General features: G+C 52.3%; 12 protein-coding genes and 2 long non-coding RNA genes across 16 annotated transcripts in view; 5 read left to right on the top strand and 9 right to left on the bottom strand.

The window, feature by feature from the left end:
* Acer1 (alkaline ceramidase 1) overlaps positions 1-11,488 on the bottom strand; it is an 18,916-nt gene extending 7,428 nt beyond the window's left edge. Inside the window, exon 1 of the mRNA XM_076871936.1 lies at positions 11,396-11,488. Coding sequence (XP_076728051.1) covers positions 11,396-11,488 — 93 coding nt within the window. The remainder of the gene's footprint in view (positions 1-11,395) is intronic.
* A 17,642-nt stretch (positions 11,489-29,130) lies between these two features.
* On the top strand, positions 29,131-34,123 carry Clpp (caseinolytic mitochondrial matrix peptidase proteolytic subunit). The gene is made up of 6 exons (XM_076850777.1): positions 29,131-29,356; positions 29,443-29,514; positions 29,959-30,055; positions 30,932-31,119; positions 32,251-32,356; positions 33,765-34,123. The coding sequence occupies exons 1-6, from the start codon at positions 29,171-29,173 to the stop codon at positions 33,932-33,934; spliced, it is 819 nt and encodes a 272-aa protein (XP_076706892.1). The 5' UTR covers positions 29,131-29,170; the 3' UTR covers positions 33,935-34,123.
* A 10-nt stretch (positions 34,124-34,133) lies between these two features.
* LOC143395432 (uncharacterized) lies at positions 34,134-38,154 on the bottom strand. Its single transcript, XR_013090770.1, has 3 exons — positions 38,028-38,154; positions 35,655-35,725; positions 34,134-34,268 (listed from the first exon to the last, which is right to left on the bottom strand). It is a non-coding gene; the product is annotated as an uncharacterized LOC143395432 (long non-coding RNA).
* Positions 38,155-38,346: 192 nt separating this feature from the next.
* Alkbh7 (alkB homolog 7) lies at positions 38,347-40,030 on the top strand. The gene is made up of 4 exons (XM_076871923.1): positions 38,347-38,597; positions 39,263-39,436; positions 39,524-39,648; positions 39,807-40,030. The coding sequence occupies exons 1-4, from the start codon at positions 38,394-38,396 to the stop codon at positions 39,967-39,969; spliced, it is 666 nt and encodes a 221-aa protein (XP_076728038.1). The 5' UTR covers positions 38,347-38,393; the 3' UTR covers positions 39,970-40,030.
* Positions 40,031-40,286: 256 nt separating this feature from the next.
* On the bottom strand, positions 40,287-40,847 carry Pspn (persephin). The gene is made up of 2 exons (XM_076871908.1): positions 40,691-40,847; positions 40,287-40,606 (listed from the first exon to the last, which is right to left on the bottom strand). Exons 1-2 carry the CDS (start codon positions 40,845-40,847, stop codon positions 40,287-40,289), a joined length of 477 nt encoding a protein of 158 aa, XP_076728023.1.
* Positions 40,848-48,339: 7,492 nt separating this feature from the next.
* Gtf2f1 (general transcription factor IIF subunit 1) lies at positions 48,340-55,987 on the bottom strand. Its single transcript, XM_076850764.2, has 13 exons — positions 55,795-55,987; positions 55,658-55,704; positions 55,143-55,215; positions 54,337-54,530; positions 53,331-53,501; positions 50,181-50,365; positions 49,631-49,784; positions 49,486-49,547; positions 49,291-49,410; positions 49,078-49,151; positions 48,864-49,002; positions 48,656-48,773; positions 48,340-48,580 (listed from the first exon to the last, which is right to left on the bottom strand). Exons 1-13 carry the CDS (start codon positions 55,804-55,806, stop codon positions 48,376-48,378), a joined length of 1,554 nt encoding a protein of 517 aa, XP_076706879.1. The 5' UTR covers positions 55,807-55,987; the 3' UTR covers positions 48,340-48,375.
* A 1,712-nt stretch (positions 55,988-57,699) lies between these two features.
* Positions 57,700-68,880, top strand: LOC143401545 (adenylate kinase isoenzyme 1-like). The gene is made up of 4 exons (XM_076859124.1): positions 57,700-57,930; positions 59,136-59,249; positions 68,023-68,217; positions 68,812-68,880. The coding sequence occupies exons 1-4, from the start codon at positions 57,700-57,702 to the stop codon at positions 68,878-68,880; spliced, it is 609 nt and encodes a 202-aa protein (XP_076715239.1).
* Positions 68,881-69,818: 938 nt separating this feature from the next.
* Positions 69,819-81,212, bottom strand: Khsrp (KH-type splicing regulatory protein). 2 transcript variants are annotated; one of them, XM_076850750.2, is made up of 20 exons: positions 80,852-81,212; positions 79,002-79,098; positions 78,354-78,392; positions 77,787-77,826; positions 76,955-77,004; positions 76,626-76,697; positions 75,748-75,805; positions 75,245-75,419; positions 75,037-75,135; positions 74,559-74,657; positions 74,367-74,469; positions 73,593-73,693; positions 73,327-73,471; positions 73,078-73,238; positions 72,885-72,994; positions 72,365-72,453; positions 72,083-72,283; positions 71,928-72,005; positions 71,682-71,842; positions 69,819-70,645 (listed from the first exon to the last, which is right to left on the bottom strand). In XM_076850750.2, the coding sequence occupies exons 1-20, from the start codon at positions 81,098-81,100 to the stop codon at positions 70,637-70,639; spliced, it is 2,136 nt and encodes a 711-aa protein (XP_076706865.2). In that variant the 5' UTR covers positions 81,101-81,212; the 3' UTR covers positions 69,819-70,636. The 2 variants fall into 2 exon arrangements, with proteins under 2 accessions (XP_076706865.2, XP_076706854.2); XM_076850739.2 differs by having other exon boundaries at positions 69,819-71,842.
* Positions 81,213-82,590: 1,378 nt separating this feature from the next.
* On the bottom strand, positions 82,591-92,636 carry Slc25a41 (solute carrier family 25 member 41). 2 transcript variants are annotated; one of them, XM_076871887.1, is made up of 7 exons: positions 92,622-92,636; positions 89,889-90,047; positions 89,279-89,431; positions 89,000-89,107; positions 84,021-84,188; positions 83,104-83,251; positions 82,591-82,763 (listed from the first exon to the last, which is right to left on the bottom strand). In XM_076871887.1, exons 1-7 carry the CDS (start codon positions 92,634-92,636, stop codon positions 82,591-82,593), a joined length of 924 nt encoding a protein of 307 aa, XP_076728002.1. The 2 variants fall into 2 exon arrangements, with proteins under 2 accessions (XP_076728002.1, XP_076728001.1); XM_076871886.1 differs by lacking the exon at positions 92,622-92,636 and adding an exon at positions 90,278-90,564 and having other exon boundaries at positions 89,889-90,044.
* Positions 84,479-90,145, top strand: LOC143411261 (uncharacterized). Its single transcript, XR_013092854.2, has 4 exons — positions 84,479-85,383; positions 89,008-89,205; positions 89,289-89,401; positions 89,979-90,145. It is a non-coding gene; the product is annotated as an uncharacterized LOC143411261 (long non-coding RNA).
* Positions 92,637-97,819: 5,183 nt separating the features above from the next.
* Slc25a23 (solute carrier family 25 member 23) lies at positions 97,820-111,195 on the bottom strand. Its single transcript, XM_076850714.2, has 11 exons — positions 110,846-111,195; positions 109,657-109,783; positions 109,014-109,101; positions 108,526-108,637; positions 107,417-107,575; positions 107,179-107,331; positions 106,846-106,953; positions 105,791-105,958; positions 101,018-101,168; positions 99,752-99,932; positions 97,820-99,206 (listed from the first exon to the last, which is right to left on the bottom strand). Exons 1-11 carry the CDS (start codon positions 110,999-111,001, stop codon positions 99,053-99,055), a joined length of 1,557 nt encoding a protein of 518 aa, XP_076706829.2. The 5' UTR covers positions 111,002-111,195; the 3' UTR covers positions 97,820-99,052.
* Positions 111,196-113,518: 2,323 nt separating this feature from the next.
* On the top strand, positions 113,519-116,482 carry Crb3 (crumbs cell polarity complex component 3). Its single transcript, XM_076850728.1, has 7 exons — positions 113,519-113,533; positions 113,810-113,864; positions 114,019-114,105; positions 114,461-114,635; positions 115,401-115,471; positions 115,924-116,067; positions 116,411-116,482. The coding sequence occupies exons 4-7, from the start codon at positions 114,554-114,556 to the stop codon at positions 116,480-116,482; spliced, it is 369 nt and encodes a 122-aa protein (XP_076706843.1). The 5' UTR covers positions 113,519-113,533; positions 113,810-113,864; positions 114,019-114,105; positions 114,461-114,553.
* Positions 116,483-116,951: 469 nt separating this feature from the next.
* Positions 116,952-125,449, bottom strand: Dennd1c (DENN domain containing 1C). Its single transcript, XM_076871885.1, has 23 exons — positions 125,378-125,449; positions 124,410-124,474; positions 124,290-124,333; positions 124,114-124,163; positions 123,664-123,783; positions 123,512-123,581; positions 123,247-123,327; positions 123,088-123,153; positions 122,944-122,997; positions 122,719-122,829; positions 121,679-121,779; positions 121,542-121,587; positions 121,359-121,460; positions 121,147-121,272; positions 120,260-120,364; positions 119,551-119,641; positions 119,423-119,463; positions 119,146-119,217; positions 118,482-118,526; positions 118,297-118,404; positions 118,018-118,085; positions 117,684-117,891; positions 116,952-117,575 (listed from the first exon to the last, which is right to left on the bottom strand). The coding sequence occupies exons 1-23, from the start codon at positions 125,392-125,394 to the stop codon at positions 116,952-116,954; spliced, it is 2,415 nt and encodes an 804-aa protein (XP_076728000.1). The 5' UTR covers positions 125,395-125,449.
* Positions 125,450-126,156: 707 nt separating this feature from the next.
* On the bottom strand, positions 126,157-131,664 carry Tubb4a (tubulin beta 4A class IVa). The gene is made up of 4 exons (XM_076850685.1): positions 131,500-131,664; positions 130,888-130,996; positions 130,649-130,759; positions 126,157-127,763 (listed from the first exon to the last, which is right to left on the bottom strand). Exons 1-4 carry the CDS (start codon positions 131,554-131,556, stop codon positions 126,706-126,708), a joined length of 1,335 nt encoding a protein of 444 aa, XP_076706800.1. The 5' UTR covers positions 131,557-131,664; the 3' UTR covers positions 126,157-126,705.
* Between the last annotated feature and the right edge of the window lie 3,215 nt (positions 131,665-134,879).

The following is a 134,879-nucleotide window of genomic DNA, read 5'->3' as shown; positions in this document are numbered from 1 at the left end:
CCTGCCCCGAGAGAGAGAGAGAGAGAGAGAGAGAGAGAGAGAAATATACTCCTATCTTTATTGAACCACTGTTATTTTATTATTTTATCTTTGCCACAATTTAACCCATATTTTAAGTTATATGCTTCCTCATTTTTTTTTTTTATTGAATAAGTCCAAATTTTGCTCAGTCTTCAGGAGGACGTGGCCTTCAAGGGGTCAGGTCTGAGTCCCAAGGCATGAACCAACCTCACTGTAAAGCACTGGTTAAGGAATGGATGTGTAATAAAATTCTGGCCAAGGAGTCATGAAGGAAAGTCTGATGGGGAACTTCTGGGAAGTTCTCTTTATTAAAACTTGAACCATTAATAGAACCTTTGCACAGTGTTGTGGTGTTTAAGATGGCAGTTATATTGCAATTGTGAGGAAGCAAGGTGAGAGTAAAACCTAATTAATAGTCAAGGTCAGCAGTTCTCAAACTCGTTGATCTCAAGACACTTTTACATTCTTAAAGAGAAAGAAAAAGCTCCAGGAGATTTTACTTATATGAATTCCATCAATTGAGATTTACTGTATTAGAACTTGAAACCAAAACATTCTAGAGGGCTGGGGATGTGGCTCAAGCGGTAGCGCGCTCTCCTGGCATGCGTGCAGCCCGGGTTCGGTCCTCAGCACCACATACAGACAAAGATGTTGTGTCCGCCAAAACTAAACAATAAATATTAAAAAAAATAAATTCTAGAAATACAGGACTCCGTAAGCACACACTCCCTCGGCACCAGAGAGGGTGGGGTCATTATGCATCATGTAGCCTCTGGAAGATTCCGTTGTGCCTGCAGAAGAGAATTGGGGCCAAAAAGGCAAATACCATCTTCACCTGATTAGTAAAAGCAACTGTGACCTTGAAGAACCCCCACAAGGTCTTGGGAATGCCCCGGGTCCGGGACAGTGCTCCGAGGACTACACAGGAACAGAACAGAAAGACTGGGAGAACCCAGCCGTTTGGTGGTAAGCCTGTTCCAGACTTCCACTTCCACAAAAATTAAGAGGTTGTCCTTCCTGTGTAAGTGATTTTTAGCTGCCTGTTTTGTTGAAATCAATGTTTCCCAACGTAGAGACCTAACATAGGACTGGATCCCTGCTCCCTTGTTCCCTAGGTCGATGGTGCCTTTGAAAGGTGACATAAACCCATTAACCTTCATCTCCAATTTGTGAAATACATGCAATACTACCTCCTCTCAGCGCTGTTGACTGCCCCAGGTGTCATGAGCTACAAGTGCAGTTAAGGTCATCAGACCTTCACACCAGATTTCCACCATCAATGGCTCCAGGCCCCAATCTGCTGGCGCAGGATTTTGACTCCAGCAGGCCACTCGGGAGCCCGGGGCAGCTTGCTCCCTCAGAGACAGCCCTCCCTCCCTGAAAGACCCTTCCTCTTATCAGGCTCCTCCGTCATCTGCAGCTCATCTTAGCAAGGGAGAAACAGCACCCTGCTAACTGGGCCCCTGCTCCTCTCGGAGTCCCGGCCGCAGGGACGCTGCCTCACCAAGTCAGAACGTGGAGGTGGGCGTCCCTGGGCTGGGCCTGACGCTTCCCAGAGCAGGAGTCCTCCTGGGCCTGTCCTCGGGGGATCGTGGAGCCAGTGCCAACACCACACTTGGGGGAACTAGCCTGGGCTCTGTGAGGCAGCTGTTCCCCGGCCACGTCTACCCCCGCCGCGGTTCTCACCCTGGGCCTTGTCTGCCAGAGGACAGGCCAGGCCCATCTCCATGTCAGTCCCTAAGGCCTACCCGGCACAGAGGTACTCTGAATGACCAGATATCTGTGTCAGGAGGCCCCCACCTCACTGGAAGAGACCCCTAATTCTCCCCGGGCCGATTAGGTCTTCCGACTTGAGAATTAAAATGTGAAGCTCGGCAGCTTAGGAGTCACCAACATGGAGTCAACCATTGACAAGAATCTAAAGACCTTATGCCTGTGAGGCAAGCTCTCTACCAACTGAGCTGTCCCCAGCCCGCCACCTGTGGCCATGAGGCACCGAGGCTGAGGACAAGTGCAGATACCCCAGGACACTACGTGCCCTCCTCCTGAGCCCTCCAAAGCTGCCCCGGCCGTGGACTTCTCACTCCTTCTTTTTTTAAGATATTCTGGTGTCTTTCCAATGCATTCTTGTCACTGCAAGTTTGGGTTCTAAATTTTTGTTTTCTTTTGATTTTTTGCTTAAAACAGCATTCTGATATTGGGATCTAACAGTTATCACCACCAGTGTGTTACCTTGGGTTCTTTGGTAGCAAGCAACAGAAAATGATTGTGGAAACTCATATTATAAATATAACATACAGGGCTGGGCTGGGCTCAGTGGCACAGCGCTCGTCTAGCATGTGTGAGGACCCGGGTTCCGTCCTCAGCACCACATAAAGGTAAATGAAAAAAGGCATTGTGTCCATCTACAACTAAAAAAAAATCATAAATAAATAAGTATAACATACAGTTACTAAATCTTGACCTAGAGATGGCAAGTATGCAATAAACATTATTTATCGAACATTTATGAAACATATATGTGCATATATGGAGATGTTCAAATTAGTTTTCAATTTTATGGTGGTGCCAATGCCACACACACTCAGTGGCAATCACACTTCACATCTGAATTTCGGTCTTTTCCCCAGCTAGTGGCGCGTGGTCAACGGCCGCAGCTCTGGTGAGCCTCCCCACACAAGAGGGCCAGCCACCGGCTGCAGCAGAGGGTGCCGCCCAGGTGCCAGGTCTGACCATCCAGGTGTATTAAACGGGTTTTCCACTAGGGATATTTTCAACCCACCAGCGCTTGGTCAGGCTGGGAGCCGGTCATAGGTCACGGAGTGCGCACCACTCATTCGCTCATCCGACCCGTCACTCCAGGGGCTCTGAGCCTCTGTGGACACGCGAGACGAGAACTGTGCTCGCTCCCAGGTCCAGGTCTGAGATTCGAACTCCAGGCTGAAGCCTGGACCGCATCCCACCTTGGCCAGAGGGAGAGGGACACTCTGTGCACACAGCCACCAGGACCATTCCCGGGAGGGGAGGGGCATCTAGCTGTTGAAAGAAAAGCGGAGAGATGGGTACGAGCCTTGGCTTGAATGTGGATTGTCCCCCCTGGAACTCTTTTTCTTTTTGTACTGGGGGATCAAACCCAGGGGGGCTCTACCACAGAGCTGCATCCCCAGCCCCCACCTTTTTTTTATTGAGACAGGGTCTCCCTAAATTGCTGAGGCTGGACTTTGAACTTGCCATCCTCCTGCCTCAACCTCCCAAGTAGCTAGGGTGACAGTCGTGGACCACTGCGCCCAGCCTCACACGGGAATTTTGCTGCCACAATGAGATACTAAGAGAGGACCAACCTCTGGCTGTCGTGGGGTGAACAGATAAGGGTTATCTAGGAGGGTCTGCCATGAGAGTCACACATTCCCAGCCTCTCCATGTGGGACTGCCAGCAAGGAGGCCAGTGTCCGCTGCCGCCCCTTGACCTTGGACCAGAAATGTGAACCCTAATAAACCTCCTTCCTTTAAAACTTACCCAGTCTGTGGCTTTGGGTTATCAGCAACAGAAAACGGACTAAGACGTACTGAACGGGAAAATCCATCAGCTCCACGACAGGCCGGCCTGCATGGCTTCCTTCCTTTCTGTGAGTGAGTGTGGTGCTGGGGGTGGAAGCCCGGGCCCTACACATAGGCAAGGGCCCACCACGGAGCCACCCCCAGAGCCACCCCCAGCCCTGGCCTGCGTCCCCCTCTCCTCAGGGGTCCAGCCCCATCTGTGCTGAGCACACGCATTCCTGACGCCCCAGCGCCAACCCCAGCCGTGGGGCATGTGAGTCAACTCACCCTGGAGATGCTCACCGGACCAGTCCCCCGAACCCCAGCACCTCTATTAAAACACACCTGCAGCTCCCGTAATAAAACCCAGCCTCTTAAACTGGCTAATAAACTCCTCCCCAGCTCACCGCAGCTCTGTAGCCCAGGCTGAGGGGACCGTGAGGTGGCTGCACAGGGGCAGGCTGTGCTCCTGCCTCCCTGCCCCCAGGGCTTTGCACATGCTGTCTGCCTTGCCTGGGACACTGGCTCCCGGCTCACCACTGCCAGGACTGTGACTGACGGCGGGATGGAAGGGCCCAGCTGGCTCCAGGGTCTCTGATAACAGCAGTGACGCCGGGTCCCCCTCCCAGCCTCCAGGGCTAGCTCCCACATTTCCCTAAACCTCGTCCCACCCAGGCCGGGTGAGGCTGGAGCTGCCTCAGTCTGGGATCCTGTCCAAAGCCAGCTCAGCCCCAGCTAGGACTCTCCTGGGCTGGGCTCCCTGGGTGACGCCCGGAGCCGGCGTCACCTCCTTCCTTCATTCATTTGACAACCCTTCCTTGAGCTCCCAACCATGAACTCGAGGATCTTAACCTGCCCCAGAACAAAATCCCTGCCTCTGCGGTGTTTGTCCAGTGCCCACGGTTCTGTGCCTCCATTCGTCCTTGGATCTCCCAGATCTCCAAGCACCCAGGGAAGGGTCGGAGAACTAAGTGTCAGGCTGGGGAGCTTGCTGTTGGCCACATCCCCGCACCTGCCTCTAGGGCAATGCCGGGCACATAGTAGGAGCTCAGCCAATTGTTGTAGAAAACATTGCTTGTGCCAGGCGCAGTGTTGCAAACCTACGTTCCTGGGGATTGGGGAGGCTGAGGCAGGAGGATCTCCTGAGTTCAAGGCCAGCCTCAGCAGCTTAGCAAGACCCTGCCTCAAAATAAAAAATAAAAAGGGCTGGGGGTGTGGCTCGGTGGTCAAGCACCCTGGGGTCAGACCCCAGGAAAGGGAGAAAGCAGGCAGGGGAGGAAAAGGATTGTGCAGGGGGGACACAGGGCAGAGACAGCTCTGGAATCCCCTTGTGCCCTTGGACCACGGGAACCTGGCAGTGGAAGACAAAGGTGGCAAAGGCAGGAAGGAGCCTGAGGGGTGAGGAGGACGGAGAGGGAGGGAGGCAGGACGGGCCAGAGGGAAGGAACCCACAGCCCCCTTGGAAGGACACGGGTTCGGGGCCCTTCCCTGTCACCCGCCCCCAGTGCAGTCCGGTCCCCACAACTCCCTCCTCTCAGGGCCACGTTCCACTTCAGCTTTTCCATTAACTCGTTTCTTGACTTATTTCTTGCCTCGGCCTCCCCCACTGGACTGGGACTTCCCTGAGGTCAGGGGACACCTGTTTTATGCCTGTGTCCCTAGCAGGTGTCACGCGGCACAGCCAGGGCTGAGTCCGTCTGCGCAGTAGCACCTCACTCTCTCCTCGTCTCTGAACCCAACCCACCACCCGCGCCTGGCTACCACCTGCTGAGGATGGTCACCTGCGTCCACTGGACACCTGCCCACGAGTGCTGGCCCTGGGCAGGGTGAACAGAAGCAGCGCCAGCCACAGCGAAGACTGGCTTGGGAATAAGACGCACGCCATTCGTTGCTAAGCGCTGGGGAACCAGGGGCCCTCAGCGCTGTGGGGAGGTGAGAGGCTCTGGGACCAGGCTATCTTGGCATGCTGTGTGACCCTGAGGAAGGAGCTTGCCCTTTCTGAGTCTTTGTTTCTCCATCTGTTGGGGGACATAGGGTAACTACTACATAAGATTTTTATGAGGATTATATGAAGCGCTATGTATTAAATAAAAGTAATAAATGTCAAGTCAATAAACAAATAACATTTTTGCCTTTCTGTGCTGTTAGCTTCTGATTAATAGTTTCAATGTACTCAATGCTTAGAAGTCTCAGGAGCTGTGAGGTTTTGTTATCTTTTTTTTTTGTACTAGGAATTGAGCTCAGGGCCACTCGACCCCTGAGCCACATCCCCAGCCCTATGTTGTATTTTATTTAGAGACAGGGTCTCACTGAGCTGCATAGCACCTCGATCCTCCTGCCTCAGCCTCCTGAGCTGCTGGGATTACAGGCGTGGGCCTGTAATTTAATTTTTAAAAAGAGACATAGATCATGTGCTATAAATCCATCCTGAAAGAAATCAATTCAGTGGTTTCTAGCCCACTTCAAGTTCCATAACCCCCACCTCTACCCAATTCTAGAGGAGCGTGTCCTCGGGCCTGCACCCACAGGCCCACATCCTGCCCCTGGGCTCCCCTGTCCTGGACCTTCCTGTCCCTGGGTCACACACTGTGGCCTGTGTGTCTGGCTCTCACTGAGCACCAGGTCCTGGGTCCACCAGCTCTGCGGTTGTCACCTTTCTCCTGCTGGTGGCAGAGGGGCCTCCAGGTGTGTGGCCTGAGCTGAGACGGACGGGCGCCCAGCGGGTGTGTGCTGAGCAGGACGGGAGAGGGCGGTGAGCCTCCCGGCACGCAGCCACCAGGGTGGGGTTCACCTCTGAACCTCCAGAATGCAGGGCAGCGCCTGGCACAGGCCACGTGCCCTGGCCATCCTTGTGGGAACAAAATGGAGAGCGGCTGTCCCACGGTGGATCTCCCCCGCCCACCCATCGTCCAAAGGAGGAAAGAGGTCCCCAGGGACCGTCAGGTCTGCACCCAAGTTGCATCAAGGGTGACCAGTGTTACTTACTATTCCGTTTGTGGTGTCTTCCCTGCCTGAGGACCAGGACTCCACCCTCCAGAGGCACCAGGTCATCATTTGCTAGTCAGTGGGGAGGAAGGCAGAAGAGGAAGGTACCACCGGATCTCCAGTGCGCTCGTGGCTTACAGCTCCCTGCCCAGGGCACAACCGAGGCTCAGAGAGGGATGGCTGCCCCCTGGGTCACACAGCACTCAAGGAAGAGCCGGGGCTGGCAACACTGCAGAGGCCAGCTGCCGGAGGGCTCAGGGAGGAGGTGGGCAGGGTGCTGGAGAAGGGGGCAGAGCAGCCAGCACCCCTTCCACACTGCCCCCGCTCTGGTCTCTCTTGATGGACCCGGGTTCCTCCTGCTCCTCTTACCACCCGCCCTTCCCTAGACAGGTAGGCCGGCCCTTTGCTCTGTAACAGAGGAGCAAAGAGAGGCCTCTGAAGAGGAGGAGCAGCAGAACCCGAGGGGAGAACTCATGTCCGCAACCCTTGAACCTTCCACCTGTGCCATTCAGAAATCTGGACTCTCCCAAGCGCTCAGTCGCCCGGCAGGAGGTCAGCAGGCCAAGAGGGACAGGTGCCAACTCATGTGACCCTGCCCTGGACCACTGCAGCCAGCACCCCCGACCTCTGCTCCTTCTCTTCCTGCCCACAGTGGAACCCAAGCTGCGACCTCTCACCTCTCAGCTGATCGGTGCCCTGATGGCCTCCCTCCTCTGCCTGGCGCTGCTGACCTGGCCCAGAAACCTCCCCATCCTTCCTCCCACCTCCGGTCCCTTTGTGATAGGCACCTGTGCTCTGGCCTCAAACCACCTGCTGCTTTCCAACAGGATGTGCTTTCTTGCCTCGGGGACTCTGCCTCTGTCATGCCCCTCGCCCAGTAGCCTGCACATTCCCTGCGACCTTGACCTCTCCTCCCCAAGAGGCCCCACCCCCACGCCCCCACCCCCAGCTTCCGCTCCTTCCTCCGCAGGCCTCACACTCACCAGGGGGGGCAGGGACGCACCTCTAATTCTGGACACACCCCACCCACTGAGCACGCTGGGCCCCCTGGAACCTGAGGGCCATCCAGCTCTCGTTGGTGTCGAGCATTTTGTTGAAGGAATGAGCTCTCGCCAATGAGCACGGACGATCCCCAGCGCTCAACACAGCAGGGAAACTGTGGGAGCCAGGGGCCGTGGCCCAGCCTCATCGGGAGGCTGAGGCAGGACGATCAAAAGTTTGAGGCCAGCCTCAGCAACTTAGAGAGGCCCTGTCTCACAATAAAAAATAAAAAGGGCTGGGGATGTGGCTCCGTGGTTAAGCGCCCCTGGGTTCAATCTTGGTACCAAATAAAATCTGTTTGTTGGGGGTGGGGAGGGGTGTGGATCCCGGTGGAGCGCTTGCCAGGCGGCCCGGCCCTGGCCCCGGGTTCCCTCCCCTCAGTGCACCTTCACAGACAACTCCTCTTCCTCTTCCTCCTCGCATTCCAGCCACAGAAGCCCTTTCTCCTTTCCCCATCTCCCAGCTCCTGTTTGACTTCCCGAATCCTGCACGTCCTCGGCTCTCCCTGTCCAGACTTCTCCGGCGCTCGGTGAGCTCCGACTGGTCCTCCAAGACCCAGTTCCTGTGTGCCCTTTTCCGTGAAGCCTCCCAACACCTGGGCTGAGTCCTTTGCTATTTTCTTCTTCTATAAGGCTCTGCCTCCTAACCCGACTCAGAGCTCTCTGCAAGCAGAGAAAGATTCCTCTTTAGAGTCACATTCTCAACATGAATCATGATTCCTAAGCCGGCCGTGATGAGAGCAATGGGAACAGATTTCTTAAATGTCTTCTGCTACATGCTTAGTCTTTCACTTACATCCCTGGATCAAAAGCAGGCTCTGAGACGGCTGCGCAGAATGTCCCCGGGATGTCTTCAGCCCCACAGTCAGGCCCCCAGGCTGCAGCTCCACTGGGTGTCTTCACTTATCACAATCACAAATGACTCGGGGACGCCTCTGTGTATCAGTCTTGTTGTCTTCTGGGATGATCTCTTTGGTACAAATTCCCAGAGGTGCGATGACTAGGTCGGAAGAGGCATCATTTGTAAATTCATCCCCAGGCACAAGTCACCAAAGCGCACCCGGGGAATAGCAGCAAGAGGGTGGGCCACATCACGAGGAAGAACTTGTTCGTTTTATTCTATCTTAGTTTATTTTGTTGTTTTGAACAGGGCCTCACTTGTTGCCCAGGCTGGCCTTGAACTCCTGGGCTCAAGCGATCCTCCCTCCTCAGCCTTCTGAGGAGCTAGTACAACACAGTCACACTCCTGAGTTAGACTCCTTGTTTATTTTTTAACATTATTGTATTTTTATACCTTTACTTGTTTATTTTTATGTGATGCTGAGGGTCCAACCCAGTGCCTTACACGTGCTAGGCAAGCGCTCCACCACTGAGCTGCACCCCAACCCTCTTATACTCAATCTTAATCTGTAATTCAGAGCAAAGAATACCATCATCTTACGTCCTCCACTTGAATGGGTTTTTTGGCATAAGCGTGTCAGGGGTGGGCAAACCCTGACCATGAGCCTAATTGAGCCAGATTCCTTGCCTTGTATCATGGGACTGGCAAGCTACGAAATATCGCCTCCCCTTTCAAATGGTGAAAATTATTTTGCAACATGTGAAAATCATAGGAAATCTGTATTGCAGCATCCATAAATAAAGCTTTATTGGAACACTGTCACCCAGTCACTTACAGATCACCCAGGAGGCTTTGAAACCTTTGGCAAAGCTGAAGAGTTGGGACACAAACCACATGTGTCATACAGCTGAAAGTATTTACTAGCTGTAACTAGGTCTGTGCAGAACAAGTTTGTCACTCCACCCCAGCCCACCCTTGAATGATATGATGATCACTCAGCTGTGTCCAGGAGGAGAAAACTTTGAAGAAACACTTCTCTGTGTTTGTGTGTGTGTGTATGTGTGTGTGTGAGTGTGTGTGAGTGTGTGTGAGTGTGTGTGTGAGTGTGTGTGTGTGTGTGTGTGTGTGTGTGCTGGGGATGGAGCCCAGGGCCTCACACATGCTAGGCACATGCTCTACCACTGAGCTGCACCCCCAACCCCTTTTATTTTATGTTGAGGTTCTCTTAGTTGCTGAAACTGACCTCAAGCTTGTGATCCTCCTGCCTCAGCCTCCAGAGTCACTAGGATGACGAGTGTGCCCCCTGAGCCCAGTGAGGAAGGTCCTCTAACCCAGCTGGGATTCCACTCCTGGACCGCTAACTCTTGTGATCTTTCAGTATCAAAAACAGGGTAAATCCCAGGAAAACCCAGGAGAGCTGGTCACCCTGGGCTGGGCAGACACTCTTCTCCTCCGGGAAGCCTCTCTTGACCCCCGCCCCGCCCACGAGGCCTCCTGAGCCCCTTCACAGTGGTCTCTGCGCCCTGCACAGAAGAGACCCAAGCACAGTTGCACCAGGGAACAGAGAAGGTCAGCTCCTGGAGGTGCAGGTCCCAGACAAGACTCTTTCCCAATCTCTGCCATGACTTGGGAACGCTGGAGACCTGCCGTGGCCTCTCGGAGTGTCCACGCGGTGGGCTAAAGGAGGAGTGCAAGGCTCAACCCTCCCGACTCCAGGGCCACCCTGTGGGGATGGGCCCCACAGAGAACATTTGGGGCCTTCCGGGAGATGCAGACAGGAGAGTCCCAGAACCCCACTCCTCTGCCTAGCCTCTGATGAGCGGCACATCTGTCCCCTTCCCAGGATACAGATGGGACAACTGAGGACCAGAAGGGCCTCCCCAGCCCAGCAGGAGCCCCGGGCCTCGCCTCCAGCTCCTGGAAGCCACTAGTCCGAAGCTAACACGGTCAGAACCAGCCTGGGCAGCCTAAACAGAGCGCCCCACATTTTTTAGTTCCAAAAAGTCTCCTAGAGTTGCCAAGTTCGGGCTCACCCCGGCTGTAAGAGCCGGCCGAGCCCCAGCAGGCCTTGAGCCTCTGAGCCGCGCTTCCTGGGGGGGAAGGTGGGATGAGCACTGGGCTAGCCCACGTCCCGCGTCACCACCAAGACTCAGGAGGTTCCTCAGGTAAGACGTCCTGACAGCTCTGCACACAGCAAGTGCTCAGTGAAGCCCGTGTTCACAGGGTGCAGAGCCGAGCGCCGCCTGCATGCCCAGCAGCCCAGCGGCAGCAGCCAGGCTCCAGAGCGCCCGGCCCCCTCGGCACCAGGCCCTGCTCAGGAAGCGCTCAGCACAGAGTCTTTCCATGACTGCTCCCGTCTCTCAAGCTTTGGTTCAATGTCATTGTCATTGACCCGGCCATGATTCTTAAGCACTTCCAATGTTGTGCCATAGCACAGTCTGTGGGGCCGGTGACTGAACAACTCACTATGCCCGAAACCAAGGGGGTTTCTGGAAGGTGAAACTTTCAGTGCTAAAAATAGGATAATCCCAGGAATACAAATGATTTGTCTGAGCTGGAAGAGCCATGAGAACCAGCCAGCCACAGTCACCTCCTGCATGAAGCCTTCCCTGATCCACCTTGACTGACTCAGAGGCCTCCTCTGGGTATCCTCACAGCTGCCTCTGTGCCCCCCATCACAGCACCATCCTCCTGGGTTGCAGACGCCTGAAGTCATCTCTGTGCTCTCTGCTCAGAGCAGAGGCCTGCTCCCTGCCTGGCTCTGCTGCGTTTCCTATCACGGAGGTTGATGCCAAATAAAGACAAAATAAATGAATGAAAGCCGACACTCCCTGCTAAGTGATGAGAAGACGGAGCCACGGACAGGCGAACTGCTCGAGCCAGATTCCCCAGAGAGGATGTGGAGAAGCCAGGTTTTGAACTCGCACCTCAGGAGGCTCCCACCTGCCCACCCGGCGCCGTGGGTCCTCACCGTGTTGTAGAACTCGGCCACCAGCTGTGAGTACTGGAAGTTGCTCTCACACCAGTCCACCTCAGAGCTCTGGTACGCGAAGATGCTGGGCATCCTGACACAGCCACTGCCACCTGCTCACTGCGCCTGGCAGAGACGGGCGGCAGAGCAAGTGAGCCCAGGAGGGCCCGGCCCAGGTGAGGCAGGAGAGGACGGCTCCATGCCCCGCGGCAGGCCAAGAGGAAAAACCTGCTGGGCAGCTCCCCGGTTGCGCCAGGGCGGCCTGGCGGATGCTGCGCAGAGACAGTGGTGGCCTTGGGCACCAACCACAGAGCTGGTGCTGCTCGGGGGGGGGGGGGGGGGGCGCAGGTGAGCAGGGAGCAGGCCTCTCATCCCGGCTCCTAAGGAGCAGAAGTTGGGGGCCATGGCTATTCTAGAACGGTAATAAGGACGAGAGTTCACCGTGGTGGGTGCACCACACTCTCGGTTTCACAGACCAGCAAGCTGAGGCAGAGGGAAAAGCCACTTGGTGGCAAAAACCAGGCTGAACCTCAGGCCCCTAACCATTAGACTTTACTGCCTGGGCGCCATTCGAAGCCCTGCACGGCGGCAGCGGCTGGACACCCACTCCAATGGGCTTGGCTCAGAAGGACAGAGCCCTTGGTTAAGAGACGCCATCCTGCCATCTCCCCTCCAGGGACCTCTGTTTTCCCGTCTGTGCTGTGGGAAGTTGGGCGGGACGGCAGCCATTTCTCGTGGTGGTCAAGGCCTGGTGCACACTGGGTGGTGGCCCACACCTATAGTCCCAACTCCGAGGCGATGAGGCAGGAGGATTGCAAGTTTGAGGCCAGCCTGAGCAGCCTCCATCTCACTGGTCTTACAGTCACAAAAAGTGGAGTGGTGGGTGCTGCTCTCTGATCCCCAGCTTGCTCCTCTGGGACAGGAAGGTGACGGCCATGGATGCGATTGTCACAGAGACAGCAGGTCCAGGGCTTAGCTCCCTGTCGGGATCAGAAGAGCAAGAAAATGGTAATGGTGGGCTGGGGCTGGGGCTCTGGCAGAGCGCGCGCCTCCCATGGGTGAAGCACTGGGTTCGACTCTCAGCACCACATGAAAATATAGAAAATGAAAATAGATAAAACAAAGGTATTGTGTTCATCTACAACTAAAAAAAATTTTAAATGATAATGGTGTTTCATACTATAGGTGACCTTGAGCTTCAAGGCAAGCCTATGGGATGGTGATCTTGATGGTGATGAGGACTGGCACTCCCTTGCCAACTTCGTACCTCCACCAGGCTCTTTTCTAGGTGTTCAGCATTCGGCATTATCTCATTTAATGTTCTTTTCCTTGCAGGAGGTACCAGGGATGGAACTCGGGGGCATTCAACCACCGAGCCACATCCTCAGCCCTTTTTTTGTATTTTGTTTAGAGAGAGGGTTGCACAGAGTTGCTTGGCGCCTTGCTGTTGCTGAGGCTGGCTTTGAATTTGTGATCCTCCTGCCTCAGCCTCCCCAGCCGCTGGGATTACAGGCATGTGCCACCAAGCTGGCTCATTGAACATTCTTAACAGCCCTGAGACAGTGACTACTTTTTCTTCTGATTGTAATAAGGAAACAGACGATCAGGACTAAAGCAACTCACCCCAGGTCAAATATCTAGAAAGTGACAGAAGGAGGCAAGCCACATCACCTCTGAGCCTGCTTCCTCGCCTGTGAAATGGGAACAGTGCTTGTTGCTCCTTCCCAGGTTCCTTGTGAACATACAATGGCCAGCTACAGTGTTTCTCCAGCAAGAAAACTTGGCAACACAGGGCAGCGCATGCAGCTGCGGGGCAGGCAGTGACTCCTTCGGAACTCTCCCCCATTGCAGGAGAGCCTCAGAGCTGGTGACTGACGCTGCATTTTTTTTTGGGGGGGGGTGGGGTTGAAGCCAGGGATTGAACTCAGGGGCACTTGACCACTGGGCCACATCCCCAGCCCTATTTTGTATCTTAGAGACAGGGTCTCACTGAGTTGCTTAGGGCCTCGATATTGCTGAGGCTGGCTTTGAACTCACTATCCTCCTGCCTCAGCCTCCTGAGCCACTGGGATTACAGGCGTCACCACCGCGCCTGGCTTGTCTGACGCTTCTTGACACAGTCTCTCTGTTGGACTGTGCCACAGGAGGTGCCTCCTTTGGCCTCACCCTTTACACAGGCGGTCCTTCTCAGCAGATGGCGTCTCCTTCTCCCTTTGCTGGAGGCTTCCAAAGTTTCCTTTGTTAAATAAAAGTATAAGCTTCATAATTGCGGTGTTGGTTACACAAATCTGTACGCATGATGAAATTGATCAACACCCTCAGCCAGGTTTGTAGAGCTGTTGAAATCTGAATGCAGGCTCCAGATCATATCAGTGCCAATGTCCTGGTTTTGAAATAATATTGTTCTGTCACATGTCACCACTGGAGAAGCCGCACACAGGGTACTGGGACTGCTCTGCTCTACTCTTTTTTTCTTTTTGGTGCTGGGGATTGAACCCAGGCCTCGCCCGCACTAAGCATGTGCTCTACCACCGAGTGGCACCCCAGCTCCTGCACTATCATTACACCTTCCTGCAAGACTCTCATTATTCCAAAATAAAAAGATTTTTTTTTGGAGTTGTCAATAGACTTTTATTTTATTTATTTTTATATGTGGTGCTGAGGATCGAACCCAGTGCCTCACACATGCTAGGCAAACGCTCTACCACTGAGCCCCAGCCCAACCCTAAACAGATTTTTTAAAAGTAGTTGATTTGGGGCTGGGGCGTGGCTGGGTGGTAGAGCGCTATGCCTGTCATGCTTGAGGCCCTGGGTTCAGAAAAAAAGGTTGATTTATATTCCCTTCCTTCTTTCTGTACTGGGATGGAACTCGGCAACACTACCACTGAGCCATATCCCCAGCCCCCCTTTTTAATATTCATTTTTTAGTTATAGATGGACACAGTATCTTCATTTTTTTTCTGGTGCTGAGATCAAACCCAGGGCCTCACACATACTAGGTAAGTGCTGTACCTCTGAGCCCCAGCCCCAGCCCCCAGCCCCTTTTATTTTATCTTGAGGCAGGGTCTTGCTGAGTTGTTGGGCTGACCTGGAACTCACCACCCTCCTGCCTCCTGAGTCTCTGATGACAGGCATGGATGTGTGTTCTTAGTCGACGTGGGAATGGAGACACAAAATGCCACCTCTTTGCACAATGGAACATTACTCAGCCTTTACAATCAGGACAAAAATCCTGGCACCTGTCCCAACAGGAGAACCTTGAGAACATTATGCTATAATGCTGTATTTTCATGTTTGGAACTCTGAACGATTCGAATGAGAACAACAGTACACGCAGCTGGTTATGTGAAGAGGGACCACACGTGAGCAGAGGACTCGAGAATGTCACCATCTGAGCAGCCCTGGCAACTGCAAGCATTTCCTTGTCCAGAAAGGAGGACTGAGGACAGGAAGGACCAAGGCTGTCTCTAGCCCAGGGTGGGGGCCTGCACCAGTCCTCCCGGCTGCTCAGGAGGCTGAGGCAGGAGGACCATGTGAACCCAGCCTGGACAACATGGCGAGGCCGCTGGAGAGGGGAACGTGCAATCTAAGATCTCCAGTGAGTCCAGAAGACTTGATCTGGACACTCCTCTGACTGCAGCCACATGCGGGTTGGGTCAGGGCAGGTGACCTCGAACTTTCAAGAAATCCCTCACATTGGCTTCTCATGTGGGTTAACTCCGTGGCTGATCTGGAAAAGCTTTGTTTGATTATATTTATTCATTTTTATTTATTCTACTTAGTTGTACATGACAGCAGAATGCATTTCAACTCATCATACACAAATGGAGCTCAATATTTCAATTCTCTGGTTGAACACGGTGTAGAGATGCACGATTCGTGCAGTCACACATGTACCTAGGGTAATGATGCCCATCTCATACCACCATCTTTCCTACCCTCATAACCTCTCCCCTCCCTCCCCTTTGCCCAATTCAAAGATCCTCCATTCTTCCTATGCCCCTGCCCCATTATAGATCAGCATCCACTAAGTAGAGAAAACTTTGGGCCTTTGGTTTTGGGAGATTGGCTTACTTTGCTTAGCATGATATTCTCCCACTCCATCCATTTACCTGCAAATGCCATAATTTTATTCTCTTTTCCTGCTGAATAATATTCCTCTGTGTATATTTTACCAGTTTCTTTATCCATTCATCTATTGAAGGGCATCTAGGTTGCTTCTACAGTTTAGCTATTGTGAATTCCACTGCTATAAACATTGACCTAGCTGCGTTACTATAGTATGCTTAACTTAAAATCATACTATAAAATCATATAGTATAATTTTAAGTTATTTGGGTATAGGCTGAGGAGTGGGATAGCTGGGTCAAATTGTGGTTCTATTCCAAGTGTTCTAAGGAATCTCCATAATGCTTTCCAGATTGGTTGTACCAGTTTGCAGTTCCCTCAGCAATGTATAAGTGTGCCTTTCTCCCCGACATCCTCTCCAACACTTATTATTGCTTGTATTCTTTTTAAATTTTTTTTTTTTTGTAGTTGAAGATGGATACAATATCTTTTTTAATTTATTTATCTTTATGTGGTGCTGAGAATCCAACCCGGGGCCTACACATGCTAGGCAAATACCCCACCACTGAGCCACAACCCCAGCCCCTATTGCTTGTATTCTTGATAACTGCCATTCTGACTGGGGTGAGAGGGAATCTGAGAGTAGTTCTGATTTGTATTTCTCTAATTACTAAAGATGTCAAACTTTTTTTTCATATATTTTTTGATCACATGTCTATCTTTTTCTGGGAAGTGTCTGTTCAGTTCCTTAGCCCATTTATTGATTGGGTCGTTTGGTTTTTGGTGTTAAGTTTTTTGAGTTTTTCGTATACCCCAGAGATTAGTGCTCTCTCTGATGTGCATGTGGTGAAAATGTGCTCCCGTGCTGTAGACTCTCTCTACCTCAGTGATCGTTTCTCTTATTGAGAAGAAGCATTTTAGTTTTAACCCATCCCATTTATTGATTCTTGATTTTATTTCTTGCACTTTAGGAGTCTTGTTAAGGAAGTTGGGACCTAATCTGACATGATAAAGATTTGGGCCTACTTTTTCCTCTATTAGGCACAGGGTCTCTGGTTTTATTCCTAGGTCCTTGATCCACTTTGAGTTGTGCTTTGTGCAGGGTGAGAGACAGGGGTTTAATTTCATTTTGCTACATATAGATTTGCAGTTTTCCCAGCACCATTTGTTGAAGAGGCTATCCCTTCTCCAATGTATGTTTTTGGCACCTTTGTCTAGTATGAGATAACTGTATTTATGTTGGTTGGTCTCTGTGTCTTCTATTCGGTACCATTGGTCTGCATGTTTATTTTGGTGCCAATACCATGCTGTTTTTGTTACTATAGCTCTGTAGTACAGTTTAAGATCTGGTATCGTGATGCCTCCTGCTTCACTTTTCTTGCTAAGAATTGCTTTTGCTATTCTGGGCCTTTCATTTTTCCAAATGAACTTCATGATTGCTTTTTCTAGTTCTATGAAGAATGTCATTGGGATTTTAATAGAAATTGCATTAAATCTGTTTTAATGCAATTAAAACAGTTTTGGTAGTATGGCCATTTAGACAAGATTAACTCTGCCTATCCAAGAGTCTTTTCATCTTCTAAGGTCTTCTTTAATTTCCTTCTTTAGTGTTCTGTAGTTTTTTCATTGTAGAGGTCTTTCACCTCTTTTGTTAGATCAAAAAAACTCCCAAGTATTTTATATTCTTTGAGGCTATTTTGAATGGGGTATTTTTCCTAATTTTTCTTTCAGTGGATTCATCACTTATGTATATAAATACATTTGATTTATGGATATTGATTTTATATCCTGCTATGTTGTAGAATTCATTTATTATTCTAAAGTTTTCTGGTGGAATTTTGGGGGTCTTCTAAATATAGAATCATGTCATCAGCAAATAATGATAGTTTGAGTTCTTCTTTTCCGATTTGTATCCCTTTAATTTCTTTCACCTGTCTGATTGCTCTGGCTAGAATTTCAAGGACGATGTTGAACAGAAGTGGTGAAAGAGGGCATCCCTGTCTTGCTCCAGTTTTTAGAGGAAATGCTTCCAATTTTTCTCCATTTAGAATGATGTTGGCCTTGGGCTTAGCATAGATAGCTTTTACAACGTTGAGATATAATCCTACTACTCCTAGTTTTTCTAGTGTTTTGAACATGAACAGGTGCTGTATTTAAAATATATATTTTTTTAGATGTTGATGAGCCTTTATTTTATTCATTTATTTTTATGCAGTGCTGAGGATAGAACCCAGTGCCTCACACATGCTAGGAAAGTGCTCTACCACTGAGCCACAACCCCAGCCCAGAGGTATTGAATTTTATTGAATACTTTTTTAGCATCTATTGATATAATCATGATTTTTCTCTTTAAGTCTATTGAAGTGATGTATTACATTTATTCATTTTGGTATGTTGAACCAAACGTGCATCCCTGGGATGAACGCCACATGATCATGGTGCACTATCTTTTTAATATGTTTTTGTATGCGATTGGCCAAGATTTTATTGAGAATGTTGCATCTACATTCATCAGGATTATTGGTCTTAAGTTTTCTTTCCTTGATCTTTCTTTGTATGGTTTTGGTATCAGAGTGACGCTAACCCCATAGAATGAGTTTGGAAGGGTTCCCTCCTTTTCTATTTCTTGAAATCATTTGAGGAGTATTGGTATTAAATCTTTTTGGAAGGTCTTATAGAACTTGGCTGAGAATCCATCTGGTCCTGGGATGTTCTTGGTTGGTAGGCTTTTGATGGTGTCTTCTATTTCCTTTCTTGAAATTGATCTGTTTAAATTGTGTACATCCTTCTGATTCAGTTTGAGTAGATCATATATTTTAGAAATTTGTCAGTGTCATTGAGATTTTCTATTTTATCAGAGTATAAATTTTTAAAATAGTTTCTAATTGTCTTCTGTATTTCAATAGTGTCTGGTGTGATATTTCCTTTTTCATCACAAATTTTTAGTAATTTCAGTTTCTCTCTCTTTCTCTTCATTACTATGACTAAGGGTTTATCAATTTTGTTTATTTTTTCAAAGAACCAACTTTTCATTTTTTGAATTTTTGAATTGTTTCTTTTGTTTCAACTTCATTGATTTCAGCTCTGAATTTAATTATTTCTTGTCTTCTACTACTTTTGGTGTTGGTTTGTTCTTTTTCTAGGCCTTTGAGATGTAATGTTAGGTCATTTATTTGTTGACTTTTTATGCTTTTAGTGAATGAGCTCAATGCAGTGAACTTTCCTCTTAGCACTGCTCCACAGTGTCCCAGAGATTTCGATATGTTGCGTCTGTGCTGTCACTTACCTCTAAGAATTTTTCTCTCCTCCCTGATGTCTTCTGCTGTCCATTGCTCATTCATTATCATATTATTTAGTCTCCAGGTGTTGACGTAGCTTCTTTTTTAAATTTTATTATTGATTTCTAGTTTCATTCCATTATAGAATACAGGGTATATTTTGTATTTGCTGAGAGGTGCTTTGTGGCATAATAGATGGTCTATTTTACAGAAGGATCCATGTGCTGCTGCTAAGAAGGTGTGTTCGCTTGATGATGGGTGAAATACTCTATATATGTCTGTTAAGTCTAAATCATTAATTGTATTATTGAGTTCTATGGTTTCTTTGTTTAGTTTTTGTTTGGAATAGCTGTGCAGTGGTGAGAGAGGTGTGTTAAAGTCACTCAGTATTATTATGTTGTGGTCTATTTGCTTCTTGAAATTGAGAAGGGTTTGTTTGTTATACATAGAACCTCCATTGTTTGGGGCACAGATATTTGTAATTGTTATGTCTTGGTGATGTATGATTCCCCCTTGCAGTATGAAATGTCCCTCTTTATCTCTTCTAACTTTAGTTTGAAGACCACTTTATCTGATATGAGGATGGAAACCCTGCTTGTTTACACGGTCCATAGGAGTGATGTGTTTTCTCCCACACTTTCACCTTCAGTAGGTGGATGTCTTTTCCTATGAGTCTCTTGAAGGCAGCATATTGTTTGATCTTTTTGTAAAATCCGATCTTCCAGTCTATGTCTTTTTTTTTTTTTTAGTTGTAGTTGGGCATAATACCAGGGCCTCGCCTGTGCTAGGAGAGCGCTCTACCGCTCAGCCACAACCCCAGCCCCGTCTATGTCTTTTGATTGGTGAGTTTAAGCCATTAACATTCAGGGTTATTATTGAGACATGGTTTGTATTCCTGGTCATTTTGGTTTATTTTTGGTTTTTAACTTGACTTGGTTTCTCCTTTGATTGGATTTTCCTTTAGCGTAGCTCTTCCCTTTGTTGTTTTTCATTTCCTCCTCATGGAATATTTTGCTGAGAATTTTCTGTAGTGCAGGCTTTTGCGTTGTAAATTCTTTTAATTCTTGTTTATCATGGAAGGTTTTTATGTCATCATCAAATGTGATGCTTAATTTTGCTGGATGCAAGATTCTTGGTTGGCATCCTTTTTTTTTTTTTTTCCCCAGAGCTTGATATATAGTGTTCCAGGATCTCCTGGCTTTGAGGATCTGGGTTGAGAAATCTTTTGAGATCTGAATTGGTTTCCCCCATATTGTAATCTGAAACTTTCTCTTGCAATTTTTAAAATTCTATCCTTATGCTAGGCTTTTTCATGATAATGCACCTTGGTGTGGATCTGTTGCAGTGTTTTACACTGGTGTCCTGTAAGCCTCTTGTATTTGATTTTCCAACCATTCTTCATGTGTGGGAAATTTTCTGATATTATTTATTTATTTATTTATTTATTTATTTTTTTATTTTTTTAAAGAGTGAGAGAGGAGAGAGAGAGAGAGAGAGAGAGAGAGAGAGAGAGAGAGAGAGAGAGAGAATTTTTTTAGTTATCGGCAGACACAACACCTTTGTTTGTACGTGGTGCTGAGAATCGAACCCGGGCCGCACGCACGCCAGGCGAGCGCGCTACCACTTGAGCCACATCCCCAGCCCCTCTGATATTATTTAATTGAAGAGATTGTGCATTCCTTTGGTTTGTATCTCCGTGCCTTCCTTTATCCCAATAATTCTTATATTTGGTCTTTTCATGTTGTCCCATAATTCTTGGAAGTTCTGTTCACAGTTTCTCACCATCTTCACTGTGTGGTCAACTTTATTTTCAAAATTGTATATTTTGTCTTCATTATCTGACATTCTGTCTTTCAAGTGATCTAGTCTATTGGTGATACTTTCTATTGAATTTTTATTTAGTTTATTATTTTCTTCATTTTAAGGTTTTCTGCTTGCTTTTTTTTTTTCAGAGTCTCTATCTCTTTCTTGAAGTAATCTTTTGCTCTCAAATTCACTTTTTGCTTTGCAGATCATTTTAATTAAGTACATTCTGAACTCCTTCTCTGACATTTCACCTACGGTGCTGTCAGTGGATCTATTATGGTATCAGCTGGTGTGTTTTGGGCAATTCCTTCCCTTGTTTCTTCATGGTGTCCGTGGGTCTTGCTCTTTAGAAGTGTGGATTCGAGGCATTACAGTTTCTACCATAGAATCTTGTAGTGTCCCTGCAGGTCACCAATACCTTGCCTGCTGGGACTTGGATGATGGCCTTGTGATCCTGGCTGTTGTCACTAGATGGAAGCTGACGGGGAAAGCCACCCCACGCGTTGGTAGATGCGCAGTACAGTTGCTCTCCCCTGGCCACACATGCACGGTCACTCTCCTCCTACTGGACGGAAGGCCAGGACTGCTGTCTCCTGCTCCTCCTTCTTCCACACAGCTGTCAGGCTGGGGAGCTGTCCTCTGCTCTAATCTGGAAAAGTTTCGCCAGATAAAATACAGGATGCCCAGTTAAATTTCAGTTTCAGATAAGCTGAGCGGTGAGTAACTTTTTGACATAAACGTATTCCTATATATTGCATGGGACCAACTAGGACTAAAAAATGATTCCTTGTTTTTCTTAAATAGGTTGCCTGTGTTTTTATTTGATAATACTCTGGTGCCTAATTGGGAAGTGCAAGTAGCCATCTGTATCCTCAGTTCCACACCTGCAGATTCAACAACTGTGGCTCAAAACATTCAGAAGAAAAGTTGTACAGACATTTTTCTTAAACCATAAACCATAAACCATACAGTAAAACATCAATTTGCACAGCATGTACATTGCCTTAGGTATTTGTTTCTTTTTCTTTTTTCTTTCTTTTCCTTTTTTTTTTTTTTTTTTTGGTACCAGGGATTGAACTCAGGGGCACTTGACCACTGAGCCACACCCCCAGCCCTATTTTGTATTTTATTTAGAGACAGAGTCTCACTGGGTTGCTTAGCTCCCTGCCATTGCTGAGGCTGGCTTTGAACTCACGATCCTCCTGTCTCACCCTCCAGAGCCACTGGGATTACAGGCGTGCGTCACTATGCCTGGTGTGCCGTAGGTATTACGAGTCATCTAGAGACCATTTAAAGTGTCAAATAGAATATGTGTAGGTTTTATGCAAAGATTATGCCATTTCATAAGCAACTTGAACTCCAGTATTTTGGTATCCACAGAGAGGGGTTAGGTCCTGGTACCAATTCCCTGTGGATACCCAGGGACCACTGCCTCTTTTTAACTGAGCCCCTGACCCATTCTTCCCTCCAAAAAAAAAGTGCCAGCCTGGCCCAGTGGTGCATTCCTGTAATTCCATCAACTCAGGAGGCTGAGGCAGGAGATTGGCAAGTTTAAGGCCAATCTGGGCAACTGAGCAAGATCCTCAACAACTTAGGGAGGTCCTGCCTCAAAATTAAAAATAAAAGGGATTGGAGATGTAGCTCAATGGTAAAGCACTCCTAGATTCAATTTCCAGTGTTAAAAAGAAAGAAAGAAAGAAAGAAAGAAAGAAAGAAAGAAAGAAAGAAAGAAAGAAAGTTTGTTCACCACAGCTGCCATGAAATGGCACCATGTTATTCCCTGTTTCTGCCTCTTCCAGAATCCAGAAGCCCCAAGTTGTTATCATGAGGTCAACCTTTTTTCAGGGCCTAGGACTGAGCCCAGGGCTTTGCATGTGCTGGGCCCGTGCTCTACCACTGAGCTCACGCCCCAGGCCCCGGGTCCCCTTTTGTCTCACCCTTTGCAGGGGATCAGGGCATCTGGCGGTCAGGCATATGGCTAGTGGGGATTCTGCAGTTGCAGGTTTGGACTGTTAGGTGTGTCACTGTACTTCTGATGGCAGCTGTGCTCCCCTCCTTTCTTCTAGAAAGCTGAGCCCGAGAACGGGAAAGGAGAAGGCGGGGGGGCCTTCCGGCTTAACTTGGATTGCACTCCCCAAAAAGATGTGTCGGAGAACACAATGGGACCTGATGTGGAAACAAGAGCCCCAGGGTAGGCTCTAACTCAATATGACTGGCATCTGTCTATAAAGGAGACGTTGGGACTCAGACATGCACAGAGACACAGGAAGAAGTCAAGTGCAGACACAGGATTGAGCGAAGCATCTCTAATACAAGCAACGGCAAAGAAAGACTGCCAGGAGCCGGAAGAGGGGGAGGGATCCCTTCTGTCGATTCCCCTTTGAGATAGGAGCAGTCTCAGATGCCTTGATTTGAGGGTTAATTCTAGGCCTCTGAGGGAAGATATGAGTTCAGTCTGGAGCCGCAGAGACACGTAGGTGGAAGACAGAGCAGGGGCGGTCGGGGGAAGAGCAACGGGGCTGATGGAGACAAGAAGGCAGAGGGCCTGAGGCAGGGCACCAACGCGCCCTATGACACTGTGGTCTCGGGCAAGCAGCCCTCAGGACAGTGGCACGGTAAGCCGTGGTTAGGCCCCACACTGTGGTCCTCTCTCCGCTCTATTCCTAGGGGCTGGGCTCCGGGGCCCCCTCAGCTGCCCAAGTCGGTGCACGCTCTGGTCCCGGGTGCTTGTCTCTGAACACTCTGCCTGTGCCCGTGGGCACCTTCTCGATTCCCACCTGTGCTGGGTACCCGAGTGCCCAAAGGATTCTCTTTTTGCTTGAGACAGTTTCTGTGGCTGCCAACCAACAAAGCCGACGGGCACATGTTCTTGGCCATTTCTTCATTGAGTGTCAAACACTGTCACGGCTGCTGACTTGTAGTGAAACAGAGAAAAGTCCGTGCTCTCCGGGGCTTCCATTTCAGTAGGGGAGACAGTAACAAGAGAAGCAGCCAAGGTATCACAGAGAGGCTCCTCAGACTTCGGTGTGTACGTGAATTTGTTGAAGGTCTTTTTTTTTTTTTTTTTTTTTTTTTGTACTGGTGATTGAACTCACTTAAACACTGAGCCATATCCCCAGCCCATATCTTTTTTATTTTCAGACAGGGTCTCACTAAGTTGCTTAGGGTCTCACTGAATTGATTAGGGCCTTACTAAATCACCGAGGCTAATCTTAAACTTGCAATCCCCCTGCCTGAGCCTCCCAAATTGCTGGGATTACAGGTACATAGCACTGGCTCAGCAGTTTTGTTAAATAAAATGCAGATTTAGATTCAGCAGGTCTGGGGTGGAGGTTGAGAGTCCCTTTTATTTGTTGGGGTGCTGGGGATAGAACTCTGGGCCTGCAAAGCTAGCCAGGCACTCTGCCACTGAGCTGTACCCCTAGCCCAAGAGTCCATATTTCTGGTTTTGGGGGTTTTGTGGGTTTTTTGGTGGGGGTACTGAAAATTGAACCTAAGAGTATTCTACCACTGAGCTACATCTCCAGCCTTTTTTGTTAAAGACAGGTTTTCCTAAGTTGTTGAGGGTCTTGCTTAATGACTGAGGCTGACCTTAATTTGAGATCCTCCTGCCTCAGCCTCCAGAGTCACTAAGATTATGGGAAGGTACCACTGCTCCCAGCTTCAAGTGTCTGTATCTCTATCGAGATCTCAGGGGCATTAGATCTCAGTGACTGGTCTATAAAGTATATTTTGAGTAGGAAAATAGTATGCTCATAATTTCGCTAAAGAAAAATAAGGTAGGAAAAAGGAATAACGTGCACTGCGGGTTGCAATTTTATTTTATTTTTATTATTATTTATTTATTTTGTTAGCGACATGGTCTCTGTGCTGTCCAGGCCGGCCTTGAGCTCATGGACTCAAGTGATCTTCTTGTCTCAGCCTCCCAAGTAGCTGGGACTAGGGGCCTTGCACCACTGAACCCAGCAGGGGTTGCGATTTTAAATTGGGGTGTCAGAGGGACAGTCTTGCAGGAGGGGAAGAGGGAGCCGTGGAGATTACAGAGAAAGAGCATTCCAGGCAGTGGAAACAGGGCAAGAATTCTGAGGCAGGCGCAGACGGTGAGCTGGAGGACAGGGAGGAGGCCAGCGGGGCAGCAGTGGGTGAGTGAGGGAGAGGGTGCAGGGAGGTGCCATCAGTGGCTGCGGCAGGCGGGAGAGACTGTCGATCGAGTAGAGCATGGTGGATTCTCATTAGGACACTGGGTGGCAGGGAGCCACAGAGGATTCTCAGAAGGATGACATGAGCTCATCCAAGTTTTAAAAGGATCCCCCTTCCAGCTGCTACGGAGAGAATAGCTTTTGGAGGCAGGAGTAGATGCTGTGACAAAAGGGAGGAGGTGACACAGTGGCCCGGTGGTGACAGCTTGGGTCAGGGAAGCAGTCAGTGGAGTGAGGAGAGAAGGCGCTGGGTTCCAGGTAAGCGTGGAAGGCTGAGCCCGGAGCTGCCAGTGGAATGGACCCGCGGAGCCGAGAAGAGACAAACCCAGGGCGACTCCACGCTTTCTGCAGGGCAGGGGCATCTGGAGGAGGATGAGTGGGGCCCGGAGATAGGAGCAGTCTCAGATGCCTTGATTTGAGGGTTAATTCTAGGCCTTTGAGGGAAGATATGAGTTCAGTCTGGAGCCACAGAGACACGTAGGTGGAAGACAGAGCTGGCAGAGACGGTCAGGGGGAAGAGGAACGGGGCTGATGGAGACAAGAAGGCAGAGGGCCTGAGGCAGGTCACCAACGCGCACCTGCAGCCACGGACGGGAAGGCGGAGGTGAGGGAGAGGAGGATCAAGGCTGAGCCTAAATAATTGACGGGTCTTCCTGTCATGGAGTGGCACACACATTTTAAGAAAAGGTAATGAAACTCTTGTCACAGGTGGGTTCTCTGCAAGATTCAGTTTTTCCTGGGCACCTATGGGGGACCAGTTCCAGGATCCCCTGCAGGTGCCAAAATCCTCAGGTGCTCAATTCCCTTCTATAAAATGGTGTTGTGCTAAAGTCCTCTTGGGGACTTTAAATCACCTCTAGGCTAAGACAATGTGAGTGCCACATAAGGGCTGTTACACTGGGTTGTGAAGCGAATAGTGACAAAGAGAAACCTGTACGTGCTCAGTACAGACGCAATTTAAAAGAAAACACACTAATCTGAGTTGATGCTGAGGGTGCAGAACCCTCAGGGCCAAATGCACTGAGGGGAGCCTGGGGTGAGAGATGCCTGTCGGGGATTAACAGCTGTGGAAGAAAGTGACAATAGGTCCATGGGGTGCCACTCTCCGTCCTATAAAACCAGAGAAATGAAAAGTCGCGCTCCAGTTATGTACCATGAATCAAAATGCATTCTGCTATCATGCATAACGAATTAGGAAAAAAACACTAAAAAATATGTAAGTAAACAAAATGAAAAAGTGTTTCAATACCTAAAAATAAATAAATAAATAAAAGTGCTGGCCAGGGGAGAGGCCTTAGCCCACTGCCAGTCTCCCGTGGCCCATCAGTGACCCATGTCAAGTCAGGATGTCCAGACCTTGGTTCCTCCTCTTGGCTGAGTCCCTGAGGGCGGCTTTCTGGGGGAGGATGGGACATCTCTACAGCTGAAGGTGACCACAAAGCTGCAAACTGGAGGCTCTGGGGGACCACTGTTCCCTCAGCTGGGCTGCAAGTCCCTCTTCAAAGGAGGACCTAGGTCATGCAAGGTACGTTCCAGAAAGGCAGGGGCTGGTCCGAGCTGTATTCCTGCTCTACTCCAGGGCACGGAGGTTTCAGCAAGTAGCAGCTGAGTGAATAAATGCACTGTCCACTACCTGTGCAGCAAGGTCCTGTGGCTAGTTTCTGGCCAATGGCATATAAGAGGAGGGGGTGGCAGCTTCCCTCTGGGACAGCTGGGGGGCGTGCACCCTCCATCCTTCTCTGGTTGACAGAGGTGAGAGCTGAGAGAAGGTCCCTGGAGTCTATGTGACAAAGCCACCTCACCTCCCCTGGATGCCAACCCCCCATGTTACTTGAAGAGAAAGACTTTCCTTCTTAGGTAGTCACCCGTGCTTCCGTCCTCACAGGATGCTCAACTAGTAGAGACCGCAGCAGTCGCTTAATCAATGAGTTATATTCCCCCATATCAATACTGGATTTTTAAAAAGTTTTAAATGTAAATTATTTTATGAGTCCTCCCTTACTGGTTTATTCCCAATTCTTTGCTAACTATGCAACTTTCAAATCTGGGGTCAACATAATTCCCAGGAGAGCTGTAGCACTGTCCACGCATCAGAGTATCTGTTTATTGCCTCTCTGGCACTGTTTCCTTTTCTTCTTTAATTTTCAATTCTATCAATGCAGCAGGCCTGTTTGCATTCATCTCCCCCAAAGGTAACAGCAATCAGAGCTCCTCTCCCGCCTTGGAGTGATAACTTAAAACTGGTGGGACAGGGGCTGGGGTGGTGGCTCAGCGGTAGAGCACTTGCCTAGCATGTGTGAGGCACTGCTAGGAAATTGTGATTCTCAGAACCACATATGAATAAATAAAATAAAGGTCCACTGACAACTAAAAAAATTTTTTTTTAAATGGTGGGACAGGCTGATTTGCAGCGGAGAGCCAAAATATTCATTTGTTCAGAGTTTACTGAGCCCAACTATGTTTAAAGCAACAAAACACACTTTATTTATTTTTGCAGTAGTGGAGACCGGACCCAGGGGCACTTTACCACTGAGCTACATCTCCAGCCCTTTTTAAGACAGGGTCTCACTAAGTTACTGAGTCTGGCCTCAAACTTGCAATCCTCTTTGCCTTAGCTTTCTGCATCATTGGGATTACAGGCATGTACCATCACACCAGGCTCAAAATGCTTTTAAGTATTTCTGGAGTAATTACAATGTGCCAAGCACTATTCTAAAGTTCCTTCTTCTCCTTTTTAAAGATTTCAGTTCACTACCCACTTTGATTTTTTTTTTAAGAGAATTTTTAATATTTATTTTTTAGTTTTCGGCGGACACAACATCTTTGTTTGTATGTGGTGCTGAGGATCGAACCCAGGCCGCACGCATGCCAGGAGAGCGCGCTACCGCTTGAGCCACATCCCCAGCCCCCCACTTTGATTTAAGTCAGTGGTTCTGTGGGCTGGGGGCGCAGCTCAGCAGTAGAGCATTTGGATAGTGCATGCAAGGCACTGGGTTCTGTCCCAGCATTACAAAAAAAAAATAAAAAAATTAAAGATGCATTTTATTCTGATTCCTAATCAAAAAGGTCTGATTAATACTTCCCAAGAATCATAGAGATGAATAAGACAGCAGAACCTTTGGCTCCAGTTAGCTCAGTTTTACAGTCAACAAAGGAGAAAACAAACAAATTAATGGAATTGTCCTGTACAGTGGTGCCACACAGAAGATGTCAACAAGACAAATGTGGTCCAGGGAGACTTCTCCAAGAGGTTGACATTTGAGCTGAGAACGATTGATTTAATTATTTTTGGTAATGGGGACTAAACCCAGGAGTGCTTTACCACTGAACCTCATCTCCAGCCCTGTTTATTTTTTGAGATAGGGTCTTGCTAAGTTGCTGAGGCTGCCATCTAACTTGCCATCCTCTTGCCTCAGCCTCCTGATTTGCTGAGATGACAGGCATTTGCTGCCACAACGGGGAAAGCCCTCTGCTCTCAAACTTCCTCCCTATCACATCGTTGTCTCTTGGCTCAGTGTGAATTGTGATTTAATCAGGCACTTTTCTAGGCTCTGCAAGCGAAGTACGGGACAATTCTCAGAAGGTGACATTAGAATTAAAAGATGAAAAAGAATCCACCTTGAAAAAATCTGGAGAAAACAAGGGCCGGAAACCTCACCAGGCACTGCCTACTTCTTCCCTTTGCCCATTCTCTTCCGATACGAATAACTTTTCCCAGCGAATGAACTCCTACTCTTGCCTTGAAGCCCAACACTACAGCTGGCTGGCGTGCACCCTCCATCCTTCTCTGGGGCTGGAAATGTGCCACCTTGGATCTTGAAGCCCACACCTACACTTCGAACGAAGCTTTGCAGGTGGTTCTCCAGGCAGAGTCCACAACATGCGCAGATGACTCCCGCCACGTGGGGTTCCTCCCTCTATCTCACAGGTTACCAAAAATGGATGGGGAGGGGCTGGGGTTGTAGCTCAGTGGTAGAGTATTTGCCTCGAATGTGTGTGGCGCTGGGTTCGATCCTCAGCACAAAAATATAAATACAATTAAGATACTGTGTCCATCTACAACTAAAAAATATTTTTTAAAAAATAGATGGGGTTATCTCAGGGGAAGTTCACCCTACCAGGCTGGAAGTTCTCCCAGGCCCCAGCCCAGGCTGAGTCCTCTCTAGGACGCCACTTCCAAGATGAGCTGTGAGCACGCTGGAGCTAATTTTTTAAACATAAGAGCACAAAATTGACGAACTGGTCGGGACACAGCAGCTGGAGAACTTCTACTCCCTCCGCCGGCCCCTCCCCTTAGGCCCCGCCCCACGACGTCCGCCCAGCCTCCCGGAAGTGGGGGCCTGGTGAGCATGCGCCGCGGGCGCAGAGCACGCCGGGAGTCGTAGTTCCGCCGGAGAACGGAAGCCGAGGAGGACTGCGGCGGCATGTGGCCCCGAATGCTGGCGGTGGAGGCCTGGGTGGCGGCAGGCAAGTGCCGGGCGCTGGGGCCTCGCCTCGCCGCTCGCTTCCCCGCGCAGCGCACCCCCGGGAGCGGCCTGGCCCTGCGGCGGAGCTTGCACGCGACGGCGGCCCGGGCTGTCCCGCTCATCCCCATCGTGGTGGAGCAGACGGTACCGCGGCCCGGCGGGGACACGGCCCCGGGGCCGGGGGTGGGGTCGCCGGCCGCCTGACCCCTCACCCCGTCCTTCTCTCCCAGGGTCGCGGCGAGCGCGCCTACGACATCTACTCGCGGCTCCTGCGGGAGCGCATCGTGTGCGTCATGGGCCCGGTGAGCGCCCTCCCTCGCAGCCCCCACCTCGGCCCGGCCTTTCCTCCGCGGCTCCGCCCCGTCCCTTCCCCGCCTCCCCGGGAGCCCCTCCGGTCCTCAGCCCCGCCTGCTCCCGCCCATTCCTGCAGCCCTCAGCTCCTCCCCTCCGGCTCTCCGAAGACCTCCTTGACAGCTTTGAGTCCACTCTTCATTCCCAGGCTCTAGTCCCCGTCCCCAACCATGCTGACTTCTTCCCTTACCGTGTCCTGAGCCCCCTAACAATCCCCTCCCTTCTTCCAAACTCCCTGGAGTCCTACCACTCCCATCCCCTTCCTGAGCCCTCTTATTTGGGCTTTGACCCTTCTCCCTGGTTCTCTGACCCATACCCAGTGTCCCCGCCAACTCTCTCCCTAAAAATTCTCTCCCACCCCAATCTGGGGACACCCCTGCCCTCTCCACCTGCAGATTGATGACAGTGTGGCCAGCCTGGTAATCGCTCAGCTGCTCTTCCTGCAATCTGAGAGCAACAAGAAGCCCATCCACATGTACATCAATAGCCCTGGTGAGCAGGGCTTGCCCTGGGTGCTGGGGTCACTCCTCTGGAGACATTCAGTGACTTGGGACAACATCTGTGGCCCAGGATGTCCTTTCTTTTTATTTATTTTTTTTTTTTTGGTACTGGGGATTGAACCCAGGGCCTTGTGCATGCAAGGCAAGCACTCTACCCACTGGGCTATATCCCCAGCCCCTACCAGGATGTCCTTTCTGTGGGGAAAAGGTACAGAGCTTTCTTTGGAATCCAAACAGGCCTCGACACCGCCAAAAGTTGCCTGTTGCTTGCTTTTAAGTTTAGGATCACCAGCCAGCCACTGATGGTCGCCCCTAGGTTGTGGTCTTTTTAATTCCACACAGTTTTACCAACTTGATGTGGTCCACAGTTGAGAATTTTAGATTTTGTCTCTTCCCAACAAAAAAAGAATAGCCATTTGGATTGAGCACTTACTATGCCAGTCTTTTGTGAAGTACTTGACGCATACTGAAGCTGTGGAGATCATTCCTCTCCTCACCACAGCCCTACATGGCGGCTACTGTTTAGTACTCTCTATCTAGGAGAAGAGACTGAGTAACTTACTGAAGACCAGAGAGATGAAGTCCAAGGAAGTGGGCCTTTCTCTTAACCACTGCTCTCTTGCATTTTCTAGTTTCTCTTAAAGATTTGGTCGATCTGCCCCCTTGAGTCTCACTTGTGCATGTAACAGCAGACACTGACTCTCCTTTCTTCAGGTCTGCTTCACCTTTTGTGGTCACCTCCCCACCCCTGGGGACATTTTCATTTGTGCCCTTGCTTTAAAGGGCTGCCTCTTAGCCCTCTGCAGTGCTAGGGGTGACTGAGAGAAGGGGGGGTGGTACAGCCCCTCACTTGTGCCCCTGTCTGCAGGTGGTGTGGTGACCGCGGGCCTGGCCATCTATGACACGATGCAGTACATTCTGAACCCCATCTGCACGTGGTGCGTGGGTCAGGCCGCCAGCATGGGCTCCCTGCTGCTTGCCGCCGGCAGCCCTGGCATGCGCCACTCACTCCCCAACTCCCGCATTATGATCCACCAGCCCTCAGGGGGTGCCCGGGTGAGTGCCAGCCCCTACGAGCCACCCTTGGGATGCAGATGGAGGTTTAGACAGGAGTGACTGGGCAGAAATTGGGTGTGTGGGTGTTATTTATTTTTCATGTTTTGGTGGTGCTGGGGCCTGAACCCCGGGCCCTGCGCATGCCGTGCTAGAGCTCCACCCTGAGCTGCCTGGGCTCGAAGCAGTGTTTTCATCTCATCATGATTCAGGTATGGTGAGGCCAACAGTCAGGAGACAGCTGTCACTGTACAGATAGCTTGTTACTCCAGGAGAAGAGGGCACAGCACACATGCCATGTAGGAGGCACCAGGGTGTGTGGGAGGCCATGGTGGTGTCTGTGGGAAGGGACGGGCCAGGCAGGGTAAGCAGGCTCAGCACTGGCTAACTGGAATCAGCTCAGCGGGCTCTGGCATGGGAGCCATCCCTGGGGGTTTGGTACCTGGCCCTGGGGGATTAGGGAAGGGTGACAGTGGCTGGGGGAGTGAAAGCCCAGCAAGGGGGACTGCTGGGGTGTGGGCCCTGGACTGGTAGGTTTCCATCTGAAGCTGCACTCAAAGGTGAGCTGTTTGCCATCTCACCCCAGGGGAGGCTGTTCCTACCTGTTTACAAGGCCCCGATGCAGAAAATAAGAAAATATAGTTAACAGCAGAAAAAGAAAAAAAAAAAGGTGAGAAGATTAAGCTGGAAGTGTAGGTCTGAGGTAGTGTGTGTGCTTACCATGCACCAGGCCCTGGATTCCATCCCAGCGTGGCAAAAATGCAAACAATAAATAATACAAATAGGGCTGGGACTGTGGCTCAGTGGTTGAGTCTCCTAGTGACTCAGTGGTAGTCTCACCTAGCATGCATGAGGCACTGGGTGCGATCCTCAGCACCACATAAATGTAAAATAAAAATATTATGGCCACCTAAAACTAAAATAATAAATATTAAAAGAACAACAATAAAGAAAAAGAGCCAGTACCAGCGGGAGGCCTTGCTGGTGGTGTCAGGATGCAGTGGGGTGCTGGGGGGGGCTTGCCTGGAAACTGGAAACCTAAGGGCGGGTGCTCTCCCTGCCTCCAGTCTCCCCAGGAGGGGTGGACTCTAATTCTGGCCTCCACCCTCTGGCTCCCCTTGGGCCATCCCTCAGGGCCAAGCCACAGACATTGCCATACAGGCAGAGGAGATTATGAAGCTCAAGAAACAGCTGTACAACATCTACGCCAAGCACACCAAGCAGAGCCTGCAAGTGATTGGTGAGCGCCCAGGGCTGGCCGGCCACTCCCTATATCACACACCAGCGTGGTTGCCCTTGTGGCTAAAAGCCAGGGCTCTCCCACCTTGGTCTTGTGGGTCTTCATCCTGGGCACCGTGGCGTACGGAGCAGCATCCCCGGCCTCCACCCATTCTTGCCCATTGTCTCCTTCCCTTGTGACAACCAAGAATGTCTCTAAGGGCTGGGTGTGGCTCAGTGGCAGAGCATTTGTCTAGCATGTGCGAGGCCCTGGGCTCCATCCCCCGCCCTGCAAATTACAACATAGTAGAGAGGCAGGCTAAAATCCCGGCGAGATGCCGTGTCGATGCTAGAATGGCTAAGACATAAAACACGACCCAAACGCTGAGGATGTGCAGCGCAGGGGAGGTCATCCTTGAGTCGGGGTGGAGACATCTGACCCTCTGCAGAGCTGTGCAGACCAGGAGCTAAAGCTGAACACGCGAAAGGACTGTGTCCCACTCAGTGTGTGGCCGTGAACGGTGGTGGCACAGGGACGCTGGTGGTGATCCTTTGTAAGCCCCGCACTGGCTGCCAGCCGGTGACAGGTGCACTGTGGCGCCTGTTCAGCAGTTGAGTACCACACAGCAGTGAGCAGACAGTGTGGGCGACTCGGCCGTCTTGTGGAGGGGAGCAGTCACCACCACCACTCCCCAGCACGCACAGGCCCAGCTGCGCTGAGCTGTTAGGACAGGCTGCTTTGGGTGTGGGACGGGGGTGATGAGGATGGGTGTGGGGTGGACCCCGCAGGGTTTTGGGGTGCTGGCAGTGCTTCTCTTTTCATCTGGGTGCTAGTCAGGTGAGTACATTCAGTCTGAACTTCATCACACTGCCCATTGACAGTAGGTGCCCCTTCTTGGAAGTATATTATGCATCATCAAAAAAAAGATAAAAAAAAAAGAAAAATATTTGAAATAAGTATTTACTGATGGGGAGACAGAGGCACAAAGAACAGGAAGGCCAAGGTCACCCAGGGAACTGGCAAACGAGGCCCTGTCTTAGTTAGCCCAGGTGGCCATAACCAAATGCCATGGGCCTGGTGGCTTCAGCAACAGAAACTTATTTCCCAGGGTTCTGGAGGTTGAAAGTCCAAGGTCAAGGTCCAGCATGGTTGATTCCTGGGCAGGGTTCTCTTGGGTCACAGAGGCCGCCTTCTCCCTGTGTTCTCACCTGGTCTTTCCTCTGCCCTCTGGGAGTGTCTTCCTCTTCTATAAAGGCACTGCTCCCCTCCTGGGAACCCCGCCCTCTGGAGTCACTAACTCCCCCACCTCCCCAGACCCCAACTTCAGACTGCGTCCCCTGGAGGTTGAAACTTTGAGATGAATTTGGGGAGGCCACAACCTGGCCCATGACTCTGTTCTTACTGTGTTCTGCATCCTGTTCCCGGCCAGAATCTGCCATGGAGAGGGACCGCTACATGAGCCCCATGGAGGCCCAGGAGTTTGGCATCCTAGACAAGGTACTGGTCCACCCACCGCAGGATGGTGAAGATGAGCCAGAGCTGGTGCAGAAAGAGCCTGTGGCGACACCGACAGACCCTTCCGCCCCAGCCAGCACCTGAAAGCCAGGGCTCCCCTCCAGGGCAGCACCAAGGGCCTGGGCCAGCCAGACCCTAAGGCTGCACCCTGCTCACCTCTGACTGCTGAGCCTGGTGGAGCCCCTTGAGGAACTTTGGATTTGGGGGTGCCTTGACAGGCAGGGCAGTCTGGCTGCGACACTGTGATTTTAAATTAAATCTTTCTGTACTTTGTTCTGTGTCTGAGGCACCTTTGCTCACTGCCACATGATGTTGGGCTTGCATGTGCATGTCACCAGGCCTCTTCTTCTTTTCCCTGACCCCAGTCTCTGACCAGCCCTTTCTTCGGCAAACTCCTGAGCACAACCTATGATCCAGGCTGTGAAGAAAACCCAAAAAGCCAGCATCAATGAACTCACATTCTTGGAGAAAAGGTAGACAATTAAAAGGAGAGAAGGAGGTGTGTAGATTTGTGTGAGAGTAACATTTCCTACATGGGATGGTCCCAGAAGGCCTTGCCAAGAAGGTGACATTTGAGCCAAGACCTGAAGGAATCAAGGGAAGCATTCATATTGATATCCTAGGAAAGAAGTCCAGGCAGAGAGCACAGCCAGTGCAAAGGCCCTGTGGTAGTTCTGTGCCTGGCATGGGGAAGGAACCTCAAGGATGCCAGTGGCTGAAGGGGAGTGAAGAGATGAGACAAGACATGGAGGTATCTCAGGTGCCTTGGTGCACGCCTGTAATCCCATCAGCTCAGGAGGCTGAGGTGGGATAGTGAGTTGAAAGCCAGCCTCAGCAACAGTGAGGTGCTAAGCATTTCAGTGAGACCCTGTCTATAAATAAAATACAGAATAGGGTTGGGATGTGGCTCAGTGGTAGAGTGCTTGTCTCAGATGTGTGAGGCACTAGGTTCAATCAGCACCACATAAAAAATTAAACAGTAATTTTAAAACATCCTTTTAAATTAAAGTCACTCATCATTGAACTTAACTGAAATTCAAATCCAACTCAGTGTCCTGTATTTTATCAGGCAAAACTTTTCCAGAGTGAACCCACATGAGAAGCCAATATGAGGGATTTCTTGAAAGTTCGAGGTCACCTGCCCTGACCCAACCCGCATGTGGCTGCAGTCAGAGGAGTGTCCAGATCAAGTCTTCTGGACTCACTGGAGATCTTAGATTGCATGTTCCCCTCTCGAGCGGCCTCGCCATGTTGTCCAGGCTGGGTTCACATGGTCCTCCTGCCTCAGCCTCCTGAGCAGCCGGGAGGACTGGCGCAGGCCCCCACCCTGGGCTAGAGACAGCCTTGGTCCTTCCTGTCCTCAGTCCTCCTTTCTGGACAAGGAAATGCTTGCAGTTGCCAGGGCTGCTCAGATGGTGACATTCTCGAGTCCTCTGCTCATGTGTGGTCCCTCTTCACATAACCAGCTGCGTGTACTGTTGTTCTCATTCGAATCGTTCAGAGTTCCAAACATGAAAATACAGCATTATAGCATAATGTTCTCAAGGTTCTCCTGTTGGGACAGGTGCCAGGATTTTTGTCCTAATTGTAAAGGCTGAGTAATGTTCCATTGTGCAAAGAGGTGGCATTTTGTGTCTCCATTCCCACGTCGACTAAGAACACACATCCATGTCTGTCATCAGAGACTCAGGAGGCAGGAGGGTGGTAAGTTCCAGGTCAGCCCAACAACTCAGCAAGACCCTGCCTCAAGATAAAATAAAAGGGGCTGGGGGCTAGGGCTAGGGCTCAGAGGTACAGCACTTACCTAGTATGTGTGAGGCCCTGGGTTTGATCTCAGCACCAGAAAAAAAATGAAGATATTGTGTCCATCTATAACTAAAAAATGAATATTAAAAAGGGGGGCTGGGGATATGGCTCAGTGGTAGTGTTGCCGAGTTCCATCCCAGTACAGAAAGAAGGAAGGGAATATAAATCAACCTTTTTTCTGAACCCAGGGCCTCAAGCATGACAGGCATAGCGCTCTACCACCCAGCCACGCCCCAGCCCCAAATCAAGTACTTTTAAAAAATCTGTTCAGGGTTGGGCTGGGGCTCAGTGGTAGAGCGTTTGCCTAGCATGTGTGAGGCACTGGGTTCGATCCTCAGCACCACATATAAAAATAAATAAAATAAAAGTCTATTGACAACTCCAAAAAAAAATCTTTTTTTTTTTTTTGGAATAATGAGAGTCTTGCAGGAAGGTGTAATGATAGTGCAGGAGCTGGGGTGCTACTCGGTGGTAGAGCACATGCTTAGTGCGGACGAGGCCTGGGTTCAATCCCCAGCACCAAAAAGAAAAAAAGAGTAGAGCAGAGCAGTTCCAGTACCCTGTGTGCGGCTTCTCCAGTGGTGACATGTGACAGAACAATATTATTTCAAAACCAGGACATTGGCACTGATATGATCTGGAGCCTGCATTCATATTTCAACAGCTCTACAAACCTGGCTGAGGGTGTTGATCAATTTCATCATGCGTACAGATTTGTGTAACCAACACCGCAATTATGAAGCTTATACTTTTATTTAACAAAGGAAACTTTGGAAGCCTCCAGCAAAGGGAGAAGGACCGCCTGTGTAAAGGGTGAGGCCAAAGGAGGCACCTCCTGTGGCACAGTCTAGCTGGTCCCCAGGAGCTGAGGGGCTTTTTGTCCAACAGAGAGACTGTGTCAAGAAGCGTCAGACAAGCCAGGCGCGGTGGTGACGCCTGTAATCCCAGTGGCTCAAGAGGCTGAGGCAGGAGGATCACAAATTCAAAGCCAGCCTCAGCAACAGCAAGGTGTAAGCAACTCAAAAATTGTGGTATATATAAAATAAATTAAATAAAGGTCTATTGACAACTCCACAAAAGAAAAAATCAACTACTTTTTAAAAATCTGTTTAGGGCTGGGCTGGGGCTCAAGTGGTAGAGCGCTTGTCTAGCATGCGTGAGGCTCTGGGTTTTATCCCCAACACTACCCCCCCAAAAAAAGGATGGGGAATGATGGAAGGTTTGAGAAGAGGGATGAAAAGGATGCCGGCCCCCAGGAGCCATGGGTAGAGCTTAGCAACAACAGAAACTTGGGCGGGGGTGTGGCTGAGCAGTAGCCTATTCCTGAAGCTCTGGGTACAATCCTCAGTGCTGCGGAAAAGCAAAACAAAACTCCGGAACCCATTTATGATTTGGTATAATCCAGATGGAGATTAATGGTGGCTCCAATGGGGTGGCAGGAGGTAGTCAGACTCTGGATAGGATTTAAAGGCAGAGCTCACCAGAGAGATGTGAGAGTAGTCTGCAAACCAAGCTACTGGCCCAAAGCAGTTCCAAATGGGGAGATCTGTTAACTGAGGTGGGAAGCTGAGGGTGAGCAGCAGGAAATGTATTATGGTTGGTATCTGATTTGCCTCTCTGCATCCCAGGGTCAGGGTTGAAATGATGTAAAAGCCATCAGTGTACAGATGAAGTAGGTGTCCGACTAGAGCTGACTGTGGATTTGGCACTGTGGATGTTGCTGGTGGCCATAAATCAGAGCACTTTAGATGCTGTGGGGACCAAAAGCCAGGCTCACAGTGGATCCAGGAAAAATGAGAGGAAAACAGCAATACGTGTCTTTCAGGGATTTTAGTGTAAAGGGAACAGAGTCCAGGGTATGTAGCGGGAGGGAGAAACAGGGTTGTTTTTTAAAATCTGGAGGGTCGTGGTAATCTAAGGAATCTTTGAAAAACAACTACACTGCTACATTCAAACCTAAACAAAAATCAGTACTTCTCAAGGGGAAATGAATGACATCTGGCTTTGACCTTTCACAACTCCCTAACCGCAAACTTGGCCCCATCCCATAAACACTTTTTTTTTTGGGGGGGGAGGGGTTGCTGGGGATTGAACTCAGGGCACTCGACCACTGAGACACATCCCCAGCCCTATTTTGAATTTTATTTAGAGACAGCGTCTCACTCAGTTGCTTGGTACCTTGATGTCGCTGAGGCTGGCTTTGAACTCGCGATCCGCCTGCCTCAGCCTCCGGAGCTGATGGGATTACAGGCGTGCGTCCCGAGCCTGCTAGATTCCTACACCCTTCCTCTCACCCCGACCGAGCATACTCTGCACTTAACCTCTAGGCCTGCCTATCTCGGTAACCTTGACCCTGGCTCAATCCTCCTACCTTGAAAGCCAGGCCAGAACCTCTCTGGACCTTCCTACGAGATCCTGGCCAAGAACCAGCTCAGTTGGACCTTTTCCCATTGCCAATAAAAGAGGCGGGGCCGAGAAGCGGCGGCAGACGGACTCGCGCTACAGCCAATACAACCGAGCTACCGAGGTCGCCGGGCCGACAGCAGGGAGAGGAGGCGCCCTCAGGAGAGCCAATAGCTAGACAGGGCGAGGCAGCGGCAACCAATAGCCTTGAGCAAGAGGCGGGGCCGTGGGGAAAGCCAATCGCCGCAGGAGACTGGAGAGTACACAGCCAATGGCTCTAGGACGGGGGCGTTGCCCTGAACTCCGGTTTCCTCCGTGACCCGGCTCCAGGACCATGGCCGGGAGTGGGAGGTTGGCGCTGCGGACACTGCCGGGGTCGGGCTGGGTGCGGGGCTCGGGCCCGGCGGTGCTGAGACGCCTGCAGGACTCGGCCGTGGTGCAGCCCGGCTTTTTGAGCAAGGACGAGGAGGAGACGCTGAGCCGCGAGCTGGAGCCTGAGCTGCGCCGCCGCCGCTACGAATATGATCACTGGGACGCGGTGAGGCGGGCGGGGCCGGGGTCCGCGTCGGGGGCGGGGCCATATCTGGGCGGGGCTGCGGATAAGGGGCGGGGGATCACGCTGGGGGCGGGCCTAGAACAGGTTTGGGGTCTGAGGCTCGGGGCCCGAGACGGGAGTCCTGTGGAGATGGGGCGTTGCTGTGGGCGGGGGTGCGAATTTCTGCAGAGGGGTGGGACCTGGGGGATGGGAACCTGGGAACAGCAAGAGCTCTTTGGAAATGAGAGCCGGGTCCTAACTAGATCTGGAGCTAAGGGGTATTTGGGACCAAGGGTCAGAAATGGATATGGAGGAGGTGAGGGAGGGTCAGTTGTTGGGGGCAGACTAGGGTCTTGGGTGGGATCAGGTTGAGGGTGGAGACAGAAACAATGGATATTGGGATGGGGCTGGCGGCACTGGGGACCTGGAATTGGAGCCTAAGGTCAGATCTAGGTGGGGCCTGGGTTAGGGGGTTCCAGTATCAGTGAGACCCAGCTAAGGCCTTCATTGTGGCAGGGGCCAGGTTAGGGATGGGATTGTGAGTGGAGGGCAGGGATAAAGGTCATGCTGGGAAAAAACAATCCTTAGCTCTGGACTCTGTCCCTCTGTGCCTCAGTTTCCTTATTTTCACTGGGAACTCTCAGGCATGACCCAAGCCCTCTGTGCAGGCCATCCACGGCTTCCGGGAGACAGAGAAGTCGCGCTGGTCAGAGGCCAGCCGGGCCATCCTGCAGCGTGTGCAGTCATCTGCCTTTGACCCTGGCCAGACCCTGCTGTCCCGGGTGCACGTGCTAGACCTGGAACCTCAGGGCTACATCAAGCCCCACGTCGACAGTGTCAAGGTGGGCAGAAGCCAGCAGCTGGGAGTTCCCAGCTTGGGGTGGACAGGCCAGGCCTGAGTCTGACCACCACCATGCTGCCTCTTTCAGTTCTGTGGAGCCACCATCGCTGGCCTGTCCCTGCTGTCTCCCAGTGTCATGCGGCTTGTGCACACCCAGGAGCCAGGGCAGTGGCTGGAAATGTTGCTGGAGCCTGGTTCCCTCTATATCCTAAGGTGCATCCAGCCAAAGAGCCCCACCCCACCAGCGTCCTGCTCCTTCTCTCATTGGCCTTCACAGCAGAGACTGCCATTACCCCAGGGTGGGCCTGAGGGCTGCAGGGGGACTGGAACCCTGGTCTACCTAGAACTCATAGCCTTCTTTTCTCTTGCAGGGGCTCAGCCCGTTATGACTTCTCTCATGAGATTCTTCGGGATGAAGAGTCATTTTTTGGGGATCGGCGGATTCCACGGAGCCGACGCATCTCTGTGATCTGCCGCTCTCTCCCTGAGGGGCTGGGACCAGGGCAACCTGGACAGCCACCCCCAGCCTGCTGACCCCCAGGCCCATTCCTGTTTTACCCAGACTCTGGATTTGTGAATAAAGTTGGAGAAGGGACAGCAGCCTCCTTGCTGTGCTGTCTCCTGAGACTGACCCCTGCAGGGGAAGCTCAGGGCTGCCAGGTGGCAGTTAGGAGCATGCCGGCTTAGCACACAGTCACCAGGCCAGGGAAGCAGATTCTTTATTGTGCTCTTTGCCAGCTCCCAGCCCACCACCCCTTCTTGTCTTCTTGCTTCCAGGCTCCAATAAATAAGTGAGCCCAGCTCCTCCAGAGCTCCATGCCCAGCGAACCAGAGCTCTGGGCTGGGCACTCTCACCCACAGCTGCAGGCAGCTGCGGAGAGCTGGGGCAGCCGCTGCCAGCGGTGATGGTCATCAATGAAGGCCACATCAGCATAGCGGGTAGGCCGGCAGCAGGGCCCGCCAAAGGCTCTGCCCTGGCCCCGCAGTCGGGCCAGCGTCAGGCCATGCTGGGTGCGGGCTCCACGGGGGCAGCTGCCAGCACAGTAGCGAAAGGTGATCTTCTCCTCGGAGGCATAGCCCAGGCCCAGCTCCGCCACGGGTAAGGTCAGGCTCCACAGTTGGCAGGGGCTGGCTGGGGCTCGGCGTAAGCGAGCATGGGGGTGGTGAGTGTCTAGGGGAAAAAAGGGGCATGGTTTAGGGTCAGTTCTCAGCCTGAAGGAGCTGGGAAGTCACCTGGGGTCCCTGGGGTTCTTACCCAGTGGCGGCCTGCAGGTCCCTCCAGCATCTCTTGTCCACTCAGACAAGAACTCTTTCTCTGTCTCAGGAGCCCCCCGAGTGTCAGGACTCCGGCCGACGCCCAGCTGTAGTGATAGGAGCAGCAGAAAGCCAAGCAGGACTCTCCCCGTGGCCATTGTGTCAGGCAGGTCCTGAGGCTGGGGAGCCCTGTGCCTTGAATTTATCCCTTGCCTGCCTGGCAGGGAAATAACCTCTTCCTCGCCTGCGTCCTGCACAGCTGGTCCCCTAGTCCTCAGCTCTAGGCGTCAGTTCCCTCTGCCCCGCATTCGTCCTTCTAAGAGTTAAGGGCGCACCCCCACCCCACCCCATCCAGACATTCCACAGACCCATTTCCAACATCCCCGTCACCCCCTGATTTACGAGTCCTGCTGGAAGCCAGGCCTGAGCCCAGTGTGGACAACCAGTGTCCCCCCTGCCCCTGCTGTCTAGTTCAGGAACCCCCATGTGAGTGCTGGGAAGGCGGCTTGGCAGGTGGTCAGGTCAAGGGACTCTCCCAGCATGGCTTCCTCCTGAAGGATTAAGACATCATGCCCCTGTCTCCGGGCCTGGCTCAGCCAGCATCAAAACAGGAAAAGGGAGAGGCTGGGGATGGCCAAGCATGGGACATGGGGCAGGGATTCCTGTCTTGGAAGGAAACCTGAGGGCCCAACTGCAGCCCTATCCTGGGACCTGAGAGCCTCAGCCAAGGGGAGCTAGACTTCCAGGTCCAAGGTGAAGCCAGCAGTAAGTCATGGCGAGGCGTGGGTTCTGGTGGCCTTCACACCCATGGGACCCTGGTGTGAGTGTTCCGTGTTTAATGCTGTGTCTGGCGCTGAGGAGCTGCCCAGAGCTTTTATTTTTTTTTTTTTTTTTTATTTTTTAAATATTTTGAGGCAGGAGATTACTAATAGCTTGTTCGCTGTGTGTGAGGAGGTGCCTGGTCCCACACAAAGGAGAGGTTAAAGCTTGGAGATGGTGCACCCCATGATTGGGAGTGTAAATTGGTAGCTCTTTGCATGAGCACCTGAGCAACTGACTAAAATCGCCCCAGGAAACCTCCTTCAGGAGTTCCTCCACCTGGGAACTTAGCTGTAAGCCCAGGGATACTAGCTGCACCTGGGTTACTGGAAGCCATGGGTCCGCAGGGACCTGCGTCCGTGATTGTCGTGGTTGTTCTTGTTGCGGTACATATTTATGTTACTTTCAGGAAAGAAAAAAAAGTCACTTAAGTCATCCAGAACTACACCTGGGATTTGAGCCCCAGGTCCCTAGAATGCCAGGCTTCTAGCCTGACCAAAGGTGACACTGCCTCCCTCAGACGCTTCCTGGCCTGAGGTGGACTCTGGGTCAGAATACACACAGCAGGAACGACAGGGGTGGAACCTCCAGGGTAGGGAGTGAGTGCTGCTCTCCTGAGGCCCAAAACCCTGGCAGAAGGACGGGAGGAAAGTTGGACCACACGGGGGATTCCTGGGAATTAGCCTGCTATCTCAGGCATCCCTCGAGGCAGCCAGGGGCCTGCAGAACTGGGTGGGGCAGTTTTCCACCTGCAGTTTCCAGCTGAGGGTAGGACCGAGGCCTGACCTCTGCCTTCAGCCAGGTCATTCAATGTTGTGATGTGGCGGGGTTGCGTCGCGCGAGGAGGTGAAGCAACGGAGTCCACACACACGAAGACTCCGGGAGTCAGGCTTGGTGGCGCTGAGCTCGTTTTATTGCGGCAGAGCTACAGTTTATGTAGGGCATGTCTACCCATCACCATTGTATAAGCCAGCAGCACAACATCTTGGAGCCAGTCATCATAAAGATCAAAACTAACCGTACTATGGGGAAGTAAGGGAGCCTGCCAAGTGGTCAGGGACGGCAGGAAGGGTCACCACTGGATGTTTCCAATGGCCTGTCCTAGAGCAAACAGGTGTTCCTGTTCGCTCACACTGGGAGGTTTCTCACTCTACCCATCCGCGGCTGTCACCCACACCTGGGCTGGTTCTTTCCCACATTTCCCCGCTTTTTTTGGTATACATATACTAACATAGCTTGCTTAGTTTCCATCTTATAAAGTGTAGGCACTTTATAAAGACATACAGTATAACAATACAAATGACACCTATGCCAGCGTTAACCTAGTTGGTGGGGTCAATCAGAGCTGAAAAGTTGTCCCAGGGCTGGGGATGTGGCTCAAGTGGTAGCGCGCTTGCCTGGCATGCGTGCAGCCTGGGTTCGATTCTCAGCACCACGTACAAACAAAGATGTTGTGTCCGCCAATAACTAAAAAATAAATATCAAAAAATATTCTCTCTCTCTCTCTCTCTCTCTCTCTCCTCTCTCACTCTCTCTTTAAAAAAGAAAAAAAAAGATTTAAAAAAAAAACAAAAAAACTTGTCCCATAGCCTCCGCAGAAAGGAAGGATTGAGGATTCGGTTTGCTTTAGTTTCATTTAGGCTAAGAATATGGCGATGCAGCGTCATGGTGAAATTTCTAAAAGCTAGATTCCAGGGTTCTTTTAACCGTTTAGCTAATTCAAGCCGGGGCTTTGTGACATTTTCTACAGGGATAGCTGTTTGACAAACATACAGATATTGAGGAATACAATATCCTACATTTAATCGGTGGATGTCGATTTTTTCATCCATGAGATTAACCTGTTGTTATAGCATTAGGATACCTCCCTGCAAGTGCAGGTTAAGTTGTTCTTACCCAGTGAGGGCTCTAGCGGAGCGTTGAACTACCTGGTTGATAGTGGCGGCGTTAGCTGTAACTGGGCTAAAGCTATCCTAGCAGCCGTGGCAGCTGCTGCCGCAGCAAGAGAGGCAGCAATAATGGCAGCAGTGATATAAAAATCCCATTTTGGATGTGAGAGTGAGATCTCTGGTGAAGTGTACCTTTGGTGAGGTGGACAGAGGAACTGTCTGTCATCTGTTGGGAACCACAATATGGGGGGTGTCCTCATGAGCACTGCTGACTTAATGGAGGAGTTCCAGCAATTGGTCAACATACAGGAGGAATTGGTGCAGTCGAGGTGACCTCTGATGGGGTGGACTGTAGAACTTACAAAGAAAAAAGGTGGTTTAACACACACATGTCCCCAAGTAGCACGGGTTGCAAGAGGAGAATCAAAGATGCCATTAAACCAGATTGCATCAACGGTGACAATAGGGCTAGTATCCATACATTTATAGGGGCCACATATTAATTGTTTACCCAGTTGTGCAGGACCAGGGGTAGTTTGTATTCTGAGATTTACCCTTCTGGATTTTTGTTGGATTAGCGGTGCTGTTTTTTAAGTGGGAGACTCCCAAGCTGTAGGGTTGAGACCAACTAATGAGCTCATCCGGGAGGACGAATGGTCGGATGACGGAAAGGCAATTTCTCCATATGATGGTCTCTAGAAGCGTAGAGCTATTTGTATATTTGCGTGATAGGCAGGGCTATAAGAATGGCTGGGGCCATGAGTGGGACTCCCTAACTTGAACCTCCGTGCTTTCCCCTTCTAGGGAGAGAGGCCTATATCCCATGATGTCCCCTCTCCCTGGTTCCCAGAGGGTGTCATTAAGGAAGCATGGTACAGACTGGCATATTTCCCCCACATTGGAAGTGTTAGCAAGAAGCAAAAAGGTCCATGTATGATTGACTTTAAGTGATGGGTTCCAGGAATACTGTACCATGGGATCCGACATTACAGGAATGAGAGGTAACATTAGTAGCAAACAAGAAGGGCAAGACTGTATGATCTAGGCCAACAGGTAACAAAACTCTAGGAGTTGGTGCCCCCGCCCATCATGCCTGTGCTTGTGAGTTAGCGGTGGTGATGGTGCACGGTAACAGAAAAAGAGTGTCCGCCCCTGGCTCCGGGTCTGGGGCCATATCCTGGGCTGGTTGAGCCAAGCTCTTTATGTCCCCCCAAGTTATTTTTTGTGCTCTTCTACCATGAGATCGTCCGCGATGGCGTGGGCATTTCTTCCTTCCATTGCTGGTGGCAGTGGAGGTATCGGTAGGCAAAGTGCCAGGAAAGCCGCGGGCGGAGCCGGGAGGTGGGGTGTCGTCAACAGAGAGCTCCTTCAGGCGCCTGGCTGGTGGTTCCACCATCCTGGGTGGGAGATTCATGTTGTAGGACTGGGCGGATGGTCTTTGCCGGGATCCAGATGGGCTGAGAGGCCATTTTTGGAATGACACAAGTAAAACCTCGCCCTTGGGTTAGCTGTGGGTGTGGGCCATTCCACCAATTGGTCATTGGGTCCTTCCAGTGGACTAGGGGCAGCGGGAACCCCAATGCTTAGTAGCTGGGGAAAGACCTGATGCATCAAAAGTTAAAAAATTTAAAGTTATCAATGATTGTGTCAGAAGAGTGTTAGGGTCCCCTTATTTCCCCATTTTTCTTTTTGTAGTTGAGTTTTTATGGTTCGGTGGGCTCTTTCCACTATACCTTGTCCCTGGGGGTTATAGGGGATACCAGTTGTATGAGGGATGTTCCAATTATGTAGGAACTTTGTAAATTTGGGGGATGTATAGGATGGGCCGTTATCTGTCTTAATTGCCCAAGGTACACCCATGCAGAGTACAGCCTGGGCAACTCTGGAGAGAAATTCTGGAAACACTCATGGGGTTTTTGAATTAGGGACCTGAGATGGACTTCTGCCTGAGTAGAGGGGACACCCTTAAAGGCGCGCTGTGCACACAGACGGACCTGATCAAAGTATTGGGCCACTCCCACCACAGCCTGGGGGTACTATGGTTTCCTTCACCCTTACACTTATCCACGGTAATGGCAACTTGGGCAGCAGCATTGCGGATGGCCCGTTGGTCACATTCATCACTAGAGGAAGCTTTCCACTGTAGGAAATGGGGTCTTGTAAGGATGGCCCACATGAGCATGATCCAATCATGGGGAGTTTGGGGATTATCTGCCCATTGGTCCATAAGCTGCTCCATATAGGGAGAGTCCAGACCATCTTCTAGGGTGGCCTTATGTATGGCGGCTAGATCCTTTTGGGTTGGAACAATCCAAGGCTGATTTGCTACATTGGGCCCTACATCAACAGGGAAAGCCTGGGTGGCATGGGACCTCATCTTAAGCAAGTCTGAGTATTGATTCAAAAAGGAGTTATTAGAATAGGGCGGTGTGGGGCCTGTGGAGCTGGAGGAGACTGGCCACTGGATGGCAGTAGAGGCCAAGGATAAAGGGAGAGGCGAGCCATGGACCCCTGCAGTTATGGGCTGGGTGCAGAGAGGGGCCCCCTTGCTCAGGCAGGCAGGTGTTGGTGCCTCAGAGGAAGTGTTGGCGGAGGCCCCTAAGGGTGCATTTGCTTCCTGTAGAGGGGGGCTGGCGGTGGCAGAGGACCTTCAAATCTAAGATCAGGCTGGCTGACATCATCATCTTCAGTGGTCCCTCCTAAGCATGCTATGATGGCAATAAGGACTGGGAAGAAAGGGGGGGGAAGGCTTGGCCTTCTTGAATTTCCCTATTCCGAGCCAACACAAGGAAGTGATGCCAGAGCTCTTTGTCCCAAAGTGTATCAGAGGACATACAGGGTATCAAGCAAACCACATTGTCCCTGAAGTCAAAGATATCAGAGTCTTTGGTCTTGAGACGGCGGCTCTGGGAAAGGATCCTCAGCCCAAAGCCAAAGAACAACGGTTACTATGGCATTCAGAAGAAGTCCTAGGATCAGGGGCCACTGATGTTAAGGGAGTAGGTGGAAGGAACCAGGGGACATGGAAAAGGTGTATTGGGTCAAAAAGTGCTGTTAGGGAGGGAGACTTCCCTGGCTGTCACCCTGGGGGCCAGCTTTCACCCAGGGGGCCGGCTGTCACCCGTATGTCCCTCACTGTGTCTCAGAAGTGAAGGGTGGCTATAAGCCGTGACCTTCATGGTTTAGGCACTGGGAGACCAAACCCTTACTTGTGCCTTCCGGATGAACCAAGGGGCTCCCACTTTGTAGCAAACCAGGGAGCAGGGGGTTATGTGCCTCCCTAATAAATCCTATCAAAGAGGCGACAAACTGAAACCACAAACCGAAAGCAAAAAGGGGGCAAAGAGGTCCGAGCGCTCACCAGGCGCAGACGTATAAGCCGATCAGGGGCACTCACCTCGCCTTTGTTGCCACAGAAGTCGTCCCGCAGGGGGCCGCCCCACGTTGCCGGACACCAGATGTTGTGATGTGGTGGGGTTGCATCCCGCGAGGAGGTGAAGCAACGGAGTCCACACACACAAAGACTCCAGGAGTCAGGCTTGGTCACACACGAAGACTCCGGGAGTCAGGCTTGGTGGCGCTGAGCTCGTTCTATCGCGGCAGAGCTAGAGTTTATGTAGGGCATGTCTACCCATCACCATTGTATAAGCCAGCAGCACAACATCTTGGAGCCAGTCATCATAAAGATCAAAACTAACCGTACTATGGGGAAGTAAGGGAGCCTGCCAAGTGGTCAGGGACGGCAGGAAGGGTCACCACTGGATGTTTCCAATGGCCTGTCCTAGAGCAAACAGGTGTTCCTGTTCGCTCACACTGGGAGGTTTCTCACTCTACCCATCCGCGGCTGTCACCCACACGGCAGGCTGGTTCCTTCCCACAATGCAAGACAGGTTCAAAGGTAGTGGCTGTAGCCAAATCTCCTTTCAGCCACACTGCTGTCCAGAAACCTCCCTGCAGGGAACCTGGTGGGGCTGGACATGCAAAAGCATTGCCTGGCTTGAAAGGCGAGAGGGCACCCCAGAAACCCCCTAGGGAACTGAAAATAGGCCCAGATGCTAAAGCCAGAAAAAACGAACACGAGGCTCTGGGGGCCATGCAGACAAAGACTGTGGGGAGCTGGGCAGGGTGGCACACACCTGTAATCCCAGAAGCTCGGGAGGCTGAGGCAGGGGGGATCTTGAGTTCAAAGCCAGCCTCAGCAAGTTAGGCCCTGAGCAACTTAGAGAGACCTTGTCTCAAAATAAAAGTTAAAAAGGCCTGGGGATGTGGCTCAGTGTTAAGCGCCCTGGGTTCAGTCCACAGTACCAAAAACAAACAACTCTGAGCTGAGAACCACACACAAAACCGGCAGGGGCGCACTCCTAGTAACTTCTGGAAGCAAAGGTAAAACCATCTTGAATGACCTGCCTAAAAAGTAGGCCTGCCAGGACTCCTGCGAGGACCCCACCCCAAATCACATCCTGAGAAATATCCTATCCACAAGGGAAGGCAGAGGACACTGCAGATGCTCACAACTGCCGATTCTAGACTCGTCAAACAGGCTGTAAGGTAGGGATGCTTAAAATAAAAACCTAAGAATTCAAGAGGGGATCAAAAACATCAGGGACAAGACACTACCCAAACACAGCAGTCGATCTGAAAAACAAAAATACTAGTATGGGCAGCTGACAGTGGAGTCACTGGAACTGAGCACGCCAGGTCTTGGGCCAGGAGCCTGGCTGAAGGCAGAGGCCCTGAAGGCAGTCGAAGCCACAGTTGCTATGACTGGGCTGGCCCAGTGCACGTGCTGAGCTGCCAGGAGAGCCCTGTCTTCCAGATGCCTATAAGGCAACAGGAGTCGGCACCAGAGAGTGACTGGGGAAGGACACTGCCCAGGCACTTCTGCGGTTGCTAATACAGGGGCGCAGGACTCGAGGACAACCAGGCAGCAGACGTGGGCAGGTCTGGAGCAGATAGTTTTATTGGGCAGGGGTAGATCTCAGTCCTTGAGGGAGAAGTGCATCTTGTCATTGACCATCTTGCGCTCGGGGTTGAGCCGCTTCAGGATCTGGGCCAGCACGTTCACCGTCTGCTCACTGCTCAGCCCCGTCTTCTTGGTCTGAAACTTTTTCAGTAGGTCTTTAGTGGTCATGGGCTTCCGCGTCAGGTAGCGGCGCACGGCATCCTCGGTCACCTGCACATCACTGAGGAACAGAGGGTCAGGGTCAGCGAGATCCTGCAGTGGCCCCTGCCCAGCCCCTGCGTCCTAACCAACTTACCCGCTGCAGGGCGTGGACTTTCCAGAGGGCGGCTGCGGGGTCGACTTTCCGGACAGGCTCTGGGGCGCGGCGTCCAGCCGTAACCGCTTGGCGGCTGGTGCCTCGCTGACTCTCTTCCCTGTGGGAGCAGGGTCAGAATGAGTCTTGGGGTGGAGGGTGGACCCTAGCCCAGGGACTCAGGAGCACACAGATCGGGCCGATAGCTCACCTTGCTCCAGTTTGTTGGCAGCTGCCCGCAGGGTGGAGGAGGTGCTGGTCCCCTCTGCACTGGGTGTGCCAGGGCGGCTGCTGCCCCGTGAACTGCCTCCCGACGGCTTCCGCTCCCTCTTGGGGGGTGTCTTCTTTTTCTGCAGAGGTTAGGGTGGGGGGTATGAGCCTGCAAACAGATACCTGCCTGGCCCAGGCCCCAGACTGCTACTTACCGCCATGAACAGGGCTGAGGAGGCCTCACTGTCGATGTCACTCTCCTCCGAGCTGTCTGACTCATCACTGCTGTCTGCAGGAGCCAGCTTTGCAGAGTCAGGACCAGAGCAAGACCCCCTGCCCATCCTCACTTCCATCAGGGCAGGAGGCCCAGGGGGAGGGGTGGGGGGCAGGGCGCCAGGGCCTGCGCGAGGCCGGCAAGGGGAGCCCACCTTTCCTGCGCCTCTTCTCCTGCGGGGTGGGGGCCTTCTTCTCCTCCTCCTCCTCCTTGTCCTCCTCAGGAGGCTTCTCCTCCTCACTCTCCTCGCTGCTCTCACTGTGCTCATCGACACCTGGGGAGGGGACGGGGTGAGAAGAGCAGGAGGAACCCTGCCTGCTGACTGCCCCAGCACCTGGCCCCCGCCTACCTTTGGGCCCGTCCTCCTGCTGCGGCACCTTTGGTTTGCCCTCTGCCTCGTCCTGGGAGCTGCTGTAAGACAGAGGCGGGCAGAGGGTGAGCGGGCGCCTCTGGAGGCCAGCCAGGGTCTCACACCCGCCTCCCGCCTGCCTCACCTGGAGCCATCGGACATGTAGTCTACCTCCTGGCCCTCAAAGTCACCGTCATCACTGTCCTCAAAGGCCTCATCATCCGAGCCCTTCTTCTTCTTCTTCTTCCTGCCCGCCTTGGTCAGTGGCTTCTTCTTCTTGGCTTTGGGGGCTCTGCTGCCTGGGGGAAGGCAGAGGGGACTCAGGCCATGGACCACTGCATCCTTCAGGTTCTACCATGTTCTGACGTCCTGGGAGTGGATGACTGACCACCCAGGCCTGGCCAGTTCTTCCAGAAGGCGAGGGCAGATCTGCGAGCAGCGGTTACAGGTAAGCAGCCCAGTCCAGAGCTGCCCAAAGCCCCAGGCTCACACACCACTGCCCCAGATCACCCAGAGCCAGGTGAGCAATGCCAATCATTCAGCCCCAGTGGAGGCCGTGCCTCGGCTCTCCAGCTCCTGCCTTCCAGGTGGCCCTCGTGCCCTTCATTTCCAGGACAACAATGACAACAAGCCTCTCTTGGTGACATCAGCCCATCAGCCCCCTCTCCATCTACAGTCAGCACGGAGACACTTACCCTCCTCGCCGCTGGCGTCGCTGTCATCAGAGGACATCTCCAGGTCATCTTCCAGGTCGTGGATGCGCAGCTCGCTGGCCTTCCTGCGGCCCCGCTTCTCCTTCCCCTCCTCGTCCTCGTCCTGGTCCTGGTCCTTCAGCCGCCGCTGCTGCATGATGCTGAAGTGGTTCAGGACCTTATTCCTCCTGTGGGCCAAGTGAGGGCAAGGCAGGGTGACCAGGGGCTCGGCACCTGCACCTCCGTGTGCAGGACCCAGGGGTGACAGGAACCACAGACGCTGCCTTAGCAAGGGGCTCAGTCAGGGCCACGAGACACACTAGAATCCCATGAGGGAACTGGCTGCCCACCTCCCTCCACCTCAGGGCCTCAAGGTCTGGATAGTGCTAGAGTCTCTGCTCCCTGGGGCACAGGGCCATTCCCAGGCCACAGACTGGCCATCTCCTATTCATGTCACACTCCTCTTATCCTTTACAGGTACCTTTCTCTTTCTCTTAATGACAGGCATAGTGACATTTCCGCTGGAACACCATTCCATGGATCATGGCAACCAGTGATGGCCCTTCATTTAGTGAAGGGCTCAGGAGCTACATCCAACAGTGAGTGCAAAATTCACAGGCACTGTAGGAAGGAACGAAACCTGACCCAACACGGTGAATGCCTTTAACATTACATAAGTGCACACTGAGAAATGGCAATGAGACATTTTATGTTTTAAACCACAATCTTAAGGTTTTCATAATTATTAAAAAGAGAAGGGGCGGGGGATGTGGCTCAGTGGTTAAGCATCCCTGGGTTCAATTCCCAGTACCAAAAAAAAAAAAAAAGAATAGCCCTGGTAGAGGACAGATAAATCCAAGGACAACATGCTCGGGGAACATGGAAGACACCCTGGGCTGGGTGTGGCGAGTGGCAGCATATGTGCCTAGCATGCACAAGGCCCTAGGTTCTGTCCCTAGCATTGAAAAAAAAAAAAAAAGGAAAAAAAAAAAACCAAAAAGCCAAATACGCAAGGATACACACTGCACGCTGTGGGACTCCACTCAGAGGGGCCCTGGGATCCTCAGATTCCAGAGACCGAGAGCATCATGGCCGGTGCCAGGCACTGGGGAGTTGGTGTTGGATGGGGTTCAGTTTGGGAAGATGGTAAAATTCTGTAGACGACTGGTGGTGACCATTGTTAAACAGTGTGACTGTCCTAAAAACAAAACAACAGGCCGGGTGCAGTGGCACACACCTATAATCTCAATGGCTTAGGAGGCTGAGGCAGGAGGATTGCGAGTTCAAAGCCAGCCTCAGCAAAAAGTGAGGCACTAAGCAACTCAGTGAGACCCTGTCTCTAAATAAAATACAAAATAGGGCTGGGGATGTGGCTCAGTGGTCGAGTGTCCCTGAGTTCTATCCCCTGATCCCCGCCCTGCCCCTGCAAAAATAAATAAATAAATAAGACTGATGCGTGCTGACCAAATGTCCTGACTTCTGCTTCTAATGTGTCTGCACATCAGAAAAAGATGAGTAACACTCTACTGTCACATGTGTCTAAATAGAACAAATTTTAAACATAATAATTTAAAAAAAAAAAAAAAAAGCTGAGTAAAAATAGGTGTCCCCAGTCCCATGGCCTGAGGCCCTCAAGGCCCTCAAGAAACTATATAAACACACTAGATGCCCTTCAGTAGATGAATGGATAAGGAAAATGTGGTATATACACACAATGGAATATTACTCAGCAATAAAAGAGAATAAAACCATGGCATTTACAGGTAAATGAATGGAGTTGGAGAATATAATGCTTAGTGAAGTTAGCCAATCCCAGAAAACCAAATGCCAAATGTTTTCTCTGATATAAGGAAGCTGATTCATAGGAGGCTGGGGTTGGGAGGGGGAGCAAGGGAAGACTAGAGGAACGCTAGACAGGGCAAAGGGGAGGGAGAAGGGAGGGGGCAAGAGGGTAAAAAAGATGGTGGAATGAGACGGACTTCATTACCCTAAGTACATGTATGGAGACACGAATGGTGTGAATATACTTTGTGTACAACCAGAGATATGAAAAATTGTGCTCCATTATGTGTAATATGAATCGTAATGCATTCTGCTGTCATATATAACAATTTACAATTTAAAAAATGCCCTTGAACCTGCAGGGAGCCATAGTCAGGTCATGGCCCGGCCCATGAAACAGGTGCACAGGACCTGCCTACGGCCTGCACGTGCCAGCACAGCTTGGCCTGCTGCTAGGGAAGCACAACAATGCTTGTTGGCTAAGAAGATTGAACTTGTGATCCAGAGATGGCATATCCCTCCTGCTTTGACTCATTAAAACAACAAACTTTTCTCCTGGAAGCTGTGAAAGCAGATTCTAAAGACAATATCACACAGAGAGGAAAGCAGAGAGCACCACAGGGGGTGCCTGCCCAGGGCCACAATAAAGCCTCAGGGGGTCAAGAAGCAGAGCAAGGCACAGACAGCAGCTAGCAGCAGGCAGAGGATCCCAGGCCAGAGGCTAACCCAGGGGAGAAGGGGACTGGAGCTAAGCTAATCTTTGCCCAATGTGAAATTTTCAACTCAAGGAAATGATTAAAAAAAGGTGGGGCCAGGAAGGGAGGATGTCTTTCAGCCCTTTGAGGGCTGTGATTCCTTGGGCCATTCCTGCCACTCTGTGACACACGCAGACAGAGTTTTGCAGACATGCCCACAGCGCCATTCTGCACCAAATGGATGCCCCAGGGCTGCAATGACCCAGGAATGTCAGATCCTCAGCTAGGACTGCAAGGCCCATGTTCCCAGCTCTCCCCACAATCACTCTGCTCCAGCTTGTTTTGCTGTGTCCTTGGCCCCACAACTGTACCTGTGCTGTTTCATTTCCAAGGCCAGAAATGCCATGGCTGCATCAGGAGGCCCGTTTTGAGCCCCCTTGTAAAGGCCCCCACTGCATGTGGAGCAGACCCACCAAGGCAGCTAACCCCGCAGCTGCCAGCTGGCCCCACACTGCTCTGCCACCTCCTGCACCAGGTTCACGAGCTCTCAAGGGTCCATATCTCCCTGAGAGCTCTATGTGGGCGGGTGGGCACTGCCTTGGTCCGCGGAGTGCCCAGACTCCAGCACAGCTTGGCCTGCTGCTAGGGAAGCACCTCCCTGCCCCTGCCAGCTCACCTCTCCCACTCCTCCTCAGCCTCCTCAGCAGTGAGCGTGCGGTGTCGAGCCAGTGGCGTGAAATTGTACCAATTGTGCACAGGAAAGGCCTCGAAGGCTCCGTCAGGACACTGGGTGAAGATGTAGTAGGACGTGTTCTCCGTCACTCCTCCCTTCTTTATGCCCTTGAACCTGCAGGGAGCCACAGTCAGGTCATGGCCTGGCCCATGAAACAGGTGCACAGGACCTGCCTGCGTGTGTCAGGTCATGGCCTGGCCCATGAAACAGGTGCACAGGATGTGCCTTCTTGTGTGCCTCCTCTGTAGCACCTGCCTGGGTTCCCTGGGGAAAGCCCATGACAAGCCCTGGGCAAGCCCAGACGAACCCAGCTTCAATTTTCCCAGCTGGAGGGCAGGGACAGCGCTCACTCTCAGTAGAGCAAGTTCAATATTGGGCTTATGCAATAATCACTTATGGCTCCGTCGCATGGGCTATGACCAGGAACTCAAGAAGCCAGACTGGAGCAGATCTGAAGTGGACACTCAACCCAGGCCACCATCTCCTTGAGCCCAAACAATTGCCCATGGCCTCCACCCTTACTTGCTGTTATCCCAAATCCAGGCAATCTTGCTCTGAGTCCTTTCCTAGCCTATAACTTTTCAAGGCTCCCCTGGGCACCCAGAACCCTGCACAACCCAGTTCTACCTGGAATGCCTGCGCCAACCTGCATCACCCTTCCTGTTCTGCCCCAGAATGCCCTTTCCAAAAGGTCATCACAAGAGACAAGTGCCACTGATGGCTCTCAGGGCTGCCACAGAACCAGGCATAAGTACCAACTCGTTCATGTTCAAAAACAAAATAAGAGAGAAAGTGATCCAGAGATGAACTTATGATCCAGAGATGACATGTGGCAGGCACGGTTATCTCACACAGCTGGGGAACTAAGGTTCAGAGGGGGCACCCAACAAGTGCACAGTGTGTGGGGGGGTCGTCCCTAGGTTGGCACACTTCCCCCGCTGCCACTTACTTTCTGCCTGATTTTCCATTGACACGTAGGAGCCAGGGCTGGTCCTCAGGCCGGAACTCCTTGAGGATGATGCCGTACTTTTTCCGACGAGCCTCTTCCCGAAGCTTGCGGTTGAACTCACTGCCTGCACCCGACTCGGGCATCTCCTCCTCCTGGTAAATCTTCTTGTTACTCAAGTCCCTCTCTAGCCGGGCCTGGAGAGGAAGGAAGAAAAGTCTCTGGGGCCCACCTTGGCTTGGGCCGTGCTCCTATGAGGAACACCCCTAACTCTCACTACACTGTACTCCAGGTGCTCAAAGCCAGCTTTCCTCTTGGCAAAAAAAGCACAGGATGCTAGCTAGCACTTGATGAATCTGGGTCAAGGGAATTTGGGACTTACAGCAACTACTACTTATTAAATAGAACGATGATAATAATATATTACAACAGAAGTTGTAAGACTCTCTCAGAATACCTTGTACTTTCCTCTTTTCATTTAAAAGAGGCACTTTATGCCTTTGACATATCCAACCTTCCAGCATCACTGCTCTTGTGCTTTTGGGTTCTTAGTAAAAGAAGGATTACTGGAACACAAGCACTGAGATATCAGAACAGTTGATCTGATAATGGAGACACCTACTAAGGCCTCCCAGGCTGGCCTTAAACTTATGATTCTCCAGGCTCGGACTTGGCAGTAGCTGGAATTATAGGTGTGTACCATTGCCTCTGGCACCTTAGTTACCATTACAGCCAAACAACCATAACCATCCTTGAGTCTAAGGTCAGATTCTCTAATCTCTCACCACTTCCCAAAACCTGGGACTTACCTGATTCCATGTAGCAAAATTGACTTTATCGGCTGCATTGAAAGCCATTATGTTATATTTTTTGGTTGTGTTCCTGGAGGGGGCAAAAAAGGCAGTGCTAATTCAATTAGTCATTCAGCAAACCCACCCTGGTACAGCTCTTCGTGCTGCACAGTGCTGAGAACATATGAAAGACTCCAAGGATCCCCACTTTGTCATGGAAGCTGGATCCATCTCCTCCCAATCTCAAAAAGATGAGGAATAACAAAGATTTGGGGGAACCCAAGATGTGGGGGATAACTGAGAACTTGGCCTAGTGAGGAGGGAGCACAGGCAGGGAATGCTTCCTGGAGAAGGAAAATGCTGGAACTGAATTTTACAGGATGGAATCACAGTTGGTATGGAAGGACACTAGTGGCAGAGGGGACAGTATGTACAAAAATTTAACCAGTTTCAACAGAACAAAGTAGCTGATTGGAAGCTCGCTAAGGTTTCATTTTTTTTTTCTTTCGGGGTGGGCAGGGCCAGGGACTTACTTGGGAACTCGAACAACATACTCAGTGACATTCGGAGCGCCGGGACCCTGCGGAGAGGAGGCAGGATGGTGAGTGAGGAGGGGCCGCCAGCCAGGCCGCCGCCGGGACCCCCCGAACCCTGCTTTATTCGTACTCACCAGGGCCGCCATGGTCAGTGGGTCGGGTCCAGTCCGATGTGGATTCTGTTCGTCTGGCGCGGGGCCCGCGTCCCTTAGTCTCGAGCAAGCCGCACTCTAGGTGTCAGGCTTCCAATCCCGAGAGAGGACGGCGAAGACTGCAAGCACTACGCGCCGCGGGCCCTGGGGAAAAAAAAACACCCGGAAGTAACCCTCCCCACGTCATTTTGCGCACGCGCCGCAGCCCGGCCGGAAGCGGAAGTCCGCTGATGAGCGACGGCAGCATCCTCTAGGGTTGTGGGCCAGTCAAAACTATCATTTGTGTTTTCCCCTCCCCGTCCCATCTCAGACTCAACACACTCAGGCCCACTGTGAGACAAATCAGCCGCCTTCGGTGGCAGACATGCTTGTGTACGACGAGGATAATTTAACCACGACGTGTGGAAACGCTTTCCTCCGTGATGTCACAGCCAGGGACCGCGGGGCACCCTGGGTAAACTGGGAGGAAACATCTCGCGGGTCCCGGGTGCCTCGCGCATGCGCCGCCGCGCTCCGGATATGGGGGCCAGGAGGCCGCGTCACCATAGCAACCAAGGCTCGCCTGGTCGGGTCAGGCAGCAGCCAGGCTCTGCTTGGGACTGTTGAGGGCTCATTTCCTCCCCCTGTCCCGGTGTGTAAGGACAATTTCCAGCATCCGGCAAAGTAATCGGGGGCAGGGAGGGCCTTGTGACGTAGAGCAGAGCCCAGAGGGGTCAGCGAGTGGGTGGGGATGGGGTGCGACAACCCCAAGGGATACTGGCAGGATGGGTTTGTACAAGTCCAAGCTGCCCCAGATGGCCAGGCCGTTGAGGCCCCAGGAGAAGGGTAATATCGCGGGGGTAGCTGGGTTACTGGGGCAGGTGGGGGGAAAGGAGACTAGAGAGCAGAAGAGAGGTGCAGGTTCCCCACCATCCCGTGGTACACCCCTCCCAGTCACGGCAGTAACAAAGCTGCACATCTTCCCAGTCATCCACTCACTGAGCCACTTCGGAAATAGTGTGCCTTCTGAGTTCTGGGCCCTCAAGGTTAAACCAGTTCTTTGTCTCCTTGGAGATTACAATGTAGCAGAAGAGACAGACTCAGAAAAATGGAATCTACACCCAAGGAGGCAACAGGGGAAGCACTGTGAGGCTCTGATGGCAGAGGGAAAAGGGGTAATTTTCAACTGGGCACTGAGGGATGCATAGGAGTTGGCTAAGCAGAGGGGTAGGGAAGCAAGACACAAAAATGAACCATAAACCACTGACTGGACATTCATTTATTCCCCATCCACTACTAGATGCCAGGAACCATGACAATTGGTGGGAGCATAGGGATGGGTGAGACAGAAATGGCCCTTGCCCTCCTGGAGTACAGAGGCTGGCTAGGGACACAAAACCAAGTACATGACAGGGAAAAAAAATGACTGGGTTTCTAAGACAGAGAAGTCTCTTTAGACTGGCATCAGGGAAGACCTGATGATTGCGCTATGACCAGAAGAAATTGAGATAGGCAGAGATTTTCCTGGTGGAGGGAACAGCAAGGAGAAATGAATTTGACAAGTTCAGGAACAAAAACAAGGACACTAGGCACATAGCATGGCACGAGTCTGAAGGCATAGGTGAATTCCTGCCCCTCCCTGAGCCTCAGTTTTCTCAATTGTAAAAATGGAACGTTTCCCCAAGATGCCATGCACCCATGGCCTTGCCTGTGTAGGCCCAGATCCTCACTCCTGCATGGCTGCACAGCACTCCTAGACGTACCACTGGGAACAGACATGTGCCCCCAAGGCTCCCCTATGCCAAAAGAGGCTATGCCCTGAGATCTGTGTCCACTGTCATCCAAAGACACACACTAGCTTGAGGACACAAGCCCATCGGTGCCAGCTGGTCCCTGCAGGCACTCACCATGTTGCTCCTCCTCCTCCTGGGCACCACAGACATCCTCAAGTCTTCCTTGATCATCTTTGTGGTGGGTGGCCCAGGCTGTGGCAAAGAGACACAGTGCAAGAACATGGCCACTAAGTATGGCTTCTGCCATGTGGGGCTGGGTCAGCTGCTGCGGCAGGAGGCCCAGAAAAGCACCCATCGGGGCCGACAGATCCGTGACATGATGCTGCAGGGACTTCTGGTACCCTCGGTGAGAGCTCATGGGGAGAGGAGGTGGGGGTGGACATCAGGGCAAACTCTGGGAAGGCTGTGGCTCCTGCCTGGGCCACTGGTTTGCTATGCTGAGCCTCCTATCTGGGAAATGGGGAGACTACATCAACAACTGTGTCAAGGCCTGGGGTACAGCTCAGAGGTAGAGTGTGCTGAGCATGTACAAGACCCTGGGCTCACTCCCCAGCAGCACCCCCAAAAATGTCGTGGTGAGTAGGGAAGAGATCATTCCTATAAAGTGCTGGGAAGTGTGCCTGGTACCTAAGAATCATTTAATAAAATCAGCTATGACAGTCAGCAGACTCCACATCTATAGTTTCCAACAACTGTGGATCAAAACTATTCAGGAAGAAGTTGCTGAAGATAAGTAGGCCTTTTTTTCATGTCAGCGTTCTCTAAACAACACTGTCTTACCAGTTGTTCTCTCAGTCTTCACCTGGTGTGTCTAGACATGACCTCAGGTCTACAGTAGGCTGTGCAAATGCTATACCATTTTGCACAAGGGGCTGGGGCATCCTTGGGTTTTGGTGTCTGTGGAGGCCCTGGAACCAATTCCCTTTTTGTACTAAAGGACCACAATGTTTATTCTCTTTGTAATCCCGTGTCACTGGCCTCTTCTGAAAGTGTGTCATAAACTGTAAAAGAAAGGTAATCCTGGCACCTGCCTTATAGCATCATAGTAAAGATTAAATGGCAGCCTACCCCTGGCAGACACTCACCCAGCACATGGTTGACGTGCTCAGTTCTCAGACCCTGTTCCCCTGGGCTGGGGGTGTGGCTCAGTGGTACAGCACCTGCCTGGCGTGTGTGAGGCCCTGTGTCGAGTCCTATTACTGCAAAAAGTAAAAAGGAAAGAATGAAAACTGTTTCCCCAGGGATCAGAGCTGACTTGGAATTCAGGGTACAAGACCCTCTCTCAAAAAAGCAAAAGCAAAACAAAGAAAACCCTAGCAATTTAGTTCTGGGGGTGTGGCTCAGTGGCAGAGCACTTGCCTAGCTTATGCAAGGCCCTGGGCTCCATTTCCAGCACAGGGCTGGCGGGGTTGGTGGGGGAGGAAAGTAAGAAAAGAAAACCCAGGGCAGTGTGGAACATTGTGTTCCCCATCCTCACCTAAAGTCCCAACTAAGGAATGACCACTGTAGAAACTGGGGCCCAAGCACTGACTTCTCCCACTTTCTTCCCAGGGCCTCATCCTAGACATGATCAGCAAGAATATGTTGTCCCACCCAGAGAGCCGGGGCTTCCTCATTGATGGCTTTCCCCGGGAGCTGAAGCAGGCCAAGGAGTTTGAGCGCATTGTGAGTGCCCCTCCCACGGTGTGTGTGTGTGTGTGTGTAAGACTGTCCTTCCCACCTCAGGTGAGGCTGCACTGGATACAGATTGGAGGGGATGAACCTGGGTGAGGAACTGGTGAGCTCTTTGAGTGAAGAGAGGCAGCCACTGTAGTATCTTGCTGCCCTGCCCCTAGCACTTGGGTGGTAAACTGTCTGCCTCATGAGGTGTGGTGGGTTTAGCTCCCAGACAGTCCATAAAGAAGGAGTAGGGTCTGTACCCCTCCTGGTGGGCTTTGCATTTGGGGAGGGTTAAACTGGGTCCTTGGGACTGGGACTGCCTGGGCTTCCACCCTGCCTCCAGCACCCAAACTGTGTGATCCTGGACAAGCCCTGGGTCCCTTGTGAAAAGTCAGAATAATAATGGTGTGAGCACGTGGAACGTTCCAGAAGATGAATTCATCCACACAGAGTGTTGAGAATAGCGCTGGGCTCTGCAGAAGCTCAGAAAGCGTTCACACTGCTGTTGCCATGGGGATGTGCAGGCCCCCGAGTTGCCAAGTCAGTCAATTTTCCAGAGAAGCTGGTGTGGAAGCTCCCCCATTTTTAAGTGTTGGGCCTGGATTCCCAAAAAAACAAAATGGGTAAGGCTGTACAGTCCGGATGGCCCATGGTGGACCACAGGGCTTGAGGCTTGGGGGTCACAGCTTCTGTCTTGAGGCTCTGCACACTTGTGGGATACATGTAGCTGGCATTGTCACAGGACACCACTTTAGACTTGGTGCTGGTGGGGGCTGAGGCAGACCAAGAAATTCATCAGCTGGGCCTTTGCCCTCCGGGAGCTCTTGGGTCCAGGAAAGAAAGGGAGCCATTAATAGCCTGTCACTTCATCACAGTGAGCCCAACATGACTACTGCCATGGAGGTGTGAACAAAGGGCACGGCCCCACCCACCCATGGGGACAGCTGACCCAGCCTCCGGTGACCTTTGATTCCATCAAAGTGCCAGGATTTCTTTGAAGGGGTTTAAGTGGAATTTCACAAATCCCAGAAACACCTAGAGACCGCCAGCCTGCCATGGGTTTCTCTTTCCAGCTTATTCATTTGTAAACACTATTGAAATGATCTCTCCATGCCACAGGCCACCTGATCTGGTGTCCATACAGGTCCTTTGGTAAGATCCAAGTTGACAAGTAAAACTAACCAGAAGAAATTCACTCCGACGTGCCCAGCATGGGTCACTCACTCTCCATGTCCTCTCTTAAGGGGGGCTACCACCTGCGCCCGCCAAACTGAGCTCTCCCAGACGCCCTTCCCTGCTGTTCCTCATCTGCTGGTCAGGACCACAGAGCTCACTGTTGTTCAGCACCCTGCGCAGCTGTGTGGTGTCTCTGCGTCTGCGCACGGGCATCTGAAGATCAGGGGCCACACCTGTCCTGTGAAGTCAGGATGCCCAGCCCCAGGGCAGCGTGCTTCCTGGTACTGCTTGGGTCGGAGGTTGAACTAATAGTTGAACACATGACAGTTCAGCCACCCCTTGGCATCCACATTGGTTCCAGGACTCATTGAAGAGGCCAAAAAATGGAAAGATGCTCAAGACCCTTATTAAAGGGCGGAGTGTGGGCAGAGCCTGAGCGCACTCTTCTGTAGGCGCTTACATTTGTTCCATTTTGGGGGGTGCCAGGGATGGAACCCGTGGCTCCATGCCTTCTAGGCAAGTGCTCTAGCCCTGAGATACACCCCTAGTCCCCTTCTGTGGACTGTAAACATCTGCAGGGAACTTACCAACACCTAGTACCGTGTCTGGGCCCTGTCAGTGGTTGTCGTGTTGTGTCGTGTTGTTAGGGAATAACAACAAGGAAAGAACACACTGATGAGAGACGTGGTTTTTCAGATATTTTCTGCTGTGTTTGGTTGAATGGCAGAAACAGATACAGAGGGCCAAGCGTGACACTGTTTTTAGGTACCCCTATGGCCAGTGACGTTAATTTTCCAAGGATCCAAGTAATGATACCACTTCCTTAAAAAACAAAAGTGCCAAAGGAAGGAGGAGGCCTGTGTGTCGGACAGTGGTGCTGGCAGCGAGCAGGTTCGGAAGCACCACCCACGCCACCTGTGGAAGCCTGGGAGAGACTTGAGACACCCTGGTCACAGTCACTGTCCTCACCAGAGAGCGAGAATCTGTCACCTCTGTGTTCCCACTGCTCCCTGAGTGGGAAGCCAGCAAAGAAGCCTTTCAAGTGTCTGTGATGACAATGTGAAACTCACAGAAGTGGGACGTAGAGAGGAGCCCTCATGCCAGGTGGAGCCCCTGTCACAGAGTGGCCGCTGGTTCTCTGTGCGTCCACCCCTCTTGCCAGTGGGGCATGTGTCTTCCTATTCCCATGTCACACAACCCCTCTGAAACCATCGACATTAATGCCTCCGTACTGCCCGATGTCACACTTCTCTTAAATGCCTCTTAAAGTGGCTTGGTCAGCCTGGGGAGTCTTGCAGCCGTGTCTCCTCAGGGCCTCTCCCAGCCCACCAGGGTCTGTCCCCCACACTGTGTCCTTTGTCTTCCCTGTACCTGAAGGTCAGCCACAGCTTTATTGAATCCAAGTTGAGTATTTTTTTTCCATCCACGAATATCTTACTTAGCATATATTTCTCCAAGGGGGAGACTTGTAAAATCAGAGTGCTCCTGCCATCACAGCTCATTCTCCACTCTTCAGACTGATGATGTTCAGATTTCTGTTGAGTGTTGAACAGTCTGTTTCTGTTGGTGTCTTGCTGTGATGGGGTCGTGTGACACAGGCTGCTGCAGTTGGCTGTGCGGGTCCTGTGTAACTTTAACTTTTCTTCTCAGGTTCTCTTTTATCTTGTTTTTTTTTTTTTTTTCGTTGCAATTTGGTGAAGAAACCAGGTGTTCAGTTCACTGTAGTGTCACATGGTGTGCGTCTTGCTGGTGCAAAGCATGCATTGACTGTAGTGTTTGTTGGTGCTGGTGAACCCATGGCCTCACGGTGCTAGGCATGTGCTTTCTTATGAATTAGGACTCAGAGTCACTTTGTCCCATCTATTAGGATATTGTCTGAGATGGTTGTTGTTTTCTTAAATGTGTCAGGCCCCCAGTGTTCTCTGGGGCCCAGTGGTGGTCCTGAGAAAGGGGAAGAACAGCGTTGTGGGGTGAGTTGGCATGCATGGGACCCTGGGGTCCATCCCAGCAGCCAGACCAAAGCCAACCCAGAACAACAGCAATGGAAAAACGAACAGACCCAAACCCAGGCTCACGTAGGCTGGCACAGGTCCTTTTCTGCTGTGTTCTGGCGGTGGTGGGGCATTCTGTCTGTCTCCGCGCAGTCTGGCTCTGCAGCGCCTGCCGGCCAGGCCATGGAGGAGCCTCAGCACAGCATTGCTCTGCAACGTGTCAGGAGGCTCCTGGATGCCTGACGGCTCCCTCTTAGGAAGGAGTCTGTTGGGTGCTGAATTTTGTCTCTCAGCAGGGAGTGGGGGCCACCTGTCATCCAGTGGCTTGGTGAGGCTGAGCAGGGGGACTGCAGGTTCAAGGCCAGCGAGGGTAATTTAGTGAGACCCAGTCTCAAAATAAAAATATAATAAGGGCTGGGGGTGTAGCTCCGTAGTAGAGACCCCCTAGGTTCAATTCCTAGCACCGAAAAAGAGAAAGACCTGGGGCCGGGGTGGGGCTCAGTGATAGAGTGCTCATCTACCAAGTATGAGGTCCTAGTTCCATCCCAAGCATGTCCGTGTGCGCACACACAAACAATAAATAAAATAAATAAAAGTAAAAATTCTAAGCCCTTAGACCTCGGAATGTGACTTCTGTAAATAGGGTCTTTGACAGGCTCATTGGTGAGGGCCTAATCCATTACCAGAACAGTCTCTATGAGAAGGACACAGACAGAAGGACAACCCTGTGGGAACACAGGGAGAAGACGACCTCTAGAAGTCACAGAGAGGACCCGGGAGAAAGCAGCCCTGCAGACACTGTGACCTTGGACTTCCAGCCTCCAGAACTGTGGGAGCCTCGGGTTCTCTTGTCTGTGTCATTAATCCCCCTTGCTACTTTGTCAAGACAGCACTGGAAACCGCTGGAAACCCAGGAGGGGTCACTGTAGTTACTGTTGCAAAACGCCCAACTGGTCTCATCTGTTGCTAAGCTGAATTATTTATTTAATTAAATGTTGCTAAATGCTAAGTCTTCCCTTCTGGCCAGTTTCCCCATATTTCCGTATTGGAATTCTTCCCTAATGAAGAACGTTTCCTTCCTCAACTACTTTTTGGTTATCCTGAAACCATGCTCCTAGAAGAAAGCCAGGATAGATGCCCGACACTAGGCCTGTGACAGCAGACAGGACTCGGGTCCAAGCCCTGCCCCCATGCTGCATAGGACCCCTTGTCCTGTTGCCCTCCGCCCTGCTTTCTCGCTCACGGTGAACTCGGGCTCTTCATGCACAGTTGGCCCTCCTATCTGTGGGTCCCTCATCCATAGATTCAAGCAGCTGCAGCTGGAAGGCATTCATTCTAAACATCGCCTCTTGCTGGGTGTGATGGCACTCGAGACTGAGGTATAGGACCACGTTCCAGGCAGCCTGGGAGACTCAGTGAGGCCTTGTCTCAAAGTGAAAAATAGAAAGGGCTGGGGGTGTGGCTGTGCCTGGGCCCTGGGTTCAGTCCCCAGAACTGGGGAAATGTGGCTTCTGGGCTGAAAACATGCAGACTGTCTTGTCGGGGTTCCCTAAACACCAGCTTAGCGTCTCTGACAGTGTTGACATCGTGGTATGTGTCCTGAGTCAGCTGGAGACGATTGAAACCTACGGGAGGACGTGTAGGCTCTGCGCAATACTGCGCCATTTTATGTGAGGGATTTGAGCTTCTTCGGTTTTGGTATCTGCTGGGTTCCTGGAATCAATCCCCCATAGATACCAAGGGACAACTGTCCCTATTCAACTGTCCCTGTCAGCTGCAGTTATCTTTCTTTTCTATCTTTATTTATTTATTTATAATTTATTTGTGCAGTTATCTTTCTGATGCTCAGTTGATCACATGTTTGGCCTAGGGAGCCCCTTCCCGCTGACACTGGCGACCTCTTCCTGTTGAAGGTTGCTTTGCTTTCTGGCACAGGACTCTGAAACACACAGGACTCCCTGACACTCTTCCTGCCCAATCCCGAGTAGTCCACTCCTCAGGAGGCCCTTTTTAAGTGGTGCACAGTTTGAGTGCAGAGAGCACCTGTTGCTGCTGGCTGTTTCCAGCCAATAGCAGACAGAGCAAAGAAACTTGTACTTTCTTTTTGTTTTGTGGAGCTGGGAATGAACCCTCCTTGGTCTTCTTGAACTCAGGGTCTTCCGGTGCTAACCAAGTCCTCTGCCACTGAGCCATTCCTCAGGTCAGAACACGTGCTTTTGAAAAGAAAAATATAAGTCCATGCTGATCTTGACAGTTCACATGTAACATTTATAGTGCTTTTATTTCTCTCTTCCCTTTCACTAAAAATTTTCGTTGCTAATACTATCAACGTACTCGTTTGCATTATCTCATGAGATACAAAATAGCTTCAAAACAACATGTCATTATTAACTACTAAAGTTGGCGCAGTGTGCACACCTGTCATCCTAGCAACTTGGGAGGCTGAGGCAGGAGGATTGCAAGCCTCAGCAACTTAGTGAGACCTGTCTCAAAATAAAAAGTAAAGTTAAGTCTGGGGATACATAGGTCAGTGGTAAAGTGCCCTTGGATTCAGTCCCCGGTACCACCAATTTTTTTTTCCCTAAGAATAAAACTCCTGAAGCTTTCTTTACTTTTCCTTATAATATATCCCCCTATGTATGTACAATAAAAATACCAGGTCACTTGAAAAAATGATTTTCACTGTGTGTAATTGTATGATGAAATTGAGACACAATTGGGCTCATTTGTTTCAGTTTGGCTTTTTATAGTTAGGGACTGCTTTTTTAGTTTTAGATTTTTATCATTTACTTATTGATGGCACTGGGGATCAAAATTAAGGCCTTGTGCATGCTAAATATTTATTTTATTTTACTTATTTGTTTTCTGTGTGTATGCTAGTATGAGCTCTACTACTGAGCTGTTCCTAAAATCTAATTTTTGAACTGAGAAATCATTTCTTGCTTCCAAAACAGAGCCACATAAAGACACTCCTGAGAGACCTGCCCTCCTCCTCCCATAGGCCACCCTTTTCAGCAGCTCTTGGGTTCTTGTGGCACTTGGAAATAAAGTAGGGGTGTGTGTCCCACCACATTGTTCTGTGTATACTTCCCTTTCCCCCGATTCCCCACTTCCAGTGTTTTCTCATCTCCAAGATGGCATGTGTCAGGAGATCTTCTTATGAATTTGTAGTGGTCCATTGTGTGGCTGGGCCATCATGTGTTCAGTTAGTCTCCTGTGGCCTTCCATTGTTTCCATCTTTTGCCTCCAAAACCATGCCACCATATTTGGAATGTCACTTTCTAATTTCACTACTACCTTTGAAACGGACTCTTGCTGGAAACTGTCAAGCGGCTCTTCATTTTACTTTGGTATCAGCAATTTGTCAGAGTGCCTGTCCTCACAGCCACACCAACAAAAGATGCTGCCAGAATCTTGGAATTTTGTCAACCTGCTTAACTGAGAAATGGTATTTCAGTGTAGATTCATCTGGTGTTTCTCTAAGTTTAAGTATCTTTCCAAAGTTTAAAGGCACTTCTTTGAACTCCCTCTGTACATTTTACTTTTCTTCAAATAATCGTTGCCATTTTTCTTGTTGATTTTTTTTTGGTGTGTGTATGTGTGTGCCAGGGATTGACTCAAAAGTGTTTAACCATTGAGGCACATCCCCAGCACTTTTGGAGATTTTTTTGGAGGGGACAGGTTCTAAGTTGCTGAGGCTGACTTTGAATTTGTAATACTCCTGCCTCAGCCTCTGGAGCCACTGATATTATAGGCCTGTGCCACTGCATCAGCTTCCTGTTGACTCTCAGGAGGTCTTTGTGTATCAGTGGTGCTAGTTCTTTGTGATATGGCTTGCAGATATTTTTTCTCAATTTGTCATTTATCTTTTAACTTTGTGTGTGTGTGTGATTTATTTTTTGTGAAGCGAGTTGTATTTCCTCACTCCTTCTCTCCCTCCTCATCTCGCCTTGTCCCACTCCTTCTCACTTGTTGCCAGGCTGCTCACCCAGCCCAGCTCCTGGATTCAGGTGATCCCCTGCTTCAGCCTCCCAAGTGCCAAGCCTACTCTGGCTAATGCACGTTGTTTTCAAATGTTCATCACATTTATCAACCTTTACCGTTATTGTTCCTGGATTTTGACTGTAATTTACTTCGCTCTCAGGTTATAAGGTGATTTTTCCATGTTGTTTTTTTCTAGTTCTCATATGGTTTTAGTTCTCACATTTACCATTTATTTGTTGAGGTGATTTCCGACAGTGAGGGAAGGAGCTGATTTCAGCTTCTTCTGAGTTGCTAACCAGTTATCCCAACATCATTTATTTAAAAGTCCATCTCTTTTCCACTGACTTAGGATATCATCCTAGCCATATGCCAAGTTGCTATATTCACTTGGATCTATTTCTGTTCTTTGTTTTGTTCCAGGGGTCCATTTATCTGGTTGTGTGCTGCTGTTAGAGAGGCTTTATGACGTTTTAATGTCTAAGAGGGTTCAATACCCCTCCCCTACTTCCACCACCTATTATTTCTTTTCTCTTCCAAGCATCTCCTGGCCATTTCTGCTGGTTTCTTCTTGTACATGAATGTGAAAATCAACCTTATCTCCACTAAAAATATGTTCTTATCACATTTAAATTATCAACTAATTTAGGAAGACTTGGCTCCTTTATAACATAGGTGCAACTCTGTATCTGCCAGGTCCACATCCATGGGTCCCGCCACTGTGGAGTCAACCAACCACTGATCACAAATATTAAAAAAAATAAATAAATAAATTGTATCTGGGCCGGGCGCAGTGGCACACACCTATAATCCCAGTGGGTCAGCATTTACATTGCATTAGGTATTACAAGTCATTTGGAAATGATTTTAAACTCTGCCGGGGTGGCCAGGCACTTGGCACCTGCCTATAATCTAGTAACTCAAAAGGTTGAGGCAGGAGGATGCAAGTTCAAGGCCAGCCTCAGCAATTTTGTAAGAGCTGGTCTCAAAAAAATAAAAAGGGTGGGGTAAGGCGTAGCTCAATGGGAGAGTGCCCTTGAGTTCAATCCCAGTATAACACACACACACACAAAGTCTACAGGAGAATGTATGTAGATTCTAGGCAAATGATGATGCCATTTTATGAGAGAGACTTGGGTATTCAAGATTCTGACACCTGTGGGGAGTCTTGGAATCAGTCCCCTGGTGATATTGAAGGACAACTGCAAGTGTTCATAGACAGTCAGGAAATGATATATGTGCTGATATGGAGTCATCTTTACTGAGTGAAGTCATGGGTAAATCATGTTTTTACCACTTGCATAAAAAAGGAGGAAAAGAATATCAGAGCCATAGTTGTTTGTACTATACACTCTAAGGTCATTCTAGCAGGAGGGCCAAGAGTAGATGTCCTCACTCTCTCCAGGGAGGGTGGATCTGGGTAGGTAGGATGGCAAGACCCAGTCTCTCATGTGCCTTGTGTGGCTCAGGAGCTCTGTGAACGTAATTGACTCAGCTCTCCAAAAAATAAGTACCCAGAACTTGAATTAAGTAAGAGACTAGGGAGGCCTGATATTTACCACACTCCTGGTCTCTGGGAGAACTGGTGCCCAGGGCCCCTTCCTCATCCAGTCCCCTTGGTTGGTGCCTAGGTGGGTCGGGCCCCCGACATTGTCATCGCGTTTGACTGTTCCATGCAGACCATGGTCCAGCGGGTGCTGCACCGGGGCCAGGTGGAGCGCAGGGCAGAAGACTGTGAAGTGGTCATGTTCCGTCACCTGGCAACCTATTACACCTTGTGCGAGCCTGTCTTGACCTTCTACCAACAGAAGAAACTGCTGCGAAATGTAGGTAACTCCCCACTGGTCAGTCCCACATCCTAGGAATGAGTCCAGTTTGACCAGTTCAGTGTTGCACTGGGGCTGGCCTTGGTTACCCAGCATCCACCCTGGATCTTTCCTCCATTGAGCACAGGCTGTGTGGGGAACATAAATGTGTAACAGGCTCCAAAATATTGTGAAAACCCCCAGTGCCATTCCCTTGCATGCCCGGGGTCCCAGTTTACATGACCCACCTGGCTCCTGTACTTTTCACTGTAAGGAAGATGCAAGGACTCTGACCATGTATGTCCTTGTCCCTGTCAGAAGCCTGAGAAATGTCACCTTCCCCCACCAGCCAGCCAAGGCTCAAGTTCAGCATCTCAAGGTCCACCTTTAGCTGGAATGGGATGGACAGAGGGCCATTCTTGCATCACTTGTCCTCCTGGACTGGGCCAAGGGACAGAATTTCCCACCCTGACTCATTCCTCTCTTGCTTTGTTGCTCGGCCTTGGGGGGTAGCACCTGGGCCTGCAAATCTGGTGTCCCATGCTGATCTGAGGGTGGGGGGCAGTGTCCCTGCTGCAGGACTTACATCTGACCCTTGGGCTCCCCCTTTTCTAGATATCGGCAGAAGAAGCTCCAGAGAACATTTTTGCCAAGTGTTGCTCTGTCATTGAAAGTCTGTGGTGAGCCAGGAGGGGCTGGGGGCTTGGGCTTGCCCCCATCCCAGGGCCTGTACAGGACTCAAGAGGGGTGTGGCACCTGAGACATCTACAAGGGACCCAGGTAGCCATGCCCTGAGCAAATCCTCCCTCCCAGGCCCTTTCAGTGGGGGTAGGTAGGTACCCATCATATCTGGTCAAGGGTGAGCTCCTGCTTAGTGTGGTCAGCCTGGCCAGTGGACCAAGGGCATTATATTTTGATTATGAAACCTGATTTGTGTATGTTAGTATTCAGCCATAACCTCAGACCTGCCAGCTGCCCGCCTTGGGCCAGATAGGTGTTGAGTGGTTCCTGGTGCCCTCTGCCATCCAGGTGCCTCAGTGAGCAGTGGCACAAGCCAGACCTCCACCCCAGGCTCTGTCAGAACAGATCAAAGCCAGGCCCAGGACAAGCTGGGCCACTCCTGTGAGACAGGCACAGCATAAGACCTTGTAGTGATGGTTGCATCCATGGGAACACTCTCCCTGGAGGGTGCTATGGTCCCCAAGTTCCCAGAGGGAAAAACAGGGACAGAAGACTGCCCTGCTAGGACTCAGCCACTGTCCCCTTTCCATAGGTGAAGGGCAGTCTTCGGGGACCATACCCCACTCCCTTGGGTTAAACCTTGTTTCTCCTCAAACATAACTGCAGTCGACATGCAGTTTTTTCTTTTTAACAAAAAGCAGTTTATTTAACAAAAAGAAAAAAGGGGGGAAGGGGATAAGAAAGCACAGTGCACCTGCAAAAAACTATTTTATATTTTGGTTTTCTTAAAAAAACACACAACACAAAGCTTGTAATTTCCAATCACCATTACCATTTTTTTTTAAACATCTATAAAGAACAAACATCTGCTTCAAAATCCTACAGGAAGGAGGGAGGAGAGAGGAGAGGGAGACAGACAGACAGCACCCAGCAGACACAGGGAGGTTTTGTTATCATTTATTTGTGAAGTTAAAAACGAGCGATAAAAAGTAAAAACTGCCATACAATTTTTTTTTTTTGTTTTGTTCTCATTTTGTTTTCAGTTTCAATCTCCTCTTGAACAGATGAAAAGACAAAAGACCAGACCAGTCCTGGGGAGGGGGGGGGGGCGTGCGGCGGAGCTAAGGGAGGAAGAGGAGCGAGAGAAGGAGAGAGAGGCAGGGTGGGAGGGGTCCTGCAATACAACACCTGGTCCAAGGAATGTTCCAACTCTAACTAAAAAAAAAAAAAAAAAGAAAAAAGAAAAAAAAAGAAAAAGAAAAAAAAAGCAAGAATGACTTTTTTTTTTCCTTTTTAAAAGTTTATTTTAAAAACAAGAAGAGGGCCACGGGCAGTAGGGAGAAAATGATCACTTTACCCTCAGGCGGTTTCAGGAAGGCTGGGGGGTATAGAGATTTATATATATATATTTATATATCATTTTATAGGTTTTGTTCTGCTCTTTGTTTTTGATTTTTAAAATTTCTTTTTGGCAGAGATTTAATTCTCGCTATCTTCTAAGGCTGGCTCAACGTGAAGTATCCCAATTTTGAAAGGAAGAGTATGAGACACACAGAAGGAGCGAGAGAGCGAGAGCCTGGCAGCCTGTGCCGCCACCTCGGCCACTCACCGCAAGGGCTCCCCGGCACCCCCACGGCGGCCATCGCTCTAGCGCCAAACAAATGAAATATAAAACAAACAAAAAGCCCCAAACAGAACAAAATGGAGAAAAAAAAAAATAAAGATTTTTCACAGATGAAGAAGTTCACATTCATTCGATTCATTGAGCCTGCGGAGAGGGAAGAGATAGGAATTGGTCACTACGGGGAGGGGGAGCAGGGACTGGGGGTGTGGAGGAGGCTGGAAAGGCTGGAACACCCACGCGGGGCGGGAGGGGCCGGGAAGCCGCTCCCAAACCTGCAGCTGGCTCAGGTGGAAGGGAGGGAGGACGGAGGTGAGTGAGTCTAGCCTCACAGGACTCGCTGGAGTCAAGACTGCTCCTTGATGGAGGAGAGAGGAGGACACGCAGCAAGAGAGAAGCAGAGGCAGAGAGGCGCAGGGCAGGGAGGAGCATGTCCTGTCTGAAGGAAGGAAGGAAGAGGGGGCGGGCTCCCGGCGCATCACAACATTAACAATCAGAGATCACGGTGTCCCCACAACACCCCTGTGAGGTAGGTTGGAAGGTGGCAACGATCGTCATGCCCACTTCACAGACAAGACCGGGACACAGAGGCGAGCGCGAGAGCAGAGGAGGCTGAACAGTACCCCTAACCCTCTCGGCGGGCTCCTGGCTCCCCTCATCCCCGCCAGAACCAGGGCTGCCTGCAACAGTCACTTGGACACAGGATAAAGATCTTGGCTTAAAAAAAATAAAAGAATAAAAAGAACAAAAACCAAAAAAAGTGATGCAGAGGGGAAAAAATAGACATTTTCTTCCCAAATGGCCAGATTTTGAGTGAGTGGGTTAGCAGCCGGGATGGCGACCAACGCGGGTGCTGCTTGCTTGTCCCCCACCCCCAGGACTACCCACCAGTTCACAAGTTCCACCTTTGTGTGATTCGCGCTCCCCCAGCATCGCGACAGCGTTACACAGGAACAAGCAGCTGGCGGAGGGAGGCCTCTTCGTTAACCTCTGGACCCAGCGTGCGCTTCCCGGCGGGCGCGTGGGCACTCCCGGAGACCTCTGCCACACGGCCCCGCTGCAGGCATCAAGGGCACACCCCGCAGGGGAAGGGGTTTCCGGCGCTACCCACTAAGGCAGGATGGACGGTGGCCGGGGGTTGGAAGGAGAAAGGAGGAGGAGGAGGGTGGCAATTCCCACTTGCCTGCTGCTGTCCCTGCTGGGTGGGAGGCGGCTGGGGGCCACCAGGACCTGGAGTCTGTCCGTAGTAAGCGGCCTGCTGTCTGTAATACTCCGCCCAGGCGGCACTGTAGTCTGGCTGGGATCCTGGGGGTGCTGCGGGACCCCCTCCGGTGGCCACTTGCGCTGGAGGTGGAGGAGGGTAAGTGGCTGTGGGAGAGCTAGGCACTTGTCCCCTACAGCCCCACCCAGCCCTCCAGTGCCAGCTCACCTTGCTTCTTGTAGTACTCCTCCCAGGCCTTCGTGTAGTCTTGCTGCGGGGGTGCTCCGGGCTGCTGGGGCTGCTGGCCTGTGGGGGCCAAGTGAGGTCAGAGGATGCCCTTCCTGGGTGGGCCTGGAACCACCCCAGCTGCACTACAGACTCACCTATCTTTTTGTAATACTCTTCCCAGGCCTTAGTGTAGTCCGATTGGCCAGTGGGTGGGGGCTGCGGAGGCTCCCCCTGAGTGGGCGGTGCTGCAGGAGCCGGGGCGGGGCCCGGAACAGGGCCTGGGGGCTGCTGGTAGTAGTGTGAGTAGTAGGCGGCCCAGGCGGCGTTGGGGTCTGCAGCTGCTGCAGCAGCCTTATCTGCAGGCAAAAGGGGAGTCCAGGATGAGGAAGGGGCACGGCAGCCTGGCCCCAGCCTCCCCTGTGCAGTATACCACTTACTTGGGTCATGAGGAGCAGGCGGTTGCCATTGGGGATAGGTATTGCCCCAGCCTTGGGGCGGGTACTGGTGAGGAGGGGGGCCACCAGCACTGAAAGACAAGAGGGAATACAATGAGCTGAGGTGTGGTGGCCACAACCATCAGCATTGGGCAGGGATGCGTGCAGGCAGTCAGCAGGTCAGAGGCCCTGACCACCACACTTAACAGGGCATGTGGGCAAAGCAGTCAACTAGCAACACAAAGGGAAAGAACACTAACGATCATGCTCGCTCAAGGACACGAAACAGAAGTCCTCAAGACTCAACACACACAGAACATCTGAGCACATGCATGAGGAAGACGCCAAGGCCAGCAGCCATATTACTTCTATGTGGCATCTATAAAACAGGCTGCATCAGGCCTGACAACGAGCATCTGAGATGTGGCAGCAGGCTTCTTAGTGGGAATGGAAATGGGGCCTGTCCTCTTCAGGCCAGCAACCCCATGCCCCCAAATCCCAAAAGGCTGAGAGGAATACTCACTGTGGGGGAGCCCCTGGTGGCCCCTGATTGAAGGGTCCAGGGTTGAAGGGCCCCATGGGGCCAGCAGGGCCTGGTCCCCCAGGGCCTGGTCCAACTGGGCAGAGCGGACCCTGAAAGGAAGAGGCAGGTGAGGTGATCGGTGGGTGGGGAGAATGGCATAGACCCACACTCACAGATGCATCCAGGAGCCCACCTCAATCTTTTCCTCAATGAGCTGCTTGGCATGGTCAATCTGCTGGGGTGAGCCCCGGATGATGAACAGTTTGAAGTTGGGGTCTCCATTGGGTGGCAGCTGCCGAGAGATCTCCACAAAGGCGCCCGTTTGTTGGTTTATGGCTTTCACATTCTCGCCGCCTATGGAGAGCCAAAGCCAGTCAAATTGAGCGGGCAGGGCAAGGGGCAGGGCACAGGGCAGGGGTGGAAGGTGTACAGGGCTACTTACCTCTGCCAATGACCAGCCCACATTTGTGGGTGGGAATGGAGAAGGTCATCTCCCCACCAGGAGGGCCCCAGCTGCCTTGGCCTCGTCCTCGGCCCCGGCCCCCGGGGGGCATGCCAGGGCCCCCAGGAGGGCCCGGGGGACCACTCTGCCAGACAGGGAGGAGGAGGATGAACCAGGAAGTCTGCCTGGTTCTAAACTCTGCTGGGGTGGCCAGGCCAGCCTGCTCCTGGCCTCCCCAGCCCACTCAGTACTCCCAAGCCACCTACCCTGAGGCTCTGGAGGAGATCATTGATAATCCGGGCAGCATGCTCACATCTGTCTGGGGGACCCATGATGTGAGCGATCTTTTCAGGTCCCGTCCCGTCATCTGAGGCCAGCACCAAGAGAGCAGAGAGACTGATTTAAAAGAAAAGCAAAACTCCAAACCCCTGCAACATTGCCTCTTCAGGGCAAATACTATGCCAAGCCAAACATCTGTGAAGTCTCTCAAAAGGGACTCCCCCAAATCCTGCTTCCTCTGGGACTGGGAAAGAGGAAGAACTACTCTCAGGATAGAAGCTAGGGTGTCAGCTGAATGGTTTTATAGTATAATCTCTTAAAACAAACAACAACAACAAAAAACCCCAAAAAACAATGGAGGGGGGGTCCCTCTGCCTATGTTGAGGTGTCAAGAGCTTAGGTTAGGGTAGTCATCTGACCTAGCGCCTGGGTACCCCCAGGCTGCCCTAGTGGATTTGATGGGTACAGGAAAACATATTTCCCATGGAAAGACCACACCATGGCCAACTCTCACATGGCTGTTTCTAGAGAAGGGAAGAGGATAAGGCATGTCCTGATGGCTGGACCAGGAGCAAGAAGGCCCTCTCAAGGGCTAAAGCCTAACCACAGTGCCATGCTGCCTCAGGGTCTGCCTCCCAGGGAAGGCAACTGGCAGGCTTGGAGTGGGTGCAGGGGCATGACTGGTTGTCATAGGCCCCTGACTGATCCTAAGAGGAGGTGCCCGCCAACCCACCCACACCAACGGCAGACTCAACCCTGACCTTGCTTGAACTGTATCCGCACACCAGCATCATTCTGAATCTTCTTGATCATTTCTCCACTCCGGCCAATGACCACCCCAACAGAATGCCTGGGCACAGGCACCTAGAAGAGCGGGAGGTACAGGGTCAGCCCAAATCCATCTCTTGCAGCTGTCGCCCTCTGCCTATCTCCTGGGGTAGTCTTGTACTCACATCAATTCCCCCACCAATCCGGGATCCATACTCATTTCGATCCCCAAAGCCTCCTTGGTCACGTTCTCGGAGGATGTCCATCACCATCTCACAAGCTTGCTGCAAACATAAGGGGCACAGACAGCATGGGCAAATCCTGTCACCCACAACACCTGTCCCCCAGGCTCCCAGTCATAGTGAAGGCCCCATAAGCCTCTGTGGAACCCAGCACAACACTCCGCAGAGCTCTATCTGTCACCCTAATGGGCAGGTACCACCTGCAGCTTCATCTTCCAGATAAGGAAACGGAAGGTCAAATTGAGGCCACTTGTTGAAGTAGCTCAGCACAAGAACAGGTCAAGGTTGACCTCAAAGCTGGTATTCTTGTAAACCTCTCCACGTTGCACTCATCTACACAAATTCCAAAGAATGCAGAACTGCCACCAGCCTGCCCGCCTTTATGCTCTCCAGAGCCCAGCACATCCCAGGGAATCCTCACCTGCACTTTATAAGGATCCCCAATGATACGGAGGGGCTTGTCCACATTCGTATTCTGGGAACCATCCTGAATCAAGATCATCTTCACTCCAGCACGTTCCTTGACAACCAATGGTAACTGTTAGTGTGACTTTCTGGAGCTGGAGAAGGTGGGGAAGCCCCGTGCACAGGAGGGAACCGTGCTGCCTGTTCTTGGTGCTGCCCCTCACCTGTAGCTGCTTAATTGTCTCCCCGCCTTTGCCGATGACCAGGCCAGCCTTGCCTGCAGGGATCATGATCTCCTGCACAGTGCCATTCTGGCCCCCATTGGCATTGTCGTGGAACTGTCCTGGGGGACCCCCACGACCCCGAGACACAATGTCATCCAGCATCATCTTCGCTTTCCTGGAGAGGTGAAGAATAAGGTGCTGTCTCTTACAAATAAGGGAACTGGCCAGATGCCCCACCCAGCTTAAAGGGGGTGGTGGGGGAGTGACCCCAGTGAATTTATCAGATATATAACAAGAGAAAGGAATGGGCACTGGAAACATTCAGGCTTGTAGCTTTCCCAGATGTCTGGATTCTGGGAATCAACCTATCAATATATCAATACAGCTCCCTAGAGGGCAGGAGAAGAAGACACATGGGTGTTACCCTCAACTTCTAAAGGGAAGGAGAGGGAGGGGCTTCTGCCTAGTCCCCTCACCACACCAAGAGCCAGTCAGAGACTTACTGGACAGACTCAGGGGCTCCTGTCAGGGACACGCTGCGCTCAGGTAGGCCACCACTGTCTGGAGAGAAGGGAAAAATGGGGTCAGTACCCTTCTGGGCCTGAGGGCACAGAAAGACCTGCACAGAGATGAGGACATCCCAGAACCACCTGCGGCCACTTCTGTCACCACTCCCCAGCCTGACAAATCAATCTACCTCCCCACAAATGCCTGGAAGGTTACTCCATTCAAGACCAAGGTCAGGAAGCTAATGTCCAATAAAGCAAACAGTTTTAAAGGAAAAGATGAGGTGGAGGGAGAGGCAGATTCCAGAAGGCCCAAAACCTATTCCCTACCCCTACTACCACTGAGGATCCCACCAGTCTCAGCAGTGAATGCATTTCACAACAGAATCCTCAGAAAGTCCCAGCCAAGCAGGCATTCTGCAGCTCAAGAATCCAAGGTTCAGAGGCAAACGACTTGTCTGAGGTCAAATGCAAAAGTCAGAATTGGAACTTAAACCCAGGCCTGATATCAAATGATTATTCTTCTAATATTCCACACTGCCTCACATACTCCTTCCTTGCAGTTACTTGGGAAAAAACCTAAAACAATGGTTCAGCACCTACTGCCCAAAGAAAGGCGCCTGTGCTTGATCCTACACCTCAATCCGCTCTCGGCCACTTATACAGGAAAGAAAAAAGTCATAGCTAAACTTGGTGGTGTTACACTGGTTGCAGTACTGCACTGGGTCCAGTACATATGTTATGGACCATACAGGAAGCACTAATAAACGTCAGCCCAACTCACTGCTCGGGTCCAGAAAGATTGAGAGATTGAGAAAGAGCAGAGGCCAAGCCAGCCCCAGCCTCCATTCCAACAGGAAGCTGGTTCTCCATACCTGGAGAGATCTGTACTTTGCAGCCTGAATCTTGCTGGATTTTGTTAATTTGTTCGCCTCCTCTGCCAATGACTAGGTGGAAAAAAAAAAAGAGAAGAAAAGCAGGAATTGGCTACGGGAGGCCAAAACTCAGCATATTTGGGTGGGGGTTCCTGATCACTGGGCCCCTCTGCCAACAAGTGGGTGGGCAGCCAATCCTAGAGCTTCCAAACCCATCCTCCCTGCCCAGGGGAGGAAGGAAGGAGAAATAAGAGCAGAAAAGGGACATCTCTCTGACCAGGAGTTCTGGGCTCAGAACACCGCCCCTCACCACAGTGACCCACACTCACTTAGGCCCACCATGCCATCTGGGACCCTGTACTCTTCTGTCATTGAAGTCCTGAAAAGAGAGAACTGAAGGTCAGCCTTGAGCAGGAGAAAGAGGATGGAAGACTTGAGAGTCTTCTGGAGGAAAGGCTCTGGGAACCTGAAGCCATGACCCTGCCTCTGGGAATGTCAGCACTTCTTGTTACAGACCCTACTTCCTACAACCAGGGGTCCAAGATGCCATAGATCTAAGCAGACAACAGACAGGGATCCCTCTCCCCACAGCGGGTCACATGACCTCTGCAGGTCTCAGTATCCCCTCCCTGCCTCAGGGAGAGCACATACTTAGTTGCTTCTACAACAAGTCAACTTATTTTTATGTCTATCGCCTCCAATAATAAAGTTGGTTGTATATCCTGTTTTCACTTCATTTTCCTAACAAGTAGTTTTTATTGTATTTTACAAAACTGAGGCCCTTTCCCAATGACCTACGTCAGAACCACCTAATCGATCTGAGGTAGCATAAATGTAGCAAAGACCCTTAGGCTTGGCTGAGGCTCAATGGAACAAGTGCCTGCAAGACTGAAGTCAGTGCTTCTGAGCGTCTACAGCCCAGGGGAGGAAGCAAGGGGGCAGAGCCTGCCCTTCATCACTAGATACCACTACAATCGTCCTCTCCACTGGGAGCACAAGGAGTGGACAGTTCCCTGCCTTCCCTCTACTGGGCACCTGCTGGTCCACCAGCAACAGAAAAGAACACCCTGAAGAGTACAGGCCCAGACAGAAACCTCCCAAGTCAGTACACACAGCCAGGGACAACTGAGAAACCAACCTGTTCTCCATGTCACAACCTACCTTGGGGGAGGATGGATAGGTCCAAGTTGAGAACTGATTGCTGCAGAGAGAAATCCCAAAGAAAAGACTGGCTTAGCTCGTCTTCAGGCCCCACAAATGGCCACACCCAGGTACCCCTGCTCACATGAGGGACCACTGGTGCTTATCACAGTGGTTCTATGTCTACTCCTGCACCTGATGGGCTCTGTAGTCCTTCCCCCCCCCAAAACACACACAGTTGCCTTTTTTTTCCTTTTCTTTTTTAAGACTTCCTGGTTGAAAAACTTATTTTTCATGGTGCTAGGGGTTGAATCTAGGGCCTCTCGCAGGCCAGGCAAGTGCTTTACCACTGAGCTACATTCCCAGCCTCCAAAAACAGGGATGGCCTCTACAGGGAATGAACCCACATGCAGATTTTTGGCCTTAATTTCAGGGGATTATGGGATCCCTAGAACTCACAGGTCACCCGTATGTAAATATCATGAGCCCTCCACAAAAGTTGCCACCTGCTCAGTACTTATATTTCCTGACTTCCCTGACCTCAAGACCCTGAAGCTGCACTGTGCCTACATCACCCCATGGACTTACAGTCTCCCTGGGAAGCCAGCTTCTTGCTCTCCGGCTGATCTGTGGAAGAGAGGATATCAGATGCAGCACCCACCCACCTATGGCTGCCTCAGACCTGATGCTGATACCACATGTCCTGGGCAAACGACCCCCCAGCCCTAGCATGAGGACTGAGACAGGAAGAAGAGGCAAGCCCTAAGATGGGATAGGGTGTTAAGGGACACTTTTCAGTCCCACCACAAGCACCCAGAGTAAAAGAGCCCTTGTAACTATCGAACAACAGCAGCAGCACCCAAATCCTTTTTGGAGCGGGGGCAGAGTTTGGGATAAAAGAGTTAATCAGGAGTTGAACACTGGCTGCTTCTGTGGTAATGCCTAGGATGCCTCAACTTGACTTCAGGCCCCTCACTTCCCCAGCTCCCACAAGGGGAGGATTGATCTTGGGAACCTACAACTTCACTCTAGCCACAATCAATGTGCCCTCCTCTCAGCCACCTGATATCTCAGGATGGCAAACCGAACAAAAAGAATTAACAAAGCTGAGATGGCTGAGATTTTAAAAGACCAAACAGCAGTGGTGTCCCCCACCACCGAAACCCACTCAAACAGAAGCACTCCTCTCTGCCCTCAGCCCTGCCTCCCAAACGAAAAGTAGCCAGTGGGAGTTACCTCCATCTTCCAACTGTCTCTTTTGGCCCCCAAAACCAAAATCAGGAGTGCTGTTATTCACGGTTGTAGCAGCATCACCTCCAATTTTGGCTGCAATCTAGAAATAAAGTAAGAAGCACAGAAGAATTACTACCTGAAACAACCCTCTGTGGCACCAATACTTCTCAGAACATTTCAGTCTTGCTATCTGGTGGGGAGCAGCCCTCCTGAGATTGGGAAGGGTCTGAGACTACAGATGTACTAGATGAAATTTTCACCAAAGATCTCAAAACTCTCACAAGGTATCTAGGAATTTCAAAATCTCCCCTTTCCTCTGCTCAGTAGGATTTGTACCTATTGGCAGCCAGGTTGTAATTGATGTTGGGTCCACTCTAAGGAGCTCTCAAGACACTTCCTCATGCAGGTGGCCCTGGTGCACACCTAGAAAGTTGTCACTTTACCAAATTCCTGAACACCAAGGATGAAGTACAACTTTCCTTTATCTCCCTCACCCTCAAAATCCTTGCAAAAAATCTACTGAACAAATCTGATGGGAGCATTTTGCTTCAAGGCACCTGAAATACTCATGTGACTAAAACAAAAGACCCTTCTGGAACACAGGTTACATTTTAGATACATGAACAGCAACTTCAAGTAAACCTAATCCAACAAACTAATTTATGACCACAGTCTTGTTTATGGTTTAAAAACCCAAACTCTTGAATTCAACTTTTTTTTGTGTGTGGTACTGGGGATTGAACCCAAGGTCTTATGCATGCAAGACAAGCACTCTACCAACTGAGCTATGTCCCCAGCCTCGAGTTCAACTCTTAAAAAAAAATAAAAAAATAAAAAGCTTACCTTGCACCAAAGCTCTTAGGATGCCTATATGGGGATGTATGTTTATCACTCTGACAGCACCAACTCTCCCAGTTAAAACTGCCTCAGATACATTTGTGGAGGAACAACCAGATCAACTGTACTAAGAATTTTAAGAACCTACCCCACTCCCAAAGTGAGGAAGCCTGAAACCACTCCTGGAGAGATGGCAGGAGTCCACCTAACGGGTCCACCCATCTTGGGAGGAGCCAGTCCTCAGCCCCAGGCATTGGGACAACCCCTGAGAACTCTCAATGGGCCTGACCAGGGAGAAAGCCTGCTTCCTGAAAGGGCAGAGAAGTCCTCTCATTCTAAGAGCCCCCACGCCTCCAGGCGCTGTGTGTGGGGAGGTCAAGTCACACAAGTGAAACCTCCATGCTGTCATTGCACTTCAAAACACAGCAATGGGACCCTCCCCACTTTCCCAGAGACAGACCAGGCTTTCAAACTATCCACAACATCAAAGGGCTCCTATGTCTGTCTTCCCCATTTCACCCAAATGCTCAGCCACTACAGTCACAAAGGTGTCCACTCTCAGGAGGGAGGACTCCCCCTAACCAAGTCCCTCCTTCCCTGGGAGAGGACAGAAACCGGACTGGGTTTAGAGCGAACACGGCCCCTTGCTCCGATGTGGAGTGGGGGCCTGAGCAAGACCCTTCTACCCGGGAAGGTGGACCTTGGCCTCCAGGAAAGTGGAACATGCTTTCGTGTGTCCTAAGAGGGAGTCCCAAAGTGAGTTCCAGGGCTCTGGGGCCCCTGAACACCCAGGGGCCGCTCATGGTACCCCCCACACGCCCCTACCCCCTGCTGGGGGGGTCACCCACGAGGAACCCACTGGAGACACAGACGAAGGGCCAGGCCCCCAGCCTGCCACCCACGTGACCCCGCCGCGGCCCCGGCCCCCACCACCGGCGACCCCGCGCGCGCGCACGTGACCCCCGCCCCCTCCCCCGCCCTCGCGCGCGCGCCCCTCAGGCCCGCGGCCTCCTCACCTGGCGGGCCCGCTGCACGGCGTCAGCGAAGGCGTCCTTGCGGATCCCCGGGCCGCCCCCACCGGGCGGCTGCGAGGGGCCCCCGGCCGAACCTCCGCCCGGGCCGCCGCCGCCCGGGCCGCCGCCGCCCCGGTCTCCCGCACCCGGCGGGCCCGGCGGAGGGCCTCCCCCGGCGCCCCCGGCTCCTCCGCCCCCGCCGGCAGGCGGCGGCGGCCCGGGCGGGGGTCCTCCAGTGCTGTAGTCCGACATGGCGCGGCGGGGCCGGGCCTGGCGCGGAGGCTGAAGCTGAGGAGGAGGCGGCGGCGGCGGCGGCTCAACGCGGGAACAAGGCCTCGCTCCACACGGCCGCAGAGCACTCTGGGAACCCAGCGGCTGGGAAGACGAAGAGCGGGGAGAGGGTCGCCCCCTCCCGCCGGCGGCGTGACGGACGGCATGTTCTGGCCAATGAGAGGTACGCATCGCTCGCTGCACACCAATCGCGGAAACTGGAGGCTAGGCGCCAATCGGAGTGCTGAGAGAGACATTGGGCGGGAGGTTCCGAGTGACTGACAGATGTAGGAGGCAATGGGCTGCGGACCCCCGGCGCTGGGCGGACAAATCGAGGCGATCCAAGAAGGCCGGAAGCCCAATGAAACGTGAGTTCCAGATTCGCGGGGGCGGCTTCGGAATTAGATTGATGTCTCCGAAGAGTCACGTGAACTGGAAGGAGGGGCTTAGCGAAAGACCCCTTTGGACCGGCAGGGCAGGTGCTCAGCGTGAAAGTCGTGCAGGCAAGCCAATGAATACGCGTGGCGGGAGGTGCTTATAAAGTTTGACAGTCAGTTTAATCCAATTCCTGACGAGTTCTGAGTGACGAGATTGGGTTTGGACTAGCTTTTCTTGTTAACCAGAATCCTTTTCCAGCGCGGATATCTAAACCAATGGCTGAATGACTGAGGCGGGCGTTAGGTGACTGATGCCGGTCTGGACAAATGGCAATGAAGAAAGTAAAATTGCCCAGTTTTGGTGGGAGCCAGTGGAAGGGCAGCTGCATTGGGGCGGAGCTGCCACCGCTCCGCGAGAGGGGATTAGTGGGAGCTGGGGTGAATGGCAGCTAATGTGGGCGGTGGTGACCGGCTGCTGGTGCTCAGGTCTGACGTCTAGGTTAGGGGCCTGGCTGGATAGACCTGGCACGTGGCCTGGTTGAAGCTTTGCAGATTTGTTGTTTCCGCGAGTAAAGTGGCCTGAGAGATGAGGGAACCCAGGGGTCCCCTGCACCCACTTCTTTCTCGACCCAGGGACCTGGAGCCCCCACCCTCTTTCAGTACTGAAGGGATCAGTTTCTTTCCCTGACATTATTCCCTTCTAGGACCAAGGGTTTCCCAGCCCCAAATTCCACCGTCCCTACTCCCTTTCTATAAGGGATCTGAGCCTGTTGCTATCTATAACCCTGGACCCAAAGATCCCAGGTATTACCAGACACGTCCAGCAGAAATTCTCTCTTTATTCCTGGTTGTCTGAACAGCACCTTTTAGCCCTGGAGCCAGGACGAGCCAGCAGAAGCCAGACTGGAGTCCAAACTCAGGTCTCAGACTGTACCCTGGGGAGGCAGTCCTGACAATCTACCGACCCAAGCCCCCAGCTGGCTTTTGCAACCCAAAACAGCTCCAGGGCCTTAGCCTGGACTGCCCTTGGGACCCAGGGACACCAAGTCTTCCAGTGTCTTTCCTGCCCTCCTTCTCTGTCATCTAGCTGCCGACCTATACACTCAGGGTTTTCTTCATGGCCTCGTATACCACATAGCTGATGCCACCCGCTGGCAACACCTTCAGCAACGTGGGGGTCATGCCTCGGTACAGCCCCGGCCAGCCCTGCTGGGCCAAGATCCGCCGAAAGACGCCACGCATGGTGGGGTTTGAACCTTCCACGGTGTCTGTGGGGGACAAAGGCAAGCACAGAGATGGGTCTGACTTGGGAAGTCTTTTGTGGGGGGTATTTGTTTTGGGGACCAGTATGGGAGTCTGGGTCACATTTGGGTGGAGTTATTTAGGAGGGGTCATTTAGGAGATGGATGTTTTAGTGATTTTTAAAGGGTTAATTTGAGGACTGGGATTGGATTTGAGGGTGAGTATGAGAAAGAAGTCTTGGTGGGTTCAGGGGTCAGCAATGATGCCCAGCATCAAATATGGAGAGTTTGGAATGGTAAGAGAATTCAGAGAACTGGGGTAAGTCAGGGAAGGAACATTTGTGGTGGTCACTAGGGCCAGGCTGACCTTGTGCCTGCATCCGGGTGCGCACCAAAGTCAGAGGATAACTGGCCATCTGGCCACAGGTTGTGGACAGCGTTACAGATGACAAACTGACTAAGCCACTGGGGTCCTCCATGTCCCTTCCTGACTTCAGCCATAAGCACCGGAGCATCTGCAAAATAAGAGGGCTAGAGCACTATTCATAAGAGCCAAGATAGGGAATCAAGCAAGGTGTCCACTGATAGGTGAATGAAAATGTATACATACGTATATATACACAATAGAATATTATGCAGCCATAAAAAAGAATGAAGTCCTGTCCTTTGCGGCAAAATGGATGGAACTGGGGGACATCATGTTAAATAAGACAAATATAGAAAGACAAATAGCATATGTTCTCACATATGGAAGCTAAAATAATAGATCTGATAGGTAAAGATAGTATAATAGTGGTTACCAGAGGCTGGGAAGTGGGAAAGGAGACGAGATGGAAATAAGACAATTAATAGGAAATAGGGATGCAGCTGGACAGAAAGAATAACTTCTCTTCAAAATAGCAACTAGAGCTGGGCATAGTGGTGCATGTCTGTTATCCCAGTTGCTCAGGAGGAACCTAGTGAGAACCTGTCTCAAAGTTTAAAAAAAAATTTAAAAGGGCTGGTGGTGTGGCTGAGTGGTTAAATAAACACCCTTGGGTTCAATCCCTGGTACAAAAAAAAAAAAAAAAAGGTCAATATGTTTAATGTTTCCAACACAAAGCAATGATAGCTTATCTGATCATTGCACATTGTATTCATATGTTGGAATATCATACCAGACCCTGTAAATTTGCATAATTATGTGTCATTTAAAAATACTAATGAAGAGAGCAAGGGGCAAGGAGTGAGTTCATGATGGGCCTGGGCTCAGGCCGCCCCACTTCCTCCTCTGTGGTACCACACCTCATAGACAGCCAGGTCGGTGCAGGCATAGGGGATGATGCCGAGCATGTTGGGCAGGTAGCCACGGTAAAGAGCACGGGTGCCGTCCCGCTCCAAGATCTGCCTGGCGCAGTCTAGCAGCCCTTTGTATTGACCCGTGCGACGTAGAGTCAGCCTTGTCTTCAACACCTGGGGAGAGCGGGAGGAAGGCCGCTCATGGGACTTGACTCTCCTCGTAGACCTCAGTAGTAGCCATTGTCCCCACCTTACAATGAGGGTCTGAGGCTAGGAGTGCAATGAGCAGATTAGAGCCCAGATCTGTCACGTTCCCTGCTGCACCTGCTCCTGAATGTTGGGCTCAGAAGCTCATGTGGTAACACATGAAGAGGGCAAGGAAGGTGACAACAGCCACGTGAGGCCTGTGCCAGCTATGCACACAGGCCCCAGAGGGCCAGATTCACCGATTTATAGAAGCCAGAAGTTGGAATTTTTACAAAACGTTGCACTGTTAAAGTACCTGACGCTACAATCTTGCAAAAGATTGACAGCTGGTATGGCAGGGGATGTTCTGAGGTGGTCCCTAGATGGTTGGGTATGGTTTGAGGGCTTCCAGGGGCATCAGTGTCTTGATATTTAATCTCTATCGTGAGATATTAAGAGGGTGGGAACCTTGAATCCAACCATGATGTTTAGAGGTGGGACCTGTGTGGGAGATGGTTAGGAATAGGTGAGGTCACCAGCGTGGGGCCCATGAATGAATTTTGGTGGCTTCATAAGAAGTAACAATGGCACACACCTGTAATCCCAGTGGCTCAGAAGGCTGAGGCAGGTGATCACAAGTTTAAAGTCAGCCTCAGCAGCTTAACAAGGCCCTAAGCAATTTAGTGAGACCCTGTCTCTAAATAAAATGTAAAAAGTGCTGTAAAAAAAGGGATGTGACTCAGGGTTAAGTGCCAAATGCCCCTGGGTTCAATCCCTGGTACCATTAAAAAAAGGAGGGAGAGAGACCAGAACACACACACACACACACACACACACACACACACACGTGCTCCCTGGCTTGCACTGTATGATGCCCTGGGCACACAAAGACTGCCAGGCATGTGGATCGATCTGGCTGTGACAGCTGCCACCCCTCTGATTGCCAGGGCTGATCTGCCTATCGAGGTGGGTGCGCCCTTGCTTTCTCTCTTCTCCGTGTGTGTCCCTCCTAAAGCTGTGCACTGGGTTGAGGAAGACCTTCCCTGAGGAGGACGGCCAGTGCCCTAGCCGTAGTCCCTTCAAGTAGCTGTGCTTCCTGCCAGAACCCTAGGCAGGCTACCAAGGTCCAAGGCTGCTAGCAAGAAGGCTGTCACCCTATTGGAAGCTTTGGACCTCCAGAACGGTGAGCTGAATAAACGTCTTTTCCTTATTAAGTTACGGGGCCTCAGGTGTCTTATTTTACTGATGAAAACCTACGAAGGCACTCCCCGATTCCCGCCACAGTGCGCATGCCCTGTGTGACACTGCCCTCCTGACTATGACAGGGTTTTGCTCTTCTGACTAGGTTACAGTGTAAGGCAAACGTGAAGGGATTTTGTTTATATAATTGAAGGACCTAATCAGTTGATTTTAAGGTAATCAAAAGAAATTTTCTGGAGTAATCCTCACCTAATCAGATGAGTGCTTTCAGTGAGTATCTCTTGTCCAAGAAACCGAAGATTGGTTTTTCGAATCGTTTTGCCTCTCTGGGAATTGAACCCTCGGATTCCCACTGTTTTGCTAAGTGTCCCCCAAAGGTCCATGTATGACAAGCTTGGCCCCAGGGCAGTGCTACTGGGCAGTCGGGGAACTTTCAGGAGGTGGGGCCTAGTGGGGGCCCTTAGGCAGCTGTGATGTGCCCGAGGGTTGGTGGCCCTGGCCGCTCTTCTGCCCTGAGCTCCCTTCATTGCCATGGGCTTTCACAGGAGGCCTGAAGGCCGTGGGCCTGCCTGACCATAGGCGGAACCGCTGAACTGTGAACCAGACCAAAACAACTCTCTCCATCCGTCTCTCTGTGGTGCCCAGATGGAACTCAGGGCCTCACCTGTGCTAGCCAAGTGCTGTGCAACTCTTCTCTTTTTAAATTAATTAACTCCGGTACTTTATTATTAAAGCAACAGAAAGCTCTTACCAGCCATGACATAGGAGCCCTCGCCAGCACCAAGCTGATGCCAGCACGATGCTCTTGAACCTCCAGTACTGTAAGCTAAATAAACCTCTTCTCTTTATCTATCACCTAAGCCTCAGGTATTTTGTTGTAGCAACAGAAAACAGGCTAATATAGTAAACTGAATCCTGCCTGGCACAGTGGTACACACCTATAATCCCAGCTATTCGGAAGCCTGAGGCAGAAGAATCACAAGTCCAGAACTGGCTTGGGCAACTTAAGACCTTGTTTAGGGGAAAAAAAAGTTGTAGGGATGTAGCTCAGTGGTGGACTGCTCCTACGTTCTGTCCCCAGTACTGAAAAAGAAAGAAAGAAATCTTGCTAATAAGCAGGAAGCTTGGAAAAAGACCTGAGCTCAGATGAGTTTTCTTTGTGGCCCAGTTGGCACCTTGATTTCTACCTGATGAGACCTTAAGCAAAGACCCAACTAATTGGTGCCTAGACACAACCCACAGAAGCAGATAAGAAATCATTGTTGTCATTTTAAATGCTGTTTGTAGCAATTTGTTACAAAGCAATAGGAAACTAATATGCTTAGGCTACAGGAGACAGACTTAGGGCAAGAAGTATAGGAAGAAAACTTTAGGATGCCCTGAAAAGAGCGTGGAGCAAGGTGAAGGAGTGGAATGTTGTTGGCTACTACTAAGGTTTCAATGTGGTTTGACCCCCTGAAACTCAGGTTGAAATTTAAAGAGAAAAGCTGCCAAGGGAATCATATTGAGAGTGGTGGGGGTGCTTCGAGGTAGGTGGTTGTTAAGAGGAGTTAGTGGTGTCCTCTGGGGACCAGATTAGTTACTGAATTGTTAGCTGGGTGCAGTGACTCGGGAGGAGGCTGAGTCAGGAGGATGGCAAGTTCCAGGCCAGCCTCAGTAACTTAGAAAGTCCCTGTCTCAAAAAATAGTGGTAGAGCCCCCTGGGGTCAATCCCCATACCACCACCATAAAAAAAGTGACTTGTTCTATGACCCTTGTGTTTTGCCCACTGGCCCTGCTGCTTTTTTGCCATGTTTCAGTGCCTCAGGAGGCACTCACTGGATGTAGCTGCCAGTCCTTGGACTTCTAGCCTCCAGCACCATGAGCCAAAATAAATCCCTATTCTTTACAAATTATCCTAGCTCAGGTATTCTGTCATAGCAACGGAAGACAGACTAAGGCAAGTTGGTAGACTCCACATCACTCAAATTGGTAGGCTCACTCTCTGAGCTTATGTGTAAATCAAGCATCATTCCACGAAAAAACAAATGCCACAGGGTTTTATTTACCCAGACAGACTCCAGAGTTTGTATGGGAACATCAGCATGGGAGGAAAGCCTGGGTACTGATGAAGAGCAGAGAAGGGAGCTGGTGAAACATGCCATCAGATCTCCAAAACAAAACACCAAAGGCACCGCTATGTTGGGGTCAAAAGATGACTGTGGCCAGGAATTGAGGAGGAGAGAGGGGGACATTGGTAGAAAGCAGAGCTCTTTTTAGGGCAGTGGACACATCATTGTGCATTTGTCAAACTCCTTAAAACACTAAAGCACAGAAGGCCCCTAAGGTGAAGGATGGGCTTTTGTTACAATAATGTATCAGCGTGGGTTCATTGATTGTAACAATTACCACTGGTGCAAGATGTTAAACCACAGGACACTGCCCAGGGACAGGATGGTGGATGTGGACTCTCCGTACTTTCTCCTCCATTTTTTTTTTTTTTTTTTTGAAAACCTAAAACTACTCTAAAAATAGTCTGTTTACTGAAAAGAAAAAAAAGAAGAAGAAGAAGAAGACAATAGTATATGAACAGACAGCAGAGCAACAAGAAGAGAAAGACAGAAATGACCCCAAGTTCATATGGGAATTTAGTAAATGACAAAGTGGCATCTTGCCTCTTTGGGGATACAGAATGCACCATCCACGGCTGGGGCTGGGGCTCAGTGGTAGAGAGCTTTCCTAGCATGTGTGAGGTGTGGATTCAATGCTCAACACCACATAAATAAGGAAATAAATTAGGGTATTGTAGTCTATCTACAACTTAAAAAAAAAGAACGAACCATCCAGTGAAAGGTGTTGCGGTGACTGGGAACTGATGCATGACTCACATCAAGAGAAAAGGGGACAGAGGTAGAGCGCTCGCCTAGCACGCGCGAGGCCCTGGGTTTGATTCTCAGCACCACATAAAAATAAATAAATAAATAAAAACATATTGTGTCCAACCACAACTAAAAAATAAATATTAAAAAAAAGAAAAAAGAAAAAGGAGAGCCCGGTGCAGTGGCCACACCTGTAACCCAGGAGGTGAATTGAGAGGATCCCAAGTTCAAGGCCAGCTTGTGCAACTCAGCAAGACCTTGTCTCAAAATAAGAAATGAAAAAAGGCCTGTGGATGTGGCCAGTGGTAAAGCACCTCTAGGTTAGATCCCTGGACCAAACAAAAGTAAAAAGGGCAGGGGATGGGGCTCAGTGGTAAAGTGTCCCTGGAGTCCATCCCCAGTACCAAAAAAAAAAAAAAGAAAAAGGGGGCTGGGGATGTGGTAGCCCGCTCTCCTGGCATGTGTGCGGTCCAGGTTCTATCCTCAGCATCACATACAAAATAAAGATGTTGTGTCTGCCAAAAAATAAATATTAAAACTCTCTCTCTCTGTTAAAAGAAAAGAAAAGGAGGAGGAAGGAGGAAGATTGGAAGGAGGAGGAGGAAAGAGGAAAAGGAGGCAAAGGAAGGAGGAGGGGGAGAAGGAAGGAAAAGTAAAAGGAGAGGAACAGGGAGGAGGCGGAGGGGGAGGCTGCAGTGCAGCTCTGACGTGGCCTCCTCCCCGGCACAGACACCCTCTTACCTCCATAGGGTTGATGAGTGTCTGAGAGATGGCCACAGCCAGGGAGCCAGCGAGGAGCCGTTCCTGAAAGGGTGGGGACCCATGTACTCCACAGAAGTAATTCTTACACTGGGATGGGAGAGAGGCACGTGAGAGCGGAGCCAGCCACCTCCTACTGAAGCCGTCCAGGGAGCGCCTGGAGCCTGGAGGGTGGGATGCTGTCTTGGGTGAGTTCGGGGCTTTTGGGAGTGAGGTGGCAGGGGCTTGGACCCAAACTGGGGAAAGCCGACCATTCCCCACCTGCTCAAAGACAGAGAACTTGATGGCGTACTCAGGGGCGATCTTGAGGACGTTGATGCCGTTGCCACGCCACAGGGACCGAACACCGCCCTCCTGGACCATGCTCCGCAGCCCCCCCAGCAGGTTCATGAAGTTAGTCTTGGAGGAGTAGACCTGGGGAGGGATGACCCAGGAGGACCCTGTGGGGAGCTCTGCAGAGCTCTACTGGGAGGCCACCCACCCTCTTCAGGCCCACGTGCCCCTGGCTTCTCCGGTTCCGTCCCCAGCCAGTCCTACCCCCACCCAGACCCCAGGGCTGACCCACCTTCCTGGCTCTTCCCTCATCTCCATCTTTTCTCCATTCTTATTCACTTTTCAAACCCATCTGAAGAACCTGTCCCCAGCTCCCTGATCTCTGAGCTGACCCTGGCTCAGGGTTGACCCTGTGCCGTCTGGCTCCCCTCCCTGGTCCCCAACATAGCTCTGTGTCCCATCCACACCAGCTGTGTCACTTCCCAGACCAGGCCCAGCAGCACCCCGTGAGAGCCCCGTTCCAGCCCCACTCCTAGCCCTACCTCCTGCAGTACCATTGCCACCCCCCACCACATCCTGTGCCCAGTGGCTCACGTACCTGCATGTATACCTTGGCGCGGTCCAGAGGGGCTGTGCCTGTGCGAGACACTGCCCCAGCCATGGCCCCCGACAGCAGGAACTTCCACAGGGCCCTCTCGCCGCCCACTTCCAGCACCTCCACGGGGACCATCAGCTGCTCCCCTGTGTCCAGCACCTGCTGGGCAGACCCAGCCCTTGCCCATGCGCAGCGATGCTGGAGCTCCTTCCCCGGGCACGTCTCTGGGAAATCCTCCTGGGTAAGGTCCCTCCCTGATGCCCCCCCCCCCATTTCAATGTGGCTCATTCTAGGTCTGTGTGGCCCCCACATGGGGCATGGGCAGCATAACTGTCCCTCTGTCCTTGTGGTCCAGGTTGGAGACACGGGACCCCTGTGGTTTCCAAACTCACCGGCTGTGACGGGAGATGTTCCAGGTTGTTTTCAAGCACGTGCCCAAATACGTAGCCATACACGTGTGCACAGCCTGGGTTCCAGGAGGGGGGCGGGGGCGGGGGTGGGGGCGGTGGCAGAGGCGGGGGTGGCTCTTCAGCAAGCAGGGTCTTGACCCTCCTAAACAGGGTCTGGACCCTAGAGCAGGGCTTCTCGGTTTCTTCAGGACCAACTCCCATGGCAGCTGGAGGTCAGGACACCTGGGGCTCACCTCCTGGGGGAGTCTGACCAGCTGTCGTGTGGGAGTGGCTAGTGGGAATGTCTGGTGAATTTGGATCCTAGGGATGATGAGGTCACAGAGGCCCTTGTGACCTCACGGGGTGTGGTAGGCAGAATGGTGATCCATCCTTTCCCCAAAATGTCCACATCTTAATCCCTGAAACCTGGGACTATAAACTGTTGGACTGAATGGTGTCCTGCTGACTTTCTTATGTGGAAGCCCTAACTTCCTGTGGGATGGGAGCTGGAGGCAGGGCCTTTGGTAGTAATGACATCAGATGGGATCATGGAGGGGTGGCCTCTAAGGTGGGTTAATGTCCTTATAGGAAAACAAGGCGAGACTAGAGCTTTGTCCCTCTCTTCACCATGAGGACATAGTACAAAGGCAGCCCTCTGCAAGCCGGGAAGAGAGAGCCCTCACCAGGAACTGAACCAGCCTGATCTTGGACTCCAGCCTCCAGAACCGTGAGAAATAAATGCCTGTGGGTTAAGCCACCGAGTCTGTGGTATTTCATTATAGCAGCCTGAGCCAACAAGACAGATTGTTACCTGGGAAGGGGGAATTATGTTTGCGGATGGTATTGAAGTTGCTCAGCAGATGATGGGGGATGGGAAGGTCATTCTAGATCAATGGGGTGGGCCAGGTGTAACCTCGTGAATCTGAAGTGTGGACGGGCAGGTAGGAGAGGCCGCGTCACGGGGATGAGATGTATGAACAGCTGGACCAGCCAGGCTGGCTTCAGAGATGGAGGGAGGAGCCACAAGCCAAGAATGCAGGCATCTCTAGGAGCTGGAGAAGGTGGGACACAGATTCACCCTTAGGACCTCCAGAAGGGACAAATCCTGCCAATGCCTCGATTCCTGTCCAGCAAGATCTGCAAGATCCGTAGCTGATTGCTGAATTCCGATCTCCAACGCCACGCATTTGTCTTGTTTCCAGCCACCCAGCAGGTCTGTGGTCACTTGATACACAGCCCTGAAGAACTCCTGAGGTTTTTTCTTTCTGTTGTTGTTGCCATGGCAATAGGAGAGGAAACAGAGGGACCACAGGAAGGCCTGGGGACCTAGAGTAGAGAAGTACATGGTTGGTCCCCAAAATAAGACAAGGATACGTCTGGGGTCAGAGGGACCTGGCTTTGACTCCCATCTTGATTGCTTCTTGCTGTGTGATCTTTTTTTTTCCTTTGAAATGCTGGGCATAGAACCCAGCACCTCACGCACGCAGACAAACGCTCTGCCACTGAACTGCACCACAAGCCCTTTTTAATTTTGAGACAGAGTCTTTCTGTGTTTTCCAGGCTGGCCTTGAACTTGTGGTTCCCCAACCTCAGCCTCCCGAGTTGCTATGGGGCAACTCGGATGGATGCGCACCATCATGCCTGGCTTCTTGCTGTATGATCTTTTTTTTTTTTTTTTTTTTTGGTACTGGGGATTAGATTTGGGTACTTGACCACTGAGCCATATTCCCAGCCCTATTTTGTATTTTATTCAGAAACAGGGTCTCAGTTGCCTCAGTTGCTTAGCACTTCACTGAGGCTGGCTTTGAACCCACTATCTTCCTGCCTCAGCCTCCTGAGCCGCTGGGATGACAGGTGGGCGCCACCATCCCTGGCTTACTGTGTAATCTTGAGGTATGTTTGCACTCTCCTTCTCTGGGTATTAGTTTCCTCCTCTGGAAATTGGAGAGAATGATAAATAGTAAACTCTATTGTGTAGCTTTGTCAGTAGAATCTAATGAGAGTCTTAGTTGAGGATACCTCCATCCTCTGAGTTGTTCAGGTCAAAAATTCAACTGGAATCCTTGAGTGAATTTTTTTTCTTTTTCTTTTTTTTTAAGTATTTTTTAGTTATAGACGGATGCAATATCTTTATTTCATTTATTTATTTTTATGTAGTGCTGAGGATTGAACCCAGAGCCTCACATGTGCAAGGCAAGCGCTCTGCCACTGAGCCCCAGCCCCAGCCCCCATCCTTGAGTTCTTTCTCTCTTCCAAGTCCACACTCCCATCAGATTCTGTTGGTTAATGTTTGGAACATATCCAGAGTCTCCTGCTTCCTACCACCCCACCACTTGCTCCTCTGGACTAGTGCAATCCCCATGGCTCTGGTCCCAGCCCCTGCTATCACCCTGCCATGACCCGTCCTCCACATTGCAGCAAAGGGCACCTGTGAGCACCTGAGTCAGGGGCCTTCTCCTCTGCCACAGCCCTGTCTGGCTCCCCTCCCTCTAGGTCCAAGCCCAGGTCCTCACTGGAGCCCACAGGGCGCTGCACAACCAGCCCCGAGCTCTCCCTGCCTCCCCCTTCTTTTCTTTCTTGCTGCCTCTGCTCCAGCTACGACAGGTGCCTCTCTGTGCCACCAACATGCCCTGCCCTAGGGCCTTTGCATGGGCTGTGCTCGCTGCCTAGAATGTTCTTCCTTGGACATCCCATAGCGCTCTCCCTCCCCACCTTTAACCTTCACTCACAAGTCACCTTCTTAGGAGGCCTCTGGGTTGACCTGATGAAACTTTAAACTCTGCATCATTTATTATTCCCTTTCCCTCTTTTATGTTTCTCCTTTCTGCCTCTGCTTCCTGCCACTCCATAGCTAATCCTCCTGTGCTCTTGGTCTCTCCTCACTGGAGTGTAGGGTCTGTGAGGACAAATATTTTAAGAATTTTTTTCTCTGTACCAGGGATTGAACTCAGGGGCACTCGGCCACTGAACCACATCCCAGCCCTATTCTGTATTTTAATTAGAGACAGGGTCTCTCTGAGTTGCTTAGTGCCTCCCCATTGCTGAGGCTGGCTTTGAACTAGCGATCCTCCTTGTCTCAGCCTCCGAGCTGCTAGGATTATAGGCATGCGTCACTGCGCCCGCCCGGCAAGAATGTTTTTATTGGGGCTGCGGATGTGGCTCAAGCCGTAGCGCACTCGCCTGGCATGCGTTCGGCCCGGGTTCGATCCTCAGCACCACATACAAACAAAGATGTCGTGTCCGCCGAAAACTAAAAAATAAATATTAAAAAATTCTCTCTCTCTCTCCCCCTCTCTCTCTCTCTCACTCTCTCTTAAAAAAAAAAGAATGTTTTTATTAGTGCATTTTAGTTATGCATCATATTGGGGTTCATTTTGACATCATCGTACAAACATGGAATACAATTTGCTCCATTCCAGTCCCCAGTCCTTCCCCTTTCCCTCCCTTCCTCTCTCCCCAGTTCCCTTCTTTAACTCTGTTGGTCTTCCTCTATTGGTTTATCATTTGTTATTGGTGCTTTGTAGATGTCCATAAAGGCGGAGCTCACTGTGGTGCATTCATGGATGTATATACAGCATAACTTGGTCAGTCTCATTCTGCCAGAACAGAGGCTTTTGTCTGTTTTGTCATCCACTTCTATAATCCCATATTTAGAACCGAATCTAGCACATAGTGTTTGATGAACATGAATAACACACGAAAGGCCTTCCTCAGTACAGCGTGAGGCACATGGTACTTGCTCAATAAGTGTAAGTTCTTTTCCCTGAAATGATGTCAAAGGAAACTGAGTTTTAGAAAGAGAAAATGAGTCCATCTGCTATGATATGGATTTTTTTTTTTTCTTGGTCCTGGGGATTGAACCCAGAAGTGCTTAACCACCGAGCCACATCCCAGCCCTTTTTCTTTATTTATTTTGAGGCAGGATCTTGCTAAGTTGCTGACAGCCTTACTCATTTGCTGAGCCTGACCTTCTACTTGTGATCCTCCTGCCTCAGCCTCCTGAGCTGCTGGCATCACTGGGCCTGGCTATGATCTGAATCTTAAGTGTCTCACAAAGGCCATGTGGTGAAAGCTTGGTCCCCAGGGTGGCTCTGTTGGGAAGTGGCAGAACCTTTAAGAAGTGCGGCCTGATGGGAGGTCTTCCAGTCATTGGGGGTGTGCCCTCAAAGGGGCTCATGGAAGGCCCATCTCTTCTCCTCTGTCTTCCACTTCCCTGACATGAGGTGTGCAGTTTTGAGCCACTAGGCTCTCCACCGTGATGTGCCACTCCAGGCCCAAGGCAATGGGCCAGCTGATCACAGACCAAAACCTGCAAAACAAGAGCCAAAACAAGGCTTCCCCTCCCCCCTCATTTATTTATTTTTGATACCAGGGATTGAACCCAGAGGTGCTTAACCACTGAGGCACTTCCCCACTCCTTTATATATATATATTTTTTTTTAATTTTGAGAGAGAGTCTCGATAAATTGTATGGAGCCTTGCTAAATTGCTAAGGCTGCTTTGAATTTGTGATCCTCCTGCCTTAGCCTCCCCAGTAGCTGGCATTACAGGCATGGCCACTGCACCTGGCCCCCTCCTTTTTTATTTTGCAGACCTAGGGGGGCTATTCTGCTGAGCCACATCCCTAGTCCTTTCTATTTTTTATTTGGAGACACGGTCTCCCTAAGTTGCCAGGGTTGGTCTGGAACCTGTGACCCTCTTGCCTCAATCTCTTGAGTGTCTGGGATGACAGGCATGTGCTAAGACTTTTCTCATAAGTTGATTGTCTCAGGTGTTTGTTATAGTGATGGCAAGCTGACTAATTCATGCTGCATGTTGGTTAGCTAAGCCTCCTAAATCTCAGCCACATTATCGTGGGATATAACAATATGGACAGGAAAGCAGATGTTAATTATCCCCATCAAATACAATTAACACTCAGTGCCTGGGTAGCTGCTGTTAAAAATGCCAACTCTTGTTGGTAGCTGTAATGTTGGGTACAGTTCTTTTGGTGGCATGATCCCAAGAGAGCCATGTCCTTTGACCCAGTGACTGCACTTGTGGAAAGTGATCCTAGGAACATAATTTAAAGAAAGTAAAAACACAAAATAGAAAAAAAAAAAACCCACAAAATAGTTAGCAAGATTTAATTCATTATATATTTTTTAAACCCACTCCCTGATATCTTCTTTGAATGCATGGAAAGTCATATGTACATAAGTGCATCTATATTGTCTAGCTATTGCTTTGTAACAAATTACCCCAGAACTCAGCAGCTTACAATGACATTTATCGTCTCATCCAGTTTCTGAGCACCAGGAATTCAGGAGCCGCTTAGTAGGGTGTTCCAGTGTTTGAAGTATAAGGATATAAAGTTCAGGATTTGGGTATTGGCAGCCAGTGAGAGGGTCTGCAGTGTTTGGATTATCCAGGGTATCTCACAAGGCTGCAATCTGGATCTTCTTCCTGTCTGTCTGTCTATCTATCAATCAATCATCTACTTACTATCATCCATCAATTATCTCTTTCTATATTCTGAATTTTCTATTTTTTTTTCCTACAGTGAATTTGTATAATTCATTGTTGTGGGTTAAATTATATACCCTCAAAAGAAGTGTTCAAGTCCAAGTGCACTTACGTAGCTATTGGCTGGGGTTCCCCACTGTATGGGCTTCTCCATAAGACTGCTCAGGACCTGACAGCTGTCTTCTTTCAGGTAAATGACATGAGAGCGAGGAAGGGAGAGTCCAAGACGGTAGCCGCATTGTCTTTTATAGCTTAACCTTGAGACTGTGCAGTTGTCACTCAGAACCCCTGGAGAATCAGTTCCAGAAGCCCCTGCATGTACCAAAATCAGTGCATGCTCAAGTTTTTATATAGAATTGTGGATTATTTGCATGGAATTTCTGTACATGCTCCTTAAACATGAAACCATCTCTCAATGACTTATAACATCTAGCACAATGTAAGTGCTGTGTAGGTAGTTGAAATACTGTCTTGCCTAGGGATACCAACCAAAAAAATATTCACGTATGTTAGATTCAGATGCAGTTTTCCTGAATATTTCCATCGAAGGTTGGTTGAGTTCATGGATGCAAAACATGGATATAGAGAGCCAACTGTAGTCCTATCACAATGCATTTATGTACTGATTATGTATCTATCAATCATTAATCTATTTCTATATATATTATAAATTTTTTATTGCTTTCTACAATGAATTCAAATTACTTGCTGTTGTGGGTGGAACTGTATGCCCCAAAAGAAGTTCTGAAGGTCTAAGCTCTGGAACCTGGGAATGTCACTGTATTTGGAAAAGAGGGTCTTTGTAGATGTAATCAAGATAAAGTGAGTTCACCCTGGAGGGGGGCAGGGGGCTCCAATCTAGTGACAGCATCATTACAAGAAGAGGAGAATTTAGACACAGAAACGCAGACATGAGGGAGAGGGCCACAGTAGGGGGCAGGCAGGTCTGGGAGTGATACCTCCCTAAGCCAAGGAGCACCAAGGACTGCAGTCTGCCAGAAAACTGTGAGGAGAATGTCCCCAGCCAAGGTCTTGTTTTCAGATTCCCAGCCTCCTGAATTGTCACAGATGAATTTCTGTTTTATTCACAGTAGCCAAATGGTAGGGGATCCATTGATGGATGAAGGGATACATACTGTGTGGTCCACTCACACAGCTGAGTAGTATTCAGCCAGAAAAAGGAAGGGGTTCTGAAATACGTTACTTTGTGATTGACCTTGAAGACACTGTGCTCAGGGAAATGAGCCGGACACAGAAGGCCACATCACACACACTGCAGGATCCACCCACAGGAGGACCCTGGAGTTGAGATCCATGGAGACAGGGAGTTGGGGAGAGGCTAGAAGTGAGTGTTGAAGGAGCGAGAGCTTCAGTTTGGGGAGATGGGAAGTTCTGGAAATGGATGGTGGGGACAGCTGCAGAGCATCGTGAGAGCACTTAATGCCACTGGATTGTGAACTTAAACTTGGTAAATAGAGAAAGTTTTCTTTTTAAAGTTATTATTATTATTTTGGTACTAGGGATTGAATCCAGGGGCATTTAACCACTGAATCACATCCCTAGCCCTTTTTATATTTTGAGACAGGGTCTTGCTAAGTTGCCTAGGGCCTCACTAAGTTTCTGAGGCTGGCTTTAAACTTGGGATTCTCCTGCCTCACCTTCCTAAGCCATTGGGATTACAGGCATGTGCCCCTGCACCTGGCAAGATGGTAAGCTTTATGTCATGTATATTTTATCACAATAAACTTGTCTTAACAAATTTTATTTTTTAAACCACTTGGTTTGTGGTAATATGACAGAAAACGAATGCACATGTAGAATCAAAAAAGAAAACAACAGAAAAATAGAAGAGGCCATGAGGTAGACTCCCTCCTGCTACTGCTTCACAGACAGAGGTAGAAACCCAGGCTCGAGGGAGTCACTGCCTGTCCCTTGGAGCTGTGTGTGTGCCCGAGGTGAGAAACAGTCCCACGTCCCTTCCCTCTGGGTAGATGGGATCCCAAATCCACCCACCTCTTTTCAGAAAAGAAAATACAATGAAAGAGCTTAGAAAATTTATTCCTTTTGTTCTTTTCCTTTGAAATAACACACAGGCAGGGAGGGGGCAAGTGTCGGTGGAGGGAGGTGGAAGCCGGGAGGGATGGTCCTCTAGGCCCCAACATCCCAGTCCTCTTTCACAGTCCCTTAATGGGGTTCCCCAAGCACTGGGTAGCAGTGGAGAGAGGGACCCCATCATCCTAAGCTCAGAATCCAACATTAAAGTGCAGGAGGTCTGGGGAAGGGGGAGTTGGGGGCTTAGGTTTGGGGGTGGGGGATTTGCTCCTCTCTCTGATAGAAAAATAGACCTGGAGTGAGTTTGGGGGTTTGGGTTTTTTGTTTGGTTTTGTATAATTGGAAGCTCAAGTGTAGGGAAGGGTGGTCGATGAGGATTTGTTCCTGGCTCGAAAATCTTTGAAGCCCTGGAAGGGCTGGCAGTGCTAGGATGGGGGATCCCCTGAAAGTCTCTGGTCTCAGACTGCCTGTTTGCCAGCCCCCAAGAACAAGAGGCCGGGCCTTCCAGAGGGACTTAGGCTCTGGGGTTATGAGCTGATCAGGTGAGGGGGGGAGATGCTGCAGGGTGGGGGTGGGGTGGTCTGAGGGAGCAATAGCCCCACAGGGCCAAGAGGGGTGTCCATGCTGGGTGGGGGGGTCAAGCATCCATGCAGTCACAGGAGACACCTCTCCTCTCTTGCTGCCTAGCCATGAGCTACATGAAGACATGGGACAGAGCCCCTGGGTTCTCTGGAGCTGGCAGCTGGGCCTCCCCAGGTCTCCCTGGTCTGTGTGACCCTGAGCCATGGTAAGCTGCAGTGTGTATCTGGGATGGGGACGTGTGGGATCACGGTGCTGTGATTGGCCTTTTGGGATCTAGACTGGGGGTCTGAGCATTTGGGAGGTAAGGGTCCAGGGTGTGGGATCCAGTGCCTGGCAGGACTGGGCGTGGGGACTGTCTGGAATCTGGACTCCAGCAGCTGCACCTGCCAGGACCCACTTGCTGTGCTGTTGTGCCCCACATTTGTGGTTTTAGGAGCCAGAATCCAGTGGGTTGGGACTTGGGAATCCAAGATCCAGTGGTAGGGGGCAGAGGGCACAGTGCTTGAAATGTAGGGGTCCAGCCGTCGAAGCAGAAGGATCTGGGACCCAGTGTCAAGGTAAAGGAATCAGAATCCAGTGGCTGGGGTGAGGGGTTCTGGGTCCAGTGGTGGGGGGCCCCAGGATCTAGGCATTGCACTGTCAGGATCCGGTGGCTGAGGTTTCTTGACATCCAGAATCCAGCGGCTGAGCTTGGAGACGGGGCTTGAGGCATGGCGATCTGTGATTCGCCAGTGGGGTTGGGGATCTGGGACCCAGTGCTACACAAGGACACTGGATCTGGTACCTGAGGGAGCTGGGGTCAGGGTGATGAGGTATAGGGATGTACATTCCTGTGGCTGGGGATTGGGATCCATTCACCAAGTTGTGGGGGATCTAGTGATTTTAGAAGTGGAGGTCCAGGACCAGTGGGTGGGGCAGGGAAACATAGGATCCACTTTTGGAGCGTAGGAATGCAGGATCTAAGGGGTCTGGGGAGGAGGGGATGAAGGGCTGAGGTGTTGATCATTCTGGATCTTGTGGTTCAGATATTAGATTTAGGTTGCTGAAGTGTGGGATCCAGCAGTTGGGGTACAGGGATCTGAGATCTAGAGTTGGAGTATTGGGATCCATGGTCAAAGTGTGGGGACCCTGTGATTCAGTGATTGGGGTCTGGGGGTTGAGGATCCAGGATTCGGGTTCTGGGATCCTGTGGCTAGTGTGTAGGGATCAGTGGTTTAGGCAGGGGAACTAGGATCCATTGATTGGGCCACTGGTCTCCTGGGCCAAGGACATCAATCTGGGGGACATCACGACTGGGGTGACGGATCTCGGGGGAGGGATGGGCTCTGGGTCCCTCACCTGGACGTGACCCCCAGGGCCTGCTTCATGTTCTCGTAGACCACATAGGAGATGCTCACGGCTGGAATGACCTTCATGAAGTTGGGGGCAATGCCCCGGTAGAGGCCCCACACTCCCTCCTGGGACAGGATGTGCCGGAGCAGACTCATCATGGAGAGCTGCGGGGAGCCCTCGATGGAGGCTGGGAGGGGGTGGGGGACCAGGTGAGGCTGAAGCTCCTCCTTCCCTTCTCCCTTTTGCCCCTCAGGGCTGGGCCAGGTGGCCACTGCCACAGGAAGGAGAGGCTAGACTAGAAGTTGGACCTACCACTGAATCAGGACTTTTTAGTGCCCCCCACAGTGCTGGGAGGGAACCAGGGCCTTGTGCATGCTAGGCAAGCACTCTCCCACTGAGCAACGCCCTGGCCAGAGTCGGGACTTCTATGGTACCTGAAACTGGCTGTCAATCTTGAGGGCCCAAATTTGGGGATAAATTGAAATGGAGTGGGTGTGCAGTATGTGTGGTGGGAGGAACTAGAAATGTCCTCGTCCTGGAAGTCAACGCCCTTCTCTTCTGGCTAACTCCTAGCATCTTCCCAACCTCTATTCCAAAGCCAGCTCTTCAAGGGGGCCCTCCCTGGCACCCCAGTCCAAGTCAGGATCCTCTTCCTTCCCTTATTCAACCCTTAACCAAAGGTTAATTATGGAATGATTTATTTAGCATCTTTCTTCCTCTCCAGCCTGAACTCCATGAAGGTGGGGACCATGTCTGTCTCATTCACTCATATCTCCCTGGTACCACAAAATACAATTGCTAAAATTCCCAAGGAAATTCTTAAAACAGATTCAGGGATGGGGAAAAGAATCCATAAAAGAAAATTTCAGAGAAAAACAACAACCAGCCTGATCCTGAATTTCCTTCTCCCAGGTTCTTAGCCTCTCCCCGACCTGGCCTTGCTATAACTCAGCCTTGCAAATAGGAGCTCAAGTTACCAGCCCAGAAAGGCTCCACAAATGCCAGTAGCAGCCTCTGGCTACTATTGCTAGGGAGCTTTGCCAGAACTCTTGCATCTGTTCTGCTAGTTAATCCTCAGTGTCTTGTGGATAAAGGACTCCCCTTTCAAAGTCACCAGTGAGTAAACTGAGGCCCAGAGAAGGGGCAGGACTTATCAAGGCCATTCAAATCCAGGAGGACTCCAGCCTAGGACTCCACCTGTGAGGAGCTGGGGAAGAGAAGGTGGACCCCAGCTGGCCACTCCCCTGCTCCATCCTCCCACCCAGGCCTCACCTTGGGCCTGCATGCGGGTCCGGACCAGGGCCAGGGGATAACTGGCTATCTGGCCACAGGTGCTGGAGATGGTACCGCAGGCCAGGAGCACGAGGATCCCTGGGTTTGCCGATTCCTGGCTATATTGCTGGAGCCAGTGGTTCTTCAGGGTCTGGAGTAGAGAAAGGAGTAGGGGGGTTGGGAGGAGCAGAGATCAGGACCCTGGTTCCATAGACCTGGTGGCCAGCTTGGTGTCCCCTGGCAGTTGGTGCCAGCTGAGTGCACAGTGCATCCTGGGCTCTGCAGGCACTTGAGCTGCATGCCTTCCCTTAACCCCCACTGAGACCCTCTGTGACAAGGAATCAGAGTCCCTGTGCTCTGCATGCATTGGTCCCTGGAACCTGTGCATCCGTTATCTTCTGTGGCACACAGGACTTTGCTAAATTAAGGCCAAGGATTTTGAGATAGGAAATATCCTGGCTTTTCTGTCTGGGTTCACTATCATCACAAGGATCCTTATCAAGAGTCAAAAGGTGGGGTGGGTGTAGCTAGGCTCTGGGTTCCTTTCTCAGCACAGAATAACAAACAACAAACAAAGAAAACCAGAGTCAAAAAAGGAGATGTGAAGCTGGGCGTGGCACACACCTATAATCCCATATACTTAGGGCCTGAGGCGGGACAGACATCCCGAGTGTGAGGTCAGCAACTTAGGCCTTGTCTCAAAATTTAAAAAGGGTGGGGGTGCGGTAGTTAGGGAGCACTTGCCCAGCATATACAAGGTCCAGGGTTCTACTCCCAGTTTTTAAAAAAAGAGATAATGAAGACAAAAGCAGAGACTGGTTGGTGGATTAGAAGATTCTACAATTCCTCTGAATGTGGAGGGAGGGGCCACATGAGCCGCGGGAATCATGGAAAGTTGCAAAAGGCAAAGAAACGATTCTTCACAGCCTCTGAAAAGGAGGCAGCCACATTTCATAAAGCCCAGCAGGACTCAAATTTTGAACTTCTGACCTTCCTAATTGTAAGATAATAAATTTGTGTTGTTTTAAGCCACTAGGTTTGTGGCAGTTTGTTTTAGCCACAGGAAATGAATATGAACCGAGCACACCCTCCAAGGTAGGTGTCCCTCCCTTCTCCTTTATTGCTTTGGTTCAAACCTCCTGAGGGCTGCCTGCCAGCACCCACAGAGCTGCCCCAGGACCTTCTCTGCACCCACATCAGGATGCTCTGAGCACTAGGAACTGGAGGCAAGTGCGGGGAACCTGCACCCCCAGAAGCAGCTATCAAAGCTCTGGCTGGGCGTATTAGTGCTCCAGCCCCTCACCCTTCTGTGGGGCATGTTCTGGCTCTTCGGCCAGAGGACCCCAGAGGGACTGAGCTGTGCTTGTCAAGAGTGGCAACTTGCTTGATAACACACCATTATGAGCCGTGAACCCCCACCCCCGGATATGTGCCTATCTTTTTTTTTTCTTCCTGCAGGACTGGGGATGGAATCCAGGGCCACACAGACCATGCAAGCACTGGCCCCTGAGCTACACACCAGCCCTAGTCATTTTACTTTGAGACAAGGTCTTGCTAAGTTGCTGAGGCTGCTCTAGCACTTGGAATCCTCCTGCCTCAGCCTCCCAAGTAGCTGGGATGACAGGCAGGTATCACTGCACCTGGCTGTGTTGGCATCTTAGGACATGGTCTTTGCAAATAGGGTCTCTGCAGATGTAATTGGCAAAGATGAGTAGGGTGAACTCTCAGTGCAGTAAAAAGGAGAGAGACAGAGATACCCAAGTTAGAGAAAGCCAGTGACAGGAGGCAGAGGCTAACGTCTCCAGTCAAGGAATGCTGCTGGGCTCCTGGAACCCCAGCTGCTTGGGAGGCTGAGGCGGGAGCATTGCTTGAGTTCAGGAGTTTGAGGCACTTGGGGTGACACAGCGTGACCTTGGGACTGGTGTCAAAAGACAGACAAAAACAAAAGGAATGCCAGCAGTGGTAAGGAGCAGACGCTGGAGGCGGTACCGGGACTCCCTCCGACAGGTCTCAGGGGAGTATGGCTCTGGACACTCGAATTTGGGCTTCTGACCTCCAGAGCTGGGAGACTGTCCCTTCTGACTGCTCTAACTAGCCAGCTGGGGATACTTTGTTGCAGCAGCCCTGGGAAATAGACACACAGGCTTTATCCCCCTGCCTTTCCTTCTCACCACCCTGCCCTCACATCCCTGTCTCCGCAGCTGCTCTCAGAAGAGCTCTGGTGAAGACAATTAATCCTACTATCTGCATTTTGTACAGGAGAAACTAAGGCTCAGGGAAGTTACTTGCTCCAAGCTACAAAATCAAGGTAAGACTCAACATTCAGAGCCAGCGACTCCAGAACTGTGTGTTTAGTCTTTAGGTGGCTAATCCCTTCGAAGCTGCTGCCAAAGCCTTTGTATCTTTTTTTTGGGTGGGGGTGGGAGGGTGGGAGGAGGGTTCCTGGGGATTAAAACCAGGGCCTGGTGCCTGCTAGTCAGCCACTCCCTCACTTCCCTGCCAAGGACTTTGTTAGGATAAGACCTTTTGTGCCTTGTCACTAGGGTGGCTTGTAAGTTTCATTTCCTGTGTCAGCTTTAATTCATTGGTAAATGTCTGTCTGGAACCAGAGGTGTTCTGAGGGGGACTCAATGCTGGGATAGATTAGTAATGTCTGGTCCAGGTGTAGATTAGAAAACACAGGCAAGTGTTTACTGTCTTTGCAAATAAATAAATTATTTAATTAAATAAAAAATAATATGTAGCTATTTTATTTGTTTTGTTTTGAGATGGGAGTCTCACAGGCTTTTTATGTTGCCTAGGGTGGTCTCCAACTCTGGGCTGAAGTAATCATCCTACTCCTGACCTCCTTCACCAGGCCCGCCTTTGCCATTTTAATAGTCTTCTTAAGGTTCAGACCCTAATTTGTCAAATAGATGTTAACTGAGTTATTAAGAGCTGTTCTGGAGCTGGGGTACAGCTCAGTGGTAGAGCACTTCCCCAGCATGTGCAAGGCCCTGGGTTCCATCCCCAGCTCAGGGGTGGGGGCAAAGTGGGAGAAGAGCTGTTGTGTTGAAGAGGTTCTAAAATAATTGTTCCATCACTTTACTGCAGGACTCGTCAGAGCCTTTAAGGACTAACATAGACTTTGAAACTCCAAGAGGGCACAGGGCTTCTTAAGCTTCTTAGCCACGTGAACTCCCTTTTTTGGGAGAAAAATGTATTAAACAGGGTCAGATCCTATTTCTGCTCACAAACCTCCATGGTTTCCCACTGCACTTAGGAAAAACCCGAACCCTCAGCATGGAGTCCGGCTGACCTTTCTGACCTCACCTTCTGATCTGCCCAGTTCCCTGGGCTGATCAAGACAGGGCCCTCTAGCAGACCAAGCTGGTCCCTGCTTTGTCTTGCCGGGCCCCTGCTGCGCTCCCACTTCTTGCTGATGTCATGTCACTGGGCTCCAGGGCCACCACCCCCCACCTCCAGCCCACCACTGCCTATGATGATAAACCCTGTCCTCCAACTTTTGGGAGCTGAGACTCTTATTTATTTGTGGGGTGATGGGCTTCCGGGTTCACTGGGATGAGTGTCCCAGGAGGGCAGGGGTTATGGAGGGCTCGTTCTGCACCCTGTGGCAGCGAGCACCCAGGCCAGGCGCACGGCAGGTGCTCACTGGACAGAGGCTAAGTGGTCGGTGAAGGGACAGAGGAACGAGTGGAGGTCTGAACACACAGTGTGTGAACAAGGCCTGTCTCCTTCCCCTGTCCTGATGCTGGGAACTGGGGAACGTGGGTATGTATGGCAGGAACAGACTCAGACCAGGAAGGATGACATAGTTTGTGGGATTCAGTGCAAAACAAAACACAGGGTCTTTTACAAAGAAAAATCACTGAGAATTTCAAGACGACCTAAGCAGAGAATTGCTCAAGTGTGGGCACCTCTGAGCACAGGACCCTTGGTGACTGCTCTCACACTCAGGGGACTGGCCTGTCTTGCATAGAAAGGTTTGAGGAGGCCAGGCACCAGGCACTGTGGTGCACACCTGTCATCTCAGCAACCTGGGAGGCTGAGGTAGGAGGATCACGAGTTCAAAGCCAGCAACTTAGTGAGGCCCTAAGCATCTTAGCAAGATCCTGTCTCAAAATAAAAACATAAAAAGGGCTGGGGATGTGGCTCAGTGGTTAAGCACCCCTGGGCTCAATCCCCAGTACCAAAAACAAGCAAACATACAAGCAAGCAAGCAAACAAACAAACAAAAACTGGGAGGATTCCGGGGGATCTACAGCTGTCCTGATTGGAGGACTTGATGACCCCAGGAGGAGGCTCAAGCAACACATGAGACCCACAAGGAGAGACAGTAAAAACTCCCCACTCCCGCGTCCCTTGATGAAGGGCCCAAGGTGCTGGTTGCGGGGCTTGGTTTCTCTAGTGATGGTAGATGCTGAGATGCGCAGGCCCTGAAGAATTCATCAGCCTAGGGACAGAGCCTGGGGCTGGTCCATGCTTTGGGGGAGATGCACACCTTGGAGGCTCATCTTTGCCTGCTCTCAGGATTCTTGTGAGCTAGAGTGGTCCCCAACTCCCAGGTGGCCACAGAGGGCTGAACTGTAAGTCAAACTTTCTTGCAGCAGTTCATGGCCAGATGGGGAGTCCAGCACATGGAGGGGTTCCCCAGGATTCCACGCCCATGGTGCTCCTCACCCCATGATTGTCCTTCTCTAGATCGGGGAGGTTGACTGAAGGGTGTCCTGTGGGCAAATCACAGAGGGCAGAGGGGCGGGGGCTGCCACAGACCTCATAGACGGCCAGATCGATGCCCGCGTAGGGAATGATGCCTAGCACGTTGGGCAGGTAGCCTCGGTAGAAGGCGCGGGGCCCTTCTTGCTCCAGGATCTGCAGTGCACAGTCCAGCAGCCCTTTGTACTGACCAGTCCGGCGCAGGGTCAGCCGTGTTTTCAGCACCTGGGAAAACTCAGTTATCCCTGGAAAAGCTGGTCCCCACCCCCTGCCCAAGTTGTCACATCCAGGGATGAAGACCTAGAAACAGTACTCACAGAAGCAGATCCACCAACTAGAGTGACCTGTGGCAGCCACCACTGACTGTCCCCCAACATCTAGTTCCCTTCTTCCCGAATAACAGAAAGATAACTTTGGCAAGCACATAACCACTAGAGATAAAAACTACACTTCCTGCCTTCCTTAGTGGCCACATTACCAGGTCCTACACCATGAAATAGAAGGAAAAAGGGGCTGGGTTTGGCTCAGTGGTAGAGTGCTTGCCTGGCACATGTGAAGCACTGGGTTCGATCCTCAGCACCACATAAAAATAAATAAATAAATAAAACAAAGGCATTGTGTCCATCTACAACTAAAAAAAAGAAAAGAAAAATAGAAGTAAAAAGAGCTAAGAGCTATGCATGACTTTCAGAGAAGGACCTGGGTCTCTATTGCTCTGAAGCCACCCTTCCAGGCCTGATCTATCATCTCAAGACTTCATTCATGTTATTTGAATTTCCCGCCATTTTCAGAATCTTAATGATATACAACCTGAAACCTGAAATGATTTATCTCAAAGCAGTGATGCTTAGAAAGGATACTCCCTGTGAATAAGCATTCTGTCCTCGGCGAGGCATAGCCCTAAATGGCTGATTGCCTGCCTACTGTCCAGTCTAACCAGCGCCGTGGTCCTAGAAGTTATGGCTGAGACTGTAGCACCTAGGTAAGCCAGGCAAGTGATGGTGTTGCTCTCAGGAGCCGGGGTCCCTAACCAGGGAGCGGCATTTACCATCCCCATGCATGGTGTGGAGTGAGGAGGGAAATCACCACGACTCTCCTCCCAGAGACCTCACCTCCATGGGGTAGATGATGGTCTGGGCTGTGGCACCAGCTAAGGAGCCAGCCACGAAGCGCTCCTGCACCTGCAGCGTCTCCTGCCGTCCCCGGATGGCGTGCTTGATCTGAGGGAGGCAGACATGGGGGGCAGAACCTCAGGGGTGGGGCCTTTCATGGGCTCTACTGTCCCCTGGCTTCCACAGAACTGGACTGCTGTGGGCATTGTGCAGGGGCAAACGTCCATTTCTGGGGGCCCCAACCATCCCCCACTCGCCGGCCAACCCGCAGGTCCTCATATTTACCCCAGGCTTCCCCATGCCAAGCACACTCTTCCCTACACCTGCCCTCACCTGCTCATAGGCCATGAACTTGATGGCTGACTCAGGGGCGATCTTGAGTACATTGATACCATTACCCCGCCACAGGGAGAGGATGCCCCCCTCTTGGATCATGCTCCGTAGACCCCCAAGGATGTTCAGTCTGTTGGTCTTTGAGGCATGAACCTGAGCAGGGAGAAATGGCAGCCTGGTGATTCCCTCCTAGGTCCTGGGCCTGGGGGAGCAGGCAAGTCCCTCTGGGGCCCCTCACCTGCATGAAGACCTTGAGGCGGTCCAGAGGAGCTGTGCCTGTCCGTGACACAGCGCCTGCCACTGCACCAGCCACCAGCTGCTTCCACCACATGCCCGTCAGCTTCTCCTGCTTTGAGAACTCATCTGGCACTGTCAGGCATTCGCCAATGTCCAGAACCTGAGGACATCGGCGAGGTGTCAAGTCATGATGGCATGTTATAGTGGAGGTAGGGAGAAGCAATTCGGTCCTTGGGTGGGGAGTCTCCTCCATGAATCCCAGGACACCCCAGGGAGCCCATCAATGGATCTTGCTTGTAATGCACAGAAGAACACTCTTGGATCCCACCAGGTGCCATCAAAACCCCCCACCCAGTGGCTAAAGGATCTACTGAATCCCGCCTAAGGAGCCATGAGATTCCACCAAAGGACCCACAGGAAGTTTGTCCAATTCCCATCAAATGATCCCATCCAAGCATTTGCCACATAAAGATCTCCAGAGCTATCAGATCCCACTAAAGGATCTCCCATGGAAAGATTCCAGAAGATTCCTCTAGTAATACACAATATCCTACCAGGAACTTCTCCTGTGCAGACCCCAGCAGATCCCTCCGGTGCCTCATAAGATCTCTGAGATCTCCTCCACAGGAACTGTGCCCCAGAAGTCATGCTCCCTTTAGAGCCCACCGATAGACTTTATTACTTCCTACTTCCAGTGGATCCCACTGGACCCCCCCACCCAAAGCCATTGGCTTTCTAATTTTTCAGGTCAGTAGCAGAATCCATTATTCAGGCAGAGAGAATCCGGCAGAAAGGGAGCTGTGTGGGTCGAGGGTGGGAGGCTGGAACCCCATCTGGTGAGTTCTTTCTTCCTTGTAGCCTCCAACCCTTCCGTCTGCTCCTGGAGGCCCCTGATTGAAGCCCAAGTAAGTCTGAGGGGCTTTGATCAGACAGCAGAGACACCCCAGGCTGCTGGACCCCAAATGAAGGAAGAAAGGAACACAGCTTCACCCCCCAGCTGCTTCCATCTCACAAGTCCTGGCTCAGCCCTTCCAAGCCCCAAGAAGCCTGCAGCAAGCCCACCAGGGAGGAGGGCACAGCTCCCCGGCTGAAACACAGCCCCCATCTCACCGTGGAATGCTTCCAGAAATAGAGCACATCCTCCACGTTTTCCAGAGAATGCAACAGAAAGTGGTCACGCCATTCCTGCCAGTCGATGGTCATTGTGCCGTCACGGTCCATGCTGGAGTTGGGGTGGGGACAATCTCAGTGTCTGGCTCTGGGGAGAGGTGCTTCCAGGTTTTGCAAGTCTGGGGCACACTGATTGCTTCCCACATTTCTCGGACTGTTCTAATCACACTCCCGGGTTGTCTGGTGTTGGTCCTCCATACCAAGCCTACTGGGTACTCCCATGATTACCCTTAACTTGCAGAGGGAGAGCCTGAGGCTCAGAGATTCAAGCAACTGGCTCAAGATCTGTCTGACTCCAAAGCCCAACTCAGCTCTACCCTCTCTGGAACTGGGCCTGGGGCCCAGAATATGGAGGTGACTGAGGAGTCCCAGGGGCCTGAGTTTCTGGGATTTCTGGGGCCCAGGATTCTGAACCTGCAGTGACTTACCTGTGTAGGATTTTTTCTGCCTGCTCCAGTGAGATGGAAATGCCCAGAGCTCGAAAACTCTGCTGAATCTCAGAGACATCAATGTGACCTGGAGAGGGCTCAGAGGTTGGAAAGAGCATGTGTGGGAATCTTGGGGTACCCCAGGACCACGGATCAGGGCAGGCTGGAATGGGACATGGACTAGCAAGACCAGGAGGTCCAGAAACCCAGGGTGAGGTTTGCACCCCGGGTTGTAGGGACTGCTTGGAAGTAGAATTAGGCAATACTGGGGAGTCCTCTGCTCCATGAGTGAAGGGATCCAGTGGCAATGAGAGGGGTCCCTATGTCACAAGGGATTAAAAGACAATACTTAGAACCCACAGATGATGCTTAGTGGTATCTACCCCATAGGAAACCTAGAAGCAATGTGTGTGATCTTTGTCCCTGAGAAATAGGTATCTAAGGGGAAAAACAGGGGTCCCCACTCAGGAAGGGAAAAGGAAGTGGAATGGGCTGGCTGGGACTCGAACCACCTAGTTGAGGGTGAGGAGAATTCCCCAAAATAGCTGGTGAGTCATCAGGGAGAGGCAGCCCTGCCCCCTCCTTCAGCGCTGCCAGTTCTAACCCCATTGGCCCCATCCCCCTGCCTGCAGACTGGCTTTACCGTCCTGGTTCCGGTCAAGGCTGTGGAACATGAGCAGCAGGCGCTGTTCCCGCTCCTGCAGGTAACGGGTGAATTCCTCCAGGTTGAACCCGCTCTCTGGATCAGTGTCACCCTCAGGGGAGATGCCCTGGCAAAGGGGAAGGGGACAGAAGGGGCTCCATGAGGCTGCTCCCCCATCTGGAGAGGGCACAATGAGCATTATGCCATAGGGACCCGGAGCCCCCAGCACTTGGAGGAGGGGTACAGGGTATATCATCCCCCTCCCTTGATCGGCTCACTTCCCAGCAAGATGCCCAAGACCACAATAGGCATGTGAGGTGCCTGGCATTGTCCAGTTTTCCTGGCAAGCAAACTGAGGCTCTGCAAAGTCAAGAAACTGGTTCAAGGTCACAGAGCTGGGAAGTGGTAACCTTGGGTTCTTGTCTCCAAAGCCTGCTCTGTCTCTTATTATAAAAAACCTGTTCATATGGCAGTTTCAGGGGTTCCCTTTAGGAACAGCCCTGGACAATGAGGGGCATGATGGATCCAAGCGAGCTACCGCAGGGTCTCCATATTACCCATCTGGGAAGTGGGAGTTGGACTAAAGGTCTCAAGGATGCTGTGGAGCTGCTTCAGGGGCATCTGGGAGCTAAAGGTATGAGGGACACCTGCAAGGAAGGGGAGGGAAGGCAAGTTTCTGCCTTGATCCCCAGCTGAGGGTGGCCTCAGACAGGTTGGAGTCCCTGGCTGGAGCAACGTGGGGCAATGAGCCAGCCCAGGAAAGGACAGGCAGGGAATGTAAACAGAGGGACTGGCTGGGAGGGCAGTGGGTGCCCTGAGGGTGGGGAGGGTGTGTCCTCTGGATGTGGGAGCAGGCCATGTCTTCTTGGGTTGTGCAAAGGCCAGAGGAGGGTGTGTCACAGTCAGTGGGCAGAAAAGCGCCCAGCTCTATTCCCTGGCAGGCATCCCCCACCCTCGAGGGTACCCGGCGCTGGCAACCAAATTGCAGGCCTGGGGCCTTGGCGGCCCTGTCTTGCGATCCCGTTAGCCAGACACGGGTGGGCAGGGGGAAGGGAACCGAGACAGGGGACCTGGAGTCCAGCCACAGGTCGTCAGTCCCCAGCGGCTCCAGCCGCCCCATTCAGAGGCTCGGGTTACTGGGCCGGCAGAGGCCACAGTGCAGCGCGCTAGAAGGGTCCGGCGGGAGTACCTGTTGGGCGCCACGGTCTGGGTCGCCCCCGCCCAGCCTGGCGAGTCCCTGGCGCAACTCGTGCACGTCCACGCGGCCATCCTTGTTACTGTCCAGCTCCTCGAAAAGACGACCCCAGCGTTGCTGCCGCTCCGCGTCACCTGCGGCCCCCCGCATGGCTCCTGCCCGGGGTGGGGGGGAGGGGAGGCCCGGCAGCGGCGGCCTCAGCGGGGGCTTTGCGGCTCCCCCTCCCCCCCCAGACCCTGCAGGGCTAGCTCCGCGGCCACTGGCACCGCAGCCTCTGCGCTGCCCGCCGGGCTCTGGCACTTGCTAGAGGTGCTAATTGCTAGCCGTCGCCGCCTGCTCCAGAAGTTGCGTCTCCTCCTCCTACCCGCATGGGGAGGGGGTGGGGTACCGAGGGCGGAGCTGGGGGCGTGGGGAGGGATGTCTAGGATGCTCCGGTTTCGCACAGCCCAAGAGCCCCAAGACTCCTCTGGGAAGAGAGGATAGGTAATTCAGTGTTTTCAGTTTTTGTTTTAGAGTTCCACCTGCTTGCCTCAGTTTACCCTTTTCCTTTCCCTAAACAGAGCGAGGGAGGGAGAAGTTAGGGATTGGGTTTCATAATCTCTTTCCACTTGACCTCCCTCTCCTGCTAATCCTATTCAAGATCTAAAGTTCTCGCTTTTTCCAGACGTTCGCAAGAACTCTGAGCCGGCTAAGCTCTTCGTCTGCCCGCCCGCGCATGTCAGATTCCCCACTCAGTTACAGAAACAGAAGATCAAGAGGCGTTGCTCGGAGTTCCTTCATTCTGCCCGCGCGCCTTCTTTCTAGGCCCGACTCAAAACAGGGAAACGAAAGATCAACACGCGGTGCGGCTGCACAGTCGCTTTCCTATTGGTCAGAGGCCCCCGAGCTGCGCGGGTCCGTCCTTCCCCGCCCGCCCACCTGGGCGGAGCCTCCAGCTGACCTAGGCTGCCTTAGCTTTTCAGTCCCACCGCCCGCCAGGCAGCCTTAAAGGGGCGGATCCAGACGCCGAGCTGACTGCTCTCTCGTGACCCGTCTGGCGGACATCTGTGTCCTGGGCGCAGATAGGGGTAAGGATTGGGTGGCGGAGCACTGGAGTTGGGACTCTAGCCAGTCGCTCTGGATGCACCTGCCGAGCGTCCTGCCCACTAGTTTCGGGTGCAGTTTCTTGACTCACCATCAGAGGGCCCACTTGACAGAGAACAATATAATAATAATAATAATAATAATAATAATAATAATAATAATAATAATAAAACATCTAACACTGATTCAGTGCATGGCACATGCCAGACCTTTTACTCACTTCTCTCATCGTCCTCGTCAAGACTCTAGCTTTCCTACTTTACGGATGAGGAAACAGAAGGTTATAATTTCCAGTCCTCATTCCCACTAAAAGGCAAAGCCGGGATTTAAATTGATCTGGGACCCTTAACCATCTTTTTATATGTTAGAAAGGATTAAAAACCCAGATGTGGTGGCGCACGCCTGTAATCCCAGTGGCTCAGGAGGCTGAGGCAGGAGGATCCAGAGTTCAAAGCCAGCCTCAGCAAAACCGAGGTGCTAAGCAACTCAGTGAGACCCTGTGTCTAAATAAAATACAAAGTAGGGCCGGGGATGTTGCTCAGTAGTCGAGTGCCCCTGAGTTCAATCCCCAGTACCCACAAAAACCGAATAAACACAACAACAACCCCCAAAACCCAGACTTGGTGGACTCCTGTAAACCCAGCGATTTGGAGGCTGAGGCAGGAGAATGGCAAGTTCGAGGACAGCCTGTGCAATTTAGCGAGGCCCTCAGCAACTTATCCAGAGAGACCCTGTGTCAAAAAAAAAAAAAAAAAAAAAAAAAAATCAGTGCTGAAGTTGTGGCTTAGTGGTGGCGTGCTTGCCTTGCACGTATGAGGCCCTGAGTTTAATTCTCAGCACTGCATATAAACAGTTAAATAAAGGTCTATTGAAAACTAAAAATATTTAAAAATTTTTAAAAAATTATATCAAATCAAATCAAAAGGACTGATGTATTTCAGTGGTAAAGTGCCGCTGGGTTCAACCCCAGTATATAATCATCATCATCATCCATTTATTGGTCCTGGGGATTGAACTGAGGGTGCTTGACCGCTAAGCTGTAGCACCAGCCCTCCTATTATTTGTTTGTTTGTTTGTTTTGAGAAAGCATCTCTCTCTCACTAAGTTGCCCAGGCTGGTCTTGACCATGTGATCCTCCTGCCTGAGACTCCTGAATGGCTAGATGAGAGGCATAAGCCACCACTCCCAGCTAATTTCCTTTTAATCATCACTCTTTACCCCAGAGTCCTCTGGAGGGGTCTTGTGACTATCACCACACTCCATCCAAAGACACAGCTTTGAGGGCTCATTTGCTTCTCACCCTGCCTCTGCCCAGAAAGCTGTGCTTGAGTCCCTCTTATAGCTTGCAGATGTTTTCATTCATGGGTGTTCCTTACAGGTGCCCTACAATATTTGGGATACAGGTGTTTTCCAATGGAGATGCCCCAAGTATGTGTTTTCTCACAAATGTTTCCCTGACAGTTGGCCTCAGTGCGCTTGAACCTCTGTCCTGACGATTCTCCCCACAGATGTGCCTCAGCGTTGAGAGTGCCTCAGGTGATTCCAGGTCTTCCCTTGTATACAAGCGTTCTTTAGTCAAGGAAATCTGTCACCTCACAGGTATGTTTTGCAGCAGGCGTTCCTCTGTGAATGCACGTACGGCTCCCCACGGTGTGTTTCAGTGAAACATTCCCCTATATGGGTATGTTTCCGTACAAGTGGGTCCCAGGCAGGTGTGTTTTGGGCAGTTATCTCCATACCTCTCCACACAGGAATTCCTCATACAAGTGGTGTGCATTTCGTAGGTGAGCTATGCATTCTTTTCCAGAGCAGGTGTCGGACACCCAGGAGTGCCTCTGTCTGGTGTCAGTTCTAATGCGCATGTTTCCAACACAGGTATGCTTCCATTCAGCTGTACTCCGAATGGATGAGATTCGACGCAGATGTCTGGGTAAGTATTCTTACAGGTAAACATCCCTGCCCCCGAGTGTCTCCACACCTGTACGATCCTGAAGATGTGCCAGAAATACCGGTGTCAAGTGCTCACACCTGCGCGCTCGGGCCCTTTCGCTACCCCCCCACGGTGGACTGGATTCCCGTTACAGGTGCGCCGGCGGCGCGCCCCGCCCCTCTGGACTCCGCCCCCTCTTCTAGGCTCAGGTGCACTGGCCGGAAGTGCCATCCCCTCCCAGGTGAGTGACTAAACTTTCCGGGTCACGTGAGCGGGCGGGGCTGGTGGGGTCGGAGCGAGCGACCGGCGGACTGACCCAGGGTTCGGGTGAGGGGCCGGGACAGGGAACCTGAGCGAGGTCAGAGACGTCCGGCCAGGTAGGGAGGTGGACGCTCGGCAGGCCGCCCCCGCCCCCACCCCTTGCCCTTCCCTCTCCCGGCCCCGGAACGCGGCCCGGGAGTTAATTTTTAATCCCTAAACTCGGCCGCGGGGGCGGGGCGGGATCCGGGGTGTCCTGGCGCTCGTCGCCTCTGCCCTGGGCCTGCGCCTGGGTCCAGCCCCCAGCCCCACGCTCCGGCCTCTCCTCTCGTCCCCAGGTGCTGGGTCTCAGGTACCCTCTGCCCAAGATGCGGTAGGAGCGGCGAGCGCGAGAAGCCCGGGCCCGGCGCCGCCAACCCGTCGCCCAGCCCATGGCGACCCCAGCCCTGGGGCTGCTCTGGGCGCTCGGCCTGCCGCTGCTGCCGGCCCTGTGGGGCCGAGCCTGGGGGCAAGGTAGGTACTCGCCCGGGGCGCGGCGTGCGGATTCCCGGGTCTCTCTGCTGAGGGCCGGCTCAAAGTGCTGGGCACCTGGGGCACAGAGAGGGTCCAGAACTGGGAAACGGGCATGGGTTGCTTGGGGGCGGGGTCCAGGGGTCCGGGTGGGGGAAGAGTTCCTGACTCCTTCCTCGGACAGCGTGGGCTGCTCCATCAGAACTGAGCTCTTGAGGGGGTGGAATTTGTGGGCTGGGGTGCGGGAGGAAGGCGCTTCACCCAGCAGGTGAAGGAAAGGAGGCAGGGGACCTCAATGTCGGTGGATGGGGTTTTGCCAGAGCCAGGAGGAGGTTGCCTGGGTCGCAGGGTCCTGCTGGCATGGCTAGCCTTAGGTGTGGACTCAGCCAGCCACTTCTGCAGCCTGAGGGGGAGGTGTGAGTCAGGAACTCCCGGGCCAGGCAGGACGCCCAAGTCCTTAGGGGCCCAGGGCGGAGTGGTGGCTGTGGGGGGATGGTCGGGCTTCCGCCAGGATCTATTATCATAGCCCCCAACTCAACACAAACAACTGATGGCTGATTACTCCCTGCTGGTCCCTGCTGGGCTGGGCCTGGCCTGAGGCTCAAACTGCAAGGTCGGGGTGGGGGTGGGGGGGGTCTCTGTAATCTCTCTTCCCATAAGAGACTTGGGGGAGCAGTTTTAATTGGGGACTGCTGCCCTTGTGAGGAGGGGTGCCCCAGGAAGGTGCAGAGGGACTGAGATGGGGATTCATTTATCCTCTCTCCCCAGCCCCCACAGCACTGAACACTTCGGAGAATGGCACTGTCACGCCCTCTGTCCCCGGCCCCAGTGGGGGTCTGGTGAGTTGGGCTTTATGTGGAAAGAGGGCAGCTGGGATACTATGTTGGGGTCCCCTGTGTGGCAGGTGGAGGGGATGCCTCCCCACTCCCTGGTGGCAGATCAAACTGGCACTGGAGAGCCCCAAGTGTGAGACTAGGATAGCAGCAGAACAAGGGGGAGACCTAAAGTCCCAGAATAAGGACACTAAGAGTCCTGGCAGGGTCCTCATATGACAATCGTATGGAGCCCAGAGCTGGCAGGTGTGGTGGGGCAGGAGTCCTGGATGTGGCAGGTGGGGGGAGCCTTGAACCCCCAAAGTAGATGAGGATCCTAGAATCCCAGCTGTGTGTGTGTGTGGGGGGCAGGTCTGAGTGTGTAGAGGGGGTTAGGAGCCCCAGAGTCAGCTCTTTTGGGGATGAAGAAGATCCTCAAATTCAGGTGGGTCACTCCTGTCCTCTCCCACTGCCCCTAGTCTCAGGAGGCCACTACTGCCATCATTGTGGTTTTCTCCATCCTGGCTGCCTTGCTCCTGGCCGTGGGGCTGGTGCTCCTGGTACGGAAACTTCGGGAGAAGCGGCAGACAGAGGGCACCTACCGGCCCAGCAGCGAGGAGCAGGTGGGTGCCCGCGCGCCACCACCCCCCAACCTCAAGTTGCCTCCGGAGGAGCGGCTCATCTGAAGGCTGTGAACAGCTGCAGCTGCCCGCTCTGCCCAGGACTGCCCAACACCCCCGCGCACAGAGCAGCCACCACTGAGACACCAGCTCTGACGACTCGGGGGGCACTGGGGGGCGCTGGCCTGGTGGCTGTGCAGCATGCTGCCTCTGCTCGACTCTGCATGCAGCTGGGGGGCCAGGGCCGGGGCGGGGGCCACTCCTGCTTGCTGCACCGTCTTCGTGTTCACTGTGCTGTGTACTGTCCCCTGCAGCAGGCCCAACAACCCCCTATCCTTTCTTTCAGTTCTCTCACGCAGCGGAGGCCCAAGCCCCCCAGGACTCCAAGGAGAAGGTGCGGGGCTGCCTGCCCATCTAGGTCCCTCCCTTCCTCCATCTCGCTTCCTTGCTGTGTGACCTTGGGGAAGGGGTGACCTCTCTAGGCAATGGGACTCACCCAGTGCTTGAGAATAGAAGGGAAGAAGGTGCTTCAGAGACTTGGCTCCTGAGGGCAGGGCGTGGGGGGCTGCTCACTTTTTATACATTTATGTAAAATTGGTAGTGAGATGTAATAAAGCTCTTTTGAGTTGGTGGGAACATTAGCTTAGATGGAGAGATGAAGGTAGCGTGAGTTGTAAGGTTATGGGGATCCTAGGGGCGTGAGGGGGCTTCTTGGAAGAGAGTGGCTTTTAGGTGCACCTAGGAGCCAGAAGGGCTGCCCCTGGAGGGCGGGTGGGGGTAGGTGGGTTTCTGAGCAGAGAGTAGGCCCCCCATAAACTCACCAGGACAGACCAACTTTGGGCTCTTGTGGCTTTATTGAGGATCCAGGGTCTCCAGACCCCTGATCCTTATCCCTCAAAACACTTCTTAAGATCAGCAACTCGAGGCCTCTTCCTGGCCTGGGGCTCTTGCCAGTCGCTGGTGGGTGAGGTAAGGGTGTTGGGGGTTCCTGGTTCCTCGGGGGACTGGAAGTGAGCATGTTCTAGCAGGACCTTGGGAGGCTGGGTTCTGGGGTTCTTTGGAAAACTGGGGTCTGGGGAAGACTCAAGGGACCGGGATGTCCTGACGGTATCTAAGTTGGGCTCCACTGGAGCTAGAAGTTGGGGACTTTTTGGAGGGCTGGGCTGGGTGTTTGCCTCCGAGAGCCTGGTGCAAGGGATCTCCCAGGCTGTAGGGTGCTCAGTTGCCTTTTGAAGAGGGGAGAGACGAAGGGTTGAGGGCTCAGTGAGAGGAGAGGACTTGGGGTCCCCTGGGCTGCTTGCGTCTGTAGAAGCTGTTGAAAGCTGGGATGGAGAGATGATTTCTTGGCTGGAGCCTGAGAGCAGCTGGGAATTGGGGTTCTTTGAGGAGCATGTGATTTCCAGTGATGGTGTGTTTTGAAGGGATGACAGGTCTGCAGGCAGGGACAGGGGCTGGGGCTCCGGCAGTTTCTCTTCATCTGGTTGCCATCTTGTTCTTCCTGGTAGGTCAGGCTGGGTGGGGCATGGGAGGAGAGAGCAGGTTGCTGACCTTCTGATGAGAAAGAGCTGGCAGGTTGGACGGGCAGTTGGGGAAAGATTGGGGGGGGGGGGCCCTCTCACCAGGCTGAAGCAGCTGTCCAGGTCCCCTCCGTGACAGCAGTCTAAGCTCTGGCTTGGCCTCAGGCTGCCCATGCTCTTAGTCTGTACACTCAAACTGTCCAGAATCTCACTCAGCAAATCCAGTTCTTCTCCGGACCCCAAAAAGTTGCTGTCCAGAACTTCTTCTGCCCATGGACCCTGGGCATCCTCAGGGCTCAGGGGAGGTGTCCTGGGTGAGAAAGGGCACCCCAGGTTTCCTGAGACCTCTGCCCTGGTGGGTCTGCTCTAATGTTTGGAGAGCCTTCTGATCCATCCTGGTCTTCCACTTCCAACCTTGGTCCCCTTTGAGTCTTACCTCTCCCCCAGGGGCTCAGAAAATCCCTTTTCTGGCTTAAGTCTCCTGCTGGGGCGAAGGGGTCTGTTCTACAAAAGACGGATGTGGAGAGGGCAGTGATGTGGAGCTGCAGAATCAGGGGGCTGGGGCTTTCTGGAGGAGGGTGCGTTTGAAGTGATCACCAAATTTTGGTGTATGTGAGGAGTGAGGTGAGATGTTCAGGCAGAGACTGGGGGGGGGGCGGCGGGGTGGAGGATTTGGTGGTAATTCCAGGTGTGCGCCTGGGAAGCACATTCTTACCTGTCCAAAGTGCTGGGTGATAGGCAGGCGCTGCTGCAGGCGATCTGAGCGGCTGGTGAGGCTTGCGGTCCTCAGGGAGCCTCCCCTGTGCAGGCCAGAGTCCCCATCCTAGGAAGAGGATGCAGGACTGGAGGCCCCTTCTTCTTGCCTCCCAGGGCATTGCCGTCCACCATTGATGGCCTTACCTTGTACAGCAGTAGGCTCTGCATTCCTTTCAGGCCACTCTTGGCCTATGGAAAAGCCAAGGGGAGTTAGACCTCTGGGTGACTGGACACTGGGCATCTGAGGTCAGCCCTCTGACCCCTAGGACAGCTGTGCCTTGCCACAGGACCTGTCTCTGTCTTCCAAATACGTTCACTACTCCCTGGGCACCACCTCTGAAGTCAACATAAACTTTTGCCCCCTTGACTAATTCAGAAGCATTTCTGGAGGCCTAACCCCACATAAAACAGGGAGTGGCCCTACAGCCTTGTAAAAATGTGTCACTGTCTCCATCAAACAAAGAATAAACTTGGATGGAGAATTTTAAGCCCCAGGAAACTTTCAGGCTTTGGAGAAGAAAAGACGGGCAGAAGCTGGGATGTATCCTCTGAGGATGAGAGTCACCAGTGAATCTTTGGCTGTCAATGTTAAATGGGCAAGAAGTGATTCTGACCCAGCCGAGCCTGCTGGGGGGGACATGAGAGCGGGAGGACTGTTCCCAGCTTGGCTGCTGCATCAGCTCTGATGAAGGCCTTCGCAGGACTTGCCTGTCAGGGTTAAGTGACCCATCGCCCTTGGAGCCTCAAAACGTCCTCGGTCCCCTCCCCCTCGTCACCCCAGCAGTCTGGCCTGTCCTGCCCAGCTCACCGAGCGGTACATGATCCTGACGGCTGGTTGGGTCTTGGCTTTGACTGAATGCAGGAGAGCACCACCACCTTTCTGTGGAAGAAGGTGGCCAAAGGAGAGACTTGGGATGTTGGGGCCACTATACTAGGGCTGGGCCCCAGGCCCCACTCCCACCCTGGGCTGTGCTGCTGGCCAATTCCCCCACCTCTATAAATGAGCATAATCACGGACCCCACTGAGGACTATTGTGGGATTAAATTAATCCAATCAACGTGTAACAAGTGTTTGGTGTTACTACCTTTAGGTGGTCGGCCCAGAGCTGATAGGAGCGGAGGGTGCCTGGGGTGAGGAGAGCAGGTATCATCCAAGGCAGGCATTGGCTGGGGCTTGGTAGGGGAGGAACCCGGAAGCCAGCAGGGGGCTCACCTGAGGAATCCCTGCAGCAGCTGATCTCCTGCTCAAAGGTATCAGAGAAGCCCTCCCCGGAGTTGAGCTTCTCCAGCCGCGCTTCGATGAACTGCAGTGGGGACAGGGTCAGACACACCTGGATGTAAGGGCTATGTCCGCTGGTGCCCCTTCCTGCCCTCCCAGTTCCTCCAAAGGTCCAGGATTCTGGAGCCCACCTCCGGAAACAACCTACTCTGTCCTGGCCCCAAGTCAGGTCCTGTTCCCAGGGGTCTGATTCCCTTACTGGGACCAAATGAGAAACCCTGCCCTTCCAGCCTGGCCCGCCCCTTCTTGTGAGCCTGTAATACTTGAGCCCGCCTTCAGGGATCCTAGAACCAAGCCTGGCATGGAAGGATTTTGGAGTTCACCTGCCTTCTCCCAGGAACCCAGGAGTCCCTACCTGCTTCCTCCTCCACCCAAAAGGGAGTCCACAGTCAGGACCTGCCCTCTCTACAGACTCACAGATGCCCACCTAGGGGTCCAGGAACTTGGGCCCCCCCAATCCATCCAGGAGCCTAGAAGTAGGTCTTTTCCCCACCTGGGATTCTGGAGTTGGGGAGTCCTCTGGGAGCAGCCCCAGCCCCCTCATAAGATCTCAGAGGTCTGCTCAGGCTCAGAGGCCATCCTCAACCCACGCCTGGGAATCCAGCAGGCCCTCTCTGGCTTCACCCTCAGGGTTCTGACCCACCTGCTTGAACAGCTGCAGGTGTACAGCCCGCTGGTGGAAGGCCTGCAGGGGCGCCCCAGGCTTCTGGGCCAAGAAGGCTTCTTCATTGAAGGTTACAGGCTGGCCCTGGAAGAAGGAGCCCTGTCCTGAGCTCCCAGTGGCTCTCCTGATCCCCAGCCACCTCCTTCATTCTACCATAAAGTCTTGTGGCAAACATCAACTGGATGCCTGCTGTGCTCCTGACCCCCTGCAGGGACTCATGGGGCCATGGGATGGTCTTTTACCTCTACAGAGTTGGGAGCCTTGGGAGAGCTGCAGAGCAGGTGTGGTACCTGACTCAGGTGTTCCCAGGTAACCTCTGACCCCTGCTGGGAGGAGACTGGGGAAGGCAGGACAGAGCCAGTGTAGGGGGAAGGAAGTCCTAATGGGGAGGCCACTAGGGAGTGTTGGAGGTGAAAGCCAGATGTGTAAATGACCCTGGAATTCCCTCAGTTTTAAAAGAATAGTTATGAAAAATGTGTGTGGGGATGAGGGAGCTTGAGAGCAGATCAGGGTTCTGGATTCCACTCTCCCACTCCACGTGGAGCTTCTCCAAGCCGCGGTTTGTCATCTACAAAATGGGGCTTTAATCGTAGCCATCTCAGCGTGAGCATTAAATAATAGCAAGACCCGGCGTTTATGGAGGACTCCGTATGTGCTAACACGGTGCAAAGTGCCTGGAATACCCGATTCCCCGACTCAAACAACCCTTTTGGGTGGGCACTACCAGCATCCCATTTTACAGGGGAGCAAACAGAGGCACAGGTCAGTCCTCCACCAACGCTCCAAGTTATTAGAGTTGTGAATCCTTCAGGAACCCAGAGAGCGAGCGAGAGCCACCTCTCTCGGCATCTATCCCTGCTGCTCACCGGGCTGCAGACCAGCGCATCGCGGTAGCCGCCAAAGAGCAGGGCCTGGGCTTTGAGGAAGAGACGGGATACTCCTTCCCCGGGGCTCAGCGCGACCTTCCTTAACCTTAGCCTCAGCAAGGACACCTGTAGGTAGGGCCATAGGGAGGCACTGAATGAGCAAATGTGAGGTTTCCGGCTCCTGGAGAAGAGTGGGAGGGGGTGACCCTGACCACGTCTGGCGGCAGCGTCTGCACGTCTTCGAAGGGCGTCTCCAAGGTATTGGAGTCTATGTTCAATACCACGACGTCCTCCAGGGCCTTGTCGCGCACTCTCTGCAAGGGATGGAAGATGCGCTCTCAGAGTCTGAGGATCCCTCCCGCCCCACCACCTGCGGGATGGCGGTTCCTTCTCACCTCGGCAAGACTTGCATGCACTCCAATGAGGTAGGGCATAGGCGCACTGCGGACGAGAGCCAGGGTCATGCAGGCACTGCCCCCACCCCAGGCCTCTTCCCTAGGCCTGCCCCCCCTTCCAGGCCCGCATTCCTCACCAGCAGTAATCCAGTAGGTGCGGGGGCAGCGTGGGGATCAGCACGTGTTCCCAGCGCATGGGGTACAGGAGAGCACAGGACGCGTGAACACAGGAAGTCAGCTGGGGACAGATGAAGGGTTTAGAGTTAGGGCCTCCTAACTTCAAGGACCCTCTCTAAGTCGACAGTTCAAACCTTCCCAGTCTCCTGTTTCTCCTCCTCCCTCACCCTGCGGTGAAATGGGGGAAAACTCGGACCCCTTTAGGAATCAGATGGAGACCAAGAATTTGTCTAATTACAGTCCGCTCTGGGTACTTGAGGATTCTGCAAACTCGGATTCAACCAACTTTGGGTCAAATATATTCCAAAAAAAAAAAAAATGCATCTGTGCTGAAAGAGACTTTTTTTCCACGTCATTATTCCCAAACAATAGAGCATAACAACTATTCACATAGCATATTTACATTGCATGAGGTATTTGAAGTCACTTAGAGATGATTTAAGTCCATAGGAGGACATGCATAGGTTCTATTCAAATACCATGCCATCTTAGATAAGGGACTTAAGCATCTGCTGATTTTGGTATCCTTTGGGGTCCTGGAAGCAATTCCCCCAGGTTACAGTGTTACGGAGAACTGTCTCGTGCTTTTCAGAGGGTGGAGCCAAGACTTTGCCTGTCCTAATTCCTCTCTGTAAGGGGCAGAGTTAAGATTCAGCCCGCTCAGATCCCATTCCTAGGGACCGAGCCATGGCAGCCTTCCACTGACCCCAACCCCTAAAGAGGAGGGACTCTAAGGCAGCTCCCGGTTCCAGCTCCCGGTTCCACGGGGTGGTGGAACCGGTATTCAGACCCCACCCATCTATTCCCTTAGGGGCGGAGCTAGAATTTAGGGCTCTAGGATCTTATCCTCCAGAGCGGCGGAGCCCAAGGAGGAGGAGCTACACCACACACACACCCGTTCCACCCGATAGGGTGGGTCAGGTGGAGCTCCCAGTGTCCGCCCCTCCCATTGTGTCCTCCCCCCGGGTGGATCCAGGCCTTGTCCTCTCCCCCGCCTCACCGTGCTGAGCTTGCTGGCAATGAGCAGGACTCTTCGCTCGGCTAAGAGCGCAGCGAACAGGCCCACGATGTTCTCATCTGTCACCGCCACCACCAGCTCCGTTAGGTTTCTCTGAGGAACAGAGGGGCACGCGCTGAGCGTGGGCAGACGCCAAGATCTGGCGTTCCACTCTGGGTTCTGGGACCTCTGCCCGCCCCCGGAGTTCCCTCCCTCGTCCCTACTTACATTCTCAGGAATGGAGGGCAGGGAGCCGGAGTCCGGGGCCACGAAGCAGGAAAGCTGGTGGGGGCATTGGTGGGGGTAAGCAATCAGTCTGCGAGTTGACCTCACCTGGGTGCCCAACCTTCCAGGGGCCCGACTCCCGCTCACCAGCCTGCTGTTCCCGGGGGCAGGAGGGAGTATTCCGTGCACACCGGAGATGGTCACTCCGCTGCCCTGGGGGACAGGTATAGCTGCGTGTTCCTCAGGGCTGGGGTACATCCCCCCATCCATCTAGCGTCCGTGGCCCAGGAGTTGGGAGCTACTCACCAGCTCCAGCCCTCTTGAGACCTGGGGCCCAGGAGGGGGCTGCTGCAGCAGATTTAGAAGAAGTTCTTCAGCCTCGGAGACCTGGGTGGAAGTCGGGGAGTGTCTGAACCAGGAGGGTTTGGGACTCTGAGGGCCTTGGCCCAGGCCAGGGGGCCTCGGGGGTGCTGAGGGACTCAGGACTGGTCTGGGAGTTCAGAGAAGGGCTGGAGACAAAATGGGGCAGGGGCTGGGACTCTGGCAGGAGTGAAAGGGGGGCTGGTCTCACTTGGTCCTGAGCTAGGAGGTCCCCCACTGTGTTCAGGAGCTTGTAGAACACCTCGAACCATGGCAGGTGACTGCGGAGAGAGGAGGGGCTGAATGGAGTACCCTGGCCGAGGCTTGGTGCTTCCCACCCTGTCCCAGGCTCTATTTCCATACCTGAGGATGCACAGACAGCTCTGCGCACCAGCTCGCAGGCGGCAGAAACCGAATCTGCGGTTGCCGGCCAGGTCCGTGAGGGCGAAGGTGAAATGCTGGACGGCAGGGCTGGGGGGCTCCCTGGAGGTGGGCAAGACTCTCCGGGAGTCCTGACAACCAGCTCCCCATGCCCTACTCCCTCCAACCATGTTCCCCGTGCTGTGCCCACCAGGCTGGACTTTGGGTGTTCGGGTCCCTGGTTTGTGGATCATTTGGTACCTGAGACCATGAGTTCATGGGTCCTTGGGTCTCTATGCATTTAGGTCACTAGTTATGCAGGTCCCTGATTGTCTGGGTCCCTGGGTCTCCAGGTCCCTAGGTAATGGGTCTCCAGGTGTCTGAGTTGCTGTGTGTTTAACACTTAGGGTCCCCGAGAGCCTGGGGTCCCTTTGTCTCTGCTCCTTTCCATACCTTTCTACATCAAAAGGAAAGCAAAACTTGGGCACCATCTGCATGGCTTCCTGGAAAAAGGAGAGAAGCAGACTGACAGTCAGATCAGGATCCGGGGGTTCCAGGTCCAAGCACAGAGCCTCAGCCCTCTATGGGACTGGCCCTGGCCGGAAGGAGCAAGAGGACAGCCTGAGTACCTGGTCCCTGAAGTCTGGGGGGAACTGCCGCAGAATGGGAGGATCTGCAGGGAGAGTGGGCTGCTAAGTCCAGGGCCTCAGGCCCCTCCTCCATCCCCATCCCCAGGGCCCCAAACTCACCTTCCTGTAGGGAGGCAGGGCAGGCTGCCTCGAAGAACCAATCAAACACCGCTGGGGGACCCCCTCTGTGGGACAGAAGAGGGCTTAGAGGACCCAGGGACTTGTTTCTGCATGTGATTGTGCCTGTGTGTGTGAGCAGGTGTGCTGGTGTGTGACTGGTGTCTGTGGTGGCGTGTGTAGCTGTGGGAAGCTCTAGGTGCAGGCCTGTGAGTGTGCAGCAGAGCCAGAGAGCACAGCAGTGTGCGTGGCTGAATGCCTGCTTATATGAGCATGTGTGTGTGTGTGTGTGTGAGACAGAGCAAGTGTGCGGATGACTCTGTCTTTCCTTGCATGGCTGTGTGTGTTTTGGGTGAGTGGGCATCTTTGTGGTTTGCCTCTGTGCCCCTGGGTGAGGTTTCATGGGGCCCCATGGCTGACCCCACCTTCCTCACTAGAGGAAGGACAGCAGGATGCCCTGGTGCTTACTGTGAGCCCTACAACCACCCCCACCTTCCCTGCCCCCACATCATGCAGAGGATGCTGGGACTTGGGCTCCAGGAGAGAGATGGCAAGACCCAGAGGAGACCCCTGAAGACACACGGTGCTGTCTAGCTGCACGGAGTCCCTGGCACTTTACCCTCATTCGGGCACGAGTCAGTCACCCACCCATGTGGACACACAGCTTCTCCCCTCCTCACATCACCCACTCTGCTGACTCCCAGAAGCGGCCACTCACACCCCCCAGAGGCACAGTCCAGAGGAGCCGGTGAAACCACCCAGAGCAGGAAGGAGAGAGAGGAGGGGCTGGGCATGGCCCAGTAGGCCCCAGAGAACACACAGGGGAGGCCAGCTGAGGTCCTGCCCTGATGCCTGCCACTGTCCCAATGGGTCACTGTACCTCCTGGGCCGGCCCCCGCGGTACCTCCCCACTGCCCCAGCCCAGGCCTGGGAATCTTGGCCCACAGGATGAGGGAGGGGGCAGCTCTTACTCAGCTCTGGATCCCATGGTCCCTGCAGGGCTGGCCCGGCTAGGCCCTTTCCCTAGGGGTCCTGGGGGCCTGTGCTTGCCTGGGGCTGGGCCCTGAGCCGGCTCGGCTTCCTGTGTGGCTGACAGAGGAAGTTTAACGGGTGACGTCCTCCCTTACGGAGGCCCCTGCCCCCACCCACTGTGAGAAACCTAGGCGACCGACCCGGCTGCTTAGGCTTCTCTGGGATGGGTGGCAATAGGGGCAGGCTCAGAGGCTGAACCTTCAGGCTCATCCTGGAGGCTGGGCTATGTCCTGTCCCCACGGTCACACTCAGGCCTTCCCCTCTCCTTCCTTACTTCAGGGAAGGCGAGGATTCAGTCTGCCGAAAGTGCTTCCTCTTCCTTCCACTCTTGCTCTTTCCCTTGGTCCCTTCTCACCAGCCGCCCCACACCCAGCACCGCCAGAGGGAGGTGGCCCAAGGAAAGGACACCTGGGAGCCAGGGAGGGGGCACAGAGGTCGACACAGGCAGAGCAGCAGACAGGCCCCCCCCACAGTCATCCTCGCTCATACAAACAGCCCCAGATGAGGGACAGGCAGGGGAGTCGGAGGGTGATGGCTCACTGGTTTGGCCTGGTCCCTGTGATTCCCAAGCCTCTGCTCCCATCCCCCTGAGACAGCTGAGCCTTTGGCACCCACCTCCACCCTCTAGGGAGGAGCCCCTGCTTGCTGCACAAGGTGATGAAGTGAACTCCACAGAAACACCAGGCAAGGACTCATTTATTCATCCAGGGTCAGGCAGAGGAGGGGTCGTCGGGAGTGCTCCCTGACAGTGCTCCCAGGGAAGCCAGGGAGGGAATGGGAGCTTAAGAGAACCAGAGAGAAGGCGCTGAGAGGGGAGCAGGGTTTCCTGAGGTCAAAGATGAGGCTTGGCTCGGAGGGAGGGGTCAAGAGCAAACCAGGGCTTACGGGGTTCGGGGGTGTCAAAGGTGAGGGAGTTGGGATAAAGGAGGGCTAATAAGGAGGTGTGGGGCGGCAGGGCGCGTCCAAGGGCTAGAAAAGGTGAAGCGGGGCTTAGAGAGGTGTCCAAGTTGGAAGATGTCCCTGGGGGTTGGGAGATAAGGTAGGGTTCAAGGGTCAAAGCTGGGCTAGGGTCAGAGATGAAGTGACCAGAGGTCAGGTGAACTCCGCAGGATGGTTAGGGTCAAGGCAGAGTGACCATGGATGGTGGGATCCTAGGGTCAGGCTGGGTGGGCAGGTCATGAGGCTCTTGGGGTGGCAGAGGAGGCAGAGGTCAAGGGTCAGAGGCCTGGCCGGGGGTGTGGGCAGAGGGGAGGCGAAGGCAGGGGTCCTAGGCCACCTCCTCCTCCGCCTCCTCCTCGAACTCGCCCTCCTCGGCCGTGGCGTCCTGGTACTGCTGGTACTCGGACACCAGGTCGTTCATGTTGCTCTCGGCCTCCGTGAACTCCATCTCGTCCATGCCCTCGCCCGTGTACCAGTGCAGGAAGGCCTTGCGCCGGAACATGGCCGTGAACTGCTCCGAGATGCGCTTGAACAGCTCCTGGATGGCCGTGCTGTTGCCGATGAAGGTGGCCGCCATCTTGAGGCCGCGCGGCGGGATGTCGCACACAGCCGTCTTCACGTTGTTGGGGATCCACTCCACGAAGTAGCTGCTGTTCTTGCTCTGGACGCTCAGCATCTGCTCGTCCACCTCCTTCATGGACATGCGGCCCCGGAACACGGCGGCCACGGTCAGGTAGCGGCCGTGGCGCGGGTCGCACGCGGCCATCATGTTCTTGGCGTCGAACATCTGCTGGGTGAGCTCGGGCACGGTCAGCGCGCGGTACTGCTGGCTGCCCCGGCTGGTCAGCGGCGCGAAGCCGGGCATGAAGAAGTGCAGGCGCGGGAAGGGCACCATGTTCACGGCCAGCTTGCGCAGGTCGGCGTTGAGCTGGCCCGGGAAGCGCAGGCAGGTGGTGACCCCGCTCATGGTGGCCGACACCAGGTGGTTGAGGTCCCCGTAGGTGGGCGTGGTCAGCTTGAGGGTGCGGAAGCAGATGTCGTAGAGCGCCTCGTTGTCGATGCAGTAGGTCTCGTCCGTGTTCTCCACCAGCTGGTGCACCGACAGCGTGGCGTTGTAGGGCTCCACCACCGTGTCCGACACCTTGGGCGAGGGCACCACGCTGAAGGTGTTCATGATGCGGTCCGGGAACTCCTCGCGGATCTTGCTGATGAGCAGCGTGCCCATGCCCGAGCCCGTGCCGCCGCCCAGCGAGTGGGTCAGCTGGAAGCCCTGCAGGCAGTCGCAGCTCTCGGCCTCCTTGCGCACCACGTCCAGGACGGCGTCCACCAGCTCCGCGCCCTCGGTGTAGTGGCCCTTGGCCCAGTTGTTGCCGGCTCCCGACTGGCCTGGGGCGGGGAGAGGAGCCCAGCACCGGCATTGACCTCCACCCTGTCTACCCGGTATCTGGAGGGCCCCCGGCCAAGTGCCCCTGAGTGCGATCCCTGGCACCCCTCCCCCACAAAAAATCCTTCCTTCTCAGTGTTGGCAATGCACAGCGCACGATGGCCGTCTGGGCTCGCCTCACTGCACAGTAGCACAAATCGCCATCGTTATCATTAACCGTTCTCTCTGCTTCCCTCCATGTCCTGAGTTTGCCCAGCAGCCAGAGGATGGGAAACCTAAATCAGGCCGTGTCCCACCTTAGTTCAAAACCATCCCCAGATGCCCCTCCTGTCTTTTGCGGCACTGGGGATCGAACCCAGGGCCTCTCCACCACTGAACTGCACCCCCAGCCCTTCTTTATTTTTGTTTTGAGTCTTGCTAAATTGCCCAGGTTGGCGTCAGAGTAGTTGGATGAAGGCTGCACCACGGACAAGCCGGTCTCCCCTTCTCCTGTCTTTGACCAGTAGCCGACCTGCGCTCTCCGGCCTGGCCCCCTCCCTCCCTCCCCCTCATTTCCTCTGCTCCAGCCACCAGGGCTCCTCCAACCCGCCAGGCTTGATCCTGCCCTGGGGCCTTTGCCGGGAATGCTGTGCCCCCAGGTTCCTCCTCCAAGACTTCCTGGGGCTCAGCAGTTGCCACTGGTGGCTCAGCCCCTGACTTCTCCTGTCCCTGTGGTACTGACAAACTTGTTTTCATGTTAATCACGTTTATTGCCTGGAATCTCACTGAGGAATGCAAGCTCCAGGAGGACAAGGTCAAGTACTAGAATACTGGCTGTTATTATTGACAACACCTGCTTCCCCCTGGTCCAGCTCCATCCTGAAACGGGCTCCCGACCCCACCCCACAGCCTGTCTTCTCTGCAGCCGCCAGAGGGCGCCCGTGAATACCTGAGCCTCAGCCCCACCTTGGCTTTCACCTCCCACGGGATAAAAGCCCAGGTCCTCCTCCCAAAGCCCTGGGGGCTCCGTCCCCACCAGGGAACCTGCTCCAGCCTCCAGGACTTCCTCATTGTTCTAACAGGCCAGACTGGGTCTGCCTCAGGCCCTTTGCACTGGCTGCCTGGGATTCTTTTTCCTCAGGGCTCCTCCCTCACTTTCTGCTCAATGTCACCTCTTCAGAGATGACAATCCCCAGATAGGATAAGGATCCAACATATGGATCCTCCTCCACGCCCTTAGATTGTTTTTATTTTTCTTCCTATACCTGCTGCTCTCAACCTTTTGCATGTTGTGGTGTGTTTATCTGAGGGACTCCTGTGTCTGACTCCTGGCTGGAGCAGACCCGCCGGGAGCAAGACTTATCTTGCTGTGTCTGGAACACAGTCCTTTAGAGCCAGGAGCCTCCAAAGGCCCTAAGCTTGGGCACGTCCTGCATCTCTGAATCCTTCCCCCGTTCTCTGAGGTACTTACATACTTTTTGGGGAGGGTAGTGGGGATTGAGCACAGGGGTGCTTTACCACTGAGCTGCATCCCCAGCCCTTTTTGTCTTTTATTTTGAGACAGGATCTTGCTAAGAAGCTGGCCTCACACTTGTGGTCCTCCTGCCTTGGCCTCCCAAGTTGCTGGGATTACAGGTGTGTGCCACAGTGCTCAGCTTACATACTCTTTTTACTTCCATTTTACAGACGAGAAAATGAAGATTCAGAGAGACTAGCTCCTATGTGAAAAGTCACACTGCAAGCAAGTGGGACAGCTAGGGCTCCGAGCAGATGGTCTGGCCCAAGTCCACACTTTCAGCATGTACCATAGAATCACTTGGCCCAACTGTGAGCCACCCGTGGTCATTCAAAAAGGCCTCAAACCTCAGTTGTGTCTCTTTCCACAGCCATTCCTGAGGACCCATTAGGTATCATACCCACATTGGTGCATCATTATCTCTCAGAAACTTTGTATAGATCAGAGAGGGGAAGTCACTTGTCCAAGGTCACACAGCTTATTCAGACTTCAGACTCAAACCACCATGTTCGGAGGAAAAGGCTTACAAAGGTTCTGGGGGAGGGTGGAGCTCGGGGCCTAGGTCAGGGTAGGGTATATGTGACCAGCCCAATCTAAAAGAGCTCCCAATAAGGACTATGACTCCCTTGAGTCTAAGTTCCAAAACTGGGCTTACTGACTTTGCATACGCTATTCTCTCCAAGTCCCTTGGCCAGTCCTTGTCCCATTCACCTGTTAGGTGGCAGGTATTTATGATGATAATGGAAACAACTGCAATACATGCTTATTTACCCTTTCCTCTATGCCAGCTCCTGAGTTCTTTACACACAGGGAGAGCTTTACGCGATCTCCTTGGTTCTAAACAGTAGATCATCTATATCCCTGTTCTGAAGATGAGGAAACCGAGTCATGAAGGGTTATGGAGCCCGTCCAAAGTCACCCAGCTGACAGTCCAGGGCTGAGCTGTACTAACGGATCTCTGCGGCGGGCTCCCCACCAGGATGGCAGCTCCAGGGCCTGGGTAGGGAGTGGGCCCTGCCAGCAGACAGCTCAGGTTGCTTTGTTCTCTGCTGTGCCCCAGCTTCTGGTGCAGGGCCTGGAATATCGTCAGAGCTCATTAACTCCTTGTCCAGTGCATGAGTTGGCAGAGCTCGGGGCTTGCACCCTGCAACCTGGCTCTAGTCCGACTGTACAGTTAAAATGCCACCTCATCCAGGAAGCCTACCAGATCCCTCTGTTCCAGGCCCTCCCCAGGGCCTCCACCATGACCTGTTTGACCCATCACGTCCCTGACTGCTGTGTCCATTCTGGGACTCAGTGGTCACTGCCAGCTAGGTAGGGGATTTTCATCAAGGCATCTGGGAGTGAAGGAATAAGGGGCTCCTTTCCTTGGGGCCCACTCCTGGAACTCACCAAACACAAAGTTGTCTGGCCGAAAGATCTGGCCAAAGGGGCCGGAGCGGACGGAGTCCATGGTGCCGGGCTCCAGGTCCACCAGCACGGCTCGGGGCACGTAGTTCCCTCCTGCAGGGAGGCAGATGGAGGGCAGCTGGTGTGAGCGCCAGGAGCCACAGGCGCCTGAGAGCATCCTGTCCCCTCCCAGCCAACCCACACCCCCACCCCCCCACACCAGAAGGTGCCCCCCAGCCTACCTGTGGCCTCATTGTAGTAGACATTGATCCTTTCCAGTTGCAGGTCACTGTCCCCATGGTAGGTGCCGGTGGGGTCGATGCCATGTTCATCACTGATCACCTCCCAAAACTAGAGCAGGTAGTGATGGGAAGGGATGAGAGGGGGGACCAGGTGGCTGGGCCTAGGATCCCCCCGAACCACTTCCCTAGCTGCAGCTCACCACCCACCCCCGGGCCCCCAGCCAGGTGACTGGGGGACCTAGAGGTATGGCGAGGATGAGGCAGCAAGAAGGAAGAGGTGGGGGCGGGGTGCGGCCGTCACCACCGCAGCCCGAGCCTGCTGGTGCCAGCGCACCCTGGCCGCAGCCCGGGGGAGGGGCGCCGTCTCTTTGTGCGTGGAGGGGACAGTGGGCCAGCTGTGAAACCAGCTGTGGCCAGCAGACAGAAGGCTGGGCCCTACCCCGATTGACAGGCCTCTTTGTTCCCAGCCTGGCCCTGCCCCCAGCGCCCCTCCCCCACCATCCCGGGGGCGCTGGCCTCCTGGGGACCGGGTCCCGCGAGGCCCTAGGTCGGGGAGCCTGGGGGAGCTGGCTGTGCACCGGGTCTGCCCCTCTGGGCCCCGACCCCGCGCACCTTGGCCCCGATCTGGTTGCCGCACTGGCCGGCCTGCAGGTGCACGATCTCCCGCATGGTGGTGGCGCTGCTGGTGGACGCGGCGGCGGTGTCGCGGACGCTCTGAGCTGCTGCGGCGGCGAGGGCGACTGAGGCGGCGGCGACGAAGCTCTGTCCCTGCGCCCCCGGGATGCCTCTATATGAGCGGGCGGGGTCCGCGTCACCGCCGGCCGCTCCGCCCTCCGGTCCCGCCCCGGGACGGAGGGGCGGGTGTGGGGGACAGGAGCGATCTCTCTCCTCCGAGGCCTCCGAGAGCCCGGGCCCAGCCTAGGTCGTGCCTGGGTCCCTCCGCCCCACCCCGGGGCAGGGGGCGGGGGCCCTGCAGGCGTCATCAGTTCCTGGCTCCCGTGCCACCCGGGTTTCAGAGAAAACGGGGGGCGGGGGAGGCGGGAGCCCAGCGTCAGCAGGAGCTGGAAACCCTGCCGGGCCCCATCCCGCCCAGCCCCAGCCTCAAGTTTCTGCCCCCAGCCTCCCATTGCATTTAGGCCTCTTTCCCCAGAACCTCGCCTTCGCCGGGAGGGCTGCGAGTCGGGTGGAGCTGGGGCTCCCGAGGTGAGGTGGGGTGCAGGCAGCGGGGGTTGGTTTCGGAGGACTCGTCTGGAAGCTGCGGAATAAGCAACCAGTTTAGGTTAGCAACCCTTGTGGAGTGGGGAGCTGGGGGCTCCTCTGGACGCCTCTGCTTTGGGCTTTTTGCAGGTGGGGTCACCGTGGGTCTGGCGTGAGGGAGGAGCATCCCGTCTAAGGCTGGGGCTGGATCACAGACGACGGTGGTGGGCTCCCGCAGGTCTTCGCCTCTCTGCTCTAGTATGAACGTGTCTCTCTTCTCTCCCCCACCCCTGCCCCCAGGATTGAAGTCAGGGCCACTCACCCACTGAGCACACCCGCAGCCCTATTTTGTATTTAATTTAGAGACAGGGTCTCACCGAGTTGCTTAGCGCCTGGCTTTTGCCAAGGCTGGCTTTGAACTCTATCTTCCTGCTTCAGCCTCCTGAGCTGCTGGGATTACAGGCCGGTGCTGGGCTCTGCCTTCGCATTTCTTATGAGCTCTATGACCTTGCTCCAGGCCACTTCTGTGCCTGAATTGTCCCCTCTGCAAGACGGGGAAGTGGAGAAAGTTGGCCCTCGGGGAATGCTGGGAAGGGCCGAGGAGATGGGCAATCAGCAACCACCAGGAACAGAGCCAATAATAAATTGTATCTATCACAACTGCATTCAAGATCTGGGCAAGACTTGATGTACAGCCCCTTAAATGAAGGACAGACCTCCTGAGGCCACCTTCAGCTGGCATCCTCCAGCTGTGCCCCCCAGGATGCCTCTTAAACCCCAAGGCTCACCCAGAAGAGGACTTGGGACTCCTGTAAGTTCGGTAGGCAGTGCTGGCTATGTGGTTCAGCCCCTCACTTTGGGCAGTGGTTCTTCGTGTGGGGGTGGGGTGTGTGTGTGAGTTTGAGCTTCTGGCTGGGGTAGGTAGAGGCCAGGGAAGATGCCCCAGCCTAGAGACTGATTCAGCACCAATGTCAGTAAGGCTGAGGCAGAGAAAACCTGCATTATTATTTGGGGAAAAAATTGAGTTAGACCCCCAGAATAAATTCCTGATGTGTGAGATGTTATAAACCAGTGCTGTCCCCCCAGCTTTCAGGATTGACCTCCTTTCCTCCGTGTGTGTGTGTGGTGTGTGTGTGTGTGTGTGTGTGTGTGTGTGTGTGTGTTTAGCAAAACATTTTTTAAAATTTCACTTGTGTAATTTGTCTCCTATAGGAAACAAATTTGGCTTTGCAATTTCTGTAGCTCCAATACAATCTCAAAGGCAGCCTAGGGTTTCCCTGTTTCCCACTTAACAACACCTGAAGACATCTGTCTTCCCACCATAGTCTGCAGATTCTCTGGGCAGGTGAGGTCTGATAGTAAAGAGGGTAGCAGTCTTGTTACTTTGACTTAACCAATACTTAATTAAAGAAGTTAAAGAGAGGTTTCATTATTCTGCTGCGTAATATAGTTTCCAGAAGTCAGCTGTGATAAGAATCAGAGAAAATAGATGTTAACATTTTACTAACTCCTGCTTGGCATGGTGGCCTGTGACCAGTTTCAGCCCCTCATGGGCTGAGGCAGGAGGATCACTGTGTCCAGGAAGCGAGACCCTATCTCAAAAAGAGAAAGGACTAACTCCTAAAAAGTGGGAAGGTGAATGTAACAGTTTATTATGATTTATTGTCATTTAAAAAATCAGACCATGAAACCAGGTAGAAGTAAGCGTGAAAAGTTTGCAAAACAAAACATTTAAACATACTTATTTAGACAAGTGATCTGAAATTAGAGACTTTTCAAACATTTCTCCACGGCAACTGGAGTAAGCCTCCTAAATCTGGCTTTGTTGTGGATTCTGTCTTCTACATTATCTTCTTTTGCCTTTGCCCTTCAGCTCTTGGGTTAAGATGGCTCTGTGGGCTGTGGTGGTGCATGCTTCTAATCCCAGTTTGGGAGGCTGAGGCAGGAGGATCTTGAGTTCAAAGCCAGCCTCAGCAAAAGTGAGGCACTAAGCAACTCAATGAGACCCTGTCTCTAAATATAAAATAGGGCTGGGGATGTGGCACAGTGGTCAAGTGCCCCTGGGTTCAATCCCCGGCACCAAAACAAACAAACAAACAAACAAGATGGCTGTGGATGTCTCCTTCAAGCTCCAGAGCTGCATTATACCTTTTATCAGGAAGAATTCCCTTTCACAAGTTCTTCCCCATGGCTATGGCTGTCCAAACAGACTCTAGATGGACTTGAAACATTGTCATCTTGCGCACACCTGACTGCAGACATTCCTGCATCCAGCTCTCTGAACCAGCCGAGCCTCACGAATGGGTTCTTGGTGAGTAAGAGGACTGCTAAGCTAGTTCTCCAGCTCTATGCACAGGCTCTCCATGATTCTTCCACATCCATGTTTCGGGGTCATAGCTCCACTCTGCATCCTGCTTACCAGGTAGACCAGAGCACTGTTTCCTCTCAGGTGCTGGACCACGGCAGTGGCATCTCTAATTCCCACCCAGGGGAGTGCTCCAATGAGAGCAGCTGAAGCAGTCTGGACAGGTCTGGGATGGAGGTGTGGTTCCGCGGCACAGCACAGGCTTAGCATGCACGTCGCCCTGGGTTTGATCCCCAGCATCAAACAAATCAGAACACCTGGGTAAGTTGCCAGACAGGCTGGAAGGAGTCGGAGGAGCTAAAAACATGCTCCATCCATGACCTTTACTGCAAGAGCCCTCAATGTGCATACTGTGGTCCCCTCTTGTCCACGGGGAGGTTTCTGAGACCCTAAGTGCATACCTGAAAATGTGGACTCCTGCAATTTCTTG

This window comes from Callospermophilus lateralis, chromosome 1, assembly GCF_048772815.1.
Source record: "Callospermophilus lateralis isolate mCalLat2 chromosome 1, mCalLat2.hap1, whole genome shotgun sequence".
Taxonomy (NCBI): Eukaryota; Metazoa; Chordata; class Mammalia; order Rodentia; family Sciuridae; genus Callospermophilus; species Callospermophilus lateralis.
This window is presented reverse-complemented; position numbering and strand designations above follow the sequence as displayed.

Excerpts from the sequence above, each read along its gene's own strand:
- Clpp (XM_076850777.1), top strand. The coding sequence starts at position 29,171 with ATGTGGCCCCGAATGCTGGCGGTGGAGGCCTGGGTGGCGGCAGGCAAG. Across the intron at positions 30,056-30,931 it reads CATGTACATCAATAGCCCTG|GTGGTGTGGTGACCGCGGGC; the intron begins GTGAGCAGGGCT and ends CCCTGTCTGCAG. Across the intron at positions 32,357-33,764 it reads GCAGAGCCTGCAAGTGATTG|AATCTGCCATGGAGAGGGAC; the intron begins GTGAGCGCCCAG and ends GTTCCCGGCCAG.
- Alkbh7 (XM_076871923.1), top strand. The coding sequence starts at position 38,394 with ATGGCCGGGAGTGGGAGGTTGGCGCTGCGGACACTGCCGGGGTCGGGC. Across the intron at positions 38,598-39,262 it reads AATATGATCACTGGGACGCG|GCCATCCACGGCTTCCGGGA; the intron begins GTGAGGCGGGCG and ends CCCTCTGTGCAG. Across the intron at positions 39,649-39,806 it reads GGTTCCCTCTATATCCTAAG|GGGCTCAGCCCGTTATGACT; the intron begins GTGCATCCAGCC and ends TTTCTCTTGCAG.
- Pspn (XM_076871908.1), bottom strand. The coding sequence starts at position 40,847 with ATGGCCACGGGGAGAGTCCTGCTTGGCTTTCTGCTGCTCCTATCACTA. Across the intron at positions 40,607-40,690 it reads GACCTGCAGGCCGCCACTGG|ACACTCACCACCCCCATGCT; the intron begins GTAAGAACCCCA and ends TTTTTCCCCTAG.
- Gtf2f1 (XM_076850764.2), bottom strand. Across the intron at positions 49,003-49,077 it reads CCTCAGCCCTGTTCATGGCG|AAAAAGAAGACACCCCCCAA; the intron begins GTAAGTAGCAGT and ends TAACCTCTGCAG. Across the intron at positions 48,581-48,655 it reads AAGTCCACGCCCTGCAGCGG|TGATGTGCAGGTGACCGAGG; the intron begins GTAAGTTGGTTA and ends TCTGTTCCTCAG.
- LOC143401545 (XM_076859124.1), top strand. The coding sequence starts at position 57,700 with ATGTTGCTCCTCCTCCTCCTGGGCACCACAGACATCCTCAAGTCTTCC. Across the intron at positions 57,931-59,135 it reads AGGGACTTCTGGTACCCTCG|GGCCTCATCCTAGACATGAT; the intron begins GTGAGAGCTCAT and ends CTTTCTTCCCAG. Across the intron at positions 68,218-68,811 it reads AGAAGAAACTGCTGCGAAAT|ATATCGGCAGAAGAAGCTCC; the intron begins GTAGGTAACTCC and ends CCCCTTTTCTAG.
- Khsrp (XM_076850739.2), bottom strand. The coding sequence starts at position 81,100 with ATGTCGGACTACAGCACTGGAGGACCCCCGCCCGGGCCGCCGCCGCCT. Across the intron at positions 74,658-75,036 it reads GGGATCCTTATAAAGTGCAG|CAAGCTTGTGAGATGGTGAT; the intron begins GTGAGGATTCCC and ends TTATGTTTGCAG. Across the intron at positions 72,284-72,364 it reads GCCTGCTCCTCATGACCCAA|ATAAGGCTGCTGCAGCAGCT; the intron begins GTAAGTGGTATA and ends TTTTGCCTGCAG.
- Slc25a41 (XM_076871886.1), bottom strand. The coding sequence starts at position 90,496 with ATGGGAGTTGGTCCTGAAGAAACCGAGAAGCCCTGCTCTAGGGTCCAG. Across the intron at positions 89,108-89,278 it reads AGTTCTCTGTCTTTGAGCAG|TGTAAGAATTACTTCTGTGG; the intron begins GTGGGGAATGGT and ends CTCCCATCCCAG. Across the intron at positions 83,252-84,020 it reads CCGACCTGGCTGTCTATGAG|ATGCTCCGGTGCTTATGGCT; the intron begins GTGTGGTACCAC and ends CTTATTTTGCAG.
- Slc25a23 (XM_076850714.2), bottom strand. The coding sequence starts at position 111,001 with ATGCGGGGGGCCGCAGGTGACGCGGAGCGGCAGCAACGCTGGGGTCGT. Across the intron at positions 109,102-109,656 it reads CCTTGACCGGAACCAGGACG|GTCACATTGATGTCTCTGAG; the intron begins GTAAAGCCAGTC and ends AGCCCTCTCCAG. Across the intron at positions 107,576-108,525 it reads ATTTCTGGAAGCATTCCACG|GTTCTGGACATTGGCGAATG; the intron begins GTGAGATGGGGG and ends CGATGTCCTCAG.
- Crb3 (XM_076850728.1), top strand. The coding sequence starts at position 114,554 with ATGGCGACCCCAGCCCTGGGGCTGCTCTGGGCGCTCGGCCTGCCGCTG. Across the intron at positions 114,636-115,400 it reads GGGCCGAGCCTGGGGGCAAG|CCCCCACAGCACTGAACACT; the intron begins GTAGGTACTCGC and ends CTCTCTCCCCAG. Across the intron at positions 116,068-116,410 it reads GGCCCAGCAGCGAGGAGCAG|TTCTCTCACGCAGCGGAGGC; the intron begins GTGGGTGCCCGC and ends CCTTTCTTTCAG.
- Dennd1c (XM_076871885.1), bottom strand. Across the intron at positions 123,154-123,246 it reads TCTCAAGAGGGCTGGAGCTG|GGCAGCGGAGTGACCATCTC; the intron begins GTGAGTAGCTCC and ends CCTGTCCCCCAG. Across the intron at positions 122,830-122,943 it reads TGCCCTCCATTCCTGAGAAT|AGAAACCTAACGGAGCTGGT; the intron begins GTAAGTAGGGAC and ends TCTGTTCCTCAG.
- Tubb4a (XM_076850685.1), bottom strand. The coding sequence starts at position 131,556 with ATGCGGGAGATCGTGCACCTGCAGGCCGGCCAGTGCGGCAACCAGATC. Across the intron at positions 130,760-130,887 it reads CTACTACAATGAGGCCACAG|GAGGGAACTACGTGCCCCGA; the intron begins GTAGGCTGGGGG and ends GCCTCCCTGCAG. Across the intron at positions 127,764-130,648 it reads GCCAGACAACTTTGTGTTTG|GCCAGTCGGGAGCCGGCAAC; the intron begins GTGAGTTCCAGG and ends TCCCCGCCCCAG.